The 112,631-nt window shown below is 40.3% G+C and overlaps 1 protein-coding gene and 1 long non-coding RNA gene across 4 annotated transcripts; one reads left to right on the forward strand and one right to left on the reverse strand.

Moving 5' to 3' along the window:
- Positions 1–28,585: 28,585 nt before the first annotated feature.
- LOC121934127 lies at positions 28,586–32,546 on the forward strand. The gene is made up of 3 exons (XR_006104570.1): positions 28,586–28,716; positions 30,414–30,439; positions 32,441–32,546. It is a non-coding gene; the product is annotated as an uncharacterized LOC121934127 (long non-coding RNA).
- A 9,000-nt stretch (positions 32,547–41,546) lies between these two features.
- NCAPG2 (non-SMC condensin II complex subunit G2) lies at positions 41,547–101,328 on the reverse strand. Of its 3 annotated transcripts, XR_006104757.1 has the most exons (29): positions 101,225–101,328; positions 94,937–95,042; positions 94,283–94,471; positions 89,855–89,969; positions 88,423–88,583; positions 87,644–87,778; positions 85,919–86,013; positions 83,578–83,647; positions 82,379–82,465; positions 81,382–81,477; positions 76,126–76,251; positions 73,844–74,023; positions 72,207–72,359; positions 64,100–64,322; positions 63,184–63,287; positions 60,558–60,731; positions 59,757–59,827; positions 59,424–59,577; positions 59,130–59,303; positions 57,965–58,081; positions 57,729–57,869; positions 56,283–56,382; positions 53,701–53,885; positions 50,069–50,215; positions 48,603–48,706; positions 46,681–46,778; positions 46,418–46,605; positions 43,443–43,548; positions 41,667–41,684 (listed from the first exon to the last, which is right to left on the reverse strand). XR_006104757.1 is itself a non-coding variant. In XM_042476540.1 (28 exons), the coding sequence occupies exons 2-28, from the start codon at positions 95,012–95,014 to the stop codon at positions 41,633–41,635; spliced, it is 3,432 nt and encodes a 1,143-aa protein (XP_042332474.1). In that variant the 5' UTR covers positions 95,015–95,042; positions 101,225–101,328; the 3' UTR covers positions 41,547–41,632. The 3 variants fall into 3 exon arrangements, 2 of the variants coding, with proteins under 2 accessions (XP_042332474.1, XP_042332473.1); XM_042476540.1 differs by lacking the exon at positions 46,418–46,605 and having other exon boundaries at positions 41,547–41,684; positions 43,443–43,545; XM_042476539.1 differs by lacking the exon at positions 46,418–46,605 and having other exon boundaries at positions 41,547–41,684.
- Positions 101,329–112,631: the final 11,303 nt, after the last annotated feature.

The following is a 112,631-nucleotide window of genomic DNA, read 5'->3' on the forward strand; positions in this document are numbered from 1 at the left end:
CTAACCCATTGTAGCAAGTAGTAAGACAGACCATTGCCAAAGCATCAAAATTCCAGATGGTGAAGCTGGGGGACAGCTGCTCTTCCAAAAGAGAGCTGACATCTGGTGTCCCTCAGGGCGCCATTCTGTTCCCCATGCTGTTTAACAGTTACATGAAGCCACTGGCAGAGATTGTCTGGAAACATGGGGTGCGGTGTTATCAGTACACTGATGACACCCAAATTTATTTCTTTATGTCTCTGACTGCTACAGTAACTAAGAGTGGCATCTTTCCTCTGGATGCCTGCCTTGAGTTGGTAATGGGCTGGATGAGGGAAAACAAACTCAAGTTGAATCCAGAGAAAACGGAGGTACTCACAATAGGTACTTCAGGTCCGGGAATGGAAATTTGACAACCTATCCTGGACGGGGTCACACTTCCCCTAAAGGACAAAGTTCGCAGTTTGGGAGTTCCCCTGGACTCATCCCTAAGTTATCATCTCAAATAGATGCGACGGCCAGGAGTGCTTGGTATCAACTTCGGTTGATATGCCAACTGCATCCCTACCCGGACCAAAAGGACCTTGAAGCAGTGGTCTCATTTAGATTTCTGTAATGCGCTCTACATGGGTCTATCCTTGTACCAAGTTCAGAAGCTCCAATTGGTTCAAAATGCTGCAGCCAGACTGGTCACTGGTACACATAGGTCTGATCATATAACACCTGTGCTAAAACCTCTTCACTGGCAGCCGATTAGCTTCTGGGCACAATACAGGGTGTTGCTAATTACCTTTAAATCCCTACATGGCTTGGGCCCAAGTTACTTGTGGAAACGCCTCTCCCTACACAATCTGCCCCACACTCTCAGGACATCTGGGAAGTATTTATTAGAATACCATAAGACCAGGTTAATGACAACTTCCCACAGAGCATTCTCAGCTATGGCCCCTAAACTGTGGAACACCCTACCGGAGGAGATCCATCTCATTACCACCTTAGATGCCTTTAAGAAGCACTTAAGACGGATCTCTTCCGGCAGGCTTACCCACCCGATCTAACATAGGAGAGCATTAAAATAATTGTCCCACTTCAGACTACGACTGATTGATTATTGGATGATTAGACAATGGTTTAGCTTATTTTATTGCATGAATGTTAGTATTTATTAATTATATTTTTATATTGTATTGTATTATTTTTATTGAATGAATGAATGAAATTTTATTTCTATACCGCTATTCCTTGCAGATCACAGCGGTATTGATGTAATCCTTCCTCAATCCACAGGGAGAGGTGGGAAATATAAATAAAAATTATTATTATTATTATTATTATTATTATTATTATTATTATTAAAGCCAGCATTGTCCGAAGACAACTTCCAGTGGTCGTGTGACCAGCATGACTGCACCAAATGCTGTTACCTTCCCAACAGAATGCTACCTATTTATCTACTTGCATTTGCATGCTTTTGAACTACTACCTTGGCAGGAGCTGGGACTAGTGACAAGAGCTCACTCCATCACGCGACACTTGGGCCTCAAACTGCCAACCTTCTGACTTGACGATCATCAGAACTGGCATCTAAACCACTAAGCCACCACATCCCTACCCAGTCAAAGGCCATCACTAATCCACAAAACAAAAAACAAAACAGGGGCACAGTGCTCAAATGACCATTTAAATTTTATCTAACATGATCCACTTCTGTGTTCCATGTATGTCTGGCATCTTATACAATAAGATGTGCTGCACTGGTAAATACTGGACTGTGACATAGCTCAGTTTACTGGGCCATGAAATTCACTATGTGAACTTGAGCCAGCCATATTTTCTCTGTCTGACCTAATTCACAGGTTGTTGAAGAGATGAAATGGGGAGGAAAAGAGCCATGTCAAACCCTCCCAACAAGGAATCACTTTGATGATTTAGGGGCTAATGTTCCAACCTTGTTCTCTGCCAAATGGAGAAAGCAGCCCTAAGGCAATAAATTGTTCTCCTGAGTTAGGAGTGGTGAGAATATCTCTTGAGATAGGGGATTCCCTTTATGCACAAAAAAACCTGGTGGAACTATTCTGGGACGGTCAGGGAAAGAAAGTTACATCATACTCATGGCCAAAATCCCCCACCCCACCCCAATGTCCCTGCATCTAGCACATTGTTTTATTCTACACATAGATATAATAAAAACATAATAATTTCTTTTTCTGTTGCCATTGATAAAACGGATCAAATCCGAGATGCAATCACATCTGATGCAGTCATGAACTGCATCATCTCCAGACTCATGCATTTCAATACTTAACTTGATTTGGTAGATCTTAAAAATTCCTTCTGAACTCTTTTCATGAGTCAGCTGGTAAATCTCTTTTTCATTAATATTTAGCCTTCAAATTAATTATACAATTCAAGCACTGATAAGCACATGTGAGCACAGAGCCAAAACTGAAAAGACCAGAAATTACTCTCTTTACAACGTCTTTTTAATCCAGGGAACAACATTCAGCAGTTTAAGTAGAGAATTTTGCCTGTGAATACCTCTCTATTTGACCATTTTAAAACATTTATGCAAACAAAAAGAAGCATTCCTGCTAGTTCTCTTTAAGAGAGAAAACAGAGTTTTCTAATTTCCATAACACCAGAAGGTTGCCTAAAGTAAGTAAATAGCAAAAAAGGAAATGAGTAATCAAAATTCAGGCAAGGCAGTCAAATATATAAGCAAATTCCTATGTCTAAAGTGAGCCATGGGATTTTCTTGGCAAGGTTTGTTCAGAAGATACCATATTTGCCTTTGTCTTCCTCTGAGGCTGAGAGGGTGTGACTTACCCAAGGCCACCCAGTAGGTTTCCATGGCCAAACTGGGATTTAAACCCTGGTCTCCCTGTTTCCTAGTCCAACACTCAAACCACTACACCATGTTGGCTCTCTCTTTCCCTGAAATATATTTGCCTAAATAGATGTTAAACAGATATTTCCCTAAATAGATTTTTGGATGTTAACTCATTACAATCTGCAATAAATTATGTTACAATAAATTATTGTACCATAACTTGTTAAAACTGCAATTCAGTGAGTGAATCAGCACGTAGTGAAAAAATTGTGTATCACATATGCCTGCTAAAGGCAACATCATCTGGATACACAAACAAGCAGATGACCAATGCTTTCAAATTCTTCCAATCCAAGCACAATCCAGTCATGTCTTCTGACAATGATCATCAATGTGGTCAGATTTAACAGCACTGGAGCAATGAGAGGCTCTATCCATGTAATGACAGCTATAAAGCTTCACTACAGTGGCACTACAGGACAAATATTAACAATTCAAAGCAAGTTTAATTAATTTGGGACCCAACACTGTCATCCACAGTGACAATAAAAAAAAAATATCTCAGTACATTCTGGACCTTGATTTGATTATCTATAGCCCCCTCCCACTTTCCATCTTAATGGTATAATCAGATACTGAAGCCTTTAATATAGCTCATTTTTCCTTCCCACCCCTCTCTGCTGTACTGTATTGTCATTTCTAGATTTCTGCAGAACATGAAAGCTTTCACAAGTGTAAATTGGGCTAATAAAGGTATCACACTGATATGATACGATATGGATTGGATTTTACGACTGATATGGATTTTACAACTTTCATGAGTATCCCTAACCCAATCATCAGGATCTGCTCATGAAGGCTCTGAGATGACAAAGATGTTACTACTGATTTCAGTAATCTCAACTCATCAGAATGTAACTGTTATATTCAACAGACCAACAGGTAAGTGTGAAAGCTATTAAGAACATTTGCAAGGTGGAATAACAGCAACAATTCCCACAGATTTCCTAATAAATGGATTTTAATCTTCAAAAGGTATATAAAAAGGACTATATATCCATGTTGGTTTGAGGCAGAAATGTTGAAGAAATGCTGACAATAAATCTTCAGTAAAGTGAGACACTCTGCACCAATATTGGGCACTCAAAATTATAAACTACTAATTGAACACATTTTAAGTGGTTTTTTGTGGGTTTTTCAGGCTATGTGGCCATGTTCTAGAAGATTTTCTTCCTGACATTTCACCAGCATCTGTGGCTGGCATCTTCAGAGAATGCTTTGCCTGGAAGAAATTGGGTGTATATATGCTGTGTGAGCCTGGGAATGCAGGAGTGATTTGCATGTGTATTGTTCTGTGTTGATGGATGGCCTCAGGCTGGGAGGCTAATGCAAAAGAGGATTAATGTCTGCTAATTGGTGATTATTATCTGCTGGGAAAGCCCCTGGCTCTGAAAGGTTTCCCATTTGCATTTGCTGAGTCCATATTTTGCTATTCCTCAGGACTGGCAGCCAAATTTTGTTCACTTTAAGGGTTTCTTCTTTCTGGTTGAAATTATCCAGATGTTTGTGGATTTCAATGGCTTCCTTGTGCATCCTGACATTGTCCAGAACTTCAGTACTTTCAAACAGTATTTTATGCCCTGGATGGTTGTGACATGTTCTGCGACTGCTGATTTTTCTGGATGGCCCAGTCTGCAGTGTCTCTCGTCTTCCTTGATTCTTGTTTGCACACAGATGCTGGCGAAACGTCGGGAAGAAAATCTTCTAGAACATGGCCAATAGCCCAAAAAACCCACAAAAAACCATGGATGCCAGCCATGAAAGCCTTCGACTTCACACATTTTTAAGCTTTCTCTCCATACAAGTAGGCTTGACTGAACTGTAGTTCAAAAATGAATACGCTGGTATGTTTGAGCATGTTACTTTAAGGAACTGAAATTCTTCAATTTAAAGTGAAGTCTACTTCACAAAATGTTACAAAATTCCTTCACTGTCAATTCCAAGAACTAAATTATCAAAATCCCACAGCAGACTAGAAGAACTGACAGAGAAGAGGAGAAAATGGTGGTAGGTTTCCCATATTGTAATCCCCAGCAAGCTCAAGGAAGCTCCTCAGCGTCTGGTGAAAAATCTGTCTTGTTCCTAAGGGATCCTCCCTATAGGGTTTCAAAAAGGGCAATAAGCACCAGCAGTGAGATAAGCAGACAAAAGGTCGAAACAGAGAACAGAAAACTGGCAGTCAGATACAGTAGTCCCAAGGCAGTTCCCCATATTTAGTCCTTTTGGTACAGCTCAAGGACAGCACTGCTGACTGCTTCCATTTAAAGGCTGAGCACCGTTGGAAGAATAATTCATTTAGAGTGCTTTGGGAATTCTGCGGCTCTTTTAGCTGAAACTGTAAATCTTGCAAGAGGAAAATGAAAGCTGCACAGGGTTGTACAATTTGCAATTCACACACATAGCGATTACCATTTTGACACGTGTATGCATTTTGTTGATTGTGCTTGAACACTTAGAATCACATTCAGTGACCTCTATCATGTTTATGTAGAGTGGCAGAGAATCCGGAGAATTTTCTGAATTTCATTAATGCAGAACAGCTGCATCTACAAGCTTCACATAACAGGAATCATGAATTCCAACCAAATGTGGGAGATGTTTTTTTTTAAAATGAAGAAGAGGAAGAAAGATGCACAGACACAATACAGCACTTTAGAAAGTTGTACTGGATGTCTTCTAGCCCTTTCAACATTTGGATATTTCGTGTGACTTTTCAGAAAAAGATACCCATGTTTTAGAGTGGAGGGTCCTTCATCTAGGAAACACTGGTAAACAACTGTTGGTGAGCAGCAGTGGCATAAACACTGACAGGAGAAATGGGTATAAAGCATGATCAGGCTTCAGAATTCCAGAAGAGTTCAGACTTCCCATTTTAATTTTCATATTTGTCAGCTAAAATATCCAGCATCTAATGTAATTGTAATTTTGTATTATGAGTTTTTGAATTGCTCAAATAATATTTTGAAACTACCATTTTCTTCTCTTTAACTGCACATTTCATTGCATCATCATACATTTCTTAAGGCCCCATTCCCACTGGCAGGTTTGATCCTGAAGGAACTGGGAAGATTCGGGGGGCCCCTCCCGAATCTCTCCGTTAGTAAGTGCCCACTACAAGAAGAGGGGCATTTTAACCCGAATGTCTTCTTCAGAAATCAGGGTTTACCATGAAGGCGCCTGCTGTCAATCAAGCAATCATCATAGGTGACGTGCGCAGCACTCATTGGAGCATCGGAAGTGTGCTTTCCCCTCTCCTTTTTTTAAAGAGCCAGGCACAAAATGCACCCCAATGCGCACATTTTGTCTAATTTAAAAATCTCTGTGTGTGTGTGTGTGTGTGTATTGTGGGCATTTTCAACCCCAAAATGTAAGCTAAGGCATTCTGTATCCCCCCTCCTTGCCACCCCAGAATGCCTCTTACACATGTAATAATAATAATAATAATAATAATAATAATAATAATAATAAATTCCTCACCTTGGAAATGCCAGAAAAGGATGCGATTGCCATGCATTTTTTTCTCTTAAAAGCAATTCAGGGCTACCCCTGAATTCCTTAGAGACAGTAGCAAAAACATGTATCATTTTGACAATTGGCCAAATTGACAAGAGCAACAAATGTAACATTCGAATTGTAGCATTCCATTTGCAAGTCTTGCCCATTGTAACATTTCCCCTTTGCTGGGAGCCAGCAAACGAAAGGGAAAGTGAACCAGCAGCAGCCACCCACGTTCTATCTATCTATATATCTGCCTCAAGCAAAAAAAACATGCACATATTTTGTCAAAAATCATTTTAAAAAATAAAAAAGGGGGGGAAGGTGCCTGATGCGAGCTCCGTTCATGCCCTGCCTGTGACCTGAACTGAACTGACCCCTTTCCTCCTGCTACGTTCTCTTCAGAGGAGCTTTGCCACTGCCTTCCACTGAGGCTGAGAGAGAGTGACCTGTCAGTTCCAACTGACCCATGGAATCAATTGGGAATAAAAGGGAAATGCAGCGCAGGCATTCTGACTAGCATCCTCATATAACACTAACAACAACAACAACAACAACAACAACAACAACAACAACAACAATAATAATAATCCAGAAGCAAGATGAAATAAAGCACAAGCAAGCACATAGACATGTCACCCAAAAAATCGTGTGCATAAATTGTTAAAAATAAAAGCCTGATTTTACAGACTGATTTCCCTACATCCCTCCTCTGGCTTTGCCCCGCAACCCAATTTCCCTTGGCAATACTCCTCCTCCTCCTCCTCTTTCCTTCCAACCCTCCCCTCCCTCTGGGAGCTGCCCTGGCTCCTTCATCCTTCTCCTCCTGCTCCATGCCCTCCATGGCTCCCTTCTTCCCACAGCTCCTTCATCCTCCTCCTCCTCTTCCATCACTTTCTCCACTACCCCATCCCTCTGATAGCCCTTTGCAGCCCCCGTCAGTCACCCTGATTTCCCCTTTTTGCCTCCTGTCACCCGTTCCTCCAGATTCCCCTTTTTCCTTCAGCTCTTTCCTCCTCCTCCTCCTCCTCCTCCTCGGATGAGGGGAGGGAATGCTCTGACCTCTGCCCACCCTCTGACCTTAATCCCTCCCTGAATTTGCCCTGATCATGATTGAGGGCAAGTTCATATTTCACAGAACCCGGGTCTTTTCAGAAAAGACGAATTTTAGCCCGAATCTAGATAGGGGCATTTCCTTGTGCAAGCCTCGACATCATGGATTTTTTTTTCTGCCTGCATATACCTGGAGTCCATACAATGTCTTTCCACTCAAGCTGAAATTTCTTCCCTGTCTTCCTTCATCCATGAAATCACCCTTGTATATAGTTCACATAGGAAGTGAACCTATACGTTTAGCTTCCAGTCCTCTTCTGAAATCTGCCGTCTAGATAACACACAGGCTCAGAAACTTACAACAGAGTGCTTTATTATTATAATACATGAGAAAACACCAACTTCCGAGTAGCCTCACAGTATATTGCCTCAACTCCAAAGGCTGAAGCTAAGATTAAATTACACTCTCCATTAAATGCACAGCATGTAGTTGAGTCCCAGTTTCCTTCTTACTCACAGATAAGGACATAATGAACAACTTTTCCATTAAATTATCTGACTCCACATGGAGACTAAAAAGGGAGATGAGAACTTTGTGTATAGGGGGTATAGCTGTGGAGAAGGTTCAAGTTTCCCCTACATGTAAAGCGTGGCATAGTGGTTTGAGCACTGGACTATGATTCAGGAGAGCAGGGTTCAAATCCCTGCATGGCCATAGAAACCTACTGAGTAACCTTGGGCAAGTCATTATTTATATATATATATATATATATATATATATATATATATATATATATATAGCGCTGTAGATTTGCACAGTGCTGTACCTAAAACAATAAATATATAAGAGTAAACCTGCCTATAGCGTACAATCTAAGAAATAATAGGATGATACATATAAAATATATAGCAATATAGGAAATGGTTCAATAAAGCAGGCAACAAAAAGAACATCAAATAGCAAATGCTGATCATGCAGGTTTCACACTCTCAACCCAAGATGGGCTTCCATAGCTGAGAGGGGATTCAATCCCTGGTCTCCATAGTCACAGTCCAACATTCAGTCCGCTACACCACACTGGCTCTCATCTTTGCTGCTACCTTTTATTTATACAGTACTACCCAACACATCTAAACTCTTAGATTACTTGTCTTTTACAGGACACCAATAACTTTCCATTGAGGAGAGCCACACAGGTCCAAAACAGACTACAGAAATAATCCAGTTTGCGATTGCTTTAACTGCCCTGGCTCAGTGCTAGGGGATTTAGAGAACTGTAGTTTTGTGAGACATTTAGCCTTTTCTGTCAGAGAGCTCTGGTGCCACAATGAACTACAATTCCCAGGATTCCCCAGCCCTGAGCCAGGGCAGTTGAAGCAGTCTCAAACTGGATTATTTCTGCAGTGTGTTTTGGACCTAAATTGCAAGAGCAGACTGGTTTCTCACAAAACAAATAGGAAGCATACCGGCTTACATTTGCCTTATATTTCCAGTTTACAATGACTACAGACCTGCTGTTTCTTTTAATGAAATCTACAAATCTTTGTTAATGACAGCTGAGAAGCTAGAGTTCTGGTCTGGATTTTTTTTAATTCTTTGTCCTTATGGGTATCATGGAAGTATACAAGATAAAATGTTTTTTAAAATTCAAAACCATGTTATCAGTGAGATTTACCTACACTGACTCATAATTCAACAACAGATTTAATTATTCTATTCCAGTTGAAACTAACCAAGATGATTCAGACCATTATTAAAATGTTAGCAAATATAAGGGGAGAAGACATTGTCTTCCTTGAGCTTAGCATGTTATGAAATCTTTGTTCAAGTGGCAATTCCATTCCTCTATAATTTGGCACTTTAGGATTGTGGTCTGTGTTCTCTATCCTCTAGTACATATAATCCATATAACTACAGTACTATCTATATTTGTAATATTAACTTGTGTGGCTTTCCCTCAAAAAATCAGATAGCAATTCCTCTCACCCCGCACCATTGTTTGTGTTGCTTTGGGCTGTTACAGTCCAACAAAATCTGGGCAATGACAAGTTGACTACTTTTGATCTATATGTTGACTATCTCTCCAAAACCAACTACATTCCCTCTGTTTCCACTGATGTCTCATCATCATCTCACAGTCAAAATGTATGACATGGAATTCTTCATTTTTCTTCCAAGATGCCCACCAACATTACCCTCCATTAACTTCATCATAAATTACCTTGTACATCAGAAACTGGGGCGCGTTACAGACGCGGCTATAGTAGATCCCCAGGACGTACTAGGGTTAGGAAGGGGCGTCACTTCCTGATGCACCATTGCTACGTCACCACCGCGCCACCTCCAAACGAGGCAGCGCGGAAGTGACGTACTCACACCACGTGAGAGCGCCTGGGGCACTCTTACGGCGGCACAGGAAGGAGCTCCATTTCGGAGTTCCTTCCAGGATTTGCATCGCTGCCGCAGCCTCTACATGGCTGTGCCAGTGACGCAAATGAGAAAGGGGCCAAGCAGCCCCTTTCTCTTGGTCCCCACCGCCATCGGGTGTCCTTGGGGCATGAAGCCCCAAGGACACCCCTTTCCAGGCCATGGGGAAGCAGCCTTTTGCCGCTTCCCCACTGCCTGGAAAGCGGTGGATTGGGGCCTCAAAAGCTGCTGCTGTGGCAGCTGAGGCCCCGATCCAGCAGGGAAAGGGCCAGATACAGGCCACCCCAAACGGGTGGTCTGTAATGCACCAAAATGTTGGCTTCATCTTGATCTTTCTCTCTCTCCATATTCAGACTATCACTAGCACATCGTACAGCTTCTCCTTATAAAAAATCGACAACCAGCCCCACTTCTTCTCAATATCCTCAGCTAAAATTCATTTTCTCTATCTCAAGAACCTTCTGTTTGTAAGCCTTAACACACTGTAGTCCTTTTGATAAAACCCCTTACCCAACTGATAACTTCTCAACATATCCCTTTGTTCATCCTGCAAATGATATAACCCTTTATATAAAACCACTTACCCAATTGTCCCTATGGTTTTCACTTCTCTTGCTCTCTTTCCCAGCTGCCCAAAACACTTACAGTGTTTCTGGAAAACTGTATTCTTTATCACTTGCCTTTCATTCTACTTAGGAAACTCTCTCCTAGAACACCTTTCTCTTTTCTTCTTTAAACCCTTCTTTTGCTTTAATGGCTCAGTCTTCATGCCAAATTGAAACCAAGTATAGGCGCGTATAACTGCATTTGCACATATTTATCCTTTGACCTTTCCTTCTTCCTGTCTTTCCCCCCTCTGTGATCTTCCTAGATTGTAGGTTGTATATTATACATTCTGATTCTGTGAATCAGGAGTATGGCTTCTTTTTCTAATAAGTTCTTAAAAGCATATGTATGGTCATAAGATCTTTTTTCAGGGACTGTCTTCAAATTCCTCCATCTTTGGAGGTGAGGAAAGTAGTGATCCAAAATAGGCCTTTCACAGTGCCCATCGGGGGGGGGGGGGGGCATTATCTAGAAATACCTACCTAAGAACAACCACTATTAAGGTATTTTTATTCCATCAGAGTATTTAGATCTTCTGTTTCGGTTTTTTCACTGTGTCATTGATTTCTGCTTTTAAGATTTCTTTTGTAGATTTAAATTATTTTTACATTACTTATTGATTTGTAGTTTTTAACAATTGTCAGCCATTCTGGAAACTCTTTCAGAGCTGAAGCATAGGTTATAAACATCACAAACAAGCACATATATACATGTTATGTTGTAATCATCATGCACATTTGTGATATTACATAGATAGAAAATTGTTTCTCATACATGTCTGAATACATTAAAAAATTCACATTCAGTTTCAAGAGAAAAACACATACATGACATATTCTATGGCCTCATATGCCAAAAGTCAGTGCCAAACACTTCTCTTTTCTGCTTTTCAAAAATAGCAACATTTATTTGGATTACACTCAGTCAGACCTTTTCAGCCGCTCTGATGTCTTGTTACAGAAGAGCAGGATATAAATAAAAGTTTATTGTTGTTGTTGTTGTTGTTGTTGTTATTCAGGAAGATAGCCCATTCTTAAGGCAGGAATTGTTCTTCTCAATATTATTATTACTATCATCATCATCATCTTTATTTCTACTTCATTTTCTCCCTCATAACTGGGACACAAGGCAGTTTACAAAATAAAGCAAATACAACATAGGGGTTGTACAGACAGCCCGGATGGGGTGGCATGAAACTACCCCACCAGAAGACGGATTGGGGCTGTGGCATCCACATGCCATGGCCCCAATCCATCATGGCACCGGCTGAAAAAGGAATGGTTTCCAAACGCTCTTTGTTCAGCAGCGGAAAAGCCACCTTTAGTGGCTCTTCCACAGCCCCACAGCAGCTTCTCGGCATGTTGGGGGCTTGCAGCATGTAACCACCACACCTCCAAGGTGCCCTGAAGCCAGCTGATGTGTGGCCGCTCTGGACGCCCTCAAGGTGTCATGGGGGCATGCGGCATGTGCACACCACGCCCCCAAGCTGCTCGCAGCCTCCCAGAAGGTGGCTTTTAGTGCCAGTCTGTACTGGCCCATCATTAAAAATACAAAAGAACAATGCTACAATAGAATTAAACTGTTAACATTAAAAAAATCTAAAATATACAATTGTTTAAAAAATATTACAATTAAAACAACATAGCACACTTGAAAAGCCCTTCCTATGAAAACCAATGGAAAGGCAGCAAGGAAGGGACCATTCTAGCCTCCCTAGAAAGGAACTGCCAGAGCCTAGAGGAAGCCACTGAGAAAGTCCCATCAATCACACCTGTGAAGATGATTGGACTTAAAGAAGGGCCACTCCTGAGGATCTCAGGGCCTGAGCAGCCTGGTACTTGGTAATATAGTCTGTAAGGTAGCCTGGTGTTATCACACACTGCACACCCCACACTGTATTTTGGGATCCCTATAGATCTGGAGAAAGCATGTTCTTGAGAGATTGATAACCTTTCAGGAAGATTTAATCAGGTTCCCAGGAGAAAAGGAGCATGTCTTGAGACATGTGCACATCCAGGTAATAAGACAATCAAATCTAAACGAATGTGCTAAGTACTCCTTCCTTCCCTGAGGTCATGTGCATTTCCTCTTGGGACAAAGTATCTCCTTGCATCCAAAGCAGGAATCCAACCTCTCTGCCTACCCCCTGTTGTGTTTCTAGTCAAACTTCCCTGTTCATCCATCCGGAGGATATCCTGGTCCAATTGCTGGTTTTGTCACCCAAAAATTAAAGCCATCAACCAATCTGGGATACTATTGTCAATTCCTGGGGAAGGACAGCCAGTCTTTGTTACCTGACAAGATAGTCCACTGCTTGGGGATAAATTTTAGGTATAAATATTGGTTCCAAGAACCTAGTCTCTCCACACTCATAGTATGCATAGTTGCCCCAGGCTGCCCTCAGTGTGTGTAACTGTGCTTTCCTCAGTCCTCCCAGTCTGAGCCACACCAGCTTTCCATGGTCTATTCATCAGACAGGTAATTATCACCCCCTGCAAATCCCTCAAGCTCCACTATCCCAGTTCCACCATATTACCATTTCAACGAGCTCTGAATCTGTATCTGCGTGAATCACTATTGTGTATGTTTGATATTTTTCTAAATAAAACTCTCTTAATTCACCCCAAACCTAGATATTTCCTCAGTTTCTACTGGTATAAACAGGTGTAAACAGTCCTAAAGGTTACCCAGCCTCTTGCAAAAATGAATTTCCCCAACAATTAAAGTAACACTGTCATATCTGGTGGGAACCCCCAAGAGCCCCACCTTTCTTTGGGTAACACTGGACCCAAACTATAAAGGAATTTACAGGTCATCAGCCTGGAAACACACTAGCAGCCAGCAAAGCTATTATAGCAAGTGGGTTGCATAACACAGGCTCTTGCAATGCAGAAAGTGTTATATATATGATTTTGTAAGAATGAACCATGTCTTACACTACGAATAAATAAGCTGTAACCCTTGGATGTCTTCAGTGCAGCTGATGGGAGGTGCCCAAGCCATCCTACCATTTGATCTCATGCAATTACATTTCCTTCCCTGCTAAGAGAAAAGAGAAACTTCTTGTTTATGAGCTTAAGTGATGAATAATATTACAATCTCCCTTCAAATGATATGTGAAATCCATTTGCATCATAGCAGGATAAATGCTTGCTTCAGATGGTTTCAGATTATTATAAAAAAAACAACAACCTCGTTTTACTTCTTTTGTAAATTTGATTTTAGTACAAGGATTGGCTTGCTAAATGCCTACAGAAAATAATCCAGAGGAAAGCTAAAAAAAATCCACATGGATCTTTGTGAAACCAGAAGGGAAAAGAAATCACAAAGTGATTTTATGGTATGCTTGTAATCACCAAATTATTTCCAATGTATAGCCAATAGTACAATGAAGCAAACACAACAAAATGTTGAAAATTGGATTTTAGCTTATAATGTACACATAATGTATTCTTCTAGATAAATACATCTTTCACAAGGACAAGTATCTATTATAACTGCTGGCAAAGTCAATTCCAGACAAAATCTTCCTTAAAACACCTGTCCCCACCTTTTGCAAATATGTTATCCATTATCATTTTAATCTCTTGTGACATTTTAATTAGCATACACAAGCATAGAAGGATATGTTCCTTTAGTTTGTGTTGATAAACATAGGGCTTTTAACTGAGACTAATATAAGGATGCTTATCTTTTTACCTTTACAGGCAATATGTGGCACCGAGCAAGACAAGGACACAAGCTGGGTCAATCTGTTCTCTAACAGAAAGAAAAGCAAAGATGGGGATCGGTTGGCTTGACTTATATAGCAGCTGTCAATGGCTCGACTTATATAGGTCATTATAAAACTCAAACTTCTCGGGTGGTTTCTCAGTAAAAATGATTTTTCCCCAATTTGTAGTAAGCCTGGGGTGAACAGATAAATTGGCAGTGAGTCAGATTCTCAGTATATGGCTTTTTATATGTAATAATACGCCTTTTTCAAAGTCTGCTTTTTAAGTATATTTGAACAACTGACTAGAGAGAATATGGAATTTCAGTTATAATATGTGTTCATAGGGAATATTATTAAAGGAACAAATTCAAGAGGGAAAGTTATGTTTTGTTACAAAAGACTAATGACTACTGTGGACCCTTTAAAAAGTAACACGACAACCTGATACCTGGCGACTGAGAGTAAATCCAATAAATTTCAATGGGACTTACTCTCAGATAAGTGTATATGTATAGGACTGCAGCCTTACCACATCATAGCACAATAAAACCAGTGTGATGTACAGGGGGGAGGCAACTGTGGCAGGACCAAGGCCAAGGGACCCCTAGGGCAGTGATTCCCAAACTTTGGTCCCACAGGTGTTTTGTACTTCAACTCCCAGAAGCCCCAGCCAGTTTGGCCAACAGTCAGGAATTCTGGAAGCTGAAGTCCAAACCATCTGGAGGACTAAAGTTTGGGAATCCCTGCTCTAGGGGGTGTATAAACTACCAAAAACTAAAACCAACTTCCCCTCAACAATGGCACCAAGTCCACTTTTAATTCTCAAAAATGTGCATATTTTATATTAAACAGTATAGGAAGGGTTCTTGCAACCTATTTAAAAGGCACCCATTCCCAGAGCCATCCAGGAGTAGCAAATCATCCTCACTTTAGGCCAGAAAAAAGTCAGTCTCTTGAGGGCAATACAAACTTTGGGAGGGGGCTGGATACAATTCCTGGGCCACCCCTGGATTAGAGTGTTGGACTAGGAATGAGCTTGGATTCAAATCTTTCCTTAACCATAAGGTGCAATAATCTGTCTTGGGCTAGTCATACTTCTCCTTCAAGCAGGAAGTGTGATACAGATATATAATTGCTTATATCGATTACTTGGTTGTATTTACTCACTTATTTAATTTGCTATTATTGTGAGTTTCATACAAGCATAGTATTTTATGTTCAGCTGTATATCCATTTGTAGATATAACTAAATACACCCTCATCTTGATGTTCCTCACAAGCTATTGAAGAAGCCCATGGAGCTTCGAAAGCTTGCAACAGGTATATTGTGCATTTTGGTTGGCCAATGAATGTATTTTGTTTGTATTCCTCACAAGCTAGTTATGAATGAAAATTCAGAGGAAAGTGGCCTGAATTCTTCTGTTAATTCCAATTAGAGTAATATCACTGAACCGATGTGACTTACCAGTGTGTTAACACTGAACAATTTATTCAATGGGTATACTCCAGCTGGGATTAAGTAATAGGACTTAGGCCCATATGTGCCATCTTGTGTTCTTGAATGGGGCAAGCAATAGACATAAGCAAGCAAGCAAATAAGTATATAATCTGTAATCCTGTTAAATCTGGGTTCTCTTTTCTTTTTCTTTTTACTAAAGGAAATGTTTTTGTAGCATGGAATTGCTCATGAATATTTGCATACGAAGTAAGATATTGTCCTTGGAGAGATAATAGCAATAGCAATAACAGCTTTATTATAAATGAGTTTATCTTATAATGTGAGAATGAGTTTAGGATAGGAGTGTCAAAAGATATGTGTTTATGACTTAAAAGATGATAATTTGGGGGCTTTAGCTATCAGGAGGAATAAAGAGGTAAGTGAGTTGTGCAGGTTTTGTAAAATTGACAGTAAATATTAGTTTAACTGAGATAATAGCTTTAAAGAAGGAAATAAATCTGGGGATATGCTTGCTGAATTATATCTATCAAAGCATCTTAAAATTACTTTAGGATTATTTGGTAAATTGTATTATTTGAATGGTTTGATATACATCAGGAAGACAGTTATCAGAAAGATCTCTATGTGTGATTATGGTGTTAAATAAGATCACAGCTGTAAAATGAGGCAATATCAGGACCAGTTTGGATGGAAAGACTGACCTATACATGAGCTAAAAATGAAAATAATCCATGAAGTGAATTGTTGTTTTTGTGTGCCTTCATTAGTTTCCGACTAATGGTGATCCTAAGGCAGAGTGGGCTTGCCTTTGCCTTCTGCTAAGGCTAAGAGAATGTGACTTTCCCATCAGTCAGTGGGTTTGTGTGATTGGAACCCAATGCTCAAACCACTATACCACGCTAGCTCAAGAAATGAATATGAGGGCAGGAAATGTCTAATTAACTATCTGTAAGCCACTCTGAGAGCCTTTCTGGCTGAAGGGCAGGGTATAAATATAGTAAATAAATAAATAAATATAAGTGTAGAAAACTTGTGGTGTTGAAAATGTGGTGAGGGTGAAGGGTAGGCTGGAACTACAGCTGATAAAACTTTTTGTAATACAGTAAATGGTAAAAGGTTCACCAGAAGAAACTGTGAGGTTTAACACACCGGCATAAAGAGCCGACCTCAGGGTGGAGCGACGGCATGACATCCGCACGTCAGCCACCCAAACCCCACCCCTATGCCGCCAGCCTGATCAGACAGTGGGCAGTGTCATGCCACATCTTGAGCACAGCGCAGCCGCTGCTGCCACCGCAGCTAGAACACCCTTTCCACAGAGTAAAAAGGAGCCACTTTTTGCCACTCCTTTTTGCAAAATGGAAATGCCAGATTGGGGCTGCAGCATGTAGTTGTCACGGCCCCAATCCAGCGACAAAAGAGGCAGCTGGAGGCTGCCCCTTAGGGGCAATCTATTCAGCCCGTGACACTCCCAAACTGTCAAATTGTCTATAGCAGTGATTTGCAAAGTGGGGGGGGGGGCACCCTGGGAGCAGTGGAAAGATCCAGGGGAACAGTGAAGGGGAAAGGGGATGGAAGGGGGCTTCAGTCAAAGTACTGGTGCCCAAGAAAGACAAGGGGAGCCAGCATCCTTTAGGATCATGGTGGAGATAAGGGTTGTATGAAACTTCTTTTCAGGGTCCTCTAAAACCACCTTGAAGCCTCATTTTGTGTGGTGGCATCTCCTGCTCTTCACCTACCCACGTGAGCTCACTCTCTTAGCTGCGTCTTTCACTTGTAGTGGCAGGAAACTCTTGTGAGGGTTGGGCAAAAGTCACCATTTCTGTTGCTTGGCGTGGCACCATTTTGGATCAGACAGATTGACTGAAGCAAGGAGATAAAGCATGTGGCACTGGGGGGAAAGCAGCAGCAAAAAGGTGCTTTCACGTTTGAGTCTCTGCTTAAGCTTTGTGTTCTCCTGCCTGCTCTTGCTTTCTTTCATTGGACAGGCTGAGAGAGGAGGCATCCCAAAAAAGTCTGGGGACCATTGGTCTATAAGGACACCTGAAACTAATAAGTAAGAGTCATCGTAAGGGCATGCAAATGAGAGAAATAACTGAGAATATCTTGATCAAAAACTCAGCCAAGTGAGGGAGGAAGAAATCAGGCTTCACTGAGGTGACACAAGTCTTGTTACCTCTACCTCCCATCAAAGCCTGCCACGATTATTATTATTACAATGGCAATTAATCTTACTCATGGTAACATGCTGGCTTGAATTTCCTACACTACCTGACTTCTTCTAGCACTCACATCCCAAAGCCACTACCAGACTCTTGTCACCTCTGTCTTACTACAGCTCTCACCAAGATCTACCACCATTTATTTTTAATGGCCATTAACCTTGCTGGTGAAGTAAAGAGGGGGAAGATTTGAGGTGGGGAAAGGCATGAGGACAAGAGCAATTTTGACACACACATCCATGTCAAGCTATGAGAGCAAGAGTGGACAGGGTGACCAGGCATCCTCCTTTTCCAGGACATGTCCACATTTCAAACTTCTGTCCAGGAGGAATTCCAAAATGGCCCTCATTTTGAGCATGTCTAAGCAACATGAGTTTATACTTGTATGGGTGTTTTTAGCTTTTATTTTCTCACACCCTACATTTTTCTTGAAGGGCCTACATTTTGTGGTGACTTGTCCTCCTTTGAGGTTATGACATCTGGTCACCCTGGGAGTGGTGGCCAAGGTGTGAAGACACAGGCATCCTGCAGGATGGAGTAAAATATTTACTCCGTCCATTCATGGCATTTGGGGCACAGGACCACTGTGAAAGTGGAAAAACCACAAATAAAAAAAACATTATCTTTTTTGTTGCCTTAGAGAATACCTTTCTACCAATCTCTAGATCCTCCAGCACAACTCTATGGTCAATTTTTGACAGAGGTTGACTATATAATCACACCGAAGGACCTAAGAACGCCTAGAGAAGTGTCCTCTCTAAGAATTTCTAGGTCCTCCAACACGACTCTATGGTCAAACTCCTGTGGAAGTTAACAATATAGAGTCATGCTGGAAGACCCAGAGATTCCTAGAGAGAACATATTCATTGAATCCATGAATAATCAAATCTGTAAAAGTCAAAGCCATATTGTGAGCCACCTTGAGTCTCCTTCTGGGAGAAAAGTGGCACAGAAATGAAATTCAATAAATAAATAGGGTTGGGGCTTCAGTAACTATAGTGGGCCCTTGGTATACGCTGGGGTTTGGTTCCAGGACCCACCATGGATATCAAAATCCTTGGATGCTCATGTCTCATTAAACACAACGGGGTAGTAAAATGGTGCCCTTTATACAAAAGGGCAAAAATCAAGGTTTACTTTTGGAAGGTATACATTTAAAAAATATATTTTCTTACCATGGATACTTGAAACCGTGGATTAAAAAAAGAAAATCTATGGATATACAGAGGGCTGCATGTTACTTATTTGTCAGCCGCCTCGGGGCCCATTCTAGGAGAAAGGCGGCACAGAAATGAAATGCAATAAATAAAATAGGGTTGGAGCATCAGTCACTATAGCTGAGAGGACGGATCTCAGTGAGAAGGAATGCATGGTCTACATTATTATTATTATTATTATTATTATGTTGCTTGAATTGTATCTTATTCCTCCTGACCATTTTCTTATCTTGAATTCTAAAGAGAAGCTTCATGGATACATCTTTCACCTTGGTGCTCAGCTGGACAGACAGACTATTACTAATTCTAAAATTTCCTAATGGAATAGATTTTATAAACTTGACCATCAAAGGGCTGTCTATATGACAAAGCTCACCTTCCCAAAACTTAGGCAAGCTTTTACAGCCCTTCATTTCCAGAGCATGCCTATAGATGTGATGGATGGCACACCCCTTTGACCCTCCACCTATGCATTTGTAGGGCACCAGAAATTGAGGATCTGCCTCATTATTTGTTTGTTTGTTTGTTTGTTTTGTTGTTGTTCATTATATTCTGAATCTAAAGCCAAATTTCTGGGACCTATTCTGCCTTATTTAGATACTTAATGCTGTTTCAGAAAAGATCTTTTTATTCCGCCTGATACCGACTTTATAGTAACTCTCAAGGTTTCTCTTTTTGCCCCGGCAGCAATGAAAATTCGGGCAAGATATATTGCTGATATGGCTGTTAATTGCTCTAGGGATGCTCTCATTTAATTATGTTTTAACCGAAATGAATTTTAAATCTTTTACATGCAAGATTATTATGTAATTTATTTTGTGTTGTACTTTTTATTACGTCTTATTGTATTTTAACACTCTGTATGCAAATGGCCTTTGGTCTAAGCATTAATAAATGCTTGCTTGATTGAAATTATTATTAAGTTGCTTGAATTGTATTATTATTATTATTACTATTATTACTTTATGCATTTGTGCAATTATTATTATTATTATGGTACGGACCGCACCAAGTGACACTCTACGAGTCCCAGTCCTGGAAAAAGAGTGGGATACAAATAAATATAATAAATTAATAAATTAATAAATATGGGGGCGTGACACCACTGCTCCTCAACACACCTTCCTTTTGGCAGAAAATTTTGAAATTTTAATTTGTTAATTAAAAATTAAAATTTTCTTTAAAAACATCACAGTTTAACCCAATCTTCACTATGTATCTGTAAATAGATTCGGGCCGTGCATACGAAGGTATAAATTTTAATGTCGCTAGTTGTGTTTGTCACAACTATTAGCGTGACGTTCGGCGGTATGTGGGAATGAGGACTGACGAGTAACACTGGTGCCAAAGAAAGACTGCATTGCTAAGGATTCTGTATAGTGTGAAATGGGAAGAGGAGGTCAATGGAGAGGGGAGGGACACCAACCCTAGGGACACCACTGAATAACTATTATTATTATTATTATTGATATTATTGTTATTATTGATATTGTTCTTGCTATTATTATTATTACCATTATTAGATATTATTGTTGATATTGATATTGTTCTTGCTATTATTTTTATTTATATTATTATTGATATTAATGATACTGTTCTTGCTATTTTTATTATCTTCATTGATGACATTATTGATAATGCGGTTGCTATCATTATTGATAGTATTATTGATATTATTGTTGCTGTTATTATTGATATTATCATTGATACTGTTGCTACTATTTTTATTGTTGTTGATATTATTATTGTTGTTGTTGGTTATTATTATTATTGATATTGTTGCTGCTATTGTTATCGTTGTTATTATGTCCACTGCGCTCCTTTGGCCCTCTTGGACCAGAGCGCGTGTGACCCTTGAGGCGAGTGAGGGCCGCCCCTTTCCTCTGAGGTAAAAACGTTTGGCGCTTGGCAGGGGGAGCTACGGGGGAGACGGAGCCCCTGCGGAGGGGCGGGGGGCGGGGCGGAGAGGCGCGCGTCGCCATGGAGACGCCGGCCGGGGTCCTCTCCCTCCCCCTCCGCCGCCCTCCTCAGTCCTCCTCACAGTCGCAACTTACCTCAGGACCTGAAGGATGGCGCCGCCTCGCAAACGCCGCCAAGTGCCCCAAAGCATCGCCCCTTTCTCCCCGCCATTCTGGCCCTTCCTTGCCGTCCTTATTTCCCCCTCAGTAAGACTCACCGAATTTGGCCTCAGTGGAAGCGGCGGCGGCGGCGGCGGCGGCGGCGGCTTCTGTCCGGAGGAGGAGGAGGAGAAGGAGCTGCAGGAGCAGCCTCAGGGGGAAGGGGAGGCAGGACCCCATCCTCTCACGCGCGGCCCATGCCTCTCCTCAGCCCCAGCCTCAGTCCATGCTCGCCGGGCGGGAAGCGCCGCTTCAACACCCAGGACAGCGGCCAGCGCCGTCCCGCCTTAGCCACGGCAGCAGCAGCCGCCAACCACCGACCCCTCCCCGCTTCTTCCTCCTCCTCCTCCTCCTCTTCAGCAGCAGCAGCGTCGCCGACAGGCGCCTCCTCTCCGCCCGCCTCGCCGCCACACTGCACTCCGCTCTTCGCGGATCCAGGCCGGGCTCCGCCGCCTAAACCCAAGCCCAAGACCCCAGGCTTTTTCCCCTCCTCACGCTTCGTCAGTCCATGAAGGGGCCAGCGCGCTCCATGACAGGCCCTTTCGCTGGCTCTCCTCCTGTGTTTATTATACATATACATACATACATATGAATTAAAGACTTAATTCAAGAAATCATTCATATACAGTATATATATATATATATATATATATATATATATATATACACACACACACACAGTACGTACATATATATACACATCCCCACAGGTATTCTCATATATATATATGACTTGAAGACTAATTCAATAAATATGAAGACTAATTCAATAAATCATTCATATACATATATGTGTGTGTGTGTGATTTGAAGCTCCGCTCCATGTGTGTCCGGATAGTGTGTGTGTACATATAGATATACACACATATATCCCTTCAGGTATTCATATATATATATATATATATATATGATTTGAAGACTAATGCAATCAATTATTCATTCATATATACAGTATGTGTGTGAGAGAGGGACAGCTCCACTCTGTGTGTGTGGAGAATATATATGAACATATATATATATATACATACACATATATCCCCTCAGCCTCTGCTTAAAGACCTCCAAGGAGGTAAACTACATCACAGTCTCAGAGGAAGGAGTTTGTTCCACTGTCGAACAGCCCTTTCTGTCAGGAAGTTCTTCCTAATGTTGAGATAGAATCTCTTTTCCTGCAGTTTGCATCCATTGTTCCATGTTCTAGTCTCTGGAGCAGCAGAAAACAAGCTTGCTCCCTCCTCAACGTGACATCCCTTCAAATATTTAAACAGGGCTGTCATATCACCCCTTAACCTTCTCTTCTCCAGGCTAAACATCCCCAGCTCCCTAAGTCGTTCCTCATAGGGCTTCATGGTTTCCAGACCCTTCACCCTCCTTTGGACACACTCCAGTTCTCAACATCCTTTTTGAACTGTGGTGCCCAGAACTGGACACAGCATTCCAGGTGGGGCCTGACCAGAGCAGAATAGAGTGGCACTATTACTTCCCTTGATCTAGACACTATACTTTTATTGATGCAGCCTAGAATTGCATTGGTCTTTTTAGCTGTTACATCATACTGTTGACTCGGGTTTAACTTGTGGTCTACTAGTTCTCTTTCTCATGCAGTCTTGTTAAGCCAGGTGTCCCCCATCCTATTTCATTTTTTTTGCCTAAGTGCAGTACCTTACCCTGTTGAAATTCATTTTCTTAGTTTTGGCCGAGCTTTCTAATCTATTAGGATCATTTTGAATTTTGATCCTCTCCTCTGGGGTATTAGCTGCTCCTCCTAATTTGGTGTCATCTGCAAATTTGATAAGCGTGCCCTTTATTTCTTAATCCAAGTCGTTGATACAGATGTTGAATAGCACTGGGCCCAGGACAGAGCCCTGTGGGACCCCACTGGTCACTTCTCTCCAGGATGAAGAGGAGCCAAGTAGAATCTGGGCTGAATCTTTGTTGTTCACATGCATTTTTAATGCAGCCAATTAAGTTTGTTGGGGAGCTGCCAAAAAACCACTTAACCTGGGATAACCAATCTCTTTTTCCTTGAGTTTTCCTAAAAGATTCACATTGTTGGCTGAACGAATAACCAACGTGAACAGACCTGGGATAAACCACAATAAAACTCTACATGGCTTGAATGTGCTTTGAATACATTTGCATCATCAACTCCATGCTTATTTGTGAGCAACTGAGCTTGCAGAGATGCACATAGATGCCGTCCCATAGTGTGAGCAACAGACCCAGAATGTGTGAGTGAGATTATGTGTATAGTTGCACTAAAAAAGCAACAACATATGAATGACCCCCTAAGTCAGGAATGACTGTCACTCATCTGTCTTATAACAGCTTACACATACTTGTTAATAGTAAATATTTTACCACAACCAAGAAGCCATGATTCCAAATTGTAACTAAAGTAGGTAGGAGGAGCTGCTTGATCCGTGAGCCTGCCTAGAAAAGGCATCCATTTAAGGCCTTACATTTATTTGTGGGATTTGTTAACTGCCCTCGAGTCAATCTCAGCTCATGGAGATCCTATGGATGAGAGATTTCCAAGACCCTCTGCTCTCCATTACTCTGCTTAATTCCTACAAACCCATTAAACCCATTGTGATTTCCTTAATAGAGTCCATCCATCTGGCATGTGGTCTTCCTCTCTTCCTATTTCCCTCCACCTTTCCTAGCATTATGGCCTTTTCCAATGAGTCTTCCTTCTCATGTGTCCGAAGTACGACAACCTCAGTTTGGTCATCTTGGCTTCCAGGGAGGTTTCCGGCTTGATCTGCTCTGGGTCCTGTTTCTTTGTCCTTTTGGCTGTCCATGGGATTCTCAGCACTCTTCTCCAGCACCACATCTCAAATGAATGGATTTTCTTCCTATCTTCTTTCTTAACTGTCCAGCTCTCACATCAATACATGGTAATAAGGAATACAATCTTTTGAATGGTTCTAACTTTTGCGCTCAGTTGTATATGTTTGCATTTTGGAATCTTTTTGAGTCCTTTCATAGCCACCCTCCCCATTCTTAATCTTCTTCTGATTTCCTGATTGCAGTCCCCCTGTTTTCACTCCTCCTCCTTCTGTGTCCAAGCCTGCTTTTCTTATATGTTCTGCATACAAGTTGAACATCTGCGGGATAGCATTGTTCTAGCTCACCGCCATGTGAAACCATTGGGAGTGGTCATTAAAAAATTCAGGGCAAAGTGTCATTGGTATGCTGATCCTACATAATTTGTAAGTCAGGGGAGGCAGCGCAAAACCATGGTACAATGCTTGGATGCACTGGTATGCTGGAAGCAAGCCAATACATTAAGTTTGAATCCCAGCAGGACAGAGGCAGTGCTGATGGGGGGTTCTCATGTCTGGGCAAGTGGCCAATTGCCTGTCCTTGACAGGGCTTTGCACCTTCTGATGGCCCAGAGGTGCTACTGGATTAATCCCTGCCACTTGAGGTGAGATGTTCTTGCCAGCTTCAGCTGGTTTGAAAGCTGTGCCCATACCTGGTAGAAGATAGCATTTTGCTCTCTTGATTTCTGGTGTTCTCTGCAACCTGCAGTCTTTGTTCCTAACCCAGTTAGAACATTCTTAGCATCTTCCTAAAAACTTTGTGATGGCTAAATCAAAATTCTCACATATCCTGCTTTTAGAGAAATCATCGTGTACTTCTGATTTACAAGTGTGCAGTTGGATTATTGCTTCTTTCTCCACGGTATTAATTGTTGGCTTGTACTTTTCTAGGGTACAGTACTTTGTTTCTGAATTCTTCAGCCTTTATCTGCTTTGCCTGATTTTGGAGTGAAGTGCTTCACACCATTGGCTTATATCATACAGCACCCCAGATATAGTCAGTCATATTCGTGTATGCATGTGTGTGTGTGTGTATGGAGCCCTGGTGGCGCAGTGGTTAAATGCCTGTACTGCAGCCACTCACTCACTAACCATAAGCCATCTGATCCGTATGTTGTAGATGAAATACTTAATGCTGTAGCTTTCAATTTAGATGCTTGCCTTCACTTCCTTACCCCTTATAGGATTTTTTTTGCACAGCTAAAAAGCCCGGCTTACCTTTCCCAGTTTGAATCCTCTTCCGGGATGCAGCCATATATTATCATTTGCATTTTGCCACCAATGCCACCTCCTGCCTAAGCTCAGCTGGCTCATTTACAAAGCTGGGAAGCTCCTGACTTTGCAAATCAGCCAACTATATTGATATGTACATTAATAGAACCATAGTTCCCAAGAGGAGGAAAGTCAGCCCTCCATATCCACAGATTCTTTATCAATGGATTTATGCATCCATAGCTTGCAAATAGTCAAAAACATATAAATTCCAAAAAGCAAATCTTGGTTTTGCCATTTTATATAAGGGACTCCATTTGACTATGCCATTGTATTTAATGGGACTTGAACACCCATGGCTTTTGGTATCCATGTAGGGTGGTTCTGGAACCAAACCCCAGTAGATACCAAGGGCCACGTGTATTCTTATTATATTCTGAAGTAGACAGCCTCACCTGGAGTACTGTGTTCAATTCTGGACACTTCATTTCTGGAAGGGTATAGACAAGGTGAAGCAGGTTTAGATATGGGCAGAGCCATTGGCATAGTGGTTTGACTGTTGGATTACATCTCTGGAGACCAGGCTTCAATTCCCAGCTCTGCCGTGAAACCCACTGGGTGACCTTGGGCAAGTCATATGCTGTCAGCCTTAGGTGAAGGCAATGGCAAACCTCTTCTGAACAAATCTTGCCAAGAAAACCCCATGATGGGGTCACCTTAGGGTCGCCATAAGTTGGAAACAACTTAAAGGTAAACAACAACAAGGATGATAAGTGGTATGGAGAACAAACATATGAGGAAAGGTTGAAGGAGTTGACTGTATACAACCTGATGAAGAGAAAACAGGATTACACTTCTTTAAATATCTCAAGTAATGTTACAGAGAGGAGTGTGCACGCTTGTTCTCTGTTGCCCCAAAGGGTAGGGCCAGGCTTAATGGTTGCAAATTGATGGTTGCAAATTTGAACACTTCTAGATGGTGGCTAGAGCTCACTATGCACATCCCCCTTGCCTTACATTTTACAGTATAGCATGAACAAAATGCATTACTAAAAGGAAGCTATGTCTTTGCTATCTCGCTATTTGCTAGATTTCTTTAACTACCTGGTATTTAGCAAACCTAACCAGAAATAAATCATGAGGTGGAGGAACAGAAAGGATTAAGATAATTATAAATAGATGTGTAAATATATTTGTAAATAAATCTATTTATTTATTTATTTATTTTAGAAACAAAGAAAACAGAGGTACCATTTAGCTTCATTCATCCAGGTATACTGCTCCTATCCTAGAAGGCAATGGGACCCTAAGTGTGGTTCAAGCACATTTTGTGTAATTACTACTTAAGTCTGATAAGCAGTTTAAACCAGCAATAATTTGCTACTGAAATTTGCGCAAGCATTTACTATACAAGGTGCCTCTTTGTTACATTTCTAATAGTAAATATGATCAGAATATAAAACTGCAGGAAATAATGCATTGCTGTATGTGTATATAAAATCATTTTTCTGGTATGGAGAATGTTGACAGAGTGACATGTGTCTCCTTTCCCTTACTCTAAAATGGGGGAGGGTCATCTAAAATTTTGCTTAAGACTAGTTCTAGGATAGACCAAATAAGTATTTTGAACATTTTTGCTCTGCCTCATAAGCCTACTAACAACCTTGTAATTAAGCAGCAAAAAACTAATCAAAATAAATCAATTCAGACTTCACTGTGACAAAACATGTTGATGGGCAGTACATTCAATGGGTCCAAAAGAAGAATAAGCAAATTAATGGAAGCAGGCAAGGCAAGATAATCTAAAATAGTTTCTACCCGAGGAAGCACAAGTAGCAAAATCATAGACTTAGAACCACAGAGTTGGAAGAGACCACAAGGACCATCCAGTCCAACCCCATTCTGCCATGCAGGAATACACAATCAAAGCACTCTCGACAGACAGCCATCTAGTCTCTGTTTAAAAACCTCCAAAGAAGACTCCACCACAGTCTGATCTTTCTGGGCACAGTACAGTTCTACATGGCTTGGGTCCAATCTATTTGAGGGCTCGCCTACTTCCATATAATCCACCCCACACACTCAGGTGATCTAGGAGGGATCTATTGCAGCCTTTAAAGACCAGATTAACTGCTATCTCCCAGGGAGCCTTCTCTGCAATTGTTCCCAAACTATGGAACGGCCTGCCGGATGAGATCTGTCAAATTGCCAGCTTAGACAGCTTCAAAAAAGCTGTCAAGATGGATCTCTTCCAGCAGGCCTTTCCTGAGTAGAAGTGCCCTCACATCATGTGTTAGCCTGTCACTCTGCCCTCGTTATTTTATTAATAGATATTTTAAACTCTAATTTTAATTGTATTATGTTTAATTCTGTTTTAAGGGGGGAATCTGAGATAGAATATTGAATGTGTATATTTTAATGTGTTGTGAGCCGCTTTGATTGTCTCGTCACAGAAAAGTGGGATAAAAATAAAAGTTTTATTTTTATTATTTATTATTCAGTGCAGAAATAATGCAGTTTGACACCACTTTAACTGTCATGGCACAACGTTAGGGAATGCTGGGATTTGTAATTTGGTGAAATATTTAGCCTTCTCTGTCATAGGAGGTGTCCATGAGAGTTAAAGTGGTGTTGAACTGCATTATTTCTTCAGTGCAAATTAGATCTCTGAGGCACCGTATTCCACTGTCAAACTTCTATTACCATCAGGAAGTTCTTCCTAAAGTTTAGGTGGAATCTCTTTTTCTGTCATTTGAATCCATTGCTCTATGTTCTCGAGGAGGAGGAAACAACCTCAATATGAGATTCCTTCAAATATTTAAACATGGCTATCATGTCACCCGAGGAATGGGAATGGCAGCAATGAAAGAACTAGACAAGATCCTAAACCGGGGTAGGCAATCTTTTTGAGCCGGGGGCCGGGTTGCTGTTCCTCAGACAACTGGGGAGCCAAAGCCAAAAATAAATAAATAAATAAATAAATAAATAATTTAAAAAAAATTAAATATATAAATAAACCAGAACAAATGTAGGACAAGATTTTCAAATGGAAGACACACTTTTTAAAAAAAAAATGGAGGACACGCGAAAAAATTTGCTGATTTTTAAAAAAATGTTAATATAAATGCATGTTTCTGAGGCTTCTATAGACAATTGCCCCCCAAAGGCCCCGATGGCAATCGGCGGCAGGACCAGGCTGGGGCCGGTCCCAAGGCCTCGCCAGGCTGCATCCGGCCCGCAGGCCGCAGGTTGCCTACCCCTGTCCTAAACTGTAAAGATATGAAGCTGAGCACTAAAGATAGAATTGTACAAGCCATTATGTTCCCCATCATTGTGTATAGATGCGAGAGCTGGACAGTGAAGAAAGCGATGAGCAAGAAAATCATCTCATCTGAGTTGTGCTGGAGAAGAGAGCTGAGGCTATCATGGATGGGCAAAAAGATGAACAAATAGGTCCTTGAACAGACCAAGCCTGAAGTCTCCCTAGAAGCCAAGGTGACAAAACTGAGGCTGTTGTATTTTAGACACATCATGAGAAGGCATGACTCATTAGAAAAGACAGTAATGATAGAGAAAGTGGAAGACAGCAGAAAAAGAGGAAGACTAATGCCAGATGGATAGACTCAATCAGGTTGGTCACAGGCCTAAACCTGTGGGACCTAAGTAGAGCAGTAGAGGATAGGGAGTCTTGGAGATGTCTCATTCACAGGCTCACCATGAGTCGGAGCTGACTAACAACAACAACAAATCATGTCACTTCTTAACCTTCTCTTCTCCAGCCTAAACATACCCAACTCCCTAAGCTGCTCCTCATGGGGCATGGCTTCCATTCATCCAAGACAAGGTGCACAATACCTGAGCCACCCAAGAGGTTCTGACACAAAAATAGAACATCCCCAACCCCTGCCCTCCTTCTCTGTCAGTAAACATACAGTCATAACAACATCAATAACTAACAATTTTCTGCTCTTTCACAACATCCAAAACCTGCTGCCTGAGGTAGCAGTTCCACTTTGCCTAATGGTAGGGATGGTCCCGAGGAGAAGTCTATTGACACCCATAGATCATGCCGACTGAATGGAATTTTCTGGTTCAGAGGTAGGATGCTACTGAATATCAGCTGCTGATATTCAAGAGAGAATTTATTACAGCCTTCAGGCTCTGACTGTAGGCTTACCAGAGGCATCTGTTTTGCCACAGTGGGAAGCAGGCTGCTACACTAGATGGATCTTTGTTCCGACGCAGTGTGGCTCTTTTTATGTTTGTTCCTTCAGCAAATGTCTTGTGAATTATGAATGCAGCTGAAAGTAACACTTGAAGCCACTGGTAGTATATGGGTGAATTCAAAGTTCCATTCCCAAGGGAGATGATTTACATATTTTCTCTTTTTTAACCACCAAGTTGAATTGGTAATATGAGTTCATTATTGTGATCTATGTCATGACGGTGCTTTAGACATTCACTCTGATTGTAGAACAATGAAGGTGAGCAATCATTATACATATTAAAAAGAAGAAAAGAAAATGGTCCATAATTTATAAGATTAGGAAATACATGAAGGTCTACTGTAAGGCAACTACAGTCTTCCTCTCAAAATAGAAAATATGAGTGTATATACATTCTCTGATGTTAAAATCTATGGCTAATCATTTCAGGCAGCAAGTCATATAACTCAGGCATTATTATTAAAATGCCTACCAGCCAGATTAAATACCCACTTATTAAAGTCAACATTTACTTGTATATTGCTTTTTCGGATAAGTTTTTGCTAAAGAATTATAAACTGTTTAGAAAAGTCACTATTTTTGACTGAGTTTAAAAATATATATTTGTGATTAAAAGAAAAACCACCATTGCAGGATATGTAATTTCAGAATGAAATGAACATATGAAATAGAAACAAACAAAATGCAAAGGTAGGCAATATAGAAAGGACACAATGAAAAATGGAACTGCTGAAAGGTAAATTGTTGAATTCTCAGGGGCCATGCAAGCCATATGGCTGGAGAGGGAATGTGTAGGGGGGGGGAAACAGCAAAAAGGGACATATTGAACGAGCACAAAGCGGAAAAAATAACTTCAACTAAGACAGAAACATATGGCAGAAAGTAATAAGATATTTATCATTATCATTAGTTACCATTTATCAAAATATATTAGAAATTAAATGTTGTCTCTCTTCTTTTTTTCAGTCAGCCAACAAAGCTGTTCAGCATTGGTAAGGAAACACTCTCAAGAAACACAACATTTTTATCAGTACCAATGACACAAATATACAATTAACATGCAAATATGAACTTCCTCTTCCACTCCAGTGATGGAAACCTAAGCAAGGGGGGAGTGCAGACAATATCTCTTCCTTGACTCAATTTATTTTATTTTGGCAGTACATTTCGAATTCCAACGTACTGTACTATGTTCCTTACACCACAATGATATTTACCATATATACGCAAGCATAAGTCAACCTAATGTATAAGTCGAGGGCAGGTTTGGGGGCCAAAATTGTGGATTTTGATATGACCCATGGATACATCAAACTTAAAAGTATGTAACAAAGGATATAAGGATGAAGCAACAGAAAATAATGCCAAATAACTTTGAAAATTTAAGCAAACATAACTATAACTGTTTGTGCTCATCCTAAAGACTGGATGAATGGGGAGTGAACTACAATAAAATGTGGCTGTGTGATGAGCAAGAGAGACAACCAGGCACAGGAGGGGCTAAGAAAATGCACATATGTGAAAAAGAATAAAAAGGCAAAGCAAAGAAAATGGCAACTATGTCAGCAGTGATTATAGCTCTTGAAGTGATAACTTTGCCCAGTTTGTGTTGGAATGGGAATAAGATCTATAACTCGTGTTGTTATAGGGTTAATCAGGAGCTACTGAGATAGGTTATCTTCAGCTGTTGAGCCTTTATAAGGCTAGCCTCTCCCTTTCCCACTCACCTTTTTCTCTTAGCCTCTTTTCTGCTGCATTATATTTTATGTTATTTGCTTTAATGTAGTTTATATTATTTAATGTATTTGTTATTTTGTGGTATTCTGTTTGCCATTATTACTACGGTTCATTTTGTATACATTTGTTTTGAATACTTTTGTTGTATACATTGTTTTGTTACCTTTTAAGCAGATATAAAGACCCTAGTTGGAGTAGGTGAGCTATAAATAAAAGATTATTATTATTATTAGTAGTAGTAGTACTAGTAGTATCTTTCGCTTTTGGCCTTTTCAAGTCCAGTGTTTCAACCATTTGAACCCAGAAAATCTGACGAACATACACAAATGTCTTATTCAGATACTTCAAAGCCTGATTCCTCTTGGCGCTCCCTTGCAGGGAAGAACCAAAGAGCTTCCACGGCCCATCATTGCCATTTCCCCACCTAAGCATTCAAAAAGTTTAGGAGCGGCACTGTGGCAGAGATTGTGGAGGTAGTCAATGCTTCTTTTAGGTGCTCCCAGGACAGACTAAGGGCCTGAACAGACAGGTCAAAATAAAGGTGCTTCAGGTCACTTTGGAGGTATGCTGTTTAAATGACACATGCATCTTAAGAGGCCAGAAGCTGCATCAAAGCTGCGCTCCAGTCCTTAGGACTCTTAGGATGCATGCATCATTTACAAAGCACACCTGCAAAATGACCCGAAGCACCTTTATTCCCTAACTTTAGTCCTCCAAGTGTTTTGGACTTTAAATCCCTGAAGCTCCATCCAGCTTGGTCAACAGTCAGAAATTCTAGAAGCTGAAGTCCAAAATGTTTGGAGGCCCAAAATTTGGGAATCATCGCACATTGAGTAGCTTGGTTGGAATATAATATAGTTTATTTGTAACCCGCTTTTCCAAAATTTGGATCAAAGCGGCAAACAGTTATTTATAAAAACATTCCAATAAAATCAATTAAAAACAGCATTAAAAGCAACATAGTAATACTAACGAAAAAAGGGCCAGATGTATACTACTTGAAACGTCATGTTGCATTGTGTTAGTTTGCTTTTGGTATACCCTGTTTTCCTCCTAAAGCTGCGATTCAAGGCACCGTATAAGATAAAAAGAAATAAAGGTTAAAAACACGTTCAGATAAAAAACAAACATACAAAAGTTATAATTAAACTGACATTAAAGTATTTGTCAAATTAACCATTTTAAAATAATGTATTTAAAACCAAAGCATGAAAGCAGCATAGCAAACTGAGAAAAGTCATTTTCTTGTATTATAGTCAGTCTTCAAAAACCTGCTGAGGTAAAAGGAAGCAGCAGAACCTGCCAACAAGAAGATAAAGAAGGGAGAAGGGAAGTCTACTCGAGTCGTGAGGAGAAGTGGGTAAGAAATAAAATTATTATTATCATTATTATTATTATTATTCCTCTTTGAAGAGAGTTTCAGAGCTTAGGAGATCTCCTTCAATCTGACATAATTGTGGGGTTGGTGAATCCGAGAGATGTCCTGCCCATGAAGTCCTTACAGAGGCTCATATGAGGAGGACATGGTCCTTCAGGTAGCTTGGGGACCTGCTGCCAGCTATGGACTGGCTGGATAAACCAATAATCTTATTTAATTATAAAAGTGTATAGCCACTTTGAGTCCCATTTGGGAGAGAAGTGAGATATAAATCAAATAAATAAGTGGCTGCATGGATTTGTAAGACTCCCCAAAAAGTGTATTCTACATAAGAGATACTTTATCATGTACATCAGCTCAGTTGCAAGGCCTTCATGCTAGCACCAGAAATGCAGCTGAGAATGTACATCAAACTAGGGACTGTTAAATGTTGTTCCTGCTGTCTGTTGGTTGCCTTGGCATGGTGAGGATGTGTAATTAAAACACAACAGCAATCATTTAGCTCAGCATCACTATTAACAACCACCTTGATTTATTTAATTTTTTTTATAAGTACGTCTATGGTTGGGGAGAGAACATGTTTGGAACAACACACCAACAGCTTCAACAACTACGGGAGCTTTGATCTTGGAGATAAACCTTATGCTGACTTGAAAGCTATGCTTACAAGTAGTTTTCAATGAAAGCTCGCACTGCAGACTACCAGAACAGATAACACAACTTTGATATCAAAGATCTCCTGAATAGGTTTGGGGGAATCCCCCCTCCACTTTATTGACTAAAAAAAAGACCATCAAATTCAATATAACCCCTGGTCTGGGCCATTTTTTCTACTGCATAAAATCAATTGGAGAATGTGGAAATATTCTTCAGGAACATCAATGCAAAATAAAAGAAGCCACACAGATAAGTAGTTTATTCAGAGGCAGGGAAAATATCATAGCAGGAAATCAAAGTATTATTGAAGAGGAAATAAATAGTTCCAAACTAGGATAATAGCTCTCAAAAAGTGAGAGAAACCTCAAGGTATGTAACGATTATATTTATGCATATTATGCATCGGCAGATACATTCTTTATTTTTCTTCTGGAAGCTCATAATAAGATGAAATCCAATATATTTTTGTTCTCCTGTTTCCTTCATTCCCTCCAAAGGAGAGCAAATACCACAATATAAGTTTGTATGCTTTCAGGGTGTAGAGAAAGTCTAACGTTTATGGGATATATCACAAATACAGAAAGACATTACAATGTGTATGCAGGACTCAGGTGGGGCTGTTTCACCACAGATTGCAGAATACACCTCTTGGTAAACTAAACCCAGCAGATCTTTTGTACAAAGTAAAATTTACAGCAATACCTAACAAAGTAAACTCAACAGTTTCAAATATAATTGGTGGTGAATCCCAGGACTAAGGAAATAAGAGTGTAAGATAAATGAAATATACACATGATGAATGGCAAGCATTTCACCATTACCTTGCTTTTTATTTTTTGCAATGTTGGTATACTACCAGCTGAAAGATGAGTTTAATACCCAGTCAATAATTGCTTTATAAATTAAATACTTAAAGTAATTATACTACTACTCCCACCCTGAATTTGGACAGTTTTCTTTGGTTAATGTCTTGTTAAAAACTGAAATTTTTATGGCAGAAACATAAATTTCACCTCCCAGCTTGCAGTTGCAGTTATAAATAACATGTCATTAAATGCTTTGAAGCCAGAAAGCAAGAAAGCAAATAAAAAGAAAATCTAATTTTGCTTATAATATCTAAGTGTGTTTTTCATTTTTTTAGTTTTGCAAATATAGCATTGCAACATGATTACAAGTATTTAGAGTTATCCATAAAATTTTGGGGCATGCAAACTGGCCAACAGGCTTAACTGGTAAGAAATGCCTCATTTTCTCACCCATAATTAGTTTAAATTCAAGACATTAGAGGCTTAGTCTTATACAAGTTATTTTTTAATGGTTTCTATGTGTCTTGCTTAGTAATGCAGTTGTATTTGTCAGTATGAATGTGACTACCTGTAAACAGAATTCATATCTGTCTTGGCTTATGAAAAACCTATAATTGCTATGGCTCAGCCTCCTCTCATAATTCAGTCTAATGGTTTCTGATGTGCCTCACTTAATTTTATTTATTGGTTTGTTTGTTTATTACATTGTATCTCAACTTTTTGGTGAAGATAGTGCTGAGGGAAGCTAATAAACATCAGTAAGAACAAATGTAAAAATCTATAAAAACAAAAGAGGAACAACTATTGAAATGTCACAATAATAAAAACCATTTAAATCATCATAGTACATAGTAAACATCAAAACAATTTTGAAGACAATTTTGAGGAGGGAAAGCATCTTCAGAGTCCACTGATCCCACAACTCCTAAGGAAATGTATTCCATAGTCTGCGACTGACACCAGAGACAGCTGTTTGCCAATAAAACAGGTCTTCACAGTGGTCAAGTATTCTCAATAAGGTGTCCTATGTGCCAGTCAGCAAGTGTCCCAGGAATCCAGTGATTAGAATGCAAGAGCTGTCCAGTAGTTAATTCAGTCCAGACCAGGTCCATCAGAATGAGGGAGATACAAGAGAGTGGTCTTCAGCCAGTCCAGGAATCATTCAACTCAGTAGTCCAGATAAACAAAGCCAGCAACAATTAAAACAGAGTCATAAAACTGTGAATAACAGAAACACTAGAGCTGCCCAGAGCTTTATGGGCAGCTATCTCCAAAACACCAGGTGCCTAATTATATCAGGGTCTCCTACTTTACAAACACTTGGAACAACACAATCTCTCCTTGTCTCATATTGCTCCATGAATGATGGCAATGGGTCTTTGGTGTCTGCAGCTTCCTGCTGAGGAGTAGGGTTGTCCTCTGCCTCAACCCTACAAACTCAGAAAGACCCTTGTTATTAGGAGCTGCAGATACCTGGCCATCTGACTCCTCTTTTCTATCTGAATCCTCTAACTCCAGTGGATAAGTTATGACAGAGGGCCTTTCCTGAAGATCTTATCATCTAGATGGCTTCATGGTAAGACAGTAGATCACTTAGATAACAAGCCCCCAGCTGCTTAGGACTTTATGGGTAATGTCTATTAATATGTTGATTTGGGTCACTTGGAAAACAATTGACCAGTTAATATATCTCTGCAGTATGTCAGTTAGTAGCATAAATGCTAAACATTGCACCAAATGTAGCACTCAGGCACTTCAAATGTAGCCCCATATGAAATTCATTGCAGAAATCTATGCTTTTCACTAATGTCACATAGGGCAGGAATGGGAACATGTGACCCTCTAAGTGTGTTTGGATCATAACTCATGCCATCAAACCATATCAGCATAGACAATTGGGCCATCTGGAGTTGCAGTGTAGCACTTCCCCAACTCTGCATCCTCAATATTTGACTACAGCTCCCAATCAGTCCCAGAAGGCACAGAAAATTACTCTTTTAATTAGTGAATATTGGGACTTTCAGAACAACACACCTGGAGGGCAGAAGGCTGATGCAGGCAATTCAGGCATTGGACCCAGACGTAGTACTGTATAGACTAATTCAGGTCCCATTGATTTCCATGGGTCAATGTTGCCCATAACAAAATGTGGATCAAACTACATATAGTAGGTTTAACTCAGTGGCGGGTTACAGACCGCCGAAAAGCGGTGGCCTGTACCCACCCCTTTCCCCGCCGGATTGGGGCCTCAGTGGCCAGAGTGGCAGCCGCTGAGGACCCGATCCACCACTTTCCAGGCCGCGGGGAAGCGGCAAAAGGCCCCTTCCCCGCAGCCTGGAAAGGAGTGTCCTTGGGACTTCAAGCCCCAAGGATACCCCGCGGTGGCGGGGAGGAGGAGGGACCACTTGGCCCCTTTCTCCTCTGCATCGCTGGGTGCAGCTGTCTGAAGGCTGCGCCCAGCAACGCAAACGGAAAAAAGGAGCTCCATTTCGGAGCTCCTTTTGCGTCTGGGGAAGGGGCGCACTATGCACCCTGGTGCGGTGTGATGACGTCACGTCCGTGCCACCCCGTACAGAGGTCGTGATGTCGTAATGGTGGCAGCTGTGTGGAACGGCTGCCGCCATTTTGTGTGTGCTCCGCGCATGCTAGGGTTGGGGGCATCTGGAAAGTATGCCCCTTTCTAACAGGGGAGAACAGCATGAAGTCAGGACACATGGGGGAAAGCTTGTCGGAAGAGAAAGGTCTTTAATTCCTTCCTATAGAGATCAAGAGAGGTGACGGAGCGGAGCTCGTCGGGAAGAGAGTTCCAGAGCTGCAGGGCCGAGATGGAAAACACCCTTTGTGCAGTCAAGGTGTATTTTGACTTAGGAACCCTTTGTACTAAAGAGGGCACAAGAGCATAGTTTAGCACTAGAATGGTGGGTTGTGGTGCTTATGGGATAGACAAGTACCCCAATTAAGTCTCCTTCCAAGTTAAATTTATCATTAAGTTCTTTCCTCTTTCCTTGCCTTCCTCAGTTACTCCAAAGGTTACACCCAGGGTTTTGTTTTTTTTAAAACTGACTGGTCGCTAGCTACTCTATTTGTTTGCATAGCTGAAGGTTATTTAACTACCCAGTTTGCCAGCATTGTAAAAATTATTTGAACAGTGACTCAGCCACGAGTATGTTAATATATTAGATAATATTCCGAGGACTGAAAACTTTTTAGACCATATCCGCTTAATGAAATAAACAGAGGAGCATAACATAGCTTAAACTCTAACCCATGCATTGTGGAAGGAGTGCTGCTATCAGTTAAGATGAATCCATTCAGCCTTCTGATGAGAAAACACGAGAGAATTCTTTTCATAACGGCAGCAGTGAGTTCAAAAAATTTTCTACTATATTTTCAAAGAGCGCCAGCAGCTCCTAAGATCCTGCTCACCTCATTAAAAACCGCAGCAGTGGTGACTTTTTTTCAGCTCTAGCAGAGAAGTATATTCCAATGTAATGTTTGTCAAATACCAAGGGGAAGAAAATGGAGATGGAAACCCTTTTAGATTGAGCCGCAGTAAGATATAAACAATATTGATTCTGAGAGATAACTAGTAGCTTGTGAGGTGCTATTTGGTCCCTCAGGCCGAAGCTAAATGATAATGGCTTTTATGCATTGCCAAAGCACGGCAGCTGGAAAGGAGCTTGAAAAGGGAGTTGGATTCTGAGTTTGAGGCGGAAAGTGCAGTTAGTGATTACCTGAGAGAATAGCTGGAGATAAGGCTTGCATTAAATGAAAATGCTAATGATAAGTGAGAGTTAACTGAAGACCTAAGCATCTGTTTAGTGTTTACTTCAGCACATTTGGAACTGAGCTAACATTAACAAAAGCCCTTCCGGAATTAGGAGGAACAGAAATCTATATTTCTATGCAAAGTCGTCTGTAGAAAATCCAAACTTCAGAATCAAAGATCTTCTTTTCTTGTATGACTTTTCTGAGCAATAAAGCATCAGGTCCAAACCTAGCACTAAACTGTATTCTCGTGAAAGATGGAAGTGTGAACTATGTGACCCATATGGCCTCAGGGACCCCCCTGTGTGCCTCCCCCAGGTCCACAGAGTCCCTCTTTAAGAAGATATTTGTTTGTGCCCATATGGGAATAGGACTACATTTCTGTTACCCCAAATGCCAAGGTTCCAGAGGGCAACCACAACCAGTATTTAATGAAGGAATTTTATTAGCTCAAATAAAGCTGCTGAAAGGGCTTTGGGCAACTAAAAGCAGGGATCAAGCTTGTGTATACTGGTCCCGAGAAACAGAACTCCAGAAAAACATGCATTAACACATACAAACAAGTAGCTATATAAAAGGTGGTAGCAAATAGTGATTTTTAGGATTGCATAAGGTGAAAACGTACCTGATTCCAGAAGCAGGGGTTCCAGTCAGGGGCTCTGTGAAAGGAAAGTGGTTCAGCATACTCCTTGTGGATCTGACTTGGTCAGCAGTTGCTGAAGAGTCAGATGAGATGGACTGTCTGACCTCAACACATTGTAGTTTATTGCAGCACCAGAGCTCTCTTACAAAGAGGGCTAAATGTCTTACAAAACTGCATTCTCAAAATTCCATAATACTGAACAATCGCAGTTAAAGTGGTGTCAAACTGGATATTTCAAGTGTGCAACAGCAGCCTAGACATAGCTAAAATAATGTCCCATACTTATAAGTGTGGCATCCATGTCAGATAAAATGCATATGATCCTATTCATAAAATCATGGTCAAGGCTCTCTGAAGGACTGTATCTCCCCTTTAAGAGTCTGTCTAGGCTCTATAATATCACCAGCGGAAGCCTGTTAAGTCCCATCTCAAGGTTCCTTTGGTGCAAATGCGGGAGAGCCTTCTGGATGACTGTATCCAGACTGGACCTTTCTCACTGCAAAGGCTAGAATGGCTCCATTCTTGTAATTTTAAAACAAATTCCATTTGTTTTTAAAAATCTATTCTGACAGAGTTCCTAGGAATTGACTGTGAGGGCTTGTGTGTGCTATTGATGGTGCGTTCTGCTGCTTTTTATCTTTTAATGAATTACTTTTAAAGGCTTTTGATTCTAAGTACTGTTCAATTGTATGTTAATAGTTTCTAATTTGATAGAAATATGATAGAAAGAAAATCAAATAATTTAAGATGTGGTGATGAGTGAATGAGATGGTGGAGAAGAGTGCTAAGGGTACTGTGGACAGCCAAAAAGACAAATAGCTCTTGCCAAACCTCATTAGAAAAGATGGTAATGCTAATAAAGGTGGAAGGCAGTAGAAAGCAAGCTAGACCACGTATCAGATGGATAGACTCAATCAAGAAAACCATGGCTCTGGCTCAGAACAGTTGAGGACAGAAGGTCTTGGAGGTGCATCATTCATGGAGTTCTCATGAATCGAAGTCATCTTGAAGGCAGCTGACAACAACAAAATGTTTTTATTTCTCTTTTTGCTACTATTCTAAACTATATATGTTCTAATTTTATAAACCACCTTGGGTCTCAATATTTGGGAAAGTGTGGGTTACAAATGAATTTTGAAATAATCTTCCTTCTCCTTCTCTTCCTGAGGATCCCAGGCCCCCCAAAATAGTTCTTCTGGACAACATTGGGTGTATACCTAATGAGATATAAGCCCCATTTGTTACAGAATAGGTTCTGAATTGTGATCTAGTCTTTAGTCAAAATATAGTCATGTTAGTCTGTAGAATCAGTACATAGAGAGATCTTGTAGCACCTTTGAGACTAACTGAAAGAAAGAAATTGGCCGCTTGAGCTTTCATAGACTTCATTTGCATCTGAAGAAGTAGACTGAAGTCTATGAAAGATCATGCAGCCAATTTGTTTCTTTCAGTTAGTCTCAAAGGTGCTACAAGATCTCTCTACATACTATTTTATTCAGTTACTGTTACATTTGCATTTCTCCAAATGCATTATATAAATTCAGGTATGGCATAAAACAAAAATCTTCAGGCATTCGGCATGTATATGTAACAAACCTACTGTACCATTTCCATGACCAGCTAGAATAGTAGAGGAATTTTCCACAGAGTTCTGTTCAGAACACAGAACAGTGATTAGTCCTACAAATCTGTAGATAATGCTCGTTCTTGACAGCATGAACAATAGACTCATTTTAAAACAGAATGACCTCCATTAGTCACTCAAGAGAACAAAAGGCCAGAAAAAAAAAAAAAGAAAGGGAAAAGGGAAAAAAAGGAGAGTCACGTTGCATACAAAGGAACAATTTTCAAGCTATTTTGCTTTAGATTAGTTACAGTACTGTATGTAGTTTTGTAGGTAGCAGATTTCTGAAATTTTGTCTATATCAGCAAAAGGCTGAAGGAGACAAATGCCCCCAAAATGCATTTGCCAACACAACTTCTGAAATACTTTCCAGAAAACCTAGATATGAAAACTAGCTAGCTTTTAATGTGTGCTCAAAAGTAAACCACCTCAGTTTGTAATATTAACTTCCAAATAATCAGGCTTATGATTGCAGCCAACATATTTCTTGAAAAGAAAAAGAGTTTAAAATGTATTTGTTTTGCTACAGGACCTGTGTTATGTAGTAGTGCTAACTTGTACTGTTCATGTACAAATGTTAATTGTTGTCAAGTGGAACTACAGCACATCTATTCCCTCATTGCCCCAAATCAACTTTTAGACCCATGGCTATTTACTGTCCAGTGGGCATCAGAAGGGGCATACAAGGGGTGGCTCTGTTTCTGTACCTGGATACACATCAAGGAAGGTGACATTATTACTGTGCATCCAGCTACAGGAACAGAACTGGATGCTTCTTTATGCTCTCCCACATTCCCTCTGCCCATAAATAGCTGTGTTGAGATTGGCTCCAGCTGCTAAAAAGGTAGATTTTGGGAGCCAGTAAAAAAGAGATGGCGTTGTTCCACTTGACAGAACTTTATGGCATCTCTTCCTGATTCAGGATCCATTTACTATTAAAGCTACAGCAGCCACCAGCCATATCCAGCCTTGCAACGCTAGTTGTAGACAAAAGATGTGTAACCTTTTACAACAACAAAGAGGCAACCTATACGTTCATTTATTTTAAAAAGAGATAACATATGATATTCTCAGTTATTTTGCATAAATTGACCCTTTATCACCCATCTCATTAACTTTGGTATCAATACTGATAGGCAAAATACACTTAAAGAACAATTAGTGCTTATTTTATCAATATCTGGCTGAATTACTTGTAATAGTTCTGTACAGAAAAGGTGCCTCTCATAAAATTGTACAGTACTACTTCTGATTTAATATGAAGAGTTCAGGTTGTTCAAAAGAAGGGGCAGAAAACATAGCAATGTTTTTATAGAAGTATATTAGCCATCTTTAATAGAAGTTATAAAAATATTTCAGCATTTAAAGAATTTTTCTCTACAGTTATTACAAAACAAGCATACCATTTTGTTTTTAATATTATCTGTGCCTGCAGTCAAAAGAAATGCCAATCAAAACAGAGTTTTTTGTTTTTTTGGAGGAGCACAAAATATTGTAAAGTCAAGTAGTTTAGTTCTTTGGAAAGGCTGAATGCCTCATCTTTGCATTTCTGATCTGCAAATAGTTATATGGTCATGGGTGGAGTATTTCATTCAAAGTGCGCATAGCAGTTTCATACAGGATTCTGGAAAAAAAAACAGTGAGTAGCTGCAATAAGTTATACAAATGATGAACAAATAAGCAAATATTGTCTTCCATCAACCCAAACATCTGTTCATAACATATCTGATGCTCTTATGCAAAATACTGGATGTCAGATTGAAATTACACAGCACTATTGGAAAGCGTTTTACTGTTTAAATTTATCTTTCTTAATCAAGGCCATCAAACAGTGATCTTCCTTTTCAGCAGCAGAAATACTGGCTATGGACAGAGATCCCTATACTGAAGACTAGAAAAATTAACAACCTCTAGCAAAAAGCATTCGATGTGCGGTGCCAGATGTTGGGTATGTCTCCTCCGGCAGCACTTTTATGAACCAGTGATCTGCATAAGTTGTGTGCATATACTGTATGTTTTCAAGATTTTAGAAATACAACTTCAAAAACTTTAGACATCATGTTAGCATACAGGGTACAAAATGACAAGCCGTGCACTACTCTTTCTTTCTCTTTTGGCTACACCAATGGGAAAACATGTAAGCTTTCATTTTCATCTTTCACTAATCACAGTGTTATCGAATTTGGATTTATATAAATTTTGGGTGCCAAGCGATCGAAAATCATGACCCTTGACTGACCCCATCACAGCCGCCATTACCCTAAAAGCGAGCTGACCACGTAGCCAAGCAGCCTTGCTGGACCTGGTCATAGGAAAAGGTAGATTTAAACCTTGAAGGAACCAGTTCTGGGAGCTGCCCTACCAGTTTTCGCAGGCAGCCTGAAAGAATGAGGACAAAAGAAGTTTGCCTCACCTATTGATGGCATCAAGTACTCAGCCATCTAGATAGTGGTCCTCTCCCAAAGAAGTGGCAGACCCTTTTTGTGTATCTAGATTTTAGTCCTCCTTTGGGCTTGTGAGCTAAAGTTCCAAACCTCAAATTCTGTCGAGCAACTGCTCCGGAGCTCTCTAGGGCACTGTGCCCTGCTGAAATCACTTGGGCAAGCCAAAGCCCACTGTCTCTTTCGGGCCTCTTGATAGCTTAGCCTGCTGGAACTTAGCTCCTAGCCACCGCTGTCGCCGCTTGCTTTCCCTGTTTCCCGCGGCTGTGTCCACCTTCCACCATCCCTCACATTTGTCGCTTGGAGAAGAGGTAATTATTTCAACGGTGCCTCTATCATTTCTCCTTTACTCCCAAACTCTTCCCCTCCCTTGCTTTAGCATTGAATGTGTGTGTGCATGTGTGATCCCTTTGTTGTGTGGCTTTAATAAATGTTTATATTTTAATTGCAACTCATTGGCATTGGAGTCTCTGTTTCTTGGGGTTGGACTAGATGGTCTCTGGTATACACATAGGGACACGATCCTGCTGCGTGCATTGTTAGGACACGCCTCTCGTAAATTTGAGCTAATTAAATTCCCCTAATTCGATCCTTCCTAACAACAGTATGTACTTTTACCCAAATTCTAAACTGTGGCATTTAAAGTAAAAACTGTTTAAACACACCAGTTTCATAATGCCTGGTTAATGCTGAAACATTGAACAAAAGAACTTCTGCCCCCTATTGCTCTTCACCAGCTGAAAGGAGAGGAAATCTTTCTATGACAACAAAATGTTAAAAACATATTTCTTTAGCTACACGTGGACCTGTATACTTACCACTTTTATAACATACAAAGCCAATATACTATTTTTTGATGTGATTTTACAGAAACCATGGACACTAATAAAAGACAGAATTATTTTAAAGAAACTGACATTTGTTTTTTACACAAAGTTTACCTTTGCACACTGCCAATGTCTTCCTTTGTAATCTCACTGTATGAAGTTAGCTTCCTTTGAAGGGCAGATGCAATATCTTTCACATATGAAGGTTTATTCTTACCTGCTGAAAAAAATATGCTGAAGATTGGTGAACCTTACTGTGATACAGAAACAGGCCTACAGTTGCACCTCCACATTTGACTTTTCCAGTTTTGATTATTTGCTGATTTGATTAATATGTCCTCTCTATGAATCCCTAGGTTGTCCTTTTCTAGGCATTCGTAGGTCATCCAGCATTATTCTATGTCAACCCTTGGCAGATGTTGACCATAGAGCTGCACTGGAAGACCTAGAGATACCTAGACAGATGTATCTCGGGTTTAAAAAGTATTTTTAATGGTGTTTTTTTCCACTTTCACGGAGGTCCTGTGTCCCTAACCCCAGTGAATGTGGAGGGCCCACTGCATATATTCCCTTCAAGCATCAAGCTAAAAACTCATCATGCATGGATATGTTAGGGTTTTTTTTTAAAAAAAAATGTTTATCAACCTACTGATCACAGCAATACAAAAAAGAAATTAAAGAGAGGTGTCTTGTACCTTGTACAATATTTAAAAGAGTAACAACATCAAACTATCTGAAGGACTACTTCAGACGTACAGAAAATAATTCCATAAAATGGTGCTACAATCTATTGTTTGCACCTTTACAAAAATTACAATTCAAAAGTATGTGTGGTATGGTCTTGACAGCAAATGAACTACATGGGAGTATCTCTGACCACAGGCTACACCTTGAAAATGTCCTTCTGTCATCAGAGAAGTGACTTTCTACATTTTTACATACTTTACTTAGAAGGGAAACACATTCATAGCTGGAAGGAATATTTGATACTAAAACTACTGGAAAAGAGAATGAAATGGTCAGGGCTGACATGTTCTCTCTGTCAATGTCCAGAATCCTTTGCTTGGCTGGAGATTTGGCAAGCAATTTGCCCTGCCTAGACAACTCTGCCAAACAAAGACTAAGGAGAGAAATCTTTTTTTTTTTGTTAGCGCCGCTTTCCAGGAAGAGAGATATGGGTCACTCAGTATCAAATAAACAAAGGAGTCCACAGAGTCACCATGGAATAGTCTCTTCCAGTATCACGGATGTGGATCAATGCCACCCTTACTTGCAAGCCTAAGCCTAGTTACAAATTATGAACTGACCCAGTTACACATTTAAGAGCACTCTGAACAGATCTCCAAAATCAAGACTGAACTCTTTTAATATTGAGAGGTACATGTGAGTGACCCACATTGCCATTCAATATAGAAGCTGTGAAAATAACTCAGGCTTAAAAACCTCAAACAGCTGTGACGACAAAACTATCCCAATTAGTTAGAAACAAAGAAAGTCCATTTTTGAGTACCGTTCAGCTCTAGTAATTGCGTACTCTTTATGCATCAAGTTCATGGTTTTTATTCAACTTAAAGGCATGTTAAGAATTTTAGGCCACAGAAGTTTTCCTGATGGATCAAGCCAAAGGTGCTTAGTTCACAGTGTCTACTGTTTTTCACAACAGACATGCAGGCCCAAATTCCCAAAGCAGGCCATGACAGTAGCAATCCTGTGAAGTTTGACTCTAGGATCTAGTACTGAAAGTGTGCTGTCTCTGAACATGAAGCATACCTAATAGACCACACCCCTGGCATTAACTTCTACAACAGCAGCAGCAACAACAACAATACTGATTTCTTTCCTGCCTCTCTTCAATGCTTGAGGTGGGGTACAGTACATTAAAATACAAAACACCATCAAAAACACATAAAGCTAATAATTAAAATTTGTTATTGTTGTTGTGTACCTTCAAGTGATCTATTTATGGGGAACCTATCATGGGGGTTTCTTGGCAAGATTTATTCAGAGGTTTGCCATTGCCTTCTCTTGAGGCTGAGAGAATGTGACTTGCCCAAGGCCATCCAGTGGGTTTTATGGCCAGGCGGGGAGTCAAAGCTTTGTCTCCAGAGTTGTAGTCCAACGTTCAGATCACTACAGCATGCATAAAGGCATCAGAATGCACGCATAATTTAGAATGTACAAATTAAAAAGTCATGATTTAAAATTGACTGAGTGGGCCTGCCGAACAAGCTATGCCTTTAATGCTGTTCTAAATGGAGTCAGCATTTTCAGCTGCTGTATCTCTTCTGGGAGGTCATTCCTCAGTCTGGGAGCAGCAGATGAAAAGGTCTTCTAGAAAACTATTGCCTATCTAGTCCTGGCTGGTAGGAGCAAACATTTCCCAGAAGACCTGAGTGTACAGGTGGATTGCATGGGAGAAAGCATTCCTGTAGGTAATCTGGACCCAAAACATGTAGGGCTTTAAAGATAATAACCAGCACTTTGTCTGGAAACTAAAGCCAGTTTAATTGAATTCATAGCTACATTTGGATGAAAAATTAAATCTTTAAAATGTTCAAATGGATCAAACAAAGCACATTTTTGAAGCACAGCAGTTCACTAGACAACAGAAAGATGCTCCAATTCAATACACTGAAATGCTGGGCTAGCATGACAAATTATCTCACCTGGCTTACAACAGCTCCAAGTGTCCTTAAATAGTTTACTGCTGTTTAGAGACTTTAGGCAATTATTTTACTCAAACAGCCTGTGCAAATAGCTCTGCCTGAATTGAACAACACTGGCATTTCTGTTTGTTACCCCTTTCCTAATAATCCCTAATGAAGAATTTACCTTTTCCATTGTGGCTGCCTGTCAAATCAGTATTTTCATTCAGTTAGCCATCATGACTCACAGCTATTTTAAACACCATCAATGGGTATACAAAGTTATGATTTTTGCCCCAATGTGCATCACTCTGCACTTGCAATGAACTTCATTTGTCATTCTGACATCTATTATTCAGTTTGATAAGATCTTTTTGCAGTATTTCCCAGTCCCCTTGGGCTTCACCATCCTGAAAATCTGGCATCATCTGCATACATACTTACCTCCCTGCAGATCTTTTATAACAAGTTAAATGTCTCTTCCCCAACACAACCCATTTGAGGGGAGCAGGTCACAGTATTTCTCTCACTCTTTTCCTCTCCACCCCTTGTTTACGTCCAGTTCTGGTTCTTTAAACAATCACTGGTTCTATGACTAGTTTTTATTCAGTTTTGATGAGATGTCCAAGAGTCTTTTTGGAAGCACAAAAAGCACAATTACATTTGTGGAACTTTCAATGAATTCAAAGAAAATTAGTTTTGCTCACCTTTAATTACAGCAACAATGTAAACAGTTGCAGTAAGACTAATAATTCCTTCAATTTCTTCAGATTCAATGGATTCCATCAACTCGTTTACAAAAGATCTAAGAAACAAGAGAAATGGTATTAAATACAGACAAACTGGTTATGCAAATATGAATTTAATGAAACAAACCATGAGCATTTAGAGATAAAAGAACCATTTTCAAAACCTTCACAAATTTGAGGCCTAATAGCACTTCCATTACTGTAATTTTTCTCTCAAGCAAACTCAGAAAGACATTTTTTCCTCCACTTTCTTCCCCAAAATATATTTTTTCCTCTATACTAACTCCTCCCATATAAAACAGCAAAATCAAAGTTTGAATTGTGTGTGTGTGTGTATTTTAGAGAGAGAGAGAGAGAGAGAGAGAGAGAGAATATTTCTGAACTGTCGTTAGTTGAATTGGTGGATGCAGAATGTGTGGATATGATGGGCCAACTGTACACCTTATAACCTGAAGTTAATTTTCTACACAGCACTTTTAATAATTTTGTGCATGGAACAATTTTTGCGTACACTGAACCATCAAGAAACCAAAGGTGTCACTATATCAGCCACCCATGTAAACTATTTTGAATTTTGAAGTACTTTAGAATTCTGTATAAAGAATACTCAACCTGTATTTTTTATTTACTTAAAGCTGTACTGTACTTCATTCCTACATGCACAGGGGGGAGAGAGAACCTTTGCTACTTTATGCTGCCATTAGTATGGATGCATTAGAATACTCTACACATGCAATTCATAGAATCATAGAGGGGGAAGAAACCCCTAGGGCCATCCAGTCCAACCCCCTGTGATGCAGAAACCTTCAATCAAAGCATCCCTGACGGATGGCCATCCAGCCTCTGCTTAAAGACCTCCAAGGAGGGAGACTCCACTTAGGGGCAAACACATGTTTAAAAGTCATGGTATGCATGTGGGGCCAAAAAGTCACCACTGTGCAACTGGCAGTCTGCTGACGGTGGCAGAAATGGAATTGCACAGACTGCACATTCATTTGTGCCTTGCCTTTGCAAGTTGAACATTTTCTACTATAGTTGTGCATCCTATACTGTGCATTGTGTTTGTGTGTCCTATACTTTGCATTGAAATTATGCATCATGTACTGCACATCATCCAATGGCACCCAGTCATTACCATGTGTTGTGCAATGTTGTTTATCCTGGGGGCTGCATAGCACTGCCATGGTGCTTGTCCACATGTGAGTATTTATGCTATGCTAAAGGGGTGTTGGACTGAGGCTCCTATCTACTACAAAAGATTCTGCCACTCATTGGGAGACAGAAAGAAGACGAAAAGGCAGCCCAAGGCAATGGTCTTCTCTTTCCTTGCCACATGTCTGCCTAGCAGGCCAAGCAGTAGAATGTAGCCTAATTGTTTGGAGTGACACCACTGAGAAGCTAAAGAATCTACAAGTCATTCTAATCACATCTATCTAGAGAAATTATGCACTATTTTCCCTGGAGGTCTTTAAGCAGAGGCTAAAAAAGTACTAAATGGAGTGTTCTTAGACCAGTTAACAGAAAGTACAATATAATGCCATAAGATTTATTAGAGAGTTGCATTTTAAAGAAATATCAAAGCCAAAAGCAAACATACATAAAATAAACACAGGCAAAAATGCACAGAATGTAAATCTGCAGTGGGTATTAATTGTCTATGGGTCTACAAGGAATTAAAATTTCATTCTCGTTCATTTTTACCCTGCTAGCTTTCATGTGCTCAACTCAAGCACTGGCATTGAAAGACCAGTTCATGTCAGAGGTCATCTGCCTGATACAGAGGAAAGAGATAAACATGTTCTCACACAATGGGGGAATGCCAAAGTTTAACCTTGTTAAAACTGATTTGCCATATACATAATGGGGAAAAGGACACTTACTTGACCACATTTACTGATTTATTCACTACTGTCATTAAAGCATTTGACAGTGGAGGAAGGTCTGACAGAGTCTTTGGTGGAGTCAAGTCTTCTGGATTTGATGCCTAAAACAGAAGAAAAACAAATATATTCCTCAGGTGAACAAGAAGTCAAGAAACATGTAAAAATAAACAAAAGATATCTGAAGGTGCATTTCACTGGAACAGGAAATGTCTTGAGGGTGGCAAGGAAGTAGAATGGTATGGTCAGAAAGAAAATCATTCAAAACAGTTGTCTTTTCTGCAGTTACACTTTTTTAAAAGCATAAATCTTCCAGAAAGCTGAAAGGCTGAATGATAACCTAGGGGCTCTTCAGACTGGCACACCCTAGCTCCCCCCCAGGCCACCATGATGCCGTGCACCACTCCACATCCAGATGACACAGTGCCGAAGGAGTGCCATATAGCCATGGTGCTACAGCTACCACACCCTTTCCTGCTTTTTACAGCTCCTATTTGCGCCCTGGAAATGCCAGATCGGGGCCGCCGCATGTGGTTGCTGTGGCCCCACTCTGCCTACAAAAGGGGTGGTAGGTTTCACTGTCTGGCTGCCATTGTTGTGACAAAGTGAGGAGCCAGCTACTTCCTTTCCTAGCCCCTACAACACTGTGTAATCTTAGAACATATACTTTTTATTTTCTTTGTTAACAACAGGACGTGTGCACACACAAAGGACCATCACAACTGCAGGTATGTGTGTGGGGGAGCCACTCAACCTCATGAGATGCAGAAATCATGAGAAAAGGAAAGTAAAACCTTGCAAAATCAAACACATGGTAGGATGACATTGCCTCTGATTTAAAGAACATTAAAATGTATACCCCAATCACACGTAAAACATACTAAGCTGCCAAGATCCTAAAAGATATGTTGCACCTGCAACAGAGCAGTGGAAAGGTCAATGGTCATTTTAATGTAAACAAACAGTTCCATATTTAGAGCCTACAAATTAGCAGTTGCGAAGAACATCCCCAGCCAAATCCACTTCATATCATTTGATCCTTATGGTATTCTCCCAATCACTAATATAGTTTAGACTCTTAAGGTCTAGATTCCTTAGAAAATTGATATTGCCAGCATAAATTGGAACCTTATGTCATAGTAAATGATATTAGAAGGGGTACTAAAAGCTAAAACATTAAAACCTGAAATATATTAAAGATTAATCCTCCATTAGCATTGAGCCTGTATTACTATACTTTTATTTTTGTAAAGCACATTGAAGAAATACGAAAACAATCCCAAAATCAACCCCTTCCTTCCACTTCAGATTCATGCTCATTTACACCTCCCCTCCCTCAAATTCATACAAATTTTGCCTTTAAAGATAGTATAACAACAACACTGACAACAATAATAAATATTTTTCCTGCCTCCCCACAAGGCAGGGTACATCATGTTAAAATACTGTAAAATAAAAAAGTGTACCTTACGTTGCAGGATGTAACCTGTCTCAACTACTGCTGCAGCTAATAAGGAAGAAAGGACCCCATGGTAAACAGCTGAACAGGTCATACTACAAGACTGGACTATATGTATGAATTCTCCAAGAGGCTCTTGCACAGACTGAATTAACTAGAAGAAGAAAGAGTTTTGCTGTTTAATGTATATTGTATTTGCTTTTTACTTTTTCTTTATGCAAGTTAATGTTCAGGTAATGAACAGAAAATAAAGAGATAAAACAAGTACTGTAAAACACTCTAAAAACAGAATAGAACAAATTTAAAAACAATTTTAAAAAATGCATACAGTTAAAGCAAGCAGAAACACACTGTTTTAAAGACCAAAGGCTTGACAAAGCAGTACAGTCTTGGCTGTCCATTGGAACCTCAACCTGATCTCTCCATATGATTGGGAATTTCACAGCTGGGGTGCCAATATACTTATAATTAAAAAAAATCTATTGAAGAATTTATGCCCCATTGACATACCTTGAAGCATACAGACTACTGAAGCTTAAAATGTACAGGCATATATCAGTTAAAAAAACCGCCTCTATCAGAGAGGCCCCTTTTTACAAAGTATTTTTACATCCACCCAGCTCCTATTCACCTCCTCATCCTCTATCTAACTGGAAGGCTTTTAAGTAGCATCAGCAATGGAAGGAGGGTGAAGGAATTCTGGAGAAATCCTTATTTCTGGGATTGGATTGCAGCAGTGTGTCCACAGTAAACAGTGCAATATCACTTGAGCTGGGAAGACATGTGATTCTACTCTAGCCAATCCTAGTGTAGTTGTCTTTGGTTGCCTATAACAGAATCTCTTCAGAATCCTTCAAAGAGCATGCATGAAAAGCAAAGCAGAGAGAAAAGGGGAGAGCAGAGAAGCATACTGCACTAGCTTACCCCCAGCATTTAAGCATAGATTTGTAAGTTTGGTCCAGTGAAATGAAAAGTCACCATGAATATATTTTGAAAAGTGGTCTGTAGAAGCTCAAAATATTTTTGTTTACTTATGCAAGGCTCACTTGTTTTGGTTGTTTCATTCACGTGTGCTCCTGAGGCATATAAGCGCCAAGCCACTGGACCGCTGCCCGCCATCTGGCTGGGCGGGCAGCATAACACCAACTTGGGGGTGGGGCATCATTTAAACACTGCACTCCTGCTCCAACCCCAAGCTGGCACTTACTGCCAGTTTGTTTGGGACCTTTGTTGGTACTATGACAGAGACCTTAACAACATTCAATTGGGCTAAGCAAACAGGCCAAGACAGCATGGGCTCAGCCGTGCTACCTTGGCCCTTGTGCTCACCTGGGTTGGCATGGGGACAGGCAGGTGTTTATATACCTATCTCCGCACCAACCCAGAACCATGACAGGTGCATGCTCTTTGCCGTGCCATTGCTTTGACTGAGAAGTCCCCCCCGGCTGTCCTGCGTCACTGCATCTGACATAGAAAAGGGGCACTTGATCAAAATGGCCAGATGCCCTATTTGCACATCTGACAGGGCAACAGGGGGGCTTCTCAGTCAGAGCAAGGCATGGCAAAGTAAGAAGCATGCGGGGGACGCATGTGAACAGCTGCAGTTTTCTGAAGAGTTTCTAGGAGATCCCACTGCAAACCAAAGGCAAATTAATCTGGGGTATTAGCTGTTTATAATAATAATAATAATAAAATTTTATTTCTATACCGCTATTCCAGCGATCACAGGGTTTACTCCAGGGTCAGGCCAAATCCTCTGGATCCGTGTCTGGTCTGGTAGGATTGAGTCCAATCCTGCCCTCTGAGTTTTGGCTTGTGCCATCTGAAGTAGACAACATGAAGCCAGGAGGAACCCGTGTTTTGGCCCATGTGGACAACCACAATAATATGAACTCTTTCGATAACGGCTTAAAAGCAGCTAGAATTAAGGTCTGGGTTCAATACATTGTATAAATCTCAGAAACAGTCACAAATCTATATAAGTCAAAAGGACTCAACAGTCACATTGTGAACTGGAAAACAAGGTAACAGGGAGAATATAGATACCTTGACTGGGCCAACCAAAATGCACAATTACATGTTGCAAGGGAGGGCTATCTGCAGGCTGGCACCTCCCACTTTGGCCATGTGGTCACTGATAGATTTTCAAATTCAAGGAAATTTAATGTCCATTTGCAATTCAAAGATGTTTCCTTGGAATCCAGCATGTCCCCTTCCTTTATGAAGCTACTTGCTACTATATAGGTAGTGTTCTCTATCTGCCATCCTGCAGATAGCCCTCCCTACCATCTGAACTAAGACCAGAAACAGAAAATGCAGGCCTGTTTGCCTGATAAAAACCAGTGTGGCTTCGAAGGCTTGCAACATATATTGTCCATTTTGGTTGGCCCAATAAAGGTATCATTGGCCCGGGACAGATGGCCCTTGTGGCGGTGGCATAGCTAGGGTTAGGGACCATGCAGCAACTGCACGATCCCTAACCCTAGCATGTACTGGTGGCACTGTAATGATGGCAGCCCGTGTACAAGGGCACCGCCATTATGACATAACAGACGCATAGTGTTCGCATGTTATGTCACGAGTGCACCACTGGTGCACTCAGATGTAACTGGCATGGAGGAAAAAGAGCCCACTTTTTGCGGGTTCGTTTCCCTGAGGAGGGAAGCCGCCTAGTTTGGTGGCTGTGGCTTCCCTCTGGAGGAAAAAAGGCCGTCATCACTCCAGACAAAACACAGGTATGTACCGGGCCATTGTTTGGATATTACTGGAATTTCTATATGGTTAGTATGGCTATCCTTAGATGTTTTTCAGGAGATATAGATAACTCATTTCTGTCACGGTTGTGGACAATAGCCTCTGGACTGTATAACAGAAAGTTTAAGTGCACATTTAAACTCTAATGTTTTTTTTAGGACTGTTGAATTTCAGACAAACCTTCCAAGGATGACTAGGACAAACCATGGCACACTATCTATGAAACTAACTGAGAAGCCTACTATGACAACTAGTGCGTATTTTGTTGCATTAATTTTGCTCCTTGGGCATGTTACCAAGGATACAAAATATATACATCACCTCTGCAGTTTAACTGACATGTTTCTGTACACTGAAAATGCAAAGCAATCACACCTTGTCTATCATTAACCTTTTAAAAACCTTGTTTATAAGAGCAAATGTTTTTTTAAAAATGCAGACATATCTCCTATAATGTTAACATAAATAATTGGCTTCCCATGCAGTTCTCAAAGCCTGTATTTGTAGAAGCAAGTACTGATCTTTCATTAATTCAGTTACAGGAGAACATCTTTAACAACAGCCAAATGAACATGGTGCCCTTTTATTAAAACACTGAACCAGTAGCAATATGAAAAACAAAACATTTTTATCAAGAAGAGGAGGGAAAGTGAAGTATATTGAACATGTTCAGACTAAAATTGATACTCTAGTCTAGATCATTTTGAGAGGCCATTTCCCAAATTAGTGTCTGGACACTGTGTCTTGGTTGTGCCTATGGCTGGTCTGACCAATATAGCTGAGAATCTTAGATGGAAAAATGTTCACATCACATTAAGGTTTCTGTTCCCACTGTCACAGATAAAAAAGTGATTCAAGCTGGCTAACTTTAAATGCAACAAATACCCGAATTCCCTTTTCTTGCTGTCTTCTGAGCTGGAGGGCCATACACTCTAGAATCTTCTGGAACATCTTCTGAATATTGTCAAGAAGTTCCATAAAATGGTCGCTGTCAGTGTTAAGGGCTAATGAAGCTTCAACCATCTCTCTCAAGATGCCAAGTAACACCGGGATGAAAACACAGCCTCTGCCTAAGCAAACAAAAATAGGATAAACTTTCAGGATATAATCTCAGCAACTGCACACTTAAAACATACAGCTAAATAATACTTGGTGTTTTTACTTGTATGATCCTTCAATAAAGCCAGAATGACAGGTAATCTGCTCCCAATCAGCTTTACTCCTATATGCTGGTATACTATCATGAGTGTTCTCTTTAAAAGGACAAAAACAAGGGTAAATGACCTTATGATGTTCCATCACATCTCATTTCAGATACACCCTGTCCTATTTTTACATGCACACCACCACGAGATTACCTATTCATCCAGAAAGAAAGGTGAACTGAACTCTACTCAAAAACTGTATTTTGATAACAGGAAACAAAGGGGGCTTCAAAGTCTCACCAATGCACTATTCATCATGTACCTTGACAAAGTGAAAGCAGCCTATAGTGACACAATAGATAAGGAACATATTTTTGGGCTTTGCTGCTTCATGTAGTACATGCACTGGTAACCTCACGACTCGATTTCTGCAATGTACTCTACATAGGGCTACCCTTGTACCTATTCCGCAAACTACAGTTAGTACAAAACATGGCACCCAGGCTGATCACTGGTAAAACTAGAAGTGATCATATTACACCTACTCTGAAATCTCTTCACTGGCTGCCTATTAGTTTCTGGGTGCAGTATAAGGTGTTGAAGATTACCTTTAAAGCCCCACATGGCTTGGGTCCAACCTATATAAGGGATTGCCTACTTTTGTACAATCTGCCCTGCACCCTCTGGAAGGAAATTTTTGCAACCCATAAAAACCAGACTAACGGCAACCTCCCAGAGGATGTTCTCTGCTGCCGCTCTCAGACTATGGAACGCCTTGCCGGAGATCCATCAAATAACCAGCCTAGACAGCTTCAAAAAAGCTGTCAAGATGGGTCTCTTCTGGCAGGCCTTCCCAGAATAGTTAAATCTAATTTCTCTACTCTCCCTACTTCATGTAACCACTGCCTCTACTAGAAAATTGCTGTCATTTGAACAGGTTTAATTTTTAAACTGTATTGTATTTAATCCTGTTTCAAGGGGGGGGGGTGTCAATTTATTTATTGAAAGTATGTATTATTCCAACATATTCTAGTCATGTAAGCCTCCTTGATTGCTGCAGCAGAAAGGCGGGGTATAAGAATAAAGTTTATTGTGCAGACCTTTTGCTAAAACAGAAAAAAATCCCACTGACTACAGTACTTAAGGCCACTCACTGAATTATGGCATCAGCATAATGGCTGAATCTATTTGTAACTCACCTCACTGTGAAATATGCAACTCAAGATGACATCTGGATCAGGAAGATTTTGGAATTGCTAACTTTTATATACTTTATTTGATTTTTTTTCTGGCAATCCAACAGCTAATAAGTCATTATATAATACTGTTAGTACTAAGTAGAGTAAGCATTTATGGGCATTATTATATTACAGTCAATATGTACTTCCACCTTTGTCCATGTTACTAGTTTCTGTACAATACTGGAAACAAGAAATACTCTGCCTAGACATTAACAATAATATTGTTAAACAATATTTGTAGTATATTTTCCATATACAGAACTCAGAGACATGGCCATATTAGTATGTAATATCAGTATGCAAAGGGATCTTGTAGCACCTTTGAGACTGAGTGAAAGAAGTTGTAGCCTAAGCTTTTGTAGACTTGGGGGCAAAACAGATGGGCAGGAAGGAGCGACCTCAGGGTGCTCTTGCCCTGCCTGCCATGGAACCGTCCTGAGGGTGACGCCTGCCTCAGTCCCAAATGGTCTGTGGGAAGGAGTGGAAAGGATCCGCTTCTTTTTGGGCCATCTTAGCAGGTCCTGATGCAGCCTCAGTGTGGGATGGGGACATGCATGTAATTGCCATGCCCCCAAGCCAAATGGAAACTGGCTTTTTAAGCCCCTCTGTTTCGGGCCTGCTGAGGAAGTAGACCAAAGGTACATCTACAATGTAGAAAGAATCCAGCTTGACACCACTTTAACTGCCATCCTACAGAATCCTGGGTTGCGTAGTTTTGTGAGGCACTGGGATCCTTTGACGGAGAAGGCTAAAGACCCTGTAAATCTACATAGCCTATGCTTCAATAGATTTGAATTACAGTACTTAATGAGGTGACAAACTGCATCATTTCTACAGTGTGGATGCACATCCAGCCTATGAAAGCTTCTTCTTTCATTCAGTTACTTAGTCTCAGACATGCTACAAGATCCATTTTCCCATATGTTGCTGCTTGTCAGTAGTGTAATGGTATGCCAATGATTACTGGGTAAAACAAGAGATCTTTACTAAACCAAACAAAGGCAGCATTATTTAATCAGAAACCTTTGTCCTGGCTGCTTCTTTAAGTCACTATGGGAATTACACATTATAAAGAGCATACCTCCATGTATAATCACAGCCCCCATGGTCAGAATGCGTGCTTGAAACTCTGAATCACCAAGACCAACAGCAATAAAATCTTTGCACACTGTCAGATAAGTCTACATAGGAATAACGGAAAATTTAGCTTCACTACATTGCACAACCAATTCTTAATGCTTAGATACTTTTTAAAAACATCATTTTTCAGATTACAATTTACTATGAAGAACTTGACTATAGTTGTTCAAGAACAAGACAGGAAAAGGAATTTAACTGTTGAAATTGTTTTGCCGGCTTTTGGAAAAACCCTTACCTTCAACTAATTTTTCATATTTTTAATCAAACAGTAATATAAAGAAGTAACAAGATCTTATTACTGAATTAATTTTCAGTGATAAAAAGCTTATGAACTCTGTCATGCTGCCCTTAAGGGAATTCTCAATTATAGAGATTATATAAATGAAGTTAGAATGTATCTATCCCAGTAGTTCATAACAGTGCCATATCACATTGTTTCACAAGACAATAGAGTTGAGAGATTTGTTTGAGGTCATCTGGTCCAGCCACTTATTTGGTGCTAACTCTGTAATGCAGGACACAGCTAGAGCATCCCTGACAAATAGCTATTCAGATCCTGCTTAAAATATCTCCAATGCAGATTCTCAGGGTTGTTTGTTCTGCTGTTGGACAGTTCTTAATGATAGGAAACTTCTCCTAATTTTTAGCTGAAAGTGATTTCCTTTCAGTTTCTACCTAGTGTTTGTAGCCCTCCCCATCGACCAACAATACTGCTCCCCCTTATGCATAGATATCTTTCAACTATTTAAAGACAGCTATCATGTCTCCTTTGGATCTTCATTTTGACAAAATATTACTAACAAACCTCCTTAAGAAACTATCATGATTCTAATGAAGACTCACCATCCCATCCGCAGGTCACACATTTTGGTCACACCACAGCTAAGGAACCTTAGTTATGATTTGGCATCATGTCTGAATTGATATTGCTGTGGTTCAAAAATCAGTCGGAAGTTCAGAACATAATAAAATAAAGCCCATGGTTTGAAGGAGGTTTTGGAAACCATGGTTTGGGGCGATAGTGTGACAAAACTTTGCCTATGATTGATCCCTTATCTCTTAAGGATCCTGAAGCATTTGCCAAAAATTGCAGAGCAAATGAAGCAAAGAAGAAGGGAGACAATTCTCAGCATCTTTATAGAAGGGCAATGTTTTAAAAATGTAATAAACTGAAAGGCAGACAAGTACCCGTAAATTCATGCCATTCTAAGCAAACTGAAAATTAAGCTCTGTGTTGCCACTGTGCCTGGATGTCAAACCAAGTTTTGGATTGCTTTAAAACAAGCTTTGCGTGATCCTTATGGGTGTGATGTGTGGACAGTGCTAGTTCACCAATTCAAAAATTATGATATATAGAGTGCAGCCCCATCACAAACAGAGACACTACCTGGACAACCAGCTGAGAGATTTCACTGGAGTGATCTGAACTGCCTTCTTCATCTGTTAAAAGAGCAGGTAGAATACTATTTTCTATCCACACCCCTGTTTCCTCCAAAGCTGACAGGTAATCTTGATTGTCAGAGGCAAACTGTTCGGCAAAAAAAGCAGAGTTATCATGATTATGCAGAATGTACAGAAAAGCATTTTTGCTCTATTGTATAGTTACTCCTGAAATGACAGTACCTTGTATTGAAGATGTATGTTTAATCTACAGTACAGACCAAAGGCTCTCAGTGCAGTTGCTTGGTAAAAGCCAGGAGACCTTGTATCAGTTTCTCTAAGGTAAGATTCTAGACTGTTCTGAAATTTAATTTTTTTGCAAGAATTAGATTATATTACAAGGAAACAATCTGAGCATTCCACACACATATTGGATATGAGGATACTAACATTTTCCCCCTCCCCTCAGATTCTCTCTTCAGAAGACATGTATTCCCCTAACTCATATATCAGATCCAGATTACAAGGACATGCAAGATTTTGATGTCCTTGAAGTATTTAGCTCATACAAATAAGCATTCATACCATTCAAAGTAAGCTATACTGGAATCAAAACAGAAGCTGCATCTAAGTGAATATGTTTAGTTCATAAAGTTAAAAAAAAAGTTACTGTGGAATCTTAATGGGAACTGCATATAAATAGATATGTTTAGGATTACTGAAGTACTTTACTTGATTACTAGGCTGTATTACTTGAATTTTTATTTTATTTTGGAATTTACTGCATTTAAATATTGAAGAAATGGCAAGCTAAGGGCCAAGATACTGGGCTGGAACCAAGCCAAATAGCAAAGGGATTATTCTGGCAAATCCTTGGTTGATTAAGTTTTTATTAAATAAAGTTATCTGAATGGGCAGAGGCCTATATTGTAGTTCTATATATAAATTTTGCACGGAAATAGCAGTCTTCTGTATAGTTTGCTCCATAACATCAGTGTAAAACTAACCATTTAGTGAAATGTGAACTCTTCACTACATTAGAACTATCTGCTTCAAATGTTTATTGGCCACTTGCATTTTGGAGAAGTCCTTTAAGATGATTAATTCAAAATACTGTACAATACTGAGGGTGAGAGTACTGTACAATATCAAGAGCCAGCATGATATAGTGGTTTGAGCGTTAGACTCTGGAAACAAGGGTTCAAATCCCTGCTCAGCCATGGAAACCCACTGGCTGACCTTGGGTAAGCCACACTCTCTCTGCTTCTGAGGGAGGCAATGGCAAACCCCTTCTGAACAAATCTTTGCAAGAAAACTCTATGATAGGTTTGTCTTAGGCTTGCTAAATGTCAGAAAGGACTTGAAGGTACACAACAACAGTACAACATCATAGGAAAATGAATATTACCTTTGCGGCTTCGAGAACTTTCAAAAGTTGGCTCAATTTCTCTTTGGGTAGCGACAACAGACAATCCCGATTCATGTAATGAGTCAGTAAGTATTCTATATAATCAAGAGCCAATTCTGGTTTTGATTCATGCGTTTCTTGGATACGTACTCGCCGTTCAGACACCCCATTACTCTAAGAATGGGAAGAAAAGAATCCTGCTGTTTTTTAATGCTGTACAAGACATCACTTAAAAAGTCAAATAAAACAACCAATTTCAAAGGCTGCATAAGTTCAACAAATTTGAAGTCATACCTCTCTGTTGTTTGGTTCTGCAGCTATCCAGTCACAGATTAACTCAAGAACGTGTCCTACTTTTCCCCAGCGGCACAAACAGTCAAGCAGAGTAGAGTATTTATTTTCAGTTGCACCATTTTCCAGCTTCTTTAGTTTAGAGATCACACCACAACTAAAGACAAACAACACCCCCCATGGGTTACCTTATTTAAACACATCCACACATGTAAAAAAATATAGAATTTTTCCATTCCCTACTTATGGAAATATGTAATTTTCTGTTGGGAATTAACCCATACAATTAATAGTAAAGGGTTTCAATCCACCATTTCATTAAAAAAAAAAGAATACCTGAATGTAGGAATAGTTGCAGGTGGCATGAAAGATGCCAGAATTATTATTGGAGATACACAACGATCATCCTAGGTTGAAGAAAAAAAAGTAGTAAGGAATTTCTAAACATTTTGTAAAAAGAAATCTGCTTTGAGTCTTTGTACTGAAAGAGGGATATAAATAGAAGAAGCAGAAGGAGAAGGGAAGTAGTAGCAGTAGTAGTAACAGTAATAATTGCAGTAGAATGAAGAAAAAAGAGAAAAAGTCATAGTAATAGTAGCAGTAGTACAAGTAGAAGAAGGGAACAACCAATTAAAAGACAGACAATTTTTTGTGGTACACACTGTTGTACTGAATTGTATACTCAGTTAAGAGGAAAACAATATGCAACCAAAAGTCAATCTTAGAACTTCTCAGCCACTATAAGCCTCTATTATTATTTTTATAGCACATCTTTCTTTCAAAAATGTGATTCAAGACAGCATACAATAATTTTAAAAAGGTCCAGCTATAACATTACTTTACAAAAGTTAAAAAAAATAAATGAAATATCAATTTTATTAAAAATGATTATTCTACCTATATTTGCTTTCTCCCCATGCCACCCTCCATTCTCTTTTCTTTCCCTAATCTTTCCTGTAACTCTTATATACTCCTACATAGGGTCAAAAGCCACAAAATAAAACTTGCTAGAGAATAATGTTGCAGTGAGCCAGACAGAATTAGCTTACTTTGGCTGCTCTTCCAAGAACATACGTATTAAAATATTTGCTTTCAACCAACCATAACCAATTTAAGGGTATTTTATAGGGGATGTACCTTAAATATTTTTAAATAGTCAGGTAGTACAGAAGCAAATTTTTGGACAATATGATTTTTTGCTCCTTCGTTACGATCAAGTGCTTTATGAATACTTCTCCAGAGGATCACAATAACTTCAAGCAAGCTGGCCATAGAAGGTACATCATTGACAGATAATACATCATTTGAAACCTGAAATGTAAATATTTGAACATCAGTATGCAATTAATCACAAATAATGGATCTCAATTTAGGTTTACATGCTTAAAAAACCTGAAGCATTATGAACTTTTGTTCAGCTATTCACTTTATTTCAGAGAAGGAAAAAACTTTACAAATTTGCTACTTTTAAAGAAAGGATTAATGATCAAAGGAATAATGAATTTAAATGGCTATTTCCTCATACCTACTGCTGTGCTATACCCTTGTGAACTAGGTGAGTTAGGATTATATGATCTTTTTATTTTCCAGATGTATTTACTTTAAGGCAATGAAAAAAGAATGTACAGATTAGGATACCAGAGGAGTGGGAGCCTACAGCACTGGGATTCATTGGTGATCTCCCACCCAAGTTCTAGCTAGGTGTGACCCTGCTTAGCCTCCAGGATCTGATGCCATTAGGTATTCCCAAGAAGAATTTAAAGAAAATATTATCACATAATAATAATAATAATAATAATAATAATAATAATAATAATAAATCTATTAATCAATATGTTAATCTGTTTTTTCTTTAGAAGCTGATCATGTCTCCCCTCTGTTGTCTTCCCTTTCTTTAAAAGTAGCAAATTTGTAAAGTTCTTTTCTTCCCTGAAATAAAGTGAATAGCTGAACAAAAGTTCATAATGCTTCAGGTTTTTTAAGCATGTAAGCCTAAACCTAGTAGAACAAACTGACAGCAGTTACATTTTGGCTATAAGGGATTCCCAGAGTCTAGGACTGGGTTCATATGTTTGATACAAGTTGTATTCTGCATATGGTAGGGTGCAGGCCAAATGATTGTCTGCATTACAATGTAAACATGGGTAAATGCAATTCTCCAAATCTTCTCGTTCAATAAGGGGTGATCAAAAGCAAGTCTTTTAGGAATACACTCTACATTTCAGTATCCCACATTATTTCTTACACATGGAACCAGGTTAGGATGGTCTCATTCATTCAAATTGCATGTACACTTGTGCTTCAACTGTTAACATGTACATTTGTCCTAGTGCTGCAACGCACTGCACTGTGCATTTCTTTACTAGCTCACATAAGGCCTTTTTGCAAATTACAAATGACACCTGTGCAGAGCTTGGGAAAGATACTATTCTGGAGGACAAGATCTCACAGCCAACACACTGGGAGTTGTAGTCCAGAAAGGTAAACCTCCAAAGCTCTTGGCTCCTTTGGCAATCGTGGGTTGTTGCAGGAGTAGGACTACATGGAGTAAGCTATGACACTGTGTGCCTAGACTAGACCTGCTCTCTAACCCCGCCACCTGCCAGCATCTAGGCACTAAGCATGAATTTTTAAAGAGCAGTCCTTGCAGGTAGTCCCAGCTGCCTCAATTGTCCCTGATAGAGAAGCGAGGTAAAAATAAAGTATTTATTTATTTATTTATTTGTAAGCAAACTTTCATTTATTTTATGCTGACATTTTTGAGACAAAAGATCTACATCTGCACATAACTGCCATACAGTATTCTCAACCTGGTAAATTTTTTCATGCAAGAATGAATGCTAAAGCAACTGAAGTGAATCAAGGAATGTCAAAGCTAAGACTACTGCAAGTCACCTATAGCATCATGCTAAATGCAATGTTAGTTGCTGATTTGGACTGGAACATCTTAATTCTCCCAATGCACTTTAAATTTCCCATGCATTGTTTTAGTACTTTTCCATTTTTACAATCTCATCCTGCTGCTGGCTTTAACTTGGTTTTATATGTTGAAATGTTTTATTCTCTGCTACTTGTCTTATCTTAGCTCCATATTTTGCTGCCTTTGGTCATATTTTTTCCTATGTACGGTTGTTATATTTTGTAATTTTAGTACACCTCCCCTGAATACCCTAAAGGTATCAGATCCTGAAGGTTAAGCAGGGTCATACCTAGCTATTACTTGGATGGGAGATTGCCAATGAATCCCAGTGCTGTAGGCTATATTACATCGGAAGGAACTAGCAAAATCATGTCTGAGTATTCCTTGCCTTAGAAAACCCTATGAAATTCATGGGATTGTCCTAAGTTGGCAGGCAACTTGAAGGCGCCTGCACGCGCACACACATACACACATTTTCTCAGCAACTCTAGTTAACAGATGGTTCAAAATCACAATAAATAAATAAATAATCTCAATATAATGCAATGGTCCACGGAAAGACTATAGGATTTTGAGATACTGAACTGTAATTGTAACCTGAAAACAATTCAACTCATCACTGACGTAAGGATAAGTTGCAATTCAGGTAAATTATTCAGACGTCATAGCTTTTCAAGTCTCTATTCTCTAGTGCCTAAAGTGCCCAGAAACACTCTTGACAAAGAATAGGAGAATACATCAGATATATTTTGTAACAGAGACATCACAAAAGAAAGGTCCAATGCAGATTTCATAGAACGATTTAACTTTTTTATATTAGAAGCCTTATTGTTGTATTCTTACACTCATGTTTTCTTTTTCACTGTCTTCATCACCACTGTCAGAAGTCTTTAATCCCTGCTGGATACAGGCATTCAAACAGCTCTGAATGGTAAGCATCAGTTTAGCTAGAATTAAAGAACAAAGTGTATAATTGTGAAATATTATTTGGAATGGTTTAAGCAGTATAGGTACTGCTGCTTTAAAAAAAAAGAGCAAAGACTTAAATATTTGAAGTTTACAGTTTAAACAACAAATTGAGGCCTGTTACAGACAGCCAAAATAAAGCTGCTTTGAGTCACAGTGGAGGTATGGTGTTTCAATGATGCATGCGTCCTAAGACTCCAGGAGCCACACTAAAGCCACACTCCAGTCCTTAGGGCTGGAGCGTGGCTTTGGTGTGACTTCTGGACTCTTAGGACGCATGCATCATTGAATCACCATACCTCCACTGTGACTCGAAGCAGCTTTATTTTGGCTGTCTGTAACAGGCCAAAATTAAAATAGTTAAGGAATAAAACATACTGCTCAGAGCTTAATATTCCATTCACTGTTTTTCTTGTGTGCAGTTTAAATTGATTTATAAGTGGCCATGAACATGCTCATGTCTACTATTTTAAAATAAAATACAAATTAATTATTTAAATGTGGTTGAAGTTAACACCCTGTATCACTCAAGACTATGCACTGGGGAAGGTTTAAGTACTACTTACATTTAAAAATAAGCAAGCCAAATACATACAAGCTTATATGCATGCATTATGCAAGTCAAGAATACAACCTACCCAGCAGCTTGCTGACCTTGTATTTACTGGAATTTCAGAATCCTATAGAAGCAGTTACGAATGCACAGGCATTTACAATAAAGCTACATAATTCATTTTAAATAATTTATTGTTACCCAAGTCAGCAACACGGAGACCACTTTCTAGAACTTTACCTATGTTGGTTGGGCTAGTGTACTCATACGCAAACTGATAGAACTTTCTAGCTGCAGATGGATTCATTTGGATTAGCGTAACACAGCGCTCACACCACACTTCTTCTGGCTGATCGACAGGCAAGAAAGAGCTGAACAGAAGATTTACTATGCGCCGTGCCACAGGCCGTGAATCAATCTCAAGGCGGGTTAAGAGATGCTCTATAGGACAAATTTTCCAAAACTGGTTTGTCAGGATTGGAGGAGGCGGGGAGAAAAACAAGTTAATATAATTAGGTATAATTGTTATTGACAGATTTCTTACCCTTTGGGTGCACTTCTTGCAAATTCATGATCTAATAATAATTTAATAATAATAATTTGTTTTATTTATATATCGCTATTCCAAAGATCATAGCGGTGAACAGCAAGTAAGCTAATGACCTCTTTTCATTGACTGCCAATATGCTCTAGTTTGAAATCAAGGTGCTTATGAGGACATTTAGTCATAAATGGCTTGGGACCTTGATATTTGCAGCAGCATCTCTCTGCTGTGAGTGCAAGGGAAGGCTGCATCCCACCAGTGATATTAATACACTGTGCTCCAACATGGAAGAGGGCCTTCTCAGCCAAGATTCCCCATTTATGGAATGCCCTCCCCTTAGAGATCTCACTGGCACCAACACTGATTTCATTTAGGTGCCAAATGAAAACTTACAGTTCACTGAGGCCTTTGAGCCTCATAGATTCATCCCAAATGCTGATATGCAAAGGGATCTTATAGTACCTGTCAGGCTAATTGGAAGAAGCTGGCAGCATGAACATTTGTAGACTTGAGCCTAAATACATCTGAAGAAGTAGGCTCAAGTCTATGAAAACTCATGCTACCAACGTCTTTTTTTCAGTTAGACCCAAAGGTGCTACAAGATCCCTTTGCATACTGATTTTCCAAACTAACATGGAATTCAAACTAACATTTCAATTCTACCCCAACTCCTGATGTTTAAAACTTTTAATTTTTAAAAATCTATTTGAATTCATTGCCATTTTTTATGTTTTTAGCTTATTTAAATTTCTTTATTGTTTTAAATTGGTTTAACTTGTTTAAATTTTACATGCAAGCTGGCCTGAGAATATTTTGACAGCATATCAATAGGCAGGCCTATCCACCCAATCTGTTATAAGAGTTAGAAATACTCCACCTCTATTTGTAATGACATGTATTTTAAATGACGATTTAGTCAATACATTGTATTGGTAAGGGTATATTGTTTTATTGAGTGTATTTTATATGACATTGTAGTTTTAATCTTGTAATTGTTGTTTTTATTGTTGTAATCCCGCTTTGATCCGCAGGGAGAGGAGGGAAATATAAATAAAAATTATTATTGTTATTATTATTATTTAGGACGGTACAGAAATATTGTAATAATGATGATGACACAGCGAGCCCTCTTCATATGCAGGGGATACGTTATGGACCCCCCCCCCCATGCATATGGGGAAAAATGTGTATACTCAAACCCCATTTGTCTTAATGGGAGAGCACTCCTGTGTGCCGTGTGGCACATGCGTCATTATACCTCCTGCAGCTTAACCTTCCATGGAAGGTTAAAGCCGTGAATGGTGCAGACGCGTTGTAATAAAAAAAAAACCTCATATTAACTGCTCTGTCTGGGATAGTGTTGCGCTTCACCTTCTCAGCAATTCTGTTACCAAATAGCCCTCTTTTAATCTGCTCTCACTCCTCCTACATCAAGCCTAATTATCTGCTCATATCTCGCATCCTGTTCCTAGATTTTGGATAGAATATATTTCACCAATATCTAACAGCCACCACTGTTAAATACCAAACAAAGAACAAAAGCTCTGCAGCAAGTTAATATTCTGTTCTGTTCTCATTACACACAGATGTGTATGAAAATGCATTTTTTGCAACAGACTGAAATGATGAAAGCTGCATTTTTAATAGGTTTTAACACCCTTCGTTTAAATAACACATTGCCGCACCATAAATTTACATACAAGTTGGCATAGCTGCTTGAAGCCTGAAAAACACTCCATGTTTCTTTTTTCAAACCTAAATGTAACTACAGATACATGCCCTTTTATTCAGTTTTATTTTTATTTTTTGTATATTTTAAAAAAACACCCCAAGACCTCATTTTCATGCATATATCAGAGTCAATGAAATAAAAGAGTTCCAGGAAAAAAATGGATTTCAAATAAATTTTGAAAAGGTACAGATGCAAACATAACTATAAGAAAAGAAGTGTGGGGTTGTTCTGAGTAGGTTTTCTTTCTAAATTTCGGTTGGGTTTGTACATGTTTGTATGAAAAACAAATTGAACAGTATGTAACGACCCAAATCCTATTGCAAGTCTCAACTAGAGTAGTCCCACTGAATCCACAGGATTAAAATTTGGGGTCAGATATCACCACTATGCTGGCCACAACCAGCTCTATTTCTTCTTCCTAACTTGAAGGAACCATATCCATACTAAGCTGCTGCCTAGTAGTCAGTAATGAAGTGGAAGAGAGCAAACAAACTGAAGCTTACTCCAGACAAGGCAGAGATATTCCTGATCAGTCAAAAGGCAGATCAGGGAATAAGGATTGAACTTGTGCTGGATGGCGTTATGGTTATGCTTGCACTGAACATATAGGTTTGCAAGTTGGGTGTACTTTTGGATTCAGTCCTATGTTCCTCCAATGGTAAGGAATGCATTTGTTAATTACAGTGGGGCAGTTGTGTAATGTCTAACCTGGCCATGGTGACACATGCCTTACTTACATCCGTTTTAGATTGTAACATGCTTTAAAGTAGAAGCCTTTAAAAAGGCATTAAAAACCCACCTCTTCCTACAAGCCTACCCTCCCAATTCCTTCTAAGATTCTTTCCCCTATTGACTCTGACGTATTGATACTCATGATTTTAACATTATTACTGTATGTTTTTAACTATGCTTTTAGATTTAATTCGTTTTAATGTATATTTTAATATGTGAATTATGGTACTGTTTTTACTGACTGTCTTTACTGACACTTGTACACCACTTTGATCCTGGGAAAAGCGGTTAATAAATAAACAATTTATTATTATTATTATTATTATTATTATTATTATTATTTAAAGGATGCTGCCTTTGAAAAATGCTCAGAAACCTCCATTGGCCAAAACAGCCATAACCAGATTGTTCACTGAGACTGGCTAAAGAGAGCATACAACTTCCTCACGTCTCCACTCCTTGCCATTCAATTTCTAGGCATAATTCAGAGTGCTGGTTGTGACCCATAAAGCCCTCTGCATCTTGGCAGGGAAGTCAATGGGAGGCGTAGGGGTTCAGACCGCACCAGGTGATACCCCAGAGGAGGAGTGACACCAAGTTGGGCCCTCCTCCCCCTTTATTTTATTCCTTCAGTGCAGGAAGGGCAAGCGCACACTGTTCCTGGCTGCTCCATCGCTGAGCTTTCTCCCTAGGAAGGAAAACTCATGTCTTGGGATCGCCAGCCCATCCAATCCAGCACTGTATCTTTATTTTTCTGTTTTTCTCCTTTCTATATTTTATCCTGCCATCTGTTTGTCACCCAAACCTCTCTTCCCCATGACTCCTTGCACCTCTCCTTCTCCTTATCTCATTCCTATCTGCCCCCTCCCTATCTCCCAACTCCCATTCTCTTGCGCTCTCTGGAACTGCCACTCCACTGCCCCAAAAGCAACGGCAATCCATGATCTTTTTCTGTCACAATCATTTAATCTTCTCGCCCTCACTGAAACCCGGCTTCCGGCCCATGATACCGCTACCTCTGCTGCCCTTCTTTTGGCGGTCTTTCCTTTACCCATGCTGGCCGCCCTGAAGGTCATGGAGGAGGGTTAGGCATCTTATTATCTAATTTCAGGTTCTCTCTCCTCCCCCCAGCTATTCCTTCTCCTCGTTTGAATTACACTCCATTCGACTCTTTTTTCCTCTGCAACTGTGGGTTGCCATCATCTATTGTCCCTCCTGGTTCAGCCTCTCAGTTTTTCACAGATTTCGAGTCTTGGTTGACATTTTTTCTTTCAGATATAGTCCCCTCCCTGATCTTAGGTGACTTTAACATCCACCTTGACGATCCCAAGAATTCTTCAACCTCCCGCTTCAGCTCTCTTTTAGCTTCCTTCGGTCTCCAACCACATTCCAACTCTCCAACCCATTCCCTTGGTCACTGTCTCAACTTAGTTCTCCCCTCCAAGTGTGTCGTGTCCGACTACTTGGCTTCTGATTTTCCATTATCTGACCATCACTTACTCTCCTTTACCCTTACATATATCCCACCTCCCTGTCGTACCGTCCTCCGCCAGTTCTGCGATCTTCATTCTCTTAACCTTAACCATCTCACTCAGTCTTTGGACTCATCCTTTGCTTCTCTCAATCTTGGGGACTCTGCTGACTCAGCTATGTTTTTACTGAATTCCACCCTTTCCTCAACTCTTGACAGCTTTGCCCCAGTATCTACGCGCGTGTCCTCCTCTTCCTCTACGACTAGGCCTCAGCCCTGGATCACTCCTATTGTTAGGTTTCTCCGGTCCTGCTCTCGAGCAGCCGAACGTATCTAGAGAAAGTCCAGGGAGTGGGCCGACTTTATCCATTTTAAGTTCATTCTTTTATCCTTTTCACATGCCCTGTCGATGGCAAAACAAGACTACTTTAAATCATTGATCTGCGCCAATGAGAGGCGCCCACAGCGTTTGTTCTCCTGTTTCAACACGCTGCTAAAACCCTCTCCTCCCTCCATCTCTCCATTATTCTCTCCCTCCGACTTTGCTAATTATTTCATTACAAAGATCACCACTATTCGTTCTGAGTTAACTCTCCCTGATTTGGCTCCCACCATTAATCTCCTCGCCCCTTCTACTAATAAACTCTGTGTTTCCTCCTGTTTCTTTGGAAGAACTCTCTTCGCTGCTGAACTCATCAAAACCCACCACCTGTTCTCTTGATCCAATCCCTTCTCGTCTTCTAATCTCTATAGCCCCTTCTCTGTTACCCTCCCTCTTCTATATCTTTAATCTCTCTTTCTCTTCGGGTTCCTTCCCCTTGGTCTTCAAACATGCCTTAGTTTCCCCTATTCTGAAAAAACCCTCTCTCGACCCTTCTTCCTTGGCTAGCTATTGTCCAATCTCTCTTCTTCCTTTTCTTTCTAAGGTGTTGGAACGAGTTGTCTATTCACGCTGTCTTGAGTTTCTTGAAACCAACTCCATTCTGGATCCAGTCTGGTTTTCGCCCACGGCACTCCACAGAGACGGCGCTCACTAAGATCTCGAATGATCTTTTGCGGGCCAAAAGATCTTTGTCCTTCTCGATCTGTCTGCAGCCTTCAACACCATGGACCACTGTCTCCTAATAGACGTACTCTCTGACCTTGGTTTATCGGGCCTTGTTCTCAATTGGTTCACATCTTACCTGTCAGATAGATCTTTTACAGTGGTCTTGGGTCGTCAGACCTCGTCCTCTGTCCCCTTATCTGTTGGAGTTCCTCAGGGCTCTGTTTTGGGTCCCTTTTTGTTCTCTTTATACACACTCTCCCTTGGCAAACTTATTAGTTCTTTTGGATTCTCCTACCATTTATATGCCGATGATACCCAGCTGTGCCTTTCCACCCCTAATCTTTCACCAGAGCTAGAACAGCAAGTGTCATCCTGTTTAACAGCTGTCTCCCACTGGATGCACCATCAGCGTCTGAAGCTCAATATGTCCAAGACTGAGCTTCTTGTTTTCCCATCTAAGCCCACCCTTCACTACTCCTTTTCTATTTCCGTCAATAACATCTCGATCCAGCCGGTCCAGGAAGCCCAGTCTTGGTTTCATTTTTGACTCCTCTTTGTTATTTATCCCTCAGATCCAGAATACAGCCAAGGTTTGTAGATTTTTTCTTTATAATGTTGCCAAAATTCGTCCATATCTCTCAGCTTCTACCGCAAAAACACTGGTCCATGCCCTAGTGGTCTCACGACTAGACTACTGTAACCTCCTCCTGGCAGGGCTTCCTCTCTCTCACCTTCACCCATTAATTTCTGTACAGCATTCAGCTGCATGCATTATTTCACTCGCTCGCCGTTATGATCCTCTCTCTCCTCTGTTGTCTTCCCTTCACTGGCTCCCTCTTCCTTTACGCATCAGGTACAAACTTCTGTTTCTCACCTTTAAAGCCCTGCATGACCTCTTTATTAACATGTCTTCTCTCTCCCTACATCCACTACTACGCCTCTCTCTCTGGTAGCCAAAGTCCTCCCTCCTCTCAACCCAGGATTGTTCTCTGCCCCGTCCCGGATCCGTCCCTTCCTCTCTTGCTGCCCCTCATTACCTGGAGACCTTCTTCTCTGCATGCATGGCTTCATCACTTCCCTAACCAGTGTTTAAGGCTGAGCTGGAAACATATTGTTTAGGGAAGCGTCTCAGGATTTGTGATGTCATCTGGCTGTCTGATAATGTTTTGATGTGATTTGCTTTTATAGCTGATGTTTTTAACGTTTTTTTTCTTTCCTATATGTAAATTGTTATCTATTCCTCTATCCAATGTTTTACTTTTAGAGTGTACGCCTCGGGCAGAGCGTTTATATATATTCCTTAATTGTTACGACTGTTGGTACAGCGCTGTGTATAATAAAAACAGCGCTTTAGAATAAAGTTTAATAATAATAATAATAGCAACAGAGCAGCAGGAGGAATGAACAAGTGCCCCTCCCAGCTGCTCCATCATAGGAGGAAGGGGATGAATGTGCACCCTTTCCAGCTCCTCCATAGTCGGGCTTTATCCCTGGGGAGGAAGCCTGGTGACAGAGCAGCAGGAAGGTTGAATGCAGCCACTCTATCCCCTCCCACTGCCTCACTTGTCCAGCCAAGGTAACAGTGGCTGGGGAGGGAAGGGAGTGTAGCCAAAGCAGTCAGCAGCCCTCCACACTGGGTGATAGCCTAGCTACTGACGCCACTGTGACTTGGGCCCAAGCTAACTGAAGGACCATCTCATTCTATGTCAGACTGCCTGGACTCTAAGGTTTTTTTTGGCAGAGACCCTTCTCTCAGAGTTCTACCACCTTTCAAAGCACACTTGGCGGAAACATGGGAGGGGGTCTTCTCAGCAGCAGCTCTCAGGTTTACAACTCACTCCTTAAGTGGCAAGATCAACTCCATCCTTTTAGGCTTTTAGGAACTTACTGCAAGAGCTTTTAACAGTGTGATCTTCTGCTGATGCTTCTTTTTCTTTTCTTTTCTTTTCTTTTCTTTTCTTTTTTTTTTTTTTTTGTCTTTTAATGGGTTCATTTCAGACAATTTTAATTCTAGGAATAGTTTAATTGCAGTAACTTTTAATATGTTTTTATTTCTATCTTTGTAAGTGCTTTTAACCATCTTTGTTTTAATGTTTTAAGAGACCTTGAATCCCAGTACTGGAGGAAAAGTGGGATACAAATAAGTAAATATTAACACGGTTTACATAAATGTTGTCTTAGCATTCAACATTCGATTTACTGGAGCTTCTCAAGTAGGGCCTGGTAATTGGATTTGGGCCAAAGAATTCAACAGAACATATAGGCATGCAAACACTTATTTACCAGTACCCCTGTGATCTGATTTGCTGTACTAAGCATAAAATGACAGCATCCATTTTCTCAAAATCACTGGAACATTATTCTTCTTTGTTCTATACCCTTGTAAACAATTCAGCAACATCTCAAATTCCCATCATCAAATCAACATCTAGCTGGTGTCTCAGATATTATCCATTTATAGACAGTTTATTTTTGCAGCTATAAAATATCAAGCTATTTCTGACTGACACATAAGACGTTCTCATTATATTAAAAAAATAATCAGGAGATAATTAAATACCACCATTCAGTCTTTACTTGATTGCTGCACTATCAAGATAATTGTGAGAAAACCTGGAGGGAAAAAGATATTTAAACTATCTGGGCACTGATTAATTTAAAATGCAACAATAGTAAATAGTTTGGCATGAAGTGTTAATGGGTTACTTTTACCCCTTTCCTTTTAAGATTGTTGAAATATTGATGAATGCACATCTCATGAAATAAATTGCCTAGTTCTATGTGTCCTGTCTTCAGCCTAGCAAACCTAATTTATCCTACCTTAGCAGCCTTGACAGACTTAATTTTCAGCAACATATCAACAAAAGCCACTCTAACTTTCTCTGAATTGTCATGGAGATTGTATTTCAGAGCTGGCAGGAGCTGTTCCAATAATGGGTGGCTTAGTACGTTGTCCAAAATTATAGGCAAGCACTGCAAGACAGAAAGAAAAACACCAATAAAAGGTTATCACAAGAAAACAGGGGATACAGGACTGAAACTATTCTAATTGCTAAATACATGCAGCACGGAAAACTGGCCCTGGAGAATGACAACAGCAAAGCAACTCATTTTATTAAAATGTGATGTTTAAATGCAAAGTGGTATGTGTTGTGCTTCTAAAAATTTTCTATTAATATTCTTTCTCGGAACGTACAGCTGGACTGGAACAAAGACAGAAAATATATTTATGGCAGCACAAAGCAAAAGTTTTTAAGGCACAGCACAGCTACTGAAGGTTTCAGTCTCAAGGTACAAATTTTGTTAGCGTATGTTTATGCTTTGGAAAAGTTCACTATATCTTTCTAGTTATTAAGATTGCATTCTCATTTCCAATCAGATGTAGTTTCCACTCTCACACAAGTTTACCATTAATCTGCAGCATGGTGGCAAACTATCTTTGCCACCCTACCCGTCTTTTAAAATTTCTATCATTAAAAGACTGGCAAAGGAACAAGTATTATCTGTAAAAAAAACCAAGCTGGTGGGCTATTCTATTCAGCCAGGTGAGGGCAGAACTGTGCTAAACTGTTTCCATTCCCCAAAATTGTTTGACCTTATGCTCATGGAACACAAAAGGAATAAGGATTCATGTACAGTAGGACCTCAGTATCTTTGGGCTTGCCATCCGCGAATTTGAGCATCCGCCGACAGCAAGCCCTCATTGTCCCCAGTGGCGGCACGTGCAGGCAGCTATGCCACCATTAGGGACAATGCAAATGAAGTCCTCCCTCCCTCCCTCCCTCCCTCCCGCTTCCTTCCTTCCATTCCCCCTCCCTTCCCCTCTACTTCTTTTCCTTCTTACTTTCCTTCCCTACCTTGCTCCCTACTTCTCTGAGTCTTGTGCCCCAGGTTTGGCTTTGGAGGCAGAAGCTGGAGCCCCATCAGTTGAAGAAAGCTGGGGCTTCGGTCTCAGGGCCTGGAAGTTCAATCCTGGATGTTGGGCCTGAGAGCTCCAAGACCCAATCCGGCCCCAGCTCCCTCTGGCCAATAGGCTCCATCCTCCGCCTCCAGAGCTAAGCCCAGGGCAGAAGTCTTGGAGAGGGAGGGAAGAAGGAAGGAAAGGAGGAAGAGAGAGGGAGGGAGAAAAGAAGGAAGGAAGGAAGGAAGGAAGGAAGGAAGGAAGGAGGACTTCAGTCCTATTATCCCTAATGGCAATGCAGCCACGTGGCTTGCTGCCATTAAGGACGATGGGATTTGAGCAACTGTGGATTTTGGTATTTAAGGGGGGGATCCAGAAGGGATCCCCTACAGATACCGAGGGCTGACTGTATATTACAGCATATAGTTTGCCATTTACTTGTGAATACCATCATTCTGCAACGAGAGTTATTTTACATGGGTCATAAATCTGTAACTCAAAGAGAAACAAGATTTTCTTTAAAGGGAAGAGACTTAACAATTCCAAGAATACTTACCTTAAAAACAGAGCATCGAACATCAGCTGATGTTGCATCACACGCAAGATCTTCAATTAGAGATTTCAAGAGATCAGTAAGCACACTTGCAGGAATCATTTCCCAATATTTGAATGCTATTTTACTAACGCCAAGCACGCCAGTTGAACGGACGAGAGGCTGAGGATCCTCCAAGAGACTCTAACAAATGGGGAGAGGAGGAATTTAAAAAATAACAAATATTGTCATAATTTGCCTTCTTCTATGCAAATAGGCAGCCCAAAATAATTTTGACAGCATGGCCTTCTTAGAAGATGGGGCTTCAAGCATATTCAGAAAAGGGAACTTTTCTTACCTTTTCTATGCTTAGATTAGAAGTTTATCTCGGTATCGAATGATCCCATTGCCATTGTAGTAATTTAGCTGTCTGTGGGCTTACCTGCTTACCTAAACGATTAAAATACTCCTCATCCTATTTGAATAGAATGTGAACCCATCACAAGTGATTCAGATGTTCAAGTCCCATTAAATACAATGGATAGTAAAACAGCATCGCTTATATAAAATGGCAAAATCAAAGTTTGCTTTTCAGAATTTATATATTTTTGAATACACTCATCCCTCCACATTTGTGCGTTTGACTTTTGCAGATTTGATTATTCACAGATTTGATTAATATGTCCTCTCTAGGATTATCTAGATCCTCCAGCGCAACTACGATCAACTTTAACCAAAAGTCTCACTGAAAGACCTAGAGATTCTTAGAGAGAACACACCACTAGGCATTTGTAGCTCCTACAGCACAGTTCTATGGTCAACATCTGGAAGATGCTGACCACAGAGTTGCACTGGAAGACCTAGAGATTCCTAGAGAGGAGTTATCTCAGGTAAAAACATAGTGTTTTTGTTACAGTGGACCCTCGCCTTACAAGGGGGATCCATTCTGGACCCCCCCCCGCATAAGGCGAATTCCGCCTGTGCTTGAGCCCCATGTGTGGTGGCATGAAGGTGCGCACCCCATTCATCTGAATGGGATGCGCTGCCCCTTCTGCCCACGGGGCTTGAGCACATAAGCTCAAAGCTGCGTATAATGTGGGCGCACTGTATTTGCATTTTTTCCACATTCACGGGGGTCCTGTAACCCCAGTGAATGAGGAGGGACAAATGTATTTTCAAGATGTGGCTGCTTGTATCTGGGGACAAGGAGGGCCGACTGTAATACATTTAAGTGTACACCAGCCCTAGGCGTTCATTATTTAGGTTTTGAACCTAAGGAAGTTACATTCTGTTACTGAAAGAATGGAAAGATCAACATTCACTATTATGCTGGAAATCCTATACAGTGGTACCTCGGGATACGAAATACCCAGGTTACGAATTTTTCAGGATACGAATAAATCCCATAGGGATTTATTGTTTCGGGTTATGAAAGTTTTTTTGGGTTACGAAAAAACTCCGGCGCTGTTTTAAATGGAGCCGCGGCAGAGCCGCGGCTTTTTTCCCCATTAGCGCCTATGGGTTTTCGGCTTACGAAGGCTTTTCGGGTTACGAACGGTGCTGCGGAACGAATTATTTTCGTAACCCGAGGCACCACTGTACAGTGTTATCCAATCCTATAAGGAATTAGGTTATCAGGCTTTTCACTTTCTAAAAAGTTTAATTATGACAAATAGTCTTATGGCCCTTGTGGCATAACCTCTCTGGGACTACAGCCCACTTCATTAAATCCATGCGGTACTAGCTTTCATTAATATTGAAGGGTACAAAGTAAAGCAATATTTCTTGCTTGCAGGAAGAAAAGCTTCTAACTTCTAAGATGTCTAATCCCTTATTTCATGTGCAAGTAAAAATGTCCTCTTGCTTCTGTTAAGGGTTTGTGAAACTTAGGGGCAAAACAGACTGGTATAATATGTCAGCTTAGGGGTGGAATGGGGGGGTACGGCATTTAGATGACACATGTCACGACACCACCTTCAAGCCATGTCACGCTGCCACCCTGACCAAATGGCAGGCAGCACTGCAGTGCTCCAATGGTGCAGTGTTTATACACTGCAGGAGGGCCAAAAAGACGCCGCGGTGATGGAAAGGGCAGCTTTTTTCCACCCCAAAAAGGAGTAGCATTTTACCGCTTCTTTTTGGGCTGGAAAAACACCAGATTGGGGCCATGGCATGTGGTTTCCGCAGCCCAGATCTGGCAATCAGAGGGGTGATGTCAAGCTGCCCCTTTAGGGATGCCTGTACTGGCCCTTAAATAAAACCAGTTTGATGGAAGAGGTTTTTAGAGACAACACAAAAGTACTTACGAAAAGTTCATCAAATTGCCTTTGGATTTCGTTATCAGTATCTTCTCTATTCAAACCAGGATCCAAAATAGGAAATGCATCAACAAACAGTAATGCCGCATTTGATCGAACTTCTGAGTTTCTGGCCTGTTACACAGGAGGGAAAGGGCTCAGATAAGTAACCAAATTCCTCAAGGTCAGAAAAGAAAACCGCAGGCCCAACATTAGCTTTGCTGTGTTTGCCTCATTTCCAGAGGCCACTCCTTAAGAGTGCAGGAAAAAAGAGAGAAGACGCACTGTTACCTCATTACCTGCAAACCAGCAATTTTTGATCCCTTCTCTTTTCAAACTGCATCCTTTCCAGCTAATTGTGATAACAACTTTCTAACTAAAAACTGGAGCCTGAATTTCATTTTTCACCATTATAATTACCAGTAAGTCAATGAGGAAGGGAAAACAATAGGTAGTTGTAAAAACTGAGGGCAAATATTATGGTGAGAAACTTGATAATCATTCAGTAAAAATAAAGATATGATGACACAAAACTGTCATGGAAGAGTACCAGGAATCCTACAAAAAATCTCCCTCCTTGCTGTGATGCACAGACACTGCTGAGGGGTTTGGAATTAGAGGTGAAAAGAGGGAAGATGGAAGGAAGGAAATATAAAAGAACCCCTTTATTCCTTTGCAGGACACAACTGAGGATGAGAGAGAAATGAAGACAACCGGTGGTGTGATAGGCAAAGAGTAAGAGCACAAATGATGTTTTGTTTGGAGCCAAATCAGCAAACAGGCTGTTTTGGTAGAGCGTGCTATTGCACTTTATGAGATCCCAAGGAAACCTCCTTTAGTTTACTTTCCTGCCTGTTACTGGAAATGGGATGATCAACATACCAGAAAGCTGTCCTCCTCTAATACAGGAAAAGTGGATCATTATCAGTTTTAAAAAGGTTTAATGATTACCCTAACTTGCAAAATGTTTTCCCCTGAATATTCCACCAGCCTTCACTGTGGCATCTAAAATTTCTATCCAATAATTTAGTAATCCCCATGCAGCACTGGTCACTACAGCCTCCCTACTACAGCTATACCAACAATCGGCTAATGTGAACCAACTGCCACAGGGGGACTCACATATCTACCTGTACTTTAGTAATCAAACAAGCTTTCAAGTAGACTTCAGAGCTTGAGAATTTATTATTTTGGCAAGGCCTGGAATATTTTGGCAAAGCCTAGAACATTTTGGCAAAGCAGCTAGGACAAGAGCAAACCTTAATTTTGTACATCCAATGATGTTATCTAATAATTGGTTTCAAATTATAGGCATACCTCATTTAATGAAGTAGATGGGTATTCTTTATCAGAAAATTTGGTTCCAGAGGCAGAAATAACAAGAAAAGAATAGGGAAAGGATCCTACACTAAAAAAAGAAAAGCAGTTCAACGTGTTTCAGCAAACGTTCAATTCAAAACAAGTAATATGAATGTGTGAAACTGACCACATCAGATGAGCTTTGCATAGGTAAACAAAAACTTTTAAATTCTTCTAGACATAACCTGAAGGCTTCTTACAAAATGCATCCAAGGATGACTTACTTTCAACAGCCTTCACTATGATGGTTTCCATTTTGAAAGCTAATGACAGCTTTTAAAACATACTAGGAGTTGTTAGTGAGGCAGACCTATCTGCTTTCCCCTTTTCTCTCTGGCTGTTTATACATGCTTCGTAAGGGATGCTGTATGCTTTGCCTGTCGTATGCAGGAACACACCGCTACAGTAGGATCGGCTAGAGCAAAGTCTGATTCTTTCCCAGCTCAAGCCTTATTGTATTTTTTACTGCAGGCACATGGCTGCAACCCAGCACTAAAAGTCTCTGTTTCCCCAGCCCTCCTTCACCATCCTCTCAACAGCAGTGCTCCTGGATAAGGAGGAAAGAGGAGCATGAATTTAAAAGAAATTATAAAAAGATGTTAGTCAGCAGCATTGGTACATTACACACCGCCATTTACTACGCACTCCACATGTCCTAGGATTAGGAAGGGGTGTGCTAGGGTTAGGAAGGGTCTCACCTTCCTAACTGGCCCCGTTCCCAGGACGCACAGAGTGCGTAGTAAATGGCGGCGCCCATCCACACGGGGTGCTGCCATATTTATGTCTCGGACGCACAGCGTCCGGACATGGCGCAGTGGAAGTGACACCGCGAGTGCGCGCCTCCACTTCCGGGGCCAAAAAGGAGCTCCATTTTGGCGCTCCTTTTTAGCTGCGCCGGGAAGCCTCGCGGTCTGGCCACCGGGGCTTCTCGGCGTAGCTAATGACGGTGGTGGCAGACCGCCCGCTTTAGGGCAGTCTGTAACGCACCATTGTTAACGGAAGTATGCCTATATAGAAATTTCAAAACTTCTTAAAAAGAATGGCACCTGTATTTTGTCCTTTTCTGTACAACCATCAGTAAAGGATTCTGCTTATTACAGTAAGCTAGCTGCTTTTATATTTCCAGGCACCCAAAACACGTAACTTCAAAAATGTTTAACAACGGTGCACAAAGTGCTATTTCTTGAGGTTAAGACCTCTCTGCTCTACCACTCCAGCATGAGAGCTCTTGTTTATTTTTCATAAACAGTCCATATTTTTGTGGTTTTGTGCTTTCAAGTTATTTCCAACTTATTGCAACCTAAAGGCAAACCTATCACAGGCTTTTCTTGGAAAGGGTTTGCCTTTCTCTGAGGCTGAATTTGTGTGTCTTGACTAAGGTCACCAAACAGGGTACCTGAGTGGGGATTTGAATCCTGGTCTCCAGTCATAGTCTAGTGCTCAAACTACTATATCACACTGGTTCGTATTTAGCAAGCACCAAAAAGATAATCTCCTCTTTCTTCAATCTGCTTCTGTTTTCTCTTGCTGTGTCCGCCACTTGCATAAGTTTTATATGCAACAGAGTTGCCCCTATCCAGTGGATGGACTGAACACCTTGCATTATTAGCAATGGATCAAGTTTAACACAAACTTAATGACAAAATTTCCTGGTTATTCTGAAAGGATTCGGGAGAAATACAACATAGCAAGTTAACATGGCATTCCTTAACATACTTGCTTGGGAATAGATTGCAGGGAATTCCCTGCTACTTACCTGTGAGTAGACCTGCCTAGGATTGCAATGTTAGACTGAAAATCGAGAAACTTGGTTTTGTGTTACTAAATGAGCCAGTGTGGTGCAGTGACTATAACCCCATACAGACAGGCCAAAATAAAGCTGCTTTGGGTCACTTTGGAGGTATGCTATTTAAATGATGCATGCATCCTAAGAGTCCAGAAGCTGCGCTCCAGTCCTTAGGACTGGATCGTGGCTTTGGCATGGCTTCCTGGCTCTTAGGATACATGCATCATTTAAACAGCATACCTCCAAAGTGACCTGAAGCAGCTTTATTTTGGCCTGTCTGTATGGGGCCTATAACTGCAGAGACCACGTTTCAATTCCCAGCTTCGCCATGAAATCCATTGGTTGACCTTGGGCAAGTCACATCCTCTCAGCCTCAGGGGAAGGTAATAGCAAACCCCTGTGAACACATCTTGCCAAGAAAACCTCATGATAGGTTTGTCTTAGGGTTGCCATAAGTTAGAAAATACTTGAAGGCACACAAAAACAACAACATTTCAGTGTACTATATAGTCTGGGCTTAAAGAGATGAAAATTATGCACCAAGACACTATAACTTCTTCATCAACGTAAGTCAGATTCTATAAACAGGACACATAATCACATGTTTTAGTTCAGATAACATGATTTATTTATTTTTCTATTGCATAATTTAAGTTGCTTCCATAAATCATAAAGAGGAACTGTAAAGTATTCAGGACACAATACTCCCTTCTCCAGTTTTGGGGTTGGCAATGCAGTACTAGCATTGGCCAAATATCTTTGCATTGTTTATTTCTGTTGGCATTGGCAACATTGTTTCAAGAAACAGAATTTTTTTTATTTTCTCAACAAAGAAAGCTGACTTCCTTTTGGAAAAAGGAGAATAGTGATCTTAAAGTTATATTTATGTGATTGTACTACATTTCAGAATCAAGGCACACATACAACTCTGAGTAAAATGGATTTCATGAATGAGTAACAAAGCATCGCTTAAAATGAAGTGATTTGTGAAATTAAGACTTGATGCCAAATAGTCAAGACAGCTTGGCTTCAGAAAAAGCTCCCATAATAAATTTCACAGTGCAAAAACAGTGGCAAAGGACTGCGTACACAATTGCTTTATAATCTCATAACTTGGTAGACCATCATAAAGCTTATTATAAGTGTGCCTTTGACGTATGCATCAAGCTACTCAGTGACACGGCTCACAATGATCAAAGGAATGCAAGATTGATAGAGTCACACTAGGAATATGAGTACAGCACAATCACTCAGTGCACTCTAAATAATGTTACACTTGTGCTGGCCAAATGGATGTAATAAAGTTATTATTATTATAGTAATGTTACCACTGCCATTTAAACTATCCACTGAATAATCACAAAGAAAGGCATATAAAAGTCAGAACCACAAACAGATGCACAGGTAGTGGTCATTTGTGTCCTACTCTGATCCTATAACAGTTTTCCCTTTCTTGCTGCTGTTCGCCTTCAAGTCCTTTCTGACCTATGGCAAACCTATCATGGGGATTTCTTGGCAAATGTCTTCAAGGAGGAGGGAGGAATTTGCCCTTGCCATCCTCTGTGACTGAGAGAGTGTGACTTGTCCAAGTGGGTTTACATGCCTGAACCAGGATTCAAACCCCAATCTTCCAGAGCTATAGTCCAATACTCAAACCACTATACCATGCTAGCTCTTAATCATTCCCTAGATCTAGGTAAAAAGGGAGCACCTGCAGATATATAAAACTTCTAGAAAACTCTGTAATGGTCTCCCAGTGTGTTCATTAGGAGCAGTATAATCATGGGATCTCAGGGCATTTCACTAGTAAAATCAGTTTAAACCGTTTAAAACAATTTAAATTTTTAAAACAAAAAATAATTTAAATTGACAGAAAGCATATTGACAATTTGACTGGAAAAAATGGCTCAAAAAAGTCAAGACAATTTAAAACTACAGACATGTGCATTTTGAACCGGGGGGGGGGGGGGATCAATTAGGCTCCCAAGGAATTAATAATAAGTTATTGAGTTTTTTTAGTGCCAAAATTAAACTAGTTCCTGTACCAACCAGGCTTCTAAGGAGAAGGCATTCCATAATGAAAGTATCTACAATGTGTTACATTACTGAGAAAGAATTACCTTTAGTGCTCTCCAAAGAAGAGGCTGATAAAGTCTGTAGAGAACTTCCTCAACTCCTTGACGGCATTTATTTTGTTTGTGGAAATAGCTCAGCAACTGACAAAACAAAAAGCAAAATAAATGTTATATCATTTCACATGCTATTTAAGAAATGCAGCTCATCAGCAAAATAACCATTTCTATGGTTTGTGTAGGCAAAGAAGACAGTATGTTTATACAAGGGCTGCTTACAAAACGCTGTAGCTCAGTGTAGGTAGCTAAGCCCACAAAAAGTTCTCCATCTCTTCACCCACAATTATTGAAGAGAATCTAAGTATAGATGTTTCAATTAGTTATTGGAAAAGAGCAGCACCATCCATCCATCCACGTGAACTAAGCTCTGAGTGAATGAGGGGGAGATAGGCTTCAGTTTTTTGAAGGGTGACCTAACCATCCCACGTGTCAAACTGTTTTTTTAAAAAAGCTATCTCAAAAACTTTTGCAGGCTGAAATACAAACTCAAACTATGACATTATAATTGTCAAATCATAATGGATTTCCTAATGTCAAGATATTCTTTTTTTCTTTTTTTTAGGAAAAATAACTCATTATTAAATCATTTTTAAATTATGTTTAGAATGTCTAATAAAATTGGGAGGTCCCAGGTTCAGCTCCTTCAGTGAGCCATGAAACTCACTGGGTGACTTTGGGTTAGTTCCAGCGTAAGCTGAACCTACACTACAGGGTTGTTACGAGAATAAAAGCGGGTAAACCATGCAAAATGCCTGGAATTCCCTCGAGGTGAAATAAGAGGTAAACATAACTAAACAATAAAATTTCATTTATCCACTGCACTGGTTTTTCAAGTGGAGGATGTACAAAAACAGGGAATACCAGGGAATCCTCAGTAACACATGAATACATGAGGATTTCTCAGGATACAGGTCAACACAGGAAAGGATTCCAAAATTTAGGAAGTCTGAAAATCACTGTTTCTATGGCAATAATCTACACACACCTCTCGCACTTTGGGGTGCAATGGAGACTTCCTGGGGAGATGAATTGCATGATGCATGAAATCCTGAATGCAGCTATGTTCAATTACCTAAAATCAGAATAAAACACACCCTAGTTAATATACAAAACTCAAAGCAGATGACTCTAGCCCCGTCCTCACTTGCCAGAATACTCCTTTTTGCCACTGAAGTATTTTGGCCCCAAATTCTCCCCTCCTGCTCTCTTTTGCTGCAACTTTTTTGCTCTTGAAGTGAACGCTGGGCAGCTGACTCATCATGCGATCCCCATTTGTCGGCTGGTGCCACTCCTGAGGTCAGAAAGAGATGTCCAGGCATGTTATTAATGCTGAGTGCCTCGTTCTTATCTCACAACAACTTCCACCTGCAGAAATAGCACTGGGCAGCCAAGCTGCTAAAATGTTGTTTTAGGAGGATGCCAGGCCCATAAGTGTGATTAAACACCAACTGAATGGTTTAAACCAGGAGTGGGGATCCTGTGGCCCTCCAGATATCACTGAACTACAACTCCTATGCCATCTCACCTCCGGCTATGCCAGTTAATGCTTCTGGCAGTTGCAATCCAACAATATCCAAAAAGCCAGAAGAGGTCCATTCCTGGCTTATGATGCAGGAGGCTGTTTGATAACATAATTTTTACTGGCTGATTGAGTTTTCCATCTTTTATTCTTCTGATACTTAAAAAAAAAATAAGTTGCTGGTAGCCACCTTGCATTCTGTTAAGGAGATGCAGCATATAAACATTTTTAAAAAGCAAAGAAACCTATTATAAGTAGAATTAGCTGAAGCAACTTCGATTTGCCTTTGTTTGGAGCTAATGCAAAGAGAGCTTTACGCAACTGTTTCTTTTCATAAATAGTCTAGTAAAAATAATGAGTGCCTGTTATCCTGAAAAGTGTTCCACTGTAAAGAAAGGCTATTTGGTCACTGTACTGAAAACATGAATACACACTTTTACATGCTATAATTAGCACTGATATATATTTAAGATTGATTTTTCTGTACAAGTTTATAAAGGAAGACTTTCACCTCACTAGGTATCTGCCAACCCTTACAAGCACATTGATTTCAAGATCAAAAATACACACAGTAGAGAATAAAGACAAATTACCAGTTGCTTTGTAGAACAAAATAAAAATCCTATCTTGAAATGGAAAAGATGTAGCAATTTTAAACAATATACCTCCAGTATCTCCCCTGAAGCTTTCTTCCATGCTCGAAAATAAATTTCAGCAATATGTGTCATCAAGGACCTATGTCAGTATATAACAAGACAATTAGTTAGAAAACAGAAGCTACAAATCAGACATATAAATACCTGTATTTCTTTACTTTTAACAGCCAATCAGACATTTTGTACTTATCCACAAAACAAAATTTCAATTTTAGCAATTGAAAAATAAAATATGAGATCCATTTGTCTTAAATCTCAGTATCTGCTTTCAGTAGTCTACAACCTCTAAACACAGAGGATTCAATTCATTATTGTATTTGTGAATTTCTGCAATGCTCTTATTGTTGGGTAGTCACAGCCAGCATACATGCTAGTACAGAACTGCAGTTATTAAATGCAGTTGGATACAATGGTGGTTTGTTTATGAAGGGTCTTGCAAGAGAACTGTTGGAACCATATTTTCATATAAAGAGACATTTACCTCCCTCACTCAACCTTAGCATGGTCATTTTGATAAGTCCAAACAGGCCATTCATGTAATTTCGCTAAACTAGCAACTTTACGTGAATGCGTTCTGGCCCCACTTCCTTTTCATTCGAAATTAAGAGAATTTCCTCATGTGTGATAAATCATTTGGTGTCCTCACTGAAGTCTTAGCTATTTACATACTCCTGCCCCAAGAGAGAGCTCTGCTTTGGTGCCACAACAAAGTACAATTCCAATAATTCCATAGCACTGAGCCATGGCAGTTAATGTGGTGTCAAACTGCATTATTTCTGCAGTATGGATGCAGCCTAGGCAAAAACAGCAACAAAAACCATGGGTCAATTTAAGTATTGTACCTTAACTTTTATCAAAAAGGGAACTATCCCCTTCTCTTAGTAGAGTGGCGAAAGGTGAGAGCTTAGCCTGGCCCAGGAGAACCTAAAAGCACTGACCCTCTCTAGTCTCTCAGTGCTCCTTTCATGGGAAGCACCACAGAGCTGCTACCACCATCTTTCTTCTACTCAGGCATTTAAAAAGACCAGAAGTAGCACCATGGCAAAGAGTAGAAGGGATCAGTGCTTCTTTTAGGTTATCCTCAAATTTACTAAGCTCTCGTCTTTCACCTTTCTACTCAGAGAAGGGATGGTTTCTTTTCTTTTCTAAGATTTAATACTGTACTTCAGCTTTTAGCAATGAAGGAACCATCTTGGTGGCACAGTGGTTAAATGCCTGTACTGCAGCCAGTCACTCAAAACCATAAGGTTGGGAGTTCAACACTAGCCAGGGCTCAAGCTCAACTCATGCTTGCATCCTTCTGAGGTTGCTAAAATGAGTACCCAGCTTGTTGGGGGCAATTAGCTTACAGTTGTAAACTGCTTAAAGACTGTTTAGTTCAGTATGAAGCAGTATATAAATGAAGTTGCTATTGCTGAAGCTGCTATTCTTCTCTTAGTGGTGACATGGCTTTTTGAATGCCTAGGTGGGAAAATGAGCAGCCTCAAGTTTTGTTGTTGTGTGCCTTCAAGTTGTTTCTGACTTATGGCGACCTTAAGGGGACCCTATCATGAGATTTTCGGGGCAAGATTTCTTCAGAGGTTTGCCATTGTCTTCCCGTGAAGCTGAGAGCATGTGACTTGGCCAGGGTCACCCAGTGGATTTCATGGCTGAGCAGGAAATTGAACCCTGGTCTCCAGAGTCCCAGTCCAACACTCAAACCACTCCCTTGGCTTATTCACAGGTTATATCAAAATCCATACTTTTGGCCCCCAAACGTGGCCTCAGTTTATACATGAGTATATACAGTAGGCTTGTGATTCCTAAGCCAGGCATTGGATTCAGAGATAATGCTAACACTGAGAATCTCCAACAGAACAGGTGTCTTTGGCATGTAGTTACAATACCTCTCTGGATGAAAATCCACCCACCTTTTCAGTGTAGCATCCCACCCAAGCTGGCTATTTCTATGCTGATGGAAAGAAGAGGAGCAGCAAAAATTTGGCCCTTAGATGGATGCGCTGCAACAGGCATTCTCCAACATCTCCTGTGTGTTTTCTGGCAGTCCCTGAGGATGCTGTGTAATCATCCATAGGAAAACAGCTGGATCCTCCTCTCTTTCACCCTCTGCTCTCCATTGATACAGAGGAAGAGGTGTGCATTTGGGTTGTTGCACAGTTGGAACAGAATTCCAACTTCTGCAACAAAAAAGTGGATAGATTCCTGATTACTGAAGCTGCATCTGTTTGGTGGTGGAAGCCATGTATATACTAGCATGCTCATTCATGAACCATAAATAAGGCTTTTCCAGAATTGTGGCTTATCATTTTGTGCAAAAGGCTCTGAGGGCATTGCCTTAATTGAAACATACCTAGGGAAACACTGCAATTGATTTTTCACAGTCCCATGTATCAGTTTAATAAAGTTTACATTCCATGTGAAAAGAAAACTCAGGAATCTTCTTCCCTATAAAAGAAGATACATACAACTAATATCATTCCACAAATAGCCATACTTCCTTTTAAAAAAATTGCAGTAGAATATTTTAACAGCCATATGGCTTGTACTGATATAGTTAGGGCTGAATTCCAGCTTCCTTGGGAATAAACCCCGCAGCATGTACTCAAGGATGTTTATAAAATAGGTGTTACAGCAGAAATATGTATTTAAAACGTCCTGAAAGAAAAGAAAAAAAACAGCACACAGCCTCAAGCAAAGAATATATAAATACCATATATACTCGGCTATAAGTCAAGAAATTTATGCCCCAAAATGGACTCCCAAATCCTTATAGACGAGGCAATACAGTAAAATAGAAAGCAGATGGGAGTAAAAGAGGCTCGTTAGAGGTAGGGTGACCAGGCAAGTCCTTCCCTGAAAGCCCTCCTTCCAGGCTCCAGGCCAAATGCTGCCAAGAGATCTCTCCCGCAGCTGCCGCTTCCTTCTCCCAGGAGGCTCCCCTCTGCCCATTTGGCCACTGGAGCACCATAAAAACCCAGACTGGAGGCAATTACTGGGATCCGGGTTCTGGTTTAAAACAGCCCTTTCTTCCTTTTCTTCTTGGTGGCCCCCCTCCCCCCACATTAGATGCCTCTCAAGGTACATCCAAGATGGAGAGGAGGGTCAGGGAGCCAGGGCTACCCCTCCACTCTCCTCTGCACCTTGGACGCCGCTCAGAATGCATCCAAGGTGGGGAGGATCAGGGAGCCAGAGCTAACCCTCCACTCTCCTATCCACTTTGGATGCCTAAGATACATCAAAGATGGGGAAGAGAGTGGAGGGTTAGCTCTGGCTCCCTGACTCTCCTGCCCATCTTGGATATATCTTAAGAGGCATCCAAGGTGGAGGGGAGAGTGGAGGGTTAGCTCTGGCTCCCTGACCCTCCTCTCTACTTGGATGTATTCTGACAGGCATTCAAGGTGGAGGGGAGAGTGGAGGGAGAGCTCTGGCTCCCTGACCCTCCTTCCCACCTTGGATGTACCTCGAGAGGCATCTGATGTGGGGAGAAGGGGGGCCGCCAGGGAGAAAAAGAAGAAGGGGCTGCTTTAAGCCAGAACCCGGATCCCAGTAATTGTCTCCAGTCCGGGAGAGATCTCTTAGCAACATTTAGAGCAACTGGGGCAGAGCTCCCATGTGGAGCCTGGAAGGAGGGCTTTCAGGAGAGGACTCTGCTTGGTCAACCTTCCTCTGGTGAGTCTCTTTTATTAATCCCCCTATGCTCCTAAGTTTTACCTTTGATTTATCCACGGGTCACATCAAATTCCCTGATTTTTGCCCCAAAAGCTGCCCTCAACTTATACACAGGGTCGACTTATACCTGAGTATATGTGGCAAGATAAAACGCAGTTCACTCATGTTGTAGCCAAATGCCACAATTTTTCAAACATTAGCCAAAGATCAGAACCACTTCCTTCAAAGAAATGAACTGAAGGACTGGTAAGTTACTTTGCATTGCTCAGATTCTTGACAATGTGGATAACTTACGAGAAGTCTCAGCTCAGCATTATCACTGCCTCTTTTAAGGGAAGCTCTGCCTCTTTTTGTCATTTACCCACTTTAAAACCATTATTTTAAAAGTTTTTAAAATCTCTCTTACCTCTTCTTTTTTAATATGGCCAACACTCATAAAGCACTGAAGTAACAAATCCTTCACTTTGTTACTCTCCTCTGAATCGTAATCAAAACACAATAAAGCACGATGAAGATGCCACAGACGGATTACATCTGCTCCCTAAGGGAGACACACAATTACATTTTGGTGAGGATTATGATGAGAGGAACATAAATCCAGTCCATTAACAGAATAATATAAACTAATATTGTGATCCAGAACTCATCCATGAATATCTATGTATGAATATAAGAAAAATCTACTAGATGTTGCTGATCCGGTATACTCTGCGATGAGTAGACTGAAGAACCTCAAGGTGAGGATATAAATATTTGGTCCAAGATGTCTGAAAATGCTCTGCTTAAGCAGTAGTAGGTTTACAGTAGGCCCTTGGTATCTACTGGGGTTTGGTTCCAGGTTACTAAAATCCATTATATATAATGGAATAGTAAAATGATGCCTCTTATATAAAAAGGCAAAATCAAGGTTTGCTTTTTGGAATTTAATAAAAATATTTTCAAGCTGTAGATTGTTGAATCCATGGATGGAGACTCCATGGATACAGAGGAGGCAAATTCTAATTCTCTACTCTCATATACCCCTGCCAATATTTTTTTGGCATCTGACTTCACCCAGCTTTAATAAACCTCAGGAATGAATTTTCTATCATAAAAGAGAAGGGAAGACCCCCTTAAACCCCTGTGATCTACAACAAGATGATTTGATTTATAGAACCAATCTAATTCTAACATTTTGAAGCATACCATAACAGTTTTCTTCTCAAGGCTGTTTTTCAGAAACAGGATGAAAGCAGTTTTCCCAAATGGTTCTTTTCCTTCAAGTCCCTTTGTCCACCACTGTTCACACAGGCTCTGGATGGCTCCCAACAAAGGCTTTTCAGTGTCAGGTAAAGCATAAAGAATGCCTACCACAAAATTGAACAAACATATTTAAAGTACAACAACATTTCTGAGACAAAAAAAAGACAGCCACCAATCTGAATGTTCCTCTAGAAAGCTGAATGCCTTCCCTATCCCCAGCTAGCTCAAATACCAGTCACAACACAACTAACATTGGGTAAAATTGTTTTAATATTAAAGTCACTGTGCTAATTCCATAACTATACTGCCATCATTTCTGTTTTCAGATAATACAGCAAGAAGCTACTGAAGTCTGGTACCATATGCATGTTTGCACAATATGATGAACATGAAATATTTGACAAGTACTCATACAATAAAACACTTAATAGTTTTAGACATCCTCTTTTAAGGCGTTCTCAAATGGTGTTCAGGTTTACTTTTCCCATTCTATCTACAGTACTTGTTCCAAGGGCGTGAAAGACTTCAATCAGCATCTGGAGGCAGTTTTGGGACTGAGGAGACCAGGCTTCACTTCCCCACTCAGCCATAAACCCCACTTAGGCAAGACATATGGTCCCCCCATGACTGATGTTTTACAGCTTGAAATATGTATGGTATTATTTTATAAAAACATCCATCAGACACCATTTGATCCTAAAAAGTGGTCTCTCAGTCTCCCCCGTCTTTTTGCATATATATTTTCAATATTTCAAATCCATTTGTTTCTTCAAAAATGCCCACATGAAGAATGTGCACTGATCATCAAGATGTATATGAACATAAAGAACATAGGATGTACGATATTCCAGTTAGCACACTGATTTTAAATTGATTTATAATCTAAAGCCCACATACGACTTTTAAAGGACTTTAAACTTGAAAAGCGTTTTTATGCACATGCTAAAAAGCTACAAACTTTTCAGGAGAAACAGTGTAGGATGATTAAAAAAGAATGGTGAAAAACCAAATAAGAGCAGCATTACTTTTACGCCATTCTTTTTTAATCACCTGGTATATACATCAGTATTTTAGATTTTTTTTAATTTTATGTTACAAGAATCCATGACTCTACTATGAAATAAACAGTTGTCTAGAATATAATACAGTTTTTAAAGATGCACCATAAAGCAAGAGCATCTAGAGAAATTATGGGTTAAAGCATAAAGAATTACCATCACTCTCAGAACTAACATTCTGGTTTTAAATACAGTATCTCCTTTCTCATGCAAAAATATAAAGTTGATTGGCATATAATCAACATACAAAAGACTAAAAAGAAAGAATAAACCCCACCAGTTCATTTCATTATTCTTTTATCACAAAAAGTACGTACCATTTAATATCAGAGCACATTCTAAAAGAGCGTTGGAGTTTATATTTTCATCTACTATGGGTATGGAAGTAGTAACTACAGTTGTCACACCTTGAATCACAGCTGTGGTTTGTTCCTGAAAGTTATCAGGCAACATAGATAAAAAGAAAGAGGTTAATAAAGAGAACATCAGAAACAGATCATATTCAATGAAGCTGAAATTCTAGGCAATAGGATATAATTATTTAGCCACTACTAAAAAAAAAGTCATAGTGCTCTTTGATCCTCTGTCACTGCATACAGAACTGGTTCCTATTCAGTGGTCCTTCCTTCATTGCCTTTTTTAAAGCAAGGAAATAAGGCCAAAAGATAATGTCATATGCTAGACAAGCCCAGGTGTTTTTTTGTGACTTTTGACAAAATAAAATTTAGGTGGAAAGGAGTAGGAAGGGAAAAGAGAGAGGGGTGGGATGGGGAAGAGAAGGGGTTATACAAAAGAGAAGGAAAAGTGCAAAGGCAGACAAGGGAAGCAAAGTGTAAGATTTATTATAATTATTTTTTGGATGCAGAAAAAGAAGAAAGAGTAAGGACAAAGACAGAAACCAAAGACAGGGGAGTTAGAGATGGAAAAGATCGGTGATACAAAGATAGTGTTTGGTCAGCACATAAGTAGGCCAAAAAGTGGTAATAGAAAACAGACCTGGAGAAAACGGGACACACTAGAAGAATTCAGAAATGTATGAAATGTAAAATCTCATTTGTTTCTCAAACAGAAAGAAGATCACCTGTCCTTTTCTACCTCCTTTGCTTGTCTGTACCCTGAAAACAGTTGCCTCAAAGATTTAAGAAACATCCAGGAGTCTTCCCGGATAAAGGATTATACCAGAAGCCATAATGAAAACAAAGTGCCTCTATTAAGCAATACAGTTTATCCATTTTAGAACTTAGAAGAAATAATAATTTAAAAATTAAAACAGTGTTTGCTCCTCTCCTTCAGTACACATCTAGCTAAATTCCACCAGCACATGGGAAGGAAGGAAAGAAGAATCTGTCCAGTGAGAAATGGAACAGTCCCTTCCTCAGGCCTCAGCATCCACTACATACTGAAGAAGGGACAGTCCTTGCAAGTGAACAAATCTGTGGAATCTTGCCATAGAGAAATATTCTGGGACTTCCCTGGCCAGCTCTCTTCAGCACTGCCAATGTGTTTTGTCTCTCCCTCAGTGGGAATCCTACTCAGAAATGTCTGCTGCACAACTCATTCTCTTTATTCCCCATCTCTGGATGGAAGCTAAAGCAGATTATGAAGACATTGAAACAGTTCACGATTTTCCATGTCTTGCCTCAATCATTAATCAGAATGGCGACTGTAGCCAAGAAATCAGAAGAAGACTGTGGCTGCATTTGCATTGCAGGAATCATCTGGTTTAACACCACTTTAACAGCCATGGCTCAACACTATGGAATTCTGGGAATGGTGGTCTGTTGTGGCACCCAAGCTCTCTGACAGGGAAGGCTAAATGTCTCATAAAAGTACAATACCCAGAATTCCACACCACTGAGCAAGTTAAAGTAGTGTCATACTGGATTATTTCTGCAGTGCAGACGCAGACTTGAAAGAGCAGCAATGACGGAATAAGACGAGATCATGAATTATAACGATGTATCACTGAATACTAAAGTCAGGATTGTCCAAGCCATCGTATTCCCCATTTCTATGTATGGTTGTGAAAGCTGGACAGTGAAGAAAGCTGATAGGAAGAAAATAAACTTATTTGAAATGTGGTACTGGAGAAGAGTTCTAGGGATACTGCGGACGGCCAAAAAGACAAACAAATGGGTTCTGGAACAAATGAAGCCTGAACTATCCTTAGCAATAGGAATAAACTGAGACTGTAATACTTTGGCCATACCATGGGAAGACAAGACTCACTGGAGAAAACACTAAGGCTTGTTAAGGTAGAGGGCAGCAAGAAAAGAGGAAAACCACATTCCAAATGGAGAGACTCAATCCAAGAAGCCACGGCTGATCTGCAAGACCTGAGCAGGGCAGCTGATGCCAGGTTAACTTGGAGGTCTCTTATTCATAGGGCTGCCATGAGTTGAAGTTGACTGGACAGCAGTTAACAACAACAGGAAATGATTGGATATGAAGCTAACGTGCTAATTTGCCCTAAAAAAAATCCCAGAGTGGTCAGGGCCCTAAAGCACATTTTTTTTAAAACAATATACAGTATGGCTCTCTGTGTGTGTGTGCTTACAGAGAGAGCAGGAGCGTGTTCATGAGAGCAAGCACAGAAGTCTGCAAACCATGCATGGTGTTATGTACAGTTGAGCCTCCACATTGGTGGCTTTGATTATTTGCAGATTTGATTAATATGTTCTTTCCAGGAATCTCTAAGTCTTCCAAGATAACTCTGTCAGAAATTGACCATAGAGTTGCCCTGAAGGATCTACAAATACCTACAGAAAATACTTCTCTAGGCATTTGTGGGTCCTCCCACATGATTCTATGGTCAACTTCTGGCAAATGTTGACCATAAAGGTGCACTGGAAAACCTGGCGATTCCTAGAAAGGTGTTCTTTCAGGTAAAAAGGATAGCGGTTTTTCATTTGCAGTTTTTCCACGTTCACAGAGATCCTTCACCTTTAACCTCAGAGAATGTGGAGGGACCACTGTACAATCTCCTGAGACGTATCACATTACTTAGGTACCAAGCAAAGAAACTGGTCCAAGAAGCCCCATGTAAGCCACATTAGCTAGGAAGTGAAAAAAATATGTTAATAAGGGAGGCAATTTAGTAAACCCTGCTCTAATGGTCTTTAAAGCTAAAACTGTGGCACAAATCCTTTATGGGGCAGAGATCTGGAGCATACCTAAGGTCCCAGGTCTGGAAGTGCCTCAGAATTATTTTTTAAGGGCATTACTAGGACTTCCTAGGGACACTCTAACTGCTATGATTCGTCTCGAAACCTCTGTTCCAACTTTAGAAAGCCAAATAGATAAAAGGATCTTGTGTTATTGGTTTAAGATCCAAGAGATGCCAACCTCTAGATTACCAAAAAATGTCTTTGGGAACTTCATAATGGATTACCTGTTAATAATTGGGTTCATGGGGCAGCCCAATTAATTACTAAGTATGGGCTTTCAATGAGTGAATTGGCAGGGTTAGATTATCCTGCAAGGAAGGTAAAAATAAATAATACAATACAGTATTAGAAGATTTACATACTGTCCATGAATCTCCATATTATAGCCTCAGACAATTTTGTGATCACCAGGATTATTTCGACAACCTCACTTTCGCCCAGTTGCGTCAGGCATTCACAGAACTGAGGCTTAACATGTTTGATTCAGCTAAAAGAGATGGAAGGCTTAAAAAGGTTCCAAAAAGTGAACGGAGATGTATTGTTGGCTGATCCTATTCAGAGGATCTGGTACATTATTTAACCTGTTCCCCTTTGTATAAATGTCCTAGGGAGCGTTTTATTTTACCCTTAATCAATAATAAAATCTTTTCAAACTCTCAAGAACAAGTATTTTACCTTCTTATGGACATAGATAAATATGTGGCCTGGTGCATATCATTGTTTGCTCTTGCTGCTAAAAAGACTAGGAAGAAATACATAGCAGAGATTGCCGTTTCCTGTAATGGGGATAACTTGATCTAAAAGGGTCCAACAGTGAATTTTAACATACAGTGGTACCCCGGGATACGAATGCGCCGCCTTACGAAATTTCCGGGTTACGAAAAAAATCCATTTAAAAAAACTGTTCCGGGTTACGAAGGTTTTTTTGGGTTACGAAAAAATTTTTGGTGCTTTTCGGCGCTATTTCACACGAAATCGCGGCTTTTCCCCATTAGCGCCTATGGCTTTTTCGGCTTACGAAGTATTCCGGGTTACGAAAGCGGCGGCGGAACGAATTAATTTCGTAACCCGGGGTACCACTGTATTCATGTTATCTAAGTTGTCCACAGTTGTTACTGTTAAACTTTTGCTATTTGATACAATTTATTGTATACTGTTTTTACGGAAATTTTATGTGAATTGTATTATTACCTTGATCTTGCAATGGCCATTGGCCAAAAACAATAAAGTATGTATGTATGTATGGTAAAATGAACAGATTTTTAAAAGCTAAGAAACTTTCAGCTATTTTTAAAAACACATATTCCAGAATATGGGGTAAAAAATTAATCAGACTAGATACCATGGCCAAGATCCAACTCTATATTTCTGCTGGCTCCTGCTTCTTCTGGTAGAATTTGCTAGAAAATAAACAACCCTCAACATCATTTACCCTGAAAAACTGCTCTAGAGAACTAGGAAAATGTCTGGTTTTTACCAGCCTAGAGTACTGTGATGGAAGGAAAGGCAAATCCCAATTCCACTGGGGGAAATTTACTAATGGATTTCTGTTTTCAGCTATCTGAAACAAATAATTACCTTTTTAGAGGCCCTTTCAGTTTCCATGTCATCGTCACGGTCTTCACCAGCTCTCTGCCATTCTTCTACTGGATCTTCCACCAAAACGTGAGCTAACATTTGCTTTAATGACTCCCATAATGCTTCTTTCTGTTTCCTTGATAATTCTTGAAGCAGCTCATTCAGGTCAAATGGATCAGCTACAGCTTTCTGTAAAACGATTTCCCCAAATAACATAATGGAATAACCAAATGTTTAATGTCAGACTACAACAATATAAATTTTTCTTCTAACATGCCAGCAATTTCAAACAAATAAAATAAAATGAAAACAGGGTGGAGAAGGTATGGCCAACCAGCTTCATGTGATAATTTGAGGTTCCATGGCACTTCTCAAGTTTTTGGGAGGATATTGGACAAAAATGTCTCTTATGTATCCAAACTTCTGGAGTCTTTTGGTGGCAGCTGGTGAGCAGGGCACAAACCTGCCCAACATATTAATACGTTACACTGTTGTAACGTTCTATCATCTCTGTCCTGCCCTAACCTTTTAACATAAATCATTGGAATCTGGTTATTTAATAAAGCTGAAACTTGTCTGGCAGCCACCTCCACCCAGAAAATTGGCACTCGTAGTGTGATGCCATATGAACCACAGACAGATTTATTTACTTACATGAAGCTGGATGTAATGCAAGAACTCATCAGTGGCACCATTAAGTACAGCTTTTAGAAAAGCCTCGCGTTTTGTCATGTTGTATTATTTTATAATTCACAAGAGTCTGAAAGAAAAACGTAGTAACAGGAAAATCAATGTAATAATATAACAGCAATTCAGACAGTTTAACTTTATAGTAGCAGTTAGGTAGACCATATTGCCAGAATATTTTCTTAAAAACAACAACAACAGATAAGGACTTGTATTTCAAATAGAGGCTGAGTCTCCCTTTTCCAAAATCCTGAAATCCAAAATAGTCCAAAACCCAAAACTTTTTTTATGGATGGCTGAGAGAGTGGCACCTTTGCTTTCTGATGGTTCAGTGTACATAACGGTTGAATAAAACTTTGTTTCATGCACAAAATTATTAAAAATAATGTATAAAATTTCCTTCAGGCTATGTGTATATAAAACATAAATGAATTTGTGTTTAGACTTGGGTCCCATCTCCAAGATAACTCATTATGTATGTATTTGGAAATACTGGTATTCCAAAATCCAAAAAAATTGAAAATCCTAAACACGTCTGGTCCCAAGTATTTTGGATAAAAGAGGCTCAACCTGAACAAGTAGAAATTTTGGCTTAGTTAAATCTCTCGTCACTCAAAACAGAACCGTATCCGTAACAGACCATGGTAGCCAGTTTCTCAGTCCATACCAACTTCCAGCTACAACAGCCTATGATGCAGCAATTGTGTACAGACACACCTCAGTTAACAAACACTCTGGCCATGAAGTCCTTTTTTACAATGTCTATACCCACCCAGCCTCATTTCCTCCTCATCCTCTGTCTAGTTGGAAACATTTTTAGCAGCACAAGCATTGGGAAGATGGTAAAGGAGGGCTGGAGAAACACAAACTTTCAATGTTAAATTGCAGCAGTGTGTCTTCAGTACACAAAAGCAATAAATCTTGAGCTGGGACAGAATGGAATTCAACTTTAGACATTCCCACTGTAGTTGTGTGTGTTGCCTACAACAGGACATAAACAGCAGCTACCTCCAGAGTCATCTATCGAGCATGAAAGAACAATAAAACATAGCAAAAAGGGGAAAGCACATAAGTCTGCCTTGGCAGTTACTGTGACATTTTTTTGAAAAGCATAGATGTGTCAGTTTGGCCACCAAAGGGAACTTAAAAGGAAACAGAGGCTTGTGAAAGGGGAGGATGATCCCTTGATGCATTTTGGAAGAAGTCTTCCAAAGGTGTCCAGAAGGTTCAGAAATGTTTCATTTGAGAGGGACATAATAGTGCTTTCTGCTTCTTTGCAAAAGAATCAGTGGTTACAGTAGACTCATAGAATGAGCTACAGAGTAAAGTGCAGATGGACAAATGGCCCCTACCTTTTGCTCCTGTGTGTGTCCATCATACACACTCACATCACACGCACGCACTCACCCCTCCTTTCACTAGAGAACTCTGAAGAATACAATCGCCTGTGTCTTAGCAGTGGCCTTGGAAGAGAACAGGATCAGTCTAGCTAAGTATCTCTTTTGCAGTAGCTAGCTATCTCTGTACATTCCAGGCTCCAAGCAGATGTAATGCCAAGAAGAAAATACTGGACCACTGAGTGAACAGTGAACGCAACCAATCCCTTGTTTAGAAAACAGCCCTCTGCGAAGAGCATAAAAGGGGGGTGGCAAGAAGCCATCAGTGCTGCAGCCTTGGTGACGCCTACTTTGGTGTGCTGCTGCCCTGCGCAGAAAATAAAGCGTTTTTATTCTAGCCAGTTCGGTCTCCTTGACTCTGCTTGTCCTCTGGCAGGCCACGGGCCTTCGGGTTCGTGGGTTTGGGGTCACCCGCTACACATTTACTTATCCAAGTCTTACATGGCTGGGTTGTTCCATCTCACATGTACATATTGGTAGCTTTAGATAAAATGCTCGCTAAAACAAGTTGAACTGCTCTTCTGTTTTGTTCTCTAGGTACATATCCTTATTTCTCTGTTATTTCTCCCATATTTTCTACTGAAGAACTAATGCCCAGGAACACATTGACTTAGTTATTTGAGTTATGGAGTGGTATCTCCTGGGTTTTGGTTCCCGGAGCCTGTGTAGATACCAAAAATCTGTGGATGCTCTTAACCCATTAAATACAATAGCATAGTGAAACGGTGTCCCTTAGGTAAAACAGCAAAATCAAGGTTTGCTTTTTGGAATATATTGGTGTATATGTGTGTGTGTGTGTGTGTGTACACACCCAAGCTGTGGATGGTTGAATACATGGATAAAGTTTTTGTGGACATGGAGGGCTGACTGTACCTATATACAGCTGCCAGGGCACACACAACTAAAATTTAGATCAGATTTTTGCATTCATCTGCAAATTTGATAAGCATGCCCTCTATTCTTTCATCCAAGTCATTGATGTTGAATAGCATGGGCCAAGGCAGGACCCTATGGCACCCCACTGGTCACTTCTCTCCAGGATGAAGATGAGCCATTGCTGAGCACCCTTTGGTTTCAGCCGGTCAACCAGCTACAAATCCACCTAACAGTTGCATTGTCCAGCCCAAATTTTATTAGCTTGCTTGCAAGAATAATCCTTCTCCTCTGCTGATGTCTTTTTTACTTGACAGCACCAACTCTCTGCAACTCTTTAGTGGAATTGGCCCACACACTGCTGGCCTTCCACTGACAAGCAAAATAAAACCCTGGCTTTTTCTAAAGGATTTTTCTGCTGGATAATTGGATGTTTCTGCCGGCTGCTGTTTTAATTTGGTAGTGAATCATTGTTCATGTGGCTGTGCTGTCTGGCTTTGTGTTGATGGCAGTGGATATTTCAGGGTTGTTTCTGCCAGTGTCTGTACTTTCTAGGTCATTCTGTACACCTTTTGGGGCACCGTCGCTCAGCAGAAATGCTTTCTGTACGTATTTAAATAAATATATGGAAGAACGACTGTCTGTGTCAATAGGGCAGAACAAGTTGCATTTGCTCAGAAAATAGCTCCTTAATTACAGCTAGCGGTCATTCTAACCTCCTTACTATCCTACACAATTACAACACTTTTCAGAGAAGACTGACAAAGAGCGAAGCAACACTTCTGCAAATCCGCTCACTCTCTGTAGTAAAAAGTATATAGTAGGCCCTTGGTATCCTCTGGGGCTTGGTTCCAGAACCCCCCATGGATACCAAAATCAGTGGCTATTCAAGTCTCATTAAAGACAATGACACTGTAAATTAATGTCCCTTATATAGAATAGCAAAATCAAAGTTTGCTTTTTGGAATGTACATATTTTTGGAGTATTTTCAAGCCATGGATGGCTGAATCCTTGGATATGGAGGGCTGACTGTACGGTGCCCCCAAAAGGTGTACTGAAATAGGGAAATTTCTTGCCCTATTGAATCAACTCTGTCCATTTATTTATTCACAAAATTTCTAGCTGCCCCATAACCAAGTTTTTGTGTGCAATATGCACAGTTTATCAACAACGACACAGAAACAATAGAGGTGAGAGAAATCAACCAACTCAGGCAAATCTTATAACTTTAATGGGACTTGAGCATTCATGGATTTTGACAGCCACAGGTGCACTCCAGAGAATACCAAGTGCCCATGGTAAATATATTAATAAAGGCAGAATGACTTTTTCTCCTACATACTTTTTTTTTGCCTTTTTGTGGGCAGCTCTGCCCATAACAAAATCTCTTTTTGTGATGTGCAAAGATTGTGAAATGTACTCAACCCATCAGCATTATGAATTCGTGCCTTATTTGCAGCCATAAGGAAACAAGCATTTTCTTCCTACAGCCCCAGTGCAGTAATAACAGTAGTTGAACCATATTTCCACAATAGATGAAATTTGAGAGACAATTTTTTCAACAGCTTAGAACTGGGAGTTTTGCTAACAAAAGACCTAACGTAACTTTTTGGGGGGAGTTTTCAGACTATGAGATTGGCTCAAATTGCAATCAGAAAAATCAGCAGTAGCAGAACACGTTATAAACCATCCTGGGCATAAAATGCTGTTTGAAAACACTGAAATTCTGGACCATGCCAACAACTATCAGGTCAAAATGCACAGGGAAGCCGTTGAAATCCATAAACATCTGGACAACTTCAACAGGAATGAAGAAATGCTTAAAGTAAACAAAGTTTGGCTAGCAGTCCTGAAAAACACCAAAGTCAAGACCCAGAGAATGCAAATGAAAACTACCCAGGGTGAGGGGGGTTTCCCAGCAGACATGGATCACTATTTAAATAGACACCATGTAGACCTTGCCATTCAGCCACAGAATACACAGATAAACATATAAATCTCTTCCTCTCAACCAACAGTATATATACCCCACTCTCTCTCATGCCAGCATTCTCTGAAGATGCCAGCCACAGATGCTGGCGAAACGTCAGGAATAAACTCTTCCAGATCTCAGCCTCATAGCCCGAAAAACCTGAAAAAAAGCTATGGATGGCGGCGGCTGTGAAAGCCTTTGACTTCACACCTAACATAACTCTGGCAGCATTTGACATAACAGACCAGACAACCCTCTCTTCCCAAGTTACTTTTGCATAGAGGAGCAGAGAAAACCATCAGGCAGTGTATTATGTTTGAGAAATTAGCTTGCAATGTCCTCTGAAAATCTCAGCTATTATATGTTCTGGCTGTCTATGAAATGGCTAGGACAAAGAGAATTATTTTAAGTTATGTTTTAATTTTACAATTCCTGTTTTGTGAATGAAGGCATAGGTAGGTCATGTAGAAGGCAATAGAGGGGATAGAGGAGAATGTTAGTATGTAAGAAGAATGGAAAATGGTGAATGGAAACTTGGTAGATTAGGAAGGAGAAAGATTATGGAAGGCTGAATTATGTAAGGAGAAGATACTGAGAAGGAAAGAAGAGAAGAGAAGAACGGAGAAAAGAACAAGAGAACTAGCAAGATATAGCGGGATGAAATATCTACGACCTCAAGTATCATAATTTATGTGTGTGTGATGTTTTAATTGATAAGTGATTGGTGATTAGATTGTTTTCAGATTTTAACCAATAAAATTTATAAATAATAATAATAATTCCCGTTTTTACACTTAGATTGTATGCCTGACAGCAGGTTTTTATCTGCATTTTGTATATTCGTTATGTAAAGCACTGCAGTAATAATAATAATAATAATAATAATAATAATAATTATAATGTACTATGTTGGGGTGTATGTTGGAAAGCAAGCCCAGAATACTTCCAAACAGCATGGAGAGCACCCAAGAGACTTGCAAAGTCTGCAGTTATAGTCTGCGGATTGCCCATGATAGCCACCTGGCCTAATTGGCCAACTGCTCCCTCGTTTACTAATTGCAGGCTTACCTTATTCTGGTTATACCTGCCATTGGCTACACCTTCATCCAGTCACAACTCGCTGTGCTGACTTGCACACTCTGACATAATCATGTAATTATTACAATGTAATAATGTAAATAATAACAATAATAATAGTAACAATCATGGTAAACATGGCATAGTGGTTTGAGCGTTGGACTATGACTCTGGAGACCAGGGTTCGATTCCCAGCTCAGCCATGAAACCCATTGGGTGAACTTGGGCGGGTCACACTCTCTCAGCCTCAAGGGAAGGAAATGGCAATCCTCCTCTGAACACAACTTGGCAAGAAAACCCCCAGGATAGGGGTGCCATAAGTCAAAAATGACACACAGCCAAGCTACTTGATGCACTTTGAATTCAGTCTGTAGCAGCTGAAACTGGGACATGGTTAAGAACAGGTGCCAAAGTGGAGAGCAGCAGAGGGTTATTCAGGTTCAGCCTCAGCCACAGCTTGAGTCTCCTTTATCTGCAGTTCAGTATTATGTACAAAATCACTCTCAGGCTGTGTCTACAAGGTGTAGAAGCAAAGTAAGTGAATTTAACGTTTGGACTTGACCCATAATGCCTATGCAAAATACTGCAAAACACCCCTGTTTCCTTGATAAAGCAGACTTAACTTGTACTAACTTTAAAAGAATAATCATCATCATCATCATCTCTTGCAGGGCTTTTTTTTGCAAGCCTAAAATGTTGGCAATAATACTATCTTTAAATATAAATAAATAAATACTGTAAATATTTTCCCAAGAGTAAGCCCGCCCAAAAACAAAAATGCATGACTCCCTGCACAGCCCCTTCTTGGAAACATCTGGTTTATCTGACAATATTTAAAGAAAAAATAAAATTATATATATATATATATATATAAAATCCTGCTCCAAAGAAAGCACCCGCTCGCCTTTCCCTTAAGAAGCAAACTTGAGACTCACAACAAAGAATCCATCTTTTCAGTTTAGCGCGCGCGCTCTCTCGCCATCCGGTTCGAATTCTCCCGCGGGCGGCGTCACTAAAAGAACCATCCTTCGGCGCTCACTGCGCATGCGCATGCAGGCGGACGCCTCCGTCCTCCCGAAAGCGTTCGGAGAGGAACGGCGAAAGGAGACGATGTAGGCGCGTTCTCTCTCGCGCGCGCCCCCGATCTCCTTCTGCGCATGCGCACTTGTGCTTTTGGGCCGCTGAGACGTTTTATTATTCTTCCCCTTCCGCACTGGAGAAATAATCCAGTTTGACACCGCTTTAACTGCCCTGGCTCAATACTAGGGAAATTCTTGGAATTTAATAGAGAAGGTTAAAAGTCTCACGAAGCTACAATTCCCAGAATTCCCTAGCGTTGATCCATGGCCGTTAAAGCGGTCTCAAACTGGATTATTTCTGCAGTGTGGACAAGAAAAGAAAACTTTATTAGGACAATTGAGGGGCAATTTAAGTAGTTAAATAAATAAGTTTTTTAAATGTGTTATTATATATATATACATATATATATATATTAACCTTTCTAGTTTTAATTTTGTTATGTTAAACATTTAAACTTTTACTATTTATTAGGCTATTTAATAGTTTCCTAAATGTATATTATTATATTATTATATTATTATTATTATTATTATTATACATATTAATAGAGTTAATGTGTTTTTATCGTGCGCTGCTTGGGTCCCTTTTTGGAGAAAGGCGAGATAAAGATTAAATTAAATTAATAAAATATTTTAATTTTTTATAAATTTTATCACAACTATTTTAAACAATTTCTTAAGCTCCCCCCCCCCAAAAAAAAATCCTCTTGTGAATTGGGCCTCTCTCAAAGCAAATGGGCGGAATAGCATTCCTGAGTTCTTAATGGCAATTTACAGTATACTGCAAAGCAAATAGAATTACATCTTGATCCAGCAGGGACCAGCGTCCTCCTTTTCCAGGAATGTCCTACGTTTCAACTTCTGTTCCGGGTTTCAAGGACATGCAGAATAATCCAGAATAATCCGATTGCACCACCTGAACCACAGCTTGGCTCTCATCTGTCCTGGCAATACACCTGGAATATGTGCCCGTTCTGGGATCCTTAAAAGGACGTGAAAAATGGGCTGTCCCAAGGAAGGCAACCAAAATGTGAGGGTCTGGAAACCATGAAGCCTATGGGAACGACTTAGGGAACTGGGGATGTTTAGCCTGGAGAAAATAAGGTTAAGAGGTGATATGAAAGCCCTGTTTAAATACTTGAAGGGATGTCATATTGAGGAGGGAGCAAGCTTGTTTTCTGCTGCTCCAGAGACTAGGACCCGGAGCAATGGATGCAAGCTGCAGGAAAAGAGATTCCATCTCAACATTAGGAGGAACTTCCTGACAGTAAGGGCTGTTCGACAGTGGAACAAACTGCCTCGGAGTGTAGTGGAGTCTCCTTCCTTAGAGGTCTTCAAACAGAGGCTGGATGACCATCTGTTGGGGATGCTTTGATTGTGAGTTCCTGCATGGCAGAATGGGGTTGGACTGGATAGCCCTTGCAGTCTCTTCCAACTCTATGATTGTATGGTGTGCTTGTCACCTAGCCTCACACAGCTCCTTGGTCCTCTATGGTTAAATGCTAGTACTGCAGCCACAATGTGAAGTCAAAGGCTTTCACGGCCAGCATACATAGTTTTTTGGGCTATGTGGCCTGTGTTCTGGAAGAGTTTATTCCTGATGTTCCACCAGCAGCTGTGGCTGGCATCTTCAGACAATGCTGGCATGGAAGAGAGTAGGGTATAAAATATTATTATTATAATTATTACGATTTATTTATATAGTGCTGTAGATTTACTATATATTTACTCTATACACACACACACACACACACACACACACACACACACATATATATATATATATATATACACATACTGTGTGACCCTTGCTTGAGAAGAAACCATCCTGGGCATAAAATGATTTTTGAAAACACTGACATTCTGTGTCATAGCCAGCCATGACGAGGAGGAACCTGAGGCTGCGCCAGGCCCCAGTTCTGCCCTGCCAGATCCCATCTCTGCGCTCCCAGCCCCAGTGGATTTGGCTCAGCCAGACCCTAGCTCTGTGAGGTCTTCTCCAGTGGAGCCTGAGGCTCAGCAGCCCAGCCTTGCTCCAGAAGACTTGGGAGACATAGAGCACCAGAGCATTGAGGTTTCTGCCTTTAGCCAGAGAAGATCACAAAGGGCTTGCCTTCATTGTTCCAAGAGGCTTGCTGAGAAGCACTCATTAGGCAATCAGCAGCTGTAATAAAGGAGCTAGATATAAGGCACCTGGCAGACACTGAGCTCTTGCCAGAGATTATTAGTTCTCATTAGTGAATGCTGCTTGATCTGGCTCCTGGCTTCCTAGACCCTTGACTGCCTTTGAATCCTTGACCTCAGACCAGACCTTTGGCCAACCCTATGGTACTCTAGATCTTGGGCTGGACTGGTAGTGTGGCTCTCGGTAAACCTGAACTTTGGACTGCCTAGTGGCTTATTCTATTGGACGTCATTTGGCATTGTGAAGGAACTGCTCAGCATGGTTATCTTGCCCAGCAGGCTCTTATCAGCCGTGTGAGTGTCTGTGTTGGTAGCATTCCCAGACATTCTGGACCATGCCAGGTCAGAATGACAGGGAAGCTATTGAAATCCACAAATGCCTCGACAACTTCAACAGGAAGGAAGAAACCCTTAAACAAAGTTTGACTAGCAGTCCTGAAAAACACCAAAATCAAGACCCAGCAAATGCAAATGAAAACCACCCAGGGTGAGGGGGATTCCCAGCAGACAATGGATCACTATTTAAATAGACACCCTGTAGGCCTTGCCATTCAATAACAAAACAATACACAAATTAACATGTAAATCACATACTCTCAACCAAGGGTCACACAGTACAGTACAGTACAGTACAGTATGTGTGTGTGTGTGTGTATATATATATATATACACACACACACACACACACACGCCCCACTCCCTTCCATGCCAGCATTCTCTGAAGATGCCAGCCACAGATGCTGGCAAAAGGTCAGGAATAAATTCTTCCAGAACATGGCCTCATAGCCCAAAAACCCTACAAAAAACTATGCAGCCACAACGTTGGTGAATTCAATCCTGAGGAGCTCCAAGGTCCACTCAACCTTCTATCATTTCATAGGTTGGTAAAATGAGTTCTCAGCTTACTGGGGGCAATTGGCTTAGACATTGTAAACCACTTAGAGACTTCTGAGTTCAGTATGAAGCAGTATAGAAATGTAAAAGCTCTTTATAATTAATCCCTGATGCTCCTGCCAGAGAGGGGCTGATTTAAGTCTCACCTCTTGCAAAGCACGGCAGTATCCCAAATGCCTGCAGCTTCCATTTCTAAACAAATGCTGGAGCACAAATTGCAGTAATCCATCAATTAATTCTCGAAGCCCTAGAGGTGTTCATCTCTTGCAGAAAAAACAACAACAATGGGCAAACTTGTAGTGCCTAAACAAATTTATTATGGCATAAACCTGAAAGGAGCAGAATCGACATAATCCTAAAAGGTTTGTGCCGTAATGAGGGAGACTCTTGTTTTGCTTTGTCAATTCTTTTTTTCTTCTTTCCCAGCTCTAAAAACGGGGTAAACTCACTGAAGCACAGCTGTCCATGAATTTGGATTTGACATAGCATATTAGACACAGTTCTTTTATTTTGTTTTAGCCCTGCGGCTAAAAATGTGACAAGGAAATCACAGCAGGCTGCGTTGTAACAAACATCAGCTCTGAAGTGATATGCCAGAAAACCCAAAGGAAGGCATGTAGGGCTTTGCAATTCTTCTAAGAACCACAAGTGCACCGTAATAATGAGCCCACCACCTTTTGTCAGTTTTTAAGGGGTGCCCTCCTTCAATACGCCTAAATTGCAGGCCTCCATTTTTGACATGTCTTCATGCCGGTTTGGAATAATCTATACCTTTTATATTAATCTCACAGTCTTTATCGTTGTCCTGTCAATTTGAGGGGAAGCAATCTTGGGAAGGGGGCTTTCCATGCGATGTTGCTGAGCAACAGCAAATGCAGCATTGCTTCCATGCTGTCTTTTCACCAGGCAATATCACATTTTCTTCCTGTTAAATGAGCCCTCCGACTAGCTGTCAAGTAGCCTAGAATCCCTCAGGCAAGCCATTATAATTTATTATTATTATTATTATTATTATTATTAATTACTATTATCAACAGCAATACAAGTAAAATATTCTCTGTGATATTTACACAGTCGATAGCTGGAGAACTCTTTTGACTGCATACCATCCATGCCCCTTCAGGAATAGTTATTTTGACGCGAGAATCAGTTTTATTTTACACACACTTGATTTGAGCTGTGAGACCCGTTCAGGAATGCCAATCTATACTATAGGGAAGCCTATTGTATATTCTACTGGGGAAACTTTTTCAATATATATATATATATTCCCCCTTTATGAGTCACATTTAATTAAAGCGTCCTTCCATTTCTGTTCCACCTTTCATTTGTTATACATTTTATATCCCACTTTCCTGGGATTGGTGCAGCAGCAAAAATACTCAGTGTTACATTATTCTAATTCACAACTACAACACACCTGGGCATTTCCCTTGCCCATGTGCATGCATGTTTGGTTGTTTGGAAGCTAACACTGTGCAGCAGAAAGCCCTGGGAATTTGACAGTTGCAATGGAGAAGAATATTAAACTGAAGCTTTGCATAAAAGACATGTTAAGACTCCAACCAAATTTCATTTGAAATGAGAGACATTTAAAAAAATAATACTAAGGAGAAAGGAAGGCGCATGAACACAGCCCGGCTGTTTTAAGAATATAATAGCCACCCCGATAAAGTGCTGTATTTACTTCCCACCCACCTCCAGGAAAATGGAGGACCAGAATGGATGTTCTATGTTGATCATATATGTTGATTGGCTTCATTTGTTGCCTAAAAATACTTTAAGGTACAGTACTTACAAAAATGTATGAGCAGAGTACAGTGGTCCTTCCACATTCGCTGGGGTTTGGGGTGAAGGACCCCTGTGAATGTGGAAAAATTGCAAATTAAAAATATCACTATTTTTTAAACTCTTTCTAGGAATCTCGATCCTCCCATGCAACTCTATGGTCACCATCTGCCAGAAGTTGATAATAGAACCTTGTTGGAGAACCTACAAATGACTAGGAACGTCTAGGTTTTCCAGCCCAACTCTATGGTTAACATCTGTCAGAAGTTGATCATAGAATCCTACTGGAGGACCTACAAATGCCTAGAGAAGTGTTTTCTTTAGCAACCTCTAGGTTCTCCTACACAACTCTATGGCCAACCTCTGGCCATAGAGTTGTGTAGAGAGAACATATAAATCAAAGCTGTGGATAATCAAATTTGCAAATGTCAAAGCCGCAAATACGGAGGACCAACTGTAGTGGCTGTATGTTTTGTTTCACATTTTTTGCTTCTACAAGGCCTGGATTCTTATTTTAAAATTCAGAATCTGGGGAATCTGAGCAACAGTTGTTTCTCAGAGCAACAGCTAATGAATGCATGTTCCAAAAAATTATCAGTTTATATCAATGGTGTTTAGTATGAATAACTTTGAAGACACTTAATGCATCACTTGTAAGCCCCCTATTGCATGCATGAAAGTGTGTACTTGCACAGAGTTTTCCATGCAGGGTGACTTCAGTTTGCTAAAGGTTTATGACTTATTGGAAAACTGAGTTGACACTCAAGTTGCCATTTTACTAATTTTGTGTCTAGAAGTTTAGTTTATTGTAAAGTACTATAGACTAAAAACATATTTTTAATCTGCTTCAGTGCAGTTTATCTTTCCTAACATTTCCTCTGTAGAAATACACACTGGTTTTACTCACACTAGCTTATTATAGGAAATTTTACCTTCATGGAATAGTGTTTTGAGTGCTGGAATATGACTCTGGAGACCAGGGATCCATTTCCAGCTCTGCCATGAAACCCACTGGGTGACCTTGGGCAAGTCACATGCTCTCAGCCTCAGAGGATGGAAACAGCAAGCCTCCTCTGAACAAATCTTGCCAAGAAAGTCAGAAACATCTTGAAGGTACACGTCATATGTTTCTACTCATATAGCCTCCCTTATATTTTTCTGTCCTTTTGTAAAAGGCTCAATGTTGGTAACTACACATACATTTTCTGGATGTTAATTTGCAGGATTATGCAACTTGAATGAGTATATGAATCTAAGTATGTAGCCACAGGAGTTCATTAGGACAGAAAAATCTTTAGCTTCAGCTAATAATCCAAATAATCCCCCATCATCCAACAATTTACAAATGAAAAATGTGACCCTGTGCAGGCTAAGAATCATCTTCTGAAGGGCAAAACTAGATGTCTGTAGATTCTTGTGTAGGTCACTTGGCATTTCACATACATCTTCAAATTGGACAGCTTTATTTACCCCTTTTATCCATGCATGCAGCCAAAAGAGAAGTGAATGGGAAGAAAAATCATTCATCAGGAACTGCAGCACCATCTAGTGCTATGTATTTGTCACCTATCTGACAGTAAAAACTCTATATAAGCATAAATATGATAGCACTAACATAACAAATATTGTGCTGTTCCAGCTTTTTGAAAGAGAGAAATAAGGAAAATCACATGTATGCAGACTATTCTCTGCAGCTCAGAGTCTTTATTGCCTAGGCTCAAACTAAACATAATTTTAACGTTGGATGCTGAAGCAAATTTTAAGCTCCATTTCTATCAAGTCCTCCATTACAATACATTGCTGAGAAGCAGAGCTTGAAAAGTGACTTTTTAAGTTGAAGGTGATGTTCTGAAGCCATCTCTAAGAACTATGGTCAATTATAGGACATAGAGCACCAGCATGCTACCGTACTGCTGTTATGTATAGCTTCAGCATGTTATTACATTAATTCTTCTTAAATGCAAAACTTAAAACTCTGCAGACTACCACTGAGCTATAAGTATGTATATGATTGCACCTTTAATTGCCTTAACTGATGTTGTTTACTGTAAATAAGGAATCTATGGTACTTATTAATTTTATTCCTATGCTACCTTTCTATACTACCAAAGGTGGCTCACAAAACAAATGGGCTAAAAACAATACATTTTTATTCATAATTAAAACCATCAGATAGAAACAATAGATTAAAAACAGTATAAAATCACCAAGAAGCATACAAAAATGTAACAAGAAAGCAACTCCCCTCATCATAAGAAGTCTCTCATTTTAAAAGTTATGAGCCATCAAAAGCCTGCTTAAACAAAAATGTCTTTGCCTGCCACAAAGGAAGAGCAGCAATGGGGTTAGTCTCCTGAAGAAGTGAGTTTCAGAGTGTGGGAGCAGCCACATAAAAGGCTCTCCCCCATATCCTCACCAAATGTTAGAATGGTACAAATATCACATTGGATAAGACCCTATTTTTGAAGTACCAAAGGATCTGTGGCGGGGTACAGACCGCCGCCGCCAGTAGGTCAGCGGGGGAGTCGGAGCCTTCACACGGCCCGACTCCTGCGCGGACCGAAAAAGAAGCTCCAAAATGGAGCTTCTTTTTTCGTCGCGTTTGCGACGTAGCGAGGCGCCAGGGGCGTGCTCGCTACGTCAGAAGCGGCGCGACACATCCGGACGCTATGCGTCCAGTACGTAAAGATGGCGCCGGCCATGTAGAAGGGCTGGCGCCATCTTGTACGGACGGAGTCCGTACTAGGCACAGGGGCGTCTATAAGAGACGCCCCTTTTTTAAAATGGGACGTCCTCCGGACGTCCCAAAGGGCTGTATAGAAAGCCCCTGTGTGTTCCATTTTAAGCCATTTCTTGAGATATCTGGCTAATACAGTGGTTCCTCATCTTTTCTGAGTCATGGGCGGGTTACAGACCGCCATTAAAGTACACGCAGAGCGCGTACTAGGGTTAGGAAGAGGCGGTGCTTCCCCACTCCCCTAACCCTAGTACGCGCTCCACGCACACAAAATGGCGGCAGCCGCTGCCATGATGGCATCACGAATGCGCCGCCTCCAAACGAGGCGGTGCGGATGTGACGCCATCACTCCACGCGAGGGCACTTAATGCGCCCTTTCGGCAGAGCAGGAAGGAGCTCCGAAACGGAGCTCCTTCCTGGTTTGTGTCGCTGGTGCAGCCGTGTGAAGGCTGCACCAGCGACGCAAATCAGAAAGGGGCCGAGCGACCCCTTTTGGGAGTCCCCGCTGCCTTGGGGTGTCCTTGGGCTTGAAGCCCCAAGGACACCCTTTCCGGCTGCGGGGAAGCGGCCTTTTGCCGCTTCCCCGCAGCCTGAAAGCGTGGGGCCTCGGAGGCTGCCGGTCTGGCGGGTGCAGGCCACCACTTTTCGGCGGTCTGTAACCCGCCATAGATACCTTTGATGAACACTATGGACCTCCTCCCCAGAAAAATGCACTGAACTTTTGAAAGGAAAACCTAGAGAAATAAACACAAATGCTTGCATTTGGCTCATGGACCTCCTGTATCCTCTTACAGGCTTATAGACAACAGGTCACGAACCCTCTGGAATAATTAAATTAAAGATGTTTGGTTTGAATAGGCATTCTGAACATAGCTGAAAGCCAAGGGTTGGGGGAATACCAGAAATTTGTGGAAAGTGCTGAAAGTAGAAGACGATAGCCAATTGTATGTCTTTGATATACAGTGGGCCCTTGGTATCCGCTGGGGTTAGCTTCCAGGATCTTCTGTGGATACCAAAATCTGTGGATGTTCAAGCCTCATTATATACAATGACACAGTAAAATAGTGTTCCTTATATAGAATGGCAAAATCAAGGTTTACCTTTTGGAATTTATATATTGTTAAAAAATATTTTCAATTAATGGATGCATGAATCCGTGGATAAAGAAGGCTGACTGTATGTTTTACTTGCCTCATCTACCTTTGCTGATACTGTATACCCTTATCTTCAGCTGTCTTCTAGACTGGGTACGTAGAGAGATCTTGTAGCACTTTCGAGACTAACTGAAAGAAAAAAAAATTGGCAGCACTGTTCAGTTAGTCTCAAAGGTGCTACAAGATCTCTCTACATACCGATTCTACGGACTAACATGGCTATATCTTTGTCTTCTAGACTGTCATGGTAATATTCTTACTATAGAACCAAGCTCTGAAAAAATGGTGATGCTTCTGCCAGTCATTTAGGAGGGCTGTGTCAGTTTGAGGATCCAATTAACAGAGGCTGGGGAGTAACTAGCATTTGCATTCCTCAAGAGCTTAAACCTCTCTTCTCTGCAACATTTTTGGAAAATCTGTCCCCTGTAACATTTCAGTACAGTGAGATATGCACAATATGACACCATTGTGTGAGCTGAATGCACCAGTGACTGCAAATTAAGTTGCAGACATATTTAAGACCATATTGGGATGGAGAAATAAAATCCAAACGCCACAATGACTTCCATATGAATCATTTACTGAATAAATACATGCAACTGCAAAATTACATGAGCAAAAGAGGCAATCTGTAATAAACCGACCACCCTTTCTTTTCCTTTCACCAGTTGCTTCAGGCCTGATATACTGAGGATTGGAAAGAAAAAGCAACCTTAAATCCAAACCCAAGTTAATACGTTGCCTTGGTGTTTGGATTACAGTAGCCCAATGGAAAGTACTGCTTTTCTCTCCAGCAAAAATGGCGCGATCAACAATTTCAGTACTATGTAACTGTAAATACAGCGAACAAAGCTTGGGTTTAAACACATAAAATATTTTAAGCTTTCCTTTAAGGCACAGGATTTAGAAAATAACAGTACGGAAAGCTAGTCTAATGACATTCAGTCCATGATTTGCTAATAGCAGCTTTATATTTCTTCCTCATTATTTTATGAGTCTCCAGTAAATTGTGGACAGATTAGATGTTTGCAAGCAACTTCTAACTTCTGTAGAATTTTGTAATAATTTTCCATATTTTGGTCCAGATTTTCATTAGAGGTCCATTTCTTCATTTTGGGGCCACCCAACAGGACTCTTCATATTGCATTATTATTATTTTTGGCATCTATCATTCAACAGAACAATTATCACATCATGTTATTTCCTCATGCAGCAGATATGGGTATGTTGGAAAGAACACTAGAAACACTGATACAGTGGGAGTTGATAAAGAAAGGAGATGATGACCAGTACTTCAACAAAGGACTGAAAGTGTTTACATATTTATTAGTAGCCTGCAATACTAATTGTTACCAGTCAGATCTGATTCTAATGCTCTACAAATACCATTAGGATCAGGCAGCAGTTAATTTTCAGTAAATGAACAAGGGTTTCTGATTCCCAGTTTTCTAAAAGTAGCAAAACCTTAAAACATTTTAACCTCTAAATTACATTGCTGAAAATAAAATGGAAGGGAAAACCCAGAAAACATCAATTGTTCTATTATATTAATTTCTGTGGGCCCTTGTACACTACACAGTTATAGCACTTTAACTGCCATGACAACATCCTATGCAATCTTGGGATTTATAGTTTAATGAGAGGTATTCAGAATTCTCAGCTGGAGAGCTATAGTACCTCACCCAACTACAAACACAGGGTGCAGCCATAGCAGTGAAAAATGGAACCATTGTGCTATAACTGTGTAATGGGAAAGAGCCCTATGTGTGTGAGAGAAAATGTGAACACGATTCTAGTACCAATAACAGCTTTCTGGGCTGAGAGTGCGCTTTGACGAGGCACCCTTCTCTAATTATCAACCTGTATTTGTCAGCATCTGGTTAGTGACTCTCAAGATTCTAGACCAGTGTTTTTCAACCTTTGACTGTCCAGATATTTATGGCTTCAGCTCTCAGAAAATAAATCCATATACAGTGGTACCCCGGGATACGAAATACCCACGTTACGAAATTTCCGGGATACGAAAAAATCCCATAGGAAATAACTGTTCCGGGTTACGAAGGTTATTTCGGGTTACGAAGAAAATTTTGGTGCTTTTTGGCGCTATTTCACACGAAATCGCGGCTTTTCCCCATTAGCGCCTATGGGTTTTCGGCTTGCGAAGGCTTTTCGGGTTACGAAAGCGGCGGCGGAACGAATTAATTTCGTAACCCGAGGTACCACTGTATATCCTATTATGGATACCTTCTTTGAAAGCTCTCCTGTTAGTAAAAACCAAATAATTTAGGAGTCCCAGATAATGCTACCACACAGTGTTCTCATTTACTAACGTCACATGCAAGCAGATCTTGATACTGGACTTTAGATTTTCTCCAGCAAGATTTCCCTACATTTTCTGAACCTTAACCTATCTTGTTTCCCATAAAGAATCATCATAAAAACTATATTTCCCATGGATGTTTTGATTTCATGTTATATATTTTCCCTTATATGAACTCTCTAAAGA

The sequence above is a fragment of the Sceloporus undulatus genome, chromosome 6, assembly GCF_019175285.1.
Source record: "Sceloporus undulatus isolate JIND9_A2432 ecotype Alabama chromosome 6, SceUnd_v1.1, whole genome shotgun sequence".
In the NCBI taxonomy this organism is placed as follows: Eukaryota; Metazoa; Chordata; class Lepidosauria; order Squamata; family Phrynosomatidae; genus Sceloporus; species Sceloporus undulatus.

Bases quoted from the DNA above. Each gene is read 5' to 3' on its own strand.
- NCAPG2 (XM_042476539.1), bottom strand. From the start codon at position 95,014: ATGACAAAACGCGAGGCTTTTCTAAAAGCTGTACTTAATGGTGCCACT. The intron at 76,252-81,381 runs GTAATTCTTTCT...CCTGTGTAACAG, and splicing joins TTCTTTGGAGAGCACTAAAG to GCCAGAAACTCAGAAGTTCG. The intron at 72,360-73,843 runs GTAAGTATTCTT...TCTGTCTTGCAG, and splicing joins TTCGATGCTCTGTTTTTAAG to TGCTTGCCTATAATTTTGGA.